The 144,179-nt window shown below is 41.8% G+C and overlaps 4 protein-coding genes across 9 annotated transcripts in view; 2 read left to right on the forward strand and 2 right to left on the reverse strand.

Moving 5' to 3' along the window:
• Nucleotides 1-10,209: 10,209 nt before the first annotated feature.
• On the forward strand, nt 10,210-108,022 carry NCOA1 (nuclear receptor coactivator 1; the record flags this gene model as incomplete). Of its 4 annotated transcripts, none has more annotated exons than XM_080710966.1 (19): nt 10,210-10,298; nt 18,608-18,774; nt 22,197-22,294; nt 33,903-34,080; nt 40,411-40,590; nt 41,888-41,983; nt 45,139-45,279; nt 56,017-56,164; nt 57,476-58,803; nt 62,279-62,452; nt 73,137-73,254; nt 74,250-74,418; nt 77,397-77,711; nt 81,953-82,054; nt 84,087-84,489; nt 92,096-92,270; nt 98,575-98,758; nt 103,682-103,771; nt 107,855-108,022. In XM_080710966.1, the coding sequence occupies 19 exons, from the start codon at nt 10,210-10,212 to the stop codon at nt 108,020-108,022; spliced, it is 4,323 nt and encodes a 1,440-aa protein (XP_080567092.1). The 4 variants fall into 4 exon arrangements, with proteins under 4 accessions (XP_080567092.1, XP_080567090.1, XP_080567091.1 ...); XM_080710964.1 differs by having other exon boundaries at nt 57,476-58,799; nt 62,272-62,452; nt 107,852-108,022; XM_080710965.1 differs by having other exon boundaries at nt 57,476-58,799; nt 62,272-62,452.
• Nucleotides 108,023-122,505: 14,483 nt separating this feature from the next.
• PTRHD1 (peptidyl-tRNA hydrolase domain containing 1) lies at nt 122,506-127,195 on the reverse strand (the record flags this gene model as incomplete). Its single annotated transcript, XM_080711216.1, is given in 4 exon segments — nt 122,506-122,676; nt 126,910-127,140; nt 127,143-127,172; nt 127,175-127,195. Coding segments are annotated over 4 exon segments (453 nt in total).
• Nucleotides 127,196-127,630: 435 nt separating this feature from the next.
• CENPO (centromere protein O) lies at nt 127,631-140,059 on the forward strand (the record flags this gene model as incomplete). Its single annotated transcript, XM_080711215.1, has 6 exons — nt 127,631-127,676; nt 130,262-130,431; nt 133,301-133,418; nt 136,644-136,903; nt 138,994-139,165; nt 139,923-140,059. 6 exons carry the CDS (start codon nt 127,631-127,633, stop codon nt 140,057-140,059), a joined length of 903 nt encoding a protein of 300 aa, XP_080567341.1.
• Nucleotides 140,060-141,807: 1,748 nt separating this feature from the next.
• The window catches only part of ADCY3 (adenylate cyclase 3), a gene marked incomplete at both ends in the record, with an annotated part of 84,317 nt that continues 81,945 nt past the window's right edge, over nt 141,808-144,179 (reverse strand). For all 3 annotated transcript variants that reach the window (XM_080711237.1, XM_080711236.1, XM_080711235.1), the window contains 3 exons: nt 141,808-141,990; nt 142,536-142,660; nt 143,498-143,621. In XM_080711237.1, coding sequence (XP_080567363.1) covers nt 141,808-141,990; nt 142,536-142,660; nt 143,498-143,621 — 432 coding nt within the window. The remainder of the gene's footprint in view (nt 141,991-142,535; nt 142,661-143,497; nt 143,622-144,179) is intronic.

Genomic DNA, 144,179 nt, shown 5'->3' on the forward strand with positions numbered 1-144,179 from the left:
GGATCGCGCAGGTTCAAAGCCAGCCGCGCGCGCTGGCTTAGGAGACCCTGTTTCCAAATAAAAAAATGTAAAAATAGGTCTGGGAGTGTAGCCCGGAGGTAGAAGGGCTTCCAGGAACCCCAGTACCACCAAAAAAAAAAAAAAAAAAAAAAAAGAAACTGAAAATCAGTAAGGGGAAGACTAACCAGGAAAAAAATTAAATTAATACATTTTGATTGAATTATAGCATTTAGAGAAAAATTACAAATTTTAAGCATATATAGCTTTTGAATTATCATGTACTGAAGACATTTGTGTAAACCCTACCAAGGTTAAGAAGTAGAATAGTAGCTGCCAGAAATTTCCTTCATCCCTCTGCCCTGGCTGCATACTCAAAGACTGCTGGCTCTACCATGGAGCACGCTCTCTGTCAGTGTGGAGGGCGAGGTTTTAACAATGGTGGAAGCTGAAGGAAGGAAGATTTAATTGACTGACAAGCACTGCCTATGTTTGGAATAAATGATGAGAGTTTGGGAAATGAAGGCAAGACTGTTGGAGAGAGCTTTAAAATAAGAACCAGGAGTACAAAGTTTATTTGAGAAGAACATCATTTAATCCTATTTCTCTCTCTTTAAAATTTCATTAGCGTCTAAAACAAACACAAGTCTAGGTTGCTGGTATTTATTTACTGGTGCTACATTTGTATTAACTTAGGTTTTCTGTTGTTTTACATCAGACTGTTGGTTCATGATAAGAAGAGAAAAATTAGTTAAACATTATGATTATTAAAAAGATACTTTTAAGCAGAAGGATATATTATGATAAAGTGATTTTTTTTTTTTTTTTTTGCAGTACTGGGGATGGAACCCAGGGGCATTCTACCTCCAAGCTACACTCCCAGCCCTATTTTTTTTTTTTTATTCTTTATTTTGAAACAGGGTCTCACTAAGCCGCAGAGGGCCTCACTAAGTAGTTGAGACTGGCTACGAACCCAGATCCTCCTGTCTCAGCCTCCCGAATGTTGGGATGACAAGCAAAGAGAATGTTGAACTTATAAGAGCAAAAAGGAAAATCCCCTGTTGCCTGGACATTACCTTGGGTATCTTTTTCTTTATTGTTTACTCAGTGACTCTAAAAAAGTCATATTTTCTCCAATATGATGAAAATATTTAGCTTTTTAAATGAAATTTATATCAAATTTATTAAAAATAATATCAAACTTGCCGAATGGGTGCAAGATTGGCTCATTGAGCACCTGTTTGCCATTGTCCAGTTTCATCAGCTTCCAACATTTTGCTGTTTGCGCCGTCTCTGTATTTAGTACTGCTTCCCTTCCTCCTCCACATGAGGATAATGATAATGAGCCACTTGAGTTACAGACGATGCGCATCCCTCACTAGAGAATACAGCATCATGACACCTAGAACTGTTTGGTCCAGTGGCCGTCACTCGCATCTCCTCTCTTTTTACCTCTTTTCCTTTCTAAAGAGATGATGAGCCAAGAGTAGTGGCACATGCTTGTCAAAATCCCAGCATTTGGGAGGCTGAGACAAAAGGATTGCAGTTCACGGCTAGCAGCTACATAGTGAAGCCCTTTGCAACTCAGTGAGACCCTGTTTCAAAATAAAAATTAACATAAATGAGGGTGTAGCTCAGAGGTAGAATACCCCTGGGTTCCATCCCCAGTACCACAAAGACAAAAAACAAAGAGCTCATGATGTGGGATTTGGGAGACCCATGGATTTGTTACTGAGAACTTTATCTGGTGGAAGGATGACTAAAAAGGCTTTCACAAGCCGGGTGTGGTGACACACACCTGTAATCCCAGTATTTGGGAGGCTGAGGCAGGAGAATCCCAGGTTCAGTGCTAGACTCGGCAATTTAGTGAGTCCCTTAGCAACTTAGTGAGACTCTTTCAAAAAAAAAATAAGCCGGGCGTGGTGGCGCACACTTGTAATCCATGCGCTTGGGAGGCGGAAACGAGAGGATCACACAGGTTTGAAGCCAGCCGTGCTGGCTTAAGAGACCCTGTTTACAAATAAAATATAAAATAGGTCTGGGAGTATAGCCCAGAGGTAGAAGGGTTTCATCCCCAGTACCACCAATAAATAAATAAACAAATAAATAAATAAAATAAAAAAAAAGGGCAGAGGGCATATATCTCAGAAGCAGAAAGCCTCTGGGTTCAATCACTAGTAACTTTAAAAAAATATTGTGTTCAGAAGAAAACATAGCAAGAACCCCAAACTCGAGAAAGTTATTAAAAGGAAGTACACATACATATATAATTTAAGGATTTATAAATTTTGAAGCAAAAATTAGCATAAAATTATAAAGGCAGAATTTTTGCTATATGTATGTGGTACTAGGGATTGAACCCAGGGGCATTTTGCCTCTGAGCTATGCATACTGCCAGACAGTTGCTAGGGTCCTTATTCTGAAATTTAATAGTCTGAATTGAGAATTTAAAATGATAAGCGTAGCTGGGTGTGGTAGCGCACGCTTGTAATCCCAGCATGTGGGAGGCTGAGACAGGAGGATTGTGCAGGTTCAAAGCCAGCCTCAGCAACTCAGTGAGACCCTGCTTCAAAATAAAGAATAAAAAATAGGGCTGGGGGTGGAGCTCGGAGGCAGAATGCCCCTGGGTTCCTTCCCCAGTACCGAAAAAAACTTACAAGCAAATTTTGGTGGTTATTCTGTTTGTTTTCTAGTTCTGTTGAGAATACTGAGGTGATAACTTGAATTTTCCTTACTCATTTCGTTTTTAGTTTGTCACTGCATTAGAAGGCAGTAGCTAGCTAAGGTAGTGTTTACATTGAGGGAATACTGAGGTATTGAAGTAGCTATCCATATAGAACGGTTGGAATTTTTTTTCAGTGTGTATCAAAGTTTTGAGAAATACAAACAAATCAAGTGAGATTACTTATTTTTACTTGGCTATTAAAAACATATCCTTTTTATAAATGTGGACAGTGAAGGGTTTAAGAAAATTTCTAGTGTAGGGTGAGTGTGTGTGTGTGTGTGTGTGTGTGTGTGTGTGTGTGTTTTACTGGGAATGGAACCCAGGGGCCTTCTACCTCCGGGACACACACCCAGACCTATTTTATTTTTCTTTGGAAAGAGTGTCTCAAGTTATAAGAGCCTCACTAAGTTGATGAGGCTGGTTTCGAACCTGCAATCCTCCTGTCATAGCCTCCCAAATACTGAAATTATAAGCATGCACCACTACACTGGACTCTTCTGTGATTTTATCCATTACCTTTTGACTCCAGTTGAGGGTAACCCTGGAAACAAGTAGGGGTTTATGTGATTTGGCCATTGTCTAATGCCCTCAAAATAATACAATTTCATTGTTTTGGCAAGTTCTTCTACCCTTTACGTATTACTTTGATACTTGTACTACCTTATAACATTGAAGATCAAATTTCAGTACATTTATTTTTTTCTTCACTGATGTACCTACATATATTTAACTATGCTATATTTTACAGTAGGTTTCTAAAATATTTGAGGAAAATTTACCAACTTCTGAACTGGGCTTAATTCTTTACTTTAAATATTGGGGCAGTTTTATGTTATAAATGTGCTTATTTCATTTTGAATAATCATCTAGGTTATGTGTGTGTGTGTGTGTGTGTGTGTGTGTGTGTGTGTGTGTGTTACTGGTAACTGAACCCAGGGGCATTCTGTCTCCAAGCTATACCCCCATCCCAGCTTTATTCTTTATTTTGAAACAGGGTCTCACTAAATTGTGTAGGGCCTCACAAGTGCTGAGGCTGCCCATAACCCGCAGACCTGTCTCGGCCTCACGAACACTGGGATTACAAGCGTGCTGCTCCATATTCGGCTCATCCGTGGGTTATCTGCATCTAAAGATGATCTTCATTTTCTTCTGGCCTAGCTTATAGCTATTTTTCTGTTCATTGTTACCTGAGTCTGTGAAGGAGGTTGGTGAAAAGAGACAGATAAAGTGAGCATAGTGGCACACACTTGTAATCCCAGTACTTGAGAGGCTGAGACAGGAGGATCACAGGTTCTCAGCCAGCCTCAGCTACTTAGTGAGGCTTCCACATCTTGCCAAGACCCTGTTTCAAAATAAAGAATAAAAAATAGGGCTGGGGTTGTAGCTCGGAGGTAGAATGTCCCTGGGTTCAATCCTCAGTACTACAAAGAAAAAAAAGAGACAGATATTAGAATTTAAACAAGCTATGTCTGTAAATGACGAAGCAAAGTGATCATCTTATGGTTTCTGTTGTTTTCGTTGTTTTGTTTTTGTTTTAAGTACTAGTGGTTGAACCCAGAAGCAATTTGCTTTTGGGATAGCTACATCCTCAGCCCTATCTTAGGTTAGATTAGGTTACCATGTGTTATGTTACATTATTTAATTTGTACTTCTGGGGATTGAACCCAAGGGCATTCTACCTCTGAGCGACACACCTAGCCCTATTTTTTTTTTTTTTTTTTTTTTTTTTGGTGGTACTGGGGATGGAACCCTTCTACCTCCGGGATACACTCCCAGACCTATTTTATATATTATTTGGAAACAGGGTCTCTTAAGCCAGTGCGGCTGGCTTCGAACCTATGAGATCCTCCTGTCTCCGCCTCCCAAGCGCGGGATTACAAGCGTGCACCACCATGCCCGGCTACCTAGCCTTATTTTATTTATTTATTTATTTATTTTGTAACTGGGTCTCACTAGATTTTGGAGGGCCTCACTAAGTTGCTCAGGCTGGCCTTGAACCTGCTGTCCTCATGCCTAAACCTCCCAAGTACTGAGATTACAGTGTGCATCTTCATACCTGGCATCATACGTTTTTGTGTTTTTGTTTTGTTTTGTTTGCGGTACTAGGGGGTGGAACCCAGGGCATTCTACCTCTGAGCTTTAGCCCTGTTTTTTATTCTTTATTTTGAAACAGGATCTCACTGAGTTGCAGAAGGCCTCGCTTAAGTAGCTGAGGCTGTCCTCGACCACAATCTTCCTGTGTCAGCCTCCCAAATGCTGGGATTACAAGTGTGTGCCACCATGCCTGGCTGCATCATATGGTTTTTAAAGGTGATTATTTCTTTGCTAAGTGATTATAAACTGTTCTTTAGCCGGCGTGGTGGCGCACGCTTGTAATCCCTGCGCTTGGGAGGTGGAGACAGGAGGATCGCACAGGTTTGAAGCCAGCCGTGGTGGCTTGAGACCCTGTTTCCAAATAAAATATAAAATAGGTCTGGGACTATAGCCCGGAGGTAGAAGGGTTCCAACTCAGCACCACCAAAAAAAAAAAAAAACCTGTTTTTTACACATACAAGTAAATAATGAATGCTAGCTGAGCATGGTAGCACATACCTATAATCCTAGAAGTTTTTAATTTACCTGAATTAAAAAACACTGTCCTAGTTCTTTTACCTATTTGGTTAAGTCTGGTACATTTGAACAGAGATAGACGTGATGTCTAGTACCTAAAACATTCTCTAGATATAAGGTAGCAACGCTTCAAATCAACAGACTACTTTTATGTAGCAGCCTTACCTCTTTTTAAAGGTAATATGCAAATCAATTTCCTGCATGATGATTTTGTTAATGACCCTTATTTAAGTACCCTAGCTGCCAGACATAAAGCCATTCCGCATAGAAAGGAGATGTTGTATTTACTGTTGGTTTGTCTTGAAAATAGAAAGCGGTCAGTATGGAATCACCATCAGCAAGTTGTTGGGCTCTCCATGACTGTGATTGTTGGATCCTGTTTTGGTAGAACAGCCTGTCTGACTGCTACTGAATTATTGTCTGCTGTCTCTTCAGCCCCAGAATCTCAGATAAATTCAGCAGGTGTGAAACCCCAGCTAGTAGAGCAGAGCAGCACAGTATAGGAATCCTGCTAAATCCAGATTATATATTGCTAAAAATTATCCAGTCTTGAAATTCTGTTTCTAATAACTTTACTGGTGCATTGTAATTATACAGTGCAGTAAAATTAAAGTGATAATTTATAGATGCGCAAAATACTTGATATGTTTCCCTCCCAATTCCACCCACTCCCTGTACGTATTAGCGAGGCTGCTAGTTATACCTTCATATATGAACATATTAGTTGATTTGTTTTCTTTCTTAAGCCTCCTTTTCCCCTCTTCTTCTCCCCTGCCTCATTCCCTTCCATTATTCTACTGGTCTCTCTCCTCTTATCTGACATTTTGATTATATATCTACATCATGACTTTGTGTTCCTATAGTAATTTGAAATATTGTACGTTGTTTCTCGAAAAGAGTAGATTTTTCGTTTTTCAACATTTGGAAAGACATTTTTCAATTTCTAGTCCAAGTAGGTAATTTTAATTTTTTTTCTATTGAAAATGGGGGAAAACAGACTTCAAGAAAGCCTATGTTGAACTAGGCATCATGGCCTATGCCATGTCATTCCCATAGTTGGGAGGCATCACCTTCTTCTACACTGTAGGAATTACTTTTAAATTTTATGTATTGTTCGTCTCCTTTGCAATAGAATGAAATTCTATGAGGACCGTGATTTTGTAAATTGTATGTACAGCTGTGACCCCCAGAACAGAAGTTGGCATAATGTAGGAGCTCAATAAATATTTGTTGCTAATTTAGATGGGCTGTCCTCCACAGTGGGTCAGTTTAAACCGTACTTGGGAGACTGAAACAGGAAGATTATAAGTTTGAGGACAGCCGTAGGAATTTAGTGAGATGCCCAGCAACCTAGTGAGACCTTGTTTAAAATAAGAAATAAAGCCGGGCGTGGTGGCGCACGCTTGTAATCCCCGCGCTTGGGAGGCAGAGACAGGAGGATCGCGCAGGTTCGAAGCTAGCCACGCATGCTGGCTTAGGAGACCCTGTTTCCAAATAAAAATGTAAAAATAGGTCTGGGAGTGTAGCCCGGAGATAGAAGGGCTTCCAGGAACCCCAGTACCACCAAAAAAAAAAAAAAAAGTGCTGGGGATATACTCAGAGGTAGAATGCCCCTACATTCAATTCTTAGTACTAGTAAATATAAATAAATTAATTAGTTAACATATGTAACAGATGTATTTATATGTGCAAATTATATATGACATCAAAGCTTTGTTTATTAACAGAGTGTGTGTGTCCTATACGATATATAACACACATAATCTGCAAGTACTTGACAGGTTTAGTCGCTCATTGACAGCTCTGTAATGGCCTCGCACAGTGGGAGGGAGCTGATGAAGACTGTGCTGAGGGGTCGGATGGCGGCGTGCAGTGATGAGGCCTTAGTAGAGGGTCCAGGCAAAGCTGACATGAGGAGACATGCTCTTGGTGGCTTGTCCTGGTGGCTCTATAATGTTAAGTAAACAGGGCTGGGAGGCCAGGAGACCCTCAGAAAACTATTTGAGTAGTCCAACAAGAGGTGGTGAGAGCCTGAACGCATCATCTTGGACAAGGAGAATATGAAAAAGGGATGGATTTAGGGGGGGAAAATGGGGACAGATCCTGGGGTTTGCATGCATATGAGAAGAGGTTAGAATAACTCAAAGCAACAACTTAGACAAAAAAAAAGGAGGAATATGTTAAAAAGAGATTATGTACTTTGCCCAAGGTAGAGGTTAAATCAGGACTTGAACAAGAAAGATCCTTCTGTCCCCAAAGCCCATGTTTTTATTAACCATGCTCCAGTAGGGGATCGAGTTGATTCTTAATGTAGGAAGTGATATCTTGAAAACAGCATTTAAGCATAAAGGCTTTTGCTGCTGTTTATGAGGGTATTGGAAGTGAGAATGGCTAGAATTGGAAAGCAAGATAAAAGGATCTTGCATGAATCTAGAGAGAGATTTGGTTCCAAACTAGGATCAGACTATATCTGAGACTTAGGAAGGAGGCAAACTAAAATCTCCTGTTCAGAAAGAATCAGCAGGGCATGGATACCAGTTAGAAATGAGCAAAGGAGAAAGAAGAATGAAAAAATAATCATAATATTGCAATACTAGAAGTTGGAAATTTACACAAACTATACTTTTAATATGGAGAAATGGAGATGTGTCTTTTGGGTGGTATTAATAATTTTATGATTAAAATTTTAGGGGTTATTTGTACAGTGAGAAGGATATGACAGTCTTTGGTCTTCAGGAAAGGGCTAGAAGCAGAATGAGTTTTAGAACTACAGAAAGTATTTACTAGCCGGGTGTGGTGGTGCACGTGTGTAATCCCAGCATTTCGGAGGCTAAGACAACAGGAGGATCTTGGTTCTTGGACAGCCTCAGCTATTTAGTGAAGCCTTTTGCAACTCAGTGAGACCCTGTTTCAAAATAAAGAATAAAAATAGGGCTGGGGTTATAGCTCCAAGGTAGAATGCCCCTGGGTTCCATCCTCGGTAAAAGCACACACACACACACACACACACACAATTTACTCATATTAAAGCATGTGAGGATCCTCATATATTTCAACATTCTTCATGATAAACATTCTCAGTATGGCTGCTAAACTACAGTGCTGTAATTGTTTAATAGCTTAGAATTTAAGGAAAAGATAAGACAGGTGTGGTGTCCCTGCATTTGGGAGGTTGAGACCGGAGGATCGAAGTTTTGCGGCCAGCCTCAGCTACTTAGAGAGGCCCTTTGCAACTTAGTGAGACCCTGTTTCAAAATAAAGAATAAAAAAATAGTGCTGGGGGTGTGGCTCAGAGGTAGAATGCCCCTGGGTTTCATCCCCAGTATTGGGGGAAAAAAAAATTTTTTTTTTTTTTTGAGGAAAAGGAAAAGATAAAAGTATTCTCATTTAACAAGAATTTTTCTTCCTTATGTGAGAATGCATGGGGTCAAAGAGAATGGTAGAGTTTGTTCTTTGGCAGTAATAAAATCCAAAAAGCAGTGACGATCAGAAGGTCAGGAATAACGTTGTGAGCTTCACTAGGGGTTCCACACGGGCATGGCCGATGAGGGAGCGATCACAGGGATCTGGAAGTACAGTCACCAACTGGCACAGCCTGCGAGAGACCTGGCCACGTGGCGGGGATGACTTGTGTTCTCTGGCATCTATACCAAGATCCTAACATAGACTAAACATTTGATCTTTGTCGCCTGACTGTGTAAACACAAGGTTAGGAGTATGGAATTCAAAGTGGAAAGTACAATTCAAAATCCACATCTAGTTTGTCACTTTAAACTCAATCATATGTGCATTATTTATTTTTCTATCGACATAATATCCTAAACCTTCTGGATAAAGTTGATTTAAATCCTTTTTCAAGGCCGGGCGTGGTGGCGCACGCTTGTAATCCCCGCGCTTGGAAGGCTGAGACAGGAGGATCGCATAGGTTGGAAGCCAGCCTCAGCTACTTAGGCTCTCGGCAACTTAGCGAGACCCTGTTTCCAAAAAAAAAAAAAAAAAAAAAATAGGTCTGGGAGTATAGCCTGGAGGTAGAAAGCCTCTTCGTTACACCCCCAGTACCACCAAAAAAAAAAAAAAATCATATATATATATATATATATATAATCAATCAGTATCTCGCCGGGTGTGCTAGCACACACTTGTAATCCCAGCATTTGGGAGGCTGAAACAGGAGGATCGTGGTTTGAGGACAGCCTCGGCTAACACTTAGTGAGGCCTTTTGCAACTCAGTGAGACCCTGTTTCAAAATAAAAAATAAAAAAATATGTATAGCTTGTAGGTAAAATGCCCCTGGGTTCCATCCCCAGTACCGCCAAAAAAAACAAAAAAACAAAAAAACCCCCATATATATATATATATATATATATATATATATATATATATCAGAATCAATTTCATCATTCTAATAATATTTTATCCTAATTAATCACAATAATTTCATAAGCAGTTATTAACTCTATTTTACCAATTTAGAGAAGAAAGGATAGGAACAATGAACAGCTGATGGTGCCTCTGTGTGTGGTACTGGGATTGAACCCAGAGGTGTTTCACTGTTGAGTTACGCCCCAGCCCTATTTTTTATTCTGAAACAGGGTCTCACTAAGTTATTGCACATTGGCCTCTAAACTGCAGTCCTCCTGTTTCAGCCTCCCAAGCACTGAAACTACAGGCACGTACCACTGCACCAAGTGAGCCTTGTGATTTTGTATAGATACTGGTATCTTTTTTTTTTTTATGGTTGTCATATATTCATTAGGAGACAGCCACATTTAGAAATTTTGGCTATGTTTAAAACCACAGGGGTCTTCCCCCTCCAATCGATCATATGGTAGTTTTCTCACCTTCACCTTTTCTTTTTAGGTGTGAAGTTTTTCAACATGAGTGGCCTCGGGGACAGTTCATCCGACCCTGCTAACCCAGACTCCCATAAGAGAAAGGGCTCGCCGTGTGACACGCTGGCGTCCAGGTAGGCGTGCTCTTCTGAGTCTCTTTTGGCCTCTGTGATCTTCACTGCCACCTCGAGCTTCTGTTTCATCTGCTCTAATTAATCAGTGGCCTTCCCTGAGCCCTGCACACGTACTGTGCTCCCTTCCCTGAGCCCTGCACACGTACTGTGCTCCCTTCCCTGGGCCCTGCACACATACTGTGCTCCCTTCCCTGAGCCCTGCACACGTACTGTGCTCCCTTCCCTGGGCCCTGCACACATACTGTGCTCCCTTCCCTGAGCCCTGCACACGTACTGTGCTCCCTTCCCTGAGCCCTGCACACATACTGTGCTCCCTTCCCTGAGCCCTGCACACGTACTGTGCTCCCTTCCTTCCCCTGGGCCTTTGCACGTGTTTCTCAGGGCACTGTGCTTCCTCTTGATTTCCTATAGTCAACACTTCCGCCACAAAGGGAGCCTTCTCGTCCTTCCGCACTATGAGATCAGCTCCTCCTCATTCGTGTGCCATCTATCTTATGGGGTTTTCACGGCTAGATCCATAGTTGCAGGGTGTTACTAGTTTATGTGGCTGTTTCCTGAATTCCTGGCTTTTCTCCTAGACTCTGAGCTGCTATTTGGGAGAGCTCTTGATATGTGCTTGCCCACCACTCGACCACTTGTTCAGAGCACAATGGGTGGCTTAGCTAGGAAAGCACAGCAAACATCTGCAGATGAACCTTGCATTGCTGTCTTGGGAACTAAGAAATATAATACGAGGAACTTAAAAAATTGTTGTGAAGTTAAGTATTTGGTATGTTGAAAGGACGACAACACCTTAAAAAGGCTAAAAGAAACCCACTGCTAAGGAGACCCACACAATGCCAGATAAAGAAGGCACCTCTGTTGGATTCAAAGAGCAGTTTCCCACCCCAGAAAAGAAGACCATTTGTCTTCTGAGGCCTAGAGCAAACCTTCTCGCTCTCCACGCTCTTGATGTCTTGTTGTGGGGCTGTCCTGTGTAGGAGGCCGTTTAGTAACATCCCTGTGTCTGCACACAAAACATCAAGACCAGCTTAGATGTCAGGACCCAGAACGTCTCCAGGCACTGCCAGCGGCCTCTGAGGGCAGGGGAGTTAGAGCCAGCCCAGGGTGGTAGTCAGTGACCCAGAGGAGAGCTCCAGAGACACTTCTGTCCTGGCTACATGCTTCTTTCTCATGGAAGAGAAAATAAGGGGTTTATACAAGAACTTTAGGGCTCGAGGCTAGAAAAAGAAAAGCGACCATTTCTCTGAAGCAGCTCAAGCAGCTGTAATAGAGACAGTAACCCAGGTACTCAGTCTCAAGTAAGTGTCCAAGCTCAGATGAAGGCTGATAGTCCAGATGTGTGTTATCTAAGTTACTGCTGTAACTTTTTTATAAAGTTGGTCCTCAGCTAGGCATGGTGGCACACTGCTGTAATTCCAGTACCTGGGAGGAGTCTCAGACAGGAGAATTAACAAGTTTGAGGCCATCCTCAGGAATTTAGCAAAACGTTTCAAAATAAAAAATAAAACATTGGGCTGTGAGTATAGTTCAGTAGTAGCAAATCCCTGGGTTTGATTTCCAGTACTATCACACACACACACACACACACACACACACACACACACACACACACACACTATAAAGTTATTCGTAAAGAAAACTTAATAATTAAATAAACTACTATTGTCTTTCACATTTAATTTTTTAATTTGAGGAAATTGTTAAATGTATAGAATGGAGACTATGGAACTGTATTTTTACCACATGTAATTGATAACATTTTGTCATAGATTTTGCTAATATTTTATCATATTTGTAAATCTTATTTAAACCAAAGTAATAAAATACTAGCAGTTTTATCGATTTGTCTATAATTAAATCCTTCAATCTGTTTTAATAATATATACATATAGGTATCTGTGAGTAATATGTTTACTAAATATACATAAATTATACTATATATACTTTTTTTTTTTTGTGGTACTGGGGTTCCTGGAAGCCCTTCTACCTCTGGGCTACATTCCCAGACCTTTTATGTATACATTTTTATTTGGAAACAGGGTCTCTTAAGCCAGCGTGGGTGGCTTCAAACCTGCGCGATCCTCCTGTCTCTGCCTCCCAAGCACAGGGATTACAAGCGTGGCTACCACGCCTGGTGTACTATATATACTTTTTATATAATATACTTTTTGATAGACTTTATCACATGTAGGAATGGTATTGGCTTTTCTGTTGCTTTTTTTTTTTTTTTTTTTTTGGAACTGGAGGTGGAACCCAGAGGCTTCCTACCTCCGGGATATACTCCCAGCCCTATTTTATATTTTATTTGGAACAGGGTCTCACTAAGTTGCTGAGAGCCTCACTAAGTAGCTGAGGCTGGCTGGCTTCGAACCTGTGCGATCCTCCTGTCTCAGCCTCCAAGCGCTGGGATTACAAGCATGCACCACCATAGCTGGCTTTCTGTTGCATATTCTGATTGGTAGTTGTTAATGTAGATAAATACTAATGATTTGTGGAAATTGATCTCATGTTCCTCTATTGTACTAAACTTTCTTTTATTTTTATTTATTATTATTATTATTATTTTTGGTGCTGAGGATTAAGCCCAAGGGTGTTCTACCTCCAAGCTACACCTCAGCCCTATTTTATTTTTTCTTTGGGTACAGTGTCTGGCCAGGTTGCTGAGGTCCTCACTAAGTTGCTGAGGTTGACTTTGAACCTGCGTTTCTCCCATCTCAGTATTGGGATTACAGAAGTGCACCACCATACCCTGCTTCTTTTATTTGTTTTAGTGGTTTGTTTGTAGATTTCGTTTGATTTTTTGCATATGTGATAACATTGTTAAAATATCAAAATTTTAGATATTCTTTTTCTCTTCTTTGGTGTCTTTGAGATAATCATCTCCATATGTTTGCTTTAAAAATATTTGAAAGCTGCTGGGCGTGGAGGCGCACACTTGTAATCCCAATGCTTGGGAGGCTGAGACAGGAGGATCGCATAGGTTTGAAGCCAGCCTCAGCTACTTAATGAGGCTCTCAGCAATTTAGTGAGACCCTGTTTCCAAATAAAATATAAAATAGGTCTGGGAGTATAGTCCGGAGGTAGAAAGCCTCTGAGTTCCACCCCAGTACCACCACCACCACCACCACCACCACCACCACCACCACCACCACTACACACACACACACACACACACACACACACACACACACACACACACAGTAATAATTAATTAATTAATACAAAAATAAAAATAAAAATATTTGAAAGCACCATCTCCTTCAGGCTTATATGTATGGGTTTCAGTTTTAATAAAGCAGTGTCTTTGATGTGATAAACCAAGAAAATATTATTGTGAATCCGATTGAGTTTGTGCACCAATACCACCTTGCAGTGTTTCCTTTGGGTTTAAATTATGTGCCGTCTACCCAAACAGAATGTGAACTCATTAATCATAAAGAGCATCTGCTAGACCTCAGGGTGCTGCCAGCCGGGTGCATGGGCCCTGGACAGGAGCGTTTCTTGGTTGCTGTTTGTTGGGCGAGACGTCATGCTTCTCTCTCCAGTTACCCCTTGTCCATTCCTTAATTGTCTGGGAGAACAGGGATTAAAATGCCAATCTTAAAGTGGTGGCGGCTGTGCTGTATGCTTGGTTAACATTTCCATTCTACTCCACAAGTGCTTATTAAATGTGGACTGTTCAGCCAGCACCATCTGTGTGATGTTGTAAGGCTAGATGTGTAGTGTGAGGCATTTTCTGTCTTCAAAAAACTTAGAGATGCGCTCCTGCCACTCATTCTTCTTAAACCCTTTTGTGTGTCCCACTGTTGTGGAAGTAAACACTTGTCATTAAAGTGGTAACAGAGAGCACATATGGAACTGAGTGTATGCCAAGAACACTGCAAAGCAGTTTATATGTATCATCTTTCTTAATCCTCACAAAAACGTAGGAGAGCATTAATGTCATTATCCCAGTTTTACAGAAAAGGCAATCAGAGCAAAGAGGCTAAGTTGCTGCTGACTCGTCCCGGGTTGTATGGTCAGTCATGGCAGAAACTTTAGTCTGTGCTTTTAGGCACTAATACCACATTCTGCCTCGTGGCGTGCAGGGCCTGTGATCTTGCCCAGACCTCATGTCGACTCAGAGATGCTTCTTTGTTTTCTTTCACTTCGCCATACTAATCTACTTATAGGTTCTTAAAATTGATGTTTTCACTTTCACTTCATACCTTTGAAAAAGCTGCTTTTTCTTTCAGGAAACCAACCGCACTCCCTACCACTAAGTTTGTACATCTCATTCTCTAGGTCTTGGTGCCATTTCTGTGTGTTTCTGTAGTATTAGGAGACCATTGTGGTGTCTTATTTACTTTTTAAAATTTTCCCTCTGAATGGGGGGCTATACCCAATTTTCTCCTGGATGCTTACGACATAGTACATAATTACCTGACATATGATATATTTAGGAATAGTTGGTGAGTTAACTGGTAAGTTCATGAAAGAAAGATGCAGTCAGGCCTCTGTGTCTGGGTTCTGCACTTGCAGATTCAACCAACTTAGGATCCAGATACTCAGGAATGCTGGGCGTGTGGCGCAGCTTGTCATCCCAGCATTTGGGAGTTGAGACAGAAGGATAGCAGTTAGCAGACCCTGTTTCAAAATAAAGAATAAAAAGCTGGGTGTGGTGGCGCACGCTTGTAATCCTTGCGCCTGGGAGGCAGAGACAGGAGCATCCCACAGGTTCAAGGCCAGCCACGCTGGCTTAAGAGACCCTGTTTCCAAAAATTAAAAAAAAGCATAAAATAGGTCTGAGAGTGTAGCTCAGAGGTAGAATGCCCGTGTTCCATCCCCAGTATGGCAAAAAACAAACAAACAAAAAAAAAAAACAACCTTAGGCAAAAGAAAACTGCCTCTGTACTGAACATATACTGACTGTTATTCCTAAAATACAGCACAACTATTTACACATCATTTATACTGTATCAAGTATTTTCAGGAATCTAGAGTTGATTTGAGGTTGAGGGAAGGATTTCCGTACATAAATGATTCATTGTTTTATATAAAGGGCTTTTAAAAATTTTTTAAATTTTTTTATTTTTATGTGGATCATATTGAAAATGGCATACGTCCGGACTGTGCTTGGTACCCCCCTGCCCCTTCCCCTCCCAACAGTGAGTGTCCAGGTTGACCGTGCATACATTCACACTTTTACACATATCCAGATGTAGCTCCTCCATTAATCAACCTCAGCCTTCTTCCTCTCCTGTCCTTCATTCTAGCTTTGCTGAGGTTTCCTTCCATTATCTGGAGTCCCTCTGGTATTCCTAATGTTTCCTAGTATGGGCATATTAGAGAAAACATGTCTCTCTAAAGGGCTTTTGAGCATCCCTTTTTTTATTTTGGGTATCCATGGGGGTCCCAGACCAATCACCTATGGATTTGAGGGATAGCTGTACTCACATGAGAAGCTAGCTCAGAACAGCACTGACCACCATGCCTGCATATAAATGGTAATAAAGGCGTCAGCAAATGGGAAAATGCCATTACCCCAGTGTCATGAAGGAAGCTTTCCTTTCCATTGGGTAGACCGTGTTGTCTCTTCCACCTCTCCTTCAGCTTTGGCTTTGAGCACGCTGCCTCTCATTTTCTTACTTGCTTCTGGCTACTTCGTTTCATGGTTCTTTTCCCCTCATCTCAATCTCAAGTCATTTTATAGGCACCTCACCGTTTCATTTCTAGTAGCTTCTTAATCCCGCTATCTCCTATCTACAGTGAGACGCTGCTCTTTTCCTTTTACTCTGCGGTGGTTTCAAGCATTTCAGCATTATACAAAACATATTTTGGAGTCCTACCAAGTGAATCTAAATTATTCATGTTGAAATTTAGACCCATAGATTTACACAGATCATACTTCGGCGAATCAACCAAATAAGTCTTGTATCAGTTAGGTTCTCTAAGGTAAAATAACATGTCTTCAAGCACCATCAGGTTGCAGAGCTGAAACCTCATGCATATCAAAGTGTTCTCATCTTATATGCCTTGCCGGGAGACTCATCAGATTCGTCAGACCATCTCGCTACGTGTTCTCACTGTGGAAGTTGTACTTTGTTAGTTTGATAGGGTAAAACTAATTGATGCATCTTTCCTAAGTAAAATGAAAATAATTCTTCAATGGTGAAAGATTTAAACATAAATTAGGCAGAATACATTATTTAGTATAGTTTTAGTTTTTGATTTTATTTTATATGTACCATTTTATTTTATGATTCTTTTTAGCTCTTTTTGTTATTGTATAAATGCTGTTACTTTAAAGTGTTTTTTAAATTAATTCTAAGAAAAATAAATGGTATTTAATTGTTCCAGTTATAAGCTTTTGTCACCTGATATTTCCTTCTTATCACCTCTATTTTCTACCACTTTTCTGTGCAACCAAATGGTTTCGATTGCTGCTTATGAAACAAAAAGCTAGTTGTGACCAATCATTCCTATTATGTTAGTTTGATCATGGAAAATTTCAAAGTAATACTTCACTGTCTTCGTGTGTGTTACATGAAGCAAGTTTTCTGATGACTTATCTAAATAAATTGGGGGTAAAGACTGGAAGACAAAATAAACAGTAAGTTTTCAGTATGATCCATTTGCCTTTTAAAAGAGTTCTAGCCAGGCAAGGTGGCATATCCCTATAATCCCAGTACTTAGATGCTGAGAAAGGAGGATTGCAAGTTTAAGGCCAGGCTCAGCATAGCAAGACCTGTTTAAAAAAAAAAAAAAAAAATAGCCAGGTGTGGTGGCGCACGCTTGTAATCCCCGCGCTTGGGAGGCAGAGACAGGAGGATCGCGCAGGTTCGAAGCCAGCCGCGCGCGCTGGCTTAGGAGACCCAGTTTCCAAATAAAAAAGTATAAATAGGTCTGGGAGTGTAGCCCGGAGGTAGAAGGGCTTCCAGGAACCCCAGTACCACAAAAAAAAATAAATAAATAAAATAAAGCCGGGCGTGGTGGCGCAGGCTTGTAATCCCAGCACTCGGAAAGCTGAGACCAGAGCTTTGTGGTTAATAGACAGCCTCAGCTACTTAGTGAGGCCCTCTGCAACTTAGTGAGACCCTGTTTCAAAATATAGAATAAAAAATAGGGCAGGGGGTGTAGCTTGGAGGTCGAATGCCCCTGGGTTCCATCCCCAGACATGCAAAAAAAAAATAATAATAATAATAATAGGGTTCAATCCCCAGTACCACAGAAAGAAAAAGAGAAAGAAGGAAAGAAAGAAAGAAAGGATTCTAGCTATCTTTAGGACAATGCTATATACCAGACATTGTTCTTTGCACCTTTGTCTTTATTGTTATTGTTTTAATTTTTTTTCTGAACAGACAGTTTTTTGTTTTCGATGCAGACCAACTAATGGTCTAATCAGAATAAGAATTGAGTATTTATTCAGTTTCTAACTATAACTCATTTGAGCTCTGGCATAGTCTACCCTGCTTAATTTCGAACCACAAAGTTATTTGAAAATTCCGATTTTTGTATTTCAAGGAGTTATTTAGAATGTAAAATAGTTCCAAGCGCAACTAGGAAATTTGCTTTCTGGTTTCTTTTAACATCTAGTAATCATTTGGTATTTGAAAATATCCACGGTACATGCGTCACTGGGAAGTGTATCTCTTACAACAGCCATTCACTTGATGTTTTTAGCCAGAATTGTTTTCTGCACTTTGGTATTTTTAGTGTCTGCTTTTTAGATGTAACTTTTTTTGATGAGGAGGTACTGCTACTGATTGAACCCAGGGCATTCCACTACCCCTAGCCCTATTTTATTTTTTATTTGGAAACAAGGTCTCACTAAATTGATGCGAACCTCACTGAATTGCTGAGGCTGGTTTTGAACTTGCTATCCTCCTGTCTCAGCCTCCCAAGTACTGGGATTACAGCCACATGCCACCCCGCCTGGCATAGATGTGAATTTAAATTGGTTTCTAAAGCTGGGCATGGTGGTACACCCTTGTAATCCCAGCATTTGGGCAGCTGAGACAGGAGGATCGTTGTTCTTGGAGAGCTTCAGCTACTTAGTGAGGCCCTCTGCAATTCAATGAGACCCTATTTCAAAATAAAGGATAAAAAATAGGGATGGTAGTGTTGCTCAGAGGTAGAATGCTCCTGGGTTCCATCCCCAGTACTGCAAAAATAAATAAAATAAATTGCTTTCTAAGTATGATTTTATAGGCGAAAAAGGTACATATATAAAGTATTTCTTTAAATGTATAAACATCAAATACTTGATCAACAAAGGAAATAATGTGATACAAATGTATACTAACTAGATTTTCTTTGCATTACAGCACTGAGAAGAGGCGCAGGGAGCAAGAAAATAAATATTTAGAAGAACTAGCTGAGTTACTGTCTGCCAACATCAGTGACATTGACAGCTTGAGTGTAAAACCAGACAAATGCAAGATTCTGAAGAAGACAGTGGATCAGATACAGTTAATGAAGAGAATGGAACAAGGTAAAAAAAAGACCACAGTTCTGTTCTTTGTTTTTAAGAATTTATAATATGTGATTCCATTCTTTTATTAAGAAATAGCACTGCTCTCCATAATCTTATTAAAGAAATGTCTGTCCTAAAATGCTACTTATTTTACTAAGTGAGTATGAGAACTTTTTTATTATTAAAACAAAATGGCTAAGTCAATTTGAAAACTAGTTGCGGGGGTAGCTATGGGACCCAGTGTCGGAGGGGATTGAGACAGAAGACACCACAGTCAGGTGGGACCCGAGCCCTGCGTGGAGTGGAAGAGCAGGGACCCCGAGAAGGGCAGATCTGTCTTCTGCCTGAGGCAGCTCCACTCCACCTGGGCTCTGGCCAGGGCAAACAGTCTCCTCTGAAAAGACCCTGATTTATTTCTGAGGTTCACATTTACTCATACTTCCCGGGAACCCTGCACCCCGCTCCCTGGGCTGCCTCCCAGAAGCAGAGGCAAGCACTTGGAAGGAGCACCCCCATACGCTGGCGCCGCGGAGCACCACACAGCAGCGGCCCGAGTGTGATTTTACCAAAGCTTTATAAGTATTTGAGTGAAAATAGTCAACGAAAGGCGCAAGCACAAACAACAAACAGGAGGAGTAGACACAGGAGCTTCAGAGCGTCGCAACAGTAAGAAAGGCCATCGGTGAATATATTTGCAGCGAGGAAAGTTTTATGGGTAAAAGATTTTAGAAGCCGAAAAACAGAGCGTCACGTGGCAGCCGATGTAGCAAAGAGGAGAAAGCACACTAGAGGCGCAGACGCCAGCAAGCCTGGCCAGACGCCCTGCGCCGAAGACGTTGGGGTTTCTCTGGGTAAACCGAGCAGGCCAAGGGGAAAGACACTTCGAGATGGCCCTCAAATGAAAAAGCAGCTCCTCCCTTTGCCCCTGCTCCTCACGGTTGCCAGCCAACATTTTAGTAACTCCTTCTTTCATATGAACAAAACTTCAGATATTGTAGAGAAACGCCTGTAATATAAAAGAAAACTGAGCAAGAAAACAGAAAAATAAAAGAACTCAGGAAGCAGAAGCAATGCAGAGAGGAGAAAAAAACTTAAAACATTGTCTCAGAGATGTGGGGAATACTCATTCATGCAAAAAAATCAGTTTTTAGAACTTAAAAACAGGGCGCCTTGAACAATCTTTACCTCTTCACCACCTTCCTGCGCACCCTGCGCACTCTTCCAGCGTACTCTACCCGGGGTTTAGACTCACCGTCCCGATCCGAGAGGTTCTTCCCTAGATAGCGCACGGCTACTCACTCACCCATTTTATGCTTTTGCTCAGGTATGTCTTCTTCGTGAAATTGTTCCTGACTACTCTATTTAAAGGTTTTAAGGGAAAATCCACTCAGTTTTCCATACCTTTCTTTACTTATTTTCCCCACAGTAGATTTTCATCTGACCTGTAAGATAATTTAAAGAAATCAGCCGGGCGTGGTGGCGCACGCTTGTAATCCCCGCGCTTGGGAGGCTGAGACAGGAGGATCGCACAGGTTCGAAGCCAGTCTCAGCTACTTAATGAGGCTCTCAGCAACTTAGTGAGACCCTGTTTCCAAATAAAAATATAAAAATAGGTCTGGGAGTGTAGCCTGGAGGTAGAAAGCCCCTGGGTTCCACCCCCAGTACCACCAAAAAAACAAACAAACAAACAAAAAGAAATCCCTTAGGGCCAGACATGATGGCACATGACTGTAATCCCAGTACTTGGGAGGTGAGATGGAAGGATTGAGTTCCATACCAGCCTCAGCAGTTTAGGGAGACTCTCCGCAATCTAGCATGACTCTGTTTCAAAATTAAAAAGAAATAAAAAAGGGGTCAGGGTGTAGCTCAAAGGTAGAATGCCCCTGGGTTCAATCCTCAGTACTTTCCATAATCAAAAAAATCCCTTAGTAAAATAAACATAAGGAATGAAAAATAAAAGATAAGAAAGTTATAGGATTAGCTCATGAAGTATAAGATATGATTAGTGCTAGGAAGAAAGAACAAACTAGAGAGAGTAGAATAAATGATGATGATGGATAATACAAAAACATTCTCTCTGAGAACTAGAAGAATATAAGTTTCTAGATTGAAAAATGGTGTGCTCAGCATAGTTAATGAAAAAAACTCACATTGCCACACAATTTAGTGATATTTTAAAATACCAGGTGAGAAAAAACGAGAGAAATAAAAAAAATAGGTCTTAAACACACTAGATTGCTTTTGGAATGGGTCTGAGTAACACTGAAACTAGACTTCTAGACTGAGATTTTTGTCTTCATCCAAATGAAGTGATAAATGAAAAATAGGTATCTTTGAAACATTCAGAGTCTCAAAAATGTTATCCCTCAAAAACATTTTTGGGCATCTCTATCAAAGCCTAGTTAGTAAAAGAAGAAACAAAGGTCTAAGATCTTAACCCAAGGAAATTATGGTATCTTAACACAAAAGGTAAACAAAAGGAGACCAGGATTATAATTGTGCAGCACCCTAAAAAATAGCAAGTGAACAGAGGACTCTAGGAGGAATATCTCCAGAAGAAAAGAGGAGGAGGGGTCAGGAGAGTAGCTAGTAGCTGACCAAATTAAGAGGTTCGTCAAGCCCAGGAGGAGGAGAGCGTAGGAATGAGTTAAACTATACAGAAAATTTGAAACTACATACCACACACAAAAAATGTAAATGATAGCACACAACTTATGAAGTGTATTTATGTAGTCATAGTAACAGTGATACTGTTGATTGCTATGAAAATTGTTTTAACTACATATATTGGTAGGATGCGAGGAGGGGAAACGAGTGTGTATCAGGTTGGTGTAAATTAAATCCTTACCATTCGTTACTGTGTGTCAACAGAGTATGTTTACCAAGGACACAGACATGAATGAGTGTAGCAAACAGACATTTATTGAGAAGTATGAGTACATTTATTAGAATATCAGCTCAGCTACTGTGCAAGACACCCAAAATACAGTGGCTTCAACAAGATATCTGGTCACGTGTCAGGGATTCCGATTCCATCCATCTCTTTTGCTCCACCATTCCTAGGACATTGCCATTAACCATGTGGTCAGCTCAGCTCTTCTGTCCATGTCTCAGCTGATTAGAAACAAAAAGTAAGGAAGTCTCGTCTTCTTCCTTTTATAGACAAGACCCAGAAATTGCACATAGCTTCTTTTCACATACTTTTGGCATAAAATTAGTCATATAACTATCCCTATCTTGGGTTTTCTCTAAAATTTAAATGTTTTGCTTTTCACATATAGTCATTTAATCTACATGAACTTGATGGTTTTTATCTTTTAGAATTTGCTTAAAAAAAACAAAAACTTTTCTTAGTGACATAAATATGTATCCTCATAAACTTGCCTTTGTGGAGATGAGCTGTTTTTGGAGGTGTGACTCTTAAGTTTTTTTTATTTCAGAGAAATCAACAACTGATGACGATGTACAGAAATCAGATATCTCATCAAGTAGTCAAGGAGTGATAGAAAAGGAATCTTTGGGACCTCTTCTGTTGGAGGTAAGATTTTAGCTGACCCAGAAATTGAAATTTTTGTTTTTGCCAATTGTTTTTTTTTTATAATTTTCTCTTACGTTTATATCTAGTTAATGAATTATGAAACATAAGGTTTTTAAGCACTTTTTATACTTACTTTATTATGAAAACTAGTTGACAGTTGCTTCTGTTTCTGAATTAAATATAAGTAATGAACACGAAAACTTTCATAAAGACATTCTAAGTTGTTAGTTGGAAAATGGACACTTACTACATGGCTTTGCCTTTTATTTCTGGAATAGTTAGAATTGGCTAAGGAAAAAGAAATTAGAATTATTTTTTAAGCTAGTGATATCTATATATACTGTCAATTTTTATTTTTGAATGAAAGATAACTCATTTTATCAGGGTAGGTATTGTACAAGAAAGTTTTCTGACTTCTAAGAGAATTACTGTCAGTCTTAGTAAAATGAAGAACATTTAAACTTGAATGACTTTTTAATTACTCTGCAGTTTCCACCCCTGCCTTTCCTATTTAATTTTCACTCTCTGTATTCTCAACAAAAATGTTTTGTTTCCAAGCAGGGTCACCACCTTAAATGCTTTCTCTCGTGCATGAATGTTTAAAACACAAATCTACGTGCACATCTGCACTCATTCCCCACAGTATGCTGTTCTCTCTCTAGGCCACTGTTATACATATTTACAGAAATATATATAAAATAAATTCCCCTTTCTTTGTCTTTTCTGAAGGCCCTCCTTTCTGGTGGTCTTGTTAACAAACTTGCATTGGTCTCTTTGTTTTTTAATTCCTTTATGCATTTTGTCCTATTACCATAACTTCTCTGTCTTTGATATTAACCATACTTCCCTTTATCTCCAGCTAGTATAATTTACAAAATTCAGTTCTTGCCTTTCTAGCCTCAAAAGTGTAAAGCATCATCAGAATTCATCCCGTAGAAGAAGCATCTAAGGAGGTCTGTCTTGCCATTTCTTCTTTTCCTACCCTATTCCTGTACTTTTTTTTTTGGTGGTGGTGCTGGAGATGGAACCCCTCTGCCTTCGGTCTACACTCCCAGATCTATTTTATATTTTATTTGGAAACAGGGTCTCTTAAGCTAGCGAGGCTGGCTTCGAACCTGCGCGATCCTCCTGTCTCCTGTCTCCGCCTCCCAAGACCAGGGATGACAAGCGAGCGCCACCACGCCCGGCTATTCCTGTACTTTTTAACAGATTGCTCTCCGATTAGCATCTTACCTCTCAAAAATCTAAATTCATTATTTTTTCATCCAAGTTATACAAGTGTTTGTTACCGTACGCTGTTGGCTTCAGTGATTTTTATTAGAGGAACAAGTGTACAATTTTGTAGAATTGTAAAATGTAAAAGACATTGACCATTGAAATGGGGATGGAAACTACTTTCTGAGCAAGCACATGCGCATGAGCAGGAGAAACGACACAGTATGTAATAGAAGCGGTTTTGTTTTTTTAATGTTCTTTTCATAACCTATCAGAGTGATTGCATGACACTTGACTACATCTTAGAAAATAGAGTTTAACAAGTATAGTTAAATGTTAATGATAGGCTGGGTGTGGTGGTGCACGCTTGTAATCCCAGCATTTGGGAGGCAGACGTGGAGGATCCTGGTTCACGGACAGCCTCAGCTACTACTTAGTAAGGTCCTTTGCAGCTCAGTTAGACCGTTTCAAACATAAAATGGACTAAAAAGTAGGGCTGGGAGTAGAATGCCCCTGGGTTCCATCCCCAGTAGCACACACACACACACACACACACACACACACACACAAAGTTATAATGGTAGAATCTAGGTGGTGGATGTATAGGTTTTCACTACAAAATTATTTCAGCTTTGCTGTATTTTGAAATTTTTAATAAGTGCTAGAGGAAAATAAGTGGTTAAAAAAGTGCTGTGCCCTCGTTTTTCACTTCCCCCCTCAACTCTGTGCCTCTTTACCACCCACCACCCTAGAGACAGGGTCCTTCCTAGCATTCCTTGCTTATCTCCTTTACTCTGCAGGAAGTTAATGGACTTGTCTTTTCACATCTTCTAGGTATTCTGGGTAATTTGTCTGCCTCCTAGCCCAAGTTTTTAAACTGACCCCGGAACCTCATATCTCCTTTCAATCAATTAAATATTTATAGAATAAATTGCCTACATACAGTGTCCTGTGAGTCACTGAAGATGTATTAGGTGTAGAGGTCCTTGGGATTTCCAGGGTTCCTGTAGGAAAACAGCGATCGTTTGGATCCCAGGCTCCTCACACAGCCCCCAGTAACCACATAGATCAACGGGGAGGGGGCATACTACCAGATCAGATCAGCATAACTGGGAACTACTTTAATTTATAGAAACATTTGTTTATATAACAAATATACTTTCAAGTAAATTGACACTTCCACTCATTACTAACTATAAGATGACAATGTAAGGATTTTTTTTTAGCTGATGTAGTTCTTACCCCCAAAACCATTATAAATTAAAGGAAAACTAACACATTGCACGTGAGTTAAATGTCATTAGATGGATGAACATTTTTAAATATAAAAAGGCACATCAAATTAGGAATTTAAAAACAGAATGGAAATGTACTTAGGTCTTGACCTCAAGGAGTTACTGATATTTTTTATTTATGAGCCATAAATTGGTGAAATAGAGACTTTAAAATAGAAGTTTAAAATACTAAGTTCTGTGTACTTCAAATTTGCTTTTTATCAACAACCTAACTAATATCTTTTCTGGCCCTTATTCCTCCAACCTGTCCCTACCGATCTGAACTTTATGAAGTTTGTCTTATCAAGAGCAGCTAGGCCAGACAGTGGCAGAAGAGCTGTCAGATTTCCCTTTGCATTATTCAGGCTGCAGTCTAGAGCTGTACTGTTCAATGTGGTAGCTACAGGCCACACTTGGATATTTATATGTAGATTAAAAGAGTTTAAAAGTACAGTGCTTCAGTCTCACCTGCCAATTTAAAGTGTTCAGTATCCACACGTGCTTAGTGGATCCTGTATCGGTCATCAGAGGTGTAGAACATTCCCATCGTGGCCAAAAGTTCTTTTTCACAGCACAGTCTACAGGGACTTGCTTAGACAGGTCTGCGCTTCTGAAAAGTGACCCAGTGTCCACTGTAGTAGAAGAAATTCTCACTGTACAGTATTTAGTTCTTTCCTCTTTTTACTTTTGATGTAGAGGTAGGATGAGTTAAAGAGAAAACTTCCTCACAACAAAAAGGAAATGTTACATTAGAGTCTGTGCGTGTGCGTGTGCGTGTGTGTGTGTGTGTGTTGAGTGTGTAGTACTGGGGATGGAACCCAGGGGTATTCTGCCTCCGAGCTACACCTCCAGCCCTGTTTTATCGATGAATAACTACTGTACTCCCATCCCTGGATGATTTCATGACTTGATCTTGGAATTGTTATGAAAATTAAATGATACAGCTAATTTATTAACAGAGGTATTTCCGAGCTCCTTATTTCTTTTCTGTCGTTCCCTGCTGTCTAAATTTCTCTGCCTCCTACTCAAAGCTCTACATTGGCTCTAACACTCCCTGTTTCCCAGTGCCCCCAAGACAGATTCTGTTGTGGTCACAATCCCTCCCCGCGCTCTGCGTGTAATTCAAGCTCCTCCATGCTGCTTTGTGCCATTCCTTACGTGTTTGCGTGGTTTGACACTGTTGACCACTGGCTGCCTCTTCCTTGAAGCATCCCGTGGCCTCGCTGGTGGTACTCTCTTCCTTACCTCTCTGGCTACTCGTCAGCCTCTTTTTCGGATTTTTCCTTTTCTCCTTCCTCTTAATGTTAGTGTCCCCAGGATTCTGACCTTGACTCTTACCCTTCTGTTATTCTATGCACAGTTCCTGGGATATTTTCTCCAAGTCCATATTTGTGTCTGTACAATATATTCACCTATGTGGGTGCTTACATATGTGTGTGTGTGATAGTAATTCTGAGTTCAGACACCAATTTGGACGAAATTATGCAAATATAAAGTTATTGGGAGTGTTTGGAGACAGGATGAAGCCAAAGCATCTCGAGGAGCCTAGATAGCAAAAATGTATGACAGGTCTCCTAGAAAAAGAACCACCCAGAGCCGGGCATGGTGCTGCACGCTCGTAATCCCAGCATTCGGGAGGCTGAGGCAGGAGGATCTCAGTTTGAGGATAGCCTCAGCTACTTACTGTGGCCCTTTCCAACTCAGTGAAACCCTGTTTCAAAATAAAGCATAAAAAATAAGGCTGAGGGTATAGCTCAGAGGTAGAATGCCCCTGGGTTCCATCCACAGTACCACAAAAAGAAAAAGAACCACCCAAGCCCTGCCCTTCTGCTAGAATGAACTCTCCAGCTAGTTTAGGCCTTTTGCGAGTCTCCAGAAGGTTCACATCTAGAGAGGAATTCTCCCAATTGCCTGATTAAGAATCTCGTAGACCTCAGTGAAAGAAGAATTAATTCCCCCAAGGAAATCAGAATATTCTTTGAAAATGGAAAAGATGATTATACTCTAAACTGAATAAACAAGAAGCCCAAACAGTCACTATATGTGTGTGTTAGCTTCTTCATTACTGTGCCAGAGTACCCGACACAGACACCTCAGAAGAGGAAAGATGCACCTGGGCTCGCAGCTTTAGAGGTTCAGTCCATACGGTTAGCCAACTGCAAGGTAGAAACATCATGGTGGCAGGCTGTGATGAGGAAAGCCCTTCAGGGCAGCCAGGAATCAGAGCAAGAGAGGAGGTCCCAAGGCCACGTCCCGGTCACACACTGCCTGTCTTCAGTTACCACTCAGTAAGTGCATTCAAGTGCCTGGCGTAGCCAGGTTATCCTCTGGTGCTCTGACTCCCTTATCTCACCTCTGGCCATCTCTGCATTGGTGACGCTGGCCTTTTCAGGGGTGGGCTGGGCATATGCAGATCCTAACCCTAACTGTGCCTGTAAGTGGCAGAGGTCTGCCTCTAGCCCCGATCTTCCTTCTGACCTTCCCTACCACGACTTCAGGCTGAATTTGCCCGTTTGCATTTTTTACAGTCCTGTCAACTGTAACACTTCTAAGCTAAGCCTAGAATCCTCCTTTACTTTCTGTTTTGAAGTGGGGTGGTAAGAAAAATGAGGAAACTAGGTTTCCCGTTCTCAAGGAAAGGCACTTCCCTCCAGAGTCCCAAAGTCCTTGTGGAGGGGTCGCACCAGATGCTGCTTGTTCTGCCCCGCCCAGCTCCCCTCTGCCCCTGCCCCAGCTCAGGCTCTCACTGCCCTAGAGTGTCACCTAGTGCCTGCCCGGTCTCCTTCCTCTCATCTGCACTCCACACCCATCCCAGAGGACCCTTCTTAGGGAGACCTCCTGCGTAAAAACATTGCCTTCAGGATACAATCCTTTTTTTTTTTTTTTTTTTTTTTTGCTTTTCCTTGAAAGTTTTTTTTTTTCCTTAAGGAAACCACCTTTTTACTGTTAAAATATAACACAAATGACAAATATAGAGGGCTTTTTTAAAATCTGTGAGTCGGTTCCTCTGGTTCTTCTGTCTTCAGTGTCCTTTCCTCCTCTTGTCCACCTGCATTACTCCCCTGTGTCCTCCAGTTTGGGCAGGCATAGTGTCCTCCTTCAGGAAACCTTCCCCAAGGGATGTTTGTCTCTTTCCCTGTGAGAGCCTCTCTCTGTCTTTAACCTTTGAGAATTTCTCGGTTGGACTATGTTGTAACTGTATGTCCTTGTTTTCTTCCCCTCAGAGACTATAAAAGTATTGAGAATTATGCAGGGATTTTTTTTTTTTTTTTCGATACTGGGGATAGAACCCAGGGGCATTCTACCTCTGAACTATACCCCCAGCCCTATTTTTTATTCCTTATTTTGAAACAGGGTTTCAGTTCCAAAGGGCCTCACTAAATAGCTGAGGCTGGCCACAAACCGTGATCCTCCTGTCTCAGCTTCCCAAATGCTGGGATTACAGGCGTGTGCTACAATGCCAGCTGAGAATCATGCATTTTACTCCCAGATCTTTGCACAGTGACTGACTCCTCATTGGTCATCTTATTTAAAGTCAGGGAAGCCTTGGCCAGTTTGAGCCCTGCTGTGAGGTTCCAGGTGGCACTCTGTAAAGGGCCACGTCCTGGGTAGAGGGAGAAGCTCTCAGTTGATGATGATGTACTCGATGGCCAGGCATTTGTTATCATATCTGTGTGTAGCACATCAGAACCACTGTCAGGATGTGGACACGCAGGATGACTCTTCCCTAGGAGCCAAGGAGAAGCTCATTATAGGCCAACATCTGAGGGGAATTTGTAGAACAGGGATAAGTAATTGCAGACTACACTGATCAAACATACTTTTAGCAACTTAGCAAGGCCCTCAGCGACTTAGCAAGACTCTGTTTCAAATAAAAATTAAATAGGGCTGAGGGTACAGCTTGGAAGTAGTATGCCCCTGGGTTCAATCCCAAGAAAAGAAAAGAACAGAAAAGAAGAGAGAGACCTTTGTATGTCCATAAAAGTAGTCTCAAAAAACATTCCCTAAAATGTTGCCAGTCTCATGGGGTAGGATTTTGGTACATTTTCTATGACTCGCTGCATTTTTATATATTAAAATTTTTCACAAGTATATATTTTATATGTAATAAAAACAAAAAATTGAGGAAGATTAATTACATTCATACTGATTCAATTATTATCTGGGAATACATTTTTTTTTTGTGTGTGGTACTAGGGAGGGAATGCAGGGACATTCTACATCTTAACTACACCCCCAGCCCTATTTTTTAATTTTTTATTTTGAAACAGGGTCTCACTGAGTTGGAAAGGACCTCACTAAGTAGTAGCTGAGGCTGTGAACCGCGATCCTCCTGTCTCAGCCTCCCAAATGCTGGGGTTACTAGCATGCATCACCATGCCTGGCTATCAGAGAATATTTTTTTAAAGTTTTTAGATCTAGCCGGGCGTGGTGGCGCACGCTTATAATCCCAGCATTTGGGAGGCTGAGACCAGAGGATCGCAGTTCGCGGACAGCCTCAGCTAGCGAGGCCCTCCGAAACTTAGTGAGATCCTGTTTCAAAATAAAGAATAAGAAATAGGGCAGGGGATGTAGTTCGGAGGTCAAATGCCCCTGGGTTCCATCCTCAGACCCTCCAAAAAAAAAAAAAAATTAGACCTACTTTTAAAAATGTATCTATTTATTTATTTATTTATTTTATTTTTTATTTTTTGGTGGTACTGGGGTTCCTGGAAGCCCTTCTACCTCCGGGCTGCACTCTCAGACCTATTTTTATTTTTTGAAACAGGGTCTCTTAAGTCAGCACGCTGGCTTTGAACCTGAGCGGTCCTCCTGTCTCCGCCTCCCAAGTGTGGGGATTACAAGCGTGCACCACCACGCCCAACTTAAAAATGTCTATTTTAATTATCTCTATTTTCATATAGGCTGTGAGGCAAATACATTTATATTGATCACCTACTAGGAGATTTATAGCTGACATTTTATTTTATTTTTTGGTGGTACTGAGGATGGAACCCACAGACTTTCTACCTCCGGGCTACACTCCCAGACCTACTTTATATTTTATTTGGAAATGGTGTCACTAAGTTGCATAGAGCCTCACTAAGTAGCTGAGGCTGGCTTCAAACCTGTGCAATCCTCCTGTCTCCACCTCCCAAGTACTGGGATTACAAGCGTGCACCACCACGCCCGGCTTCTTTCCATCTTCTTGCAAATGACATGATTTTGTTCTTCTTTATTGCTAATCAGAACTCCACTGTGTGTATTTCCCATAATGGATTGCAAAATTATGGGAAATATTTGTTTTATATTATAATCTTATTCATTCATCCCTTGGTGGATACTTCGGTTGACTCTGTATCTTGGCTATTGTGAATAATACCGCAACGTACATGAGAGTCCTGGTATCTCTTCCAAATACTGATTTCAGTTTTTTTGGATATAGACACAGGGCTGGGATTGATGGATCACCAGTTCTATTTTTGGCTTTTTTTGGGGGGGACCTTTCATTAAGTATCCATCAGCAGATGTGTGGATAAAAAAACATGTGGTATATATTTGCAATCAAATACTATTCAGTCTTGCCGGGCGTGGTGATGCACGCTTGTAATCCCCGAACTTGGGAGGCGGAGACAGAGGATCATGCAGGTTCGAAGCCAAAAAAAAAAAAAAAAATTTATATATATATGTATGTCTGGGAGTGTAGCCTGGAGGTATAAGAGTTTCCAGGAACCCCAGTAACGCCAACAAAAAAATAAAAAATAAATAAAAATACTATTCAGTCTTTATTTATACTTTTATTGGTGCATTATAGTCTCACATCATAATGTAATTCACAGTGATAGTGACATAGATGCACACAGCACTTGGTGGGCTTCCCCCAGCTCCCTCCCCACTCCCCCTTCCCCAAAAGGGGTATTGAGATGAACGTTGGTATTCTCATATGTACACAGTATTAATGGGAGTGATTCCTCAGTGATCCTCTCCCCACCCCCACCCCTTCTCCTAGACCGCCCTGGCTCCAGGGCAGCTTCTCCTCCATTATCTGAAGTCCTTCTGGCATCCTGATGACTCCTAGCTTCAGCATGTGAGAGAAAACATAGGACCCTTTACTTTCCGTGACTGGCTAATCTCACTCGACAAAATGTTCTCTGGGTTCATCTATTTTCCTGAAAATGTCATAATTTGTTCTTTTTTATTGCTCAGTAGAAACCCATTGTATGTATATCCCATATTCAGTCTTATAGAAAAAAGAAAATCTATTTGTGACAACATAGATGAACCTGGAAAACATTATGCTGAGTGAAATAAGTCAGTCACAGAAAGATAAGTCCCACATGAAAGAGAAGTCCCAGTTACTCAAGGGGATTCTAAAGAAGGTAAACTCACAGAGGCAGAGAGCAGAACGGTGATTGCTAGGGGATGGCAAGTCCTGTGTGGGATCGGAGAGCTGTTGGTCAAAGGATCAAAACCTCAGTTAGAGCCGGGCGTGGTGACACACTTGTAATCCCAGCATTCGGAGGCGGGAACCAGAGCATTGGCTCACGAACAGTCTCAGCTACTTAGTGTGGCCCTTCGCAACTCAGTGAGACCCTGTTTCGAAAAAATAAAAAGACTAAAAAATAGGGCCGGGGGTAGCTCCGAGGTAAAATACACCTGGGGTTCCATCCTCAGTACCGCAAAAAAAAAAAAAAAAAAAAATCAGTTAGGGCTGGGGATGTAGTAACTCAGTGCTAGAGCATGTGCTTTGCATATTAAGGCCCTGAGTTCAACCCCTGTCACTACAAAATTAAGGGGGGTATCAGGATCGGGTAGGCAGGAGGACTGTGTTCAGGAGGCCTGCTGTGCATCATTGTGCTGCAGTTAACAATTGTTACAGTTATACACCTGGGAATTACTAAGAGTTATCTGTTGCTTTCATCACAAAGAAAACTAAGATGCAGAGTGATGCATATATTAATTTGATTTAGTCATTCCACAAGGTATACATACTTAAAACAGTAGATACCATAATTTATGTGATTTTTGTGAATTACAAAGTTCATAATAATCTTAGCTGAAAAAGATTTCTCACAAAAATAAGATAGATATAAATGGAAAGTGCATCTTTGGATGCATTTACTAAATCACCATGTTCATTTAAAAATCTTACCTAGCAGTTATGTAGAGGTTTTGATTAGCACCCCATCTTTCTTGATCTTAAAGAATGATTCTTCTAGCCAGGCGTGGTGGCGCACGCTTGTAATCCCCGCGCTTGGGAGGTGGAGACAGGAGGATCAGGCAGGTTCGAAGCCAGCCGCGCGCGGGCTTAAGAGACCCTGTTTCCAAAAGTAGGTCTGGGAGTGTAGCCCAGAGGTAGAAGGGTTTCCAGGAATCCCGGTACCACCAAAAAAAAAAAAAAAGAATGATTAGAATGATTCTTCTAAATGAACACATTGTAAATTTGTAAATTCTAAATGTGATTTTAAATTTCTTAGAAATGAATCATAAAGCCGGGCGTGGTGGCGCACGCTTGTAATCCCCGCGCTTGGGAGGCAGAGACAGGAGGATCGCGCAGGTTCGAAGCCAGCCGCGCTGGCGTAAGAGACCCTGTTTCAAAAATATAAAATAGGTCTGGGAGTGTAGCCCGGAGGAAGAAGGGCTTCCAGGAACCCCAGTACCACCAAAAAAAAAAAAAAAAAAAAAAAGAAATGAATCATAAATCACATTTTCACATTTCTTTTTTAAAGAAGTGAGTTCAAAGTCCTCTGAAAGACTGATGGGAAGATTTTCCAAAAGGTAAAAGATTGTAAGCTTTACAGCTAAGGAAATAAATTTTATAAGCCATCACAGCATTTCAACAATGAAATCATAGCTATATAATAACATTTTCAGACATCCATCTGCACATACTATCTCAATATAGTAAGCCTCTTTTTGAAAAGCAGCTTACTTTTCATTTATTGTTAAAATTTCATGGTAGCCCTGAAAGAAAAATATTGTGTTTATTTTTGAGGAAATATCTGCTAGGTAGCATATTATCATCAACCACTTAGTATAGAAAAGGATGGCAAATTTAGGACATTTGCCTTTTCTAAAAAGCACAATGAATGGCTCATCAGTTTTATTAGATGGGTCTTTTGGGTAAGTGTTTTGCCACAGATAGCAGTAGAATCCTATGTAATGGTCATTTCACATCTTGTTACAAAATTCAGGGAATAGTCTTCTCTTTAAAGATTTTTTTAAATTGCTTATATACATCTGTGGCAAGTAAGCTTCAGCATGTTACAAATAGATGAGGCGATTCCCAGAAGTTCTGACATTTTTCCTACACCCCTGCAGATAGTACATGCCCAGGGGAATGCATACATCTCTTTTTGGAGAGCCCAGGGTCCAGCTGAGCTCACAGGAGGCCCCTGAGATTAGTTTCTACCATGAGCTTGCCTTGTACCGTGCTCTCCTCTTTCTGTTGTGTCCGTCCTCGGTCCTCTTTCCCGCCTCTCCTATGCCTTTCATAAGTGAAGTCGGGCTCTGTAAGGAACCTTTCACGGCCTTCACCAGTCCCAGTGTAAGCATCCTTCCCTAGGTCACGGAGCATTCTTTGGATGGCTCTTATCATCGGTATTGTTTGTGTCTCTCTCCTCCACTACCATAATCCCTTAAGGGCAGAGAATAAGTATTAACTACACAGTTTAGAGATTTTTATGACTGACTGACTCCTACCATAAAATTACCTACCTACCTACCTACCTTCCTTCCTTCCTTCCTTCCTTCCGTCCATCCTTCCTCCTTCCCTCCCTCCCTTCCTTTCTCCCTTCTTCCTGCAGGGGTCTCACTGAATTGCCCAAGCTGGCCTTCACTTCTTCCTGCCTTAGCCACCAGATTAGCTGAGATTTTAAGCACCTGCCACCAAGCCCATCTCAACATTTATTTCTAAGGAGTAGTGACACCACATTCATTCATGCCTACATGAAGCTTCAGCATACAGTCTCTTTGAAAATTCTGGCTTCTCCACAGAGAATCTTCTGTTGATCAATTCTCCCTTTAACTTGACGTATATTTGTGAACTTTTAAAATAGAGAAGTGTATATGTTTACTTTTGTCTTTTAAAACTTCTCAACATCTTAATTCTTTTTCTTTTCTTTTTCTTGACTTTACAGGCTTTGGATGGATTTTTCTTTGTTGTAAACTGTGAAGGAAGAATTGTATTTGTTTCAGAGAATGTGACCAGCTACTTGGGTTACAATCAGGAGGAATTAATGAATACCAGCGTCTACAGCATACTGCATGTGGGGGATCACGCAGAATTTGTCAAGAATCTGCTACCAAAATCACTAGGTAGAAAGAAATTCATTTTGCAAAAGAATACTAACTCTCTGTACTGTTTTTTTTCATCATATATGATGTGATAGTTATTGATAATATGGGATCATTATCAAATTGAGAGTACATAGTATTTGAATGTATACTGTTATAATATGAAATAACACACATTTTAAGTTTTTAATACAGTTTTAGCTCCCGATCTCTCACGTAGACATCGTCATTGTCTTCCCCTGGATTGTTCTGTGATCTAGTGGTGGTAGCGGGAGCCAGAGCAGTTAGTTGCCACAGCCACAAGAAGGTTCTGCTTAAAATTCACTTAGTTTTCTTTGGTCATGTCTAAGAAAGAAAGATATATATATCCCTTCTCACTATCCTGCTCAAAGAAAAAAGAAAAGAAAGAAGAAAGGTGAGGAAGGAAAGAAGGAAGGACGGATGGACGGTCGGTCCATCCATACTATATTAAAAAACTATATTAAAAACTTAAAATGGATGTTTTGGAATGTGACTGCTTCAGCCCATAGTGCCAAGTGTAATTGGATGGTTTGTCCTCTGCCAAGGAGCCCAGCTGAGAGGGCGGATGGGTTGGTCTACAGCTATCCCATTCATGAAGCCATGTGCCTTGGAGCAGGCTGGGTCTTTTGTGTTAAAGGAACTTTTTCTGATTTCCGAGGACATAAATGGACTAACAGCAGTCCTTTGTTTACTCCTGGAATTTCCAGGCTTCTGCTAAGGCTTTTCAGCACTGACGTTCCAGCTACTCCTAGTGACTGGATGCCTATGTCTCCCTCTGAGTGGGGGTGTTTCATAGGGTTCATTTTATTGACAAACAGGAATTATTTTCATATTTAATTTCTTATTCCATTCCACTTCAGATTTTTTATTCCTATTTTCTCCATCCTTTCTTTGTTTAGTGACTCTGAAATAATCACACAGCTAAACTGATCATACAACAATTTTTGTTGTTGTTTTGTTTTGTTTTGTTTTGCGATACTGGGGATGGAATCCAGGGGCACTCTATCTCTGAGCTACACCCAGTCCTATTATTATACTTTATTTTGAAACAGGGTCTCACTGAGTTGCAAAGGGCTTCACTAAGTAGCTGAGGCTGTCCGCAAACCACAGTCCTCCTGTCTCAGCCTGCTGAATGCTGGGATGACAAGTGTGCGCCACCACGCCTGGCTCCTACAACAGTTTTCGCACAGATATGATCAAATCAACTGAGTGGTAGACTCCCATCATTTAGTATGGGAACTGAGGCAGGTGGTTAGGAAAGTCAAGCAATTTAAGGTTCCCACATGGCAGTAAGTAATCCTTAGACTTCTTCCCTGGTCCTGGATTCTAGATTTCTTTTGTTCTGTCCCTCCACAGATTTTAAGGACTACCTACATACGGACTTAGCTGAGGTATTGCACTTTGACTTTGAATTTAAAAAAAAAATGCTGATGTATGCCGTGATCCCAGCATTTGGGAGGCTGAGACAGGAGGATCCGGGTTTGTGGACAGCCTCAGCTAGTTAGGCCCTTTCCAACTCAGTGAGATCCTGTTTCAAAAATAAAGAATAAAAAATAGGGCTGGGGGTGTCGCTCGGAGGTAGAATGCCCCTGGGTTCCATCCCAAGTACCATTAAAAAAAAAAATTAAGAAAAACTAACTTAGGTGTTTATTAAGCTTACCAACTTGCCTGGCTGGGAGAAGAACTGAGGTTACAGAAAACAAGGCTGAGCTATCTTCTGCCCCCTGGAGAAGGGGCTTATCGTTTGTGGAAGGGCCAGGACAGTACTCCTTCCCATCATGGCTGCTACAGATCTGTGACTGTTCAGGCTGTCACTGGTTACGGGCAGGAGGTAAATTATGGAGGCGGAGGCATGGCTTTATTAATATGTGGTGATGCTGTCCCTGGCCACTTAACAGGACCGTCCTCCAGTGGCCTGACAATTCATCAGTGCCTTCTCTGAGCAGCCTCCTTCCACAACAGGGAGGCATGTGAGGCTTTTGCCGCTACGGTACCTTTCTCTCACGCACCCAAAGAATGAAGAGCAGAAGTGTGACAGTAGTACTGTGGCGCAGCCTTTGCTGTCTCTACAAGAGTCGACAGCACAGACAGGGCCAGCTCGGTAGTGAGCGCGGGATCACCTTGGCTGGCAGTGGTGCTTGATCACCCAGAAGAAACCAACGAGATGGTCCTGTCCGAAGAACAGAGCCCAGGACACCAGCCCAGAAGTGCCAGCAGCTTCCTTCCTCCAGGATACTGCCAAGAAGCACTGGGAAGAAAACACATTATACCTACAGGAAAACATCCATTACCAAAAGAGTTGGGTTATTAGAAAATCCAAGAGATAAAGTAAAAATCACTTCATATGTGTTATATTATCAGCCTCCTGTGGGGGGAAAATCAATGTTCGGAAATTTTTAAGGAATAAATTTGAAGAAAGAAATTAAGATCATTATATATATGTACATGTGTGTGTGTGTGTGTGTGTGTGTGTGTGTGTGTGTGTTCACTTTAGATACATGTATCCCTTGTATACATAATTCAAAAGATTGTATTTGTTTGTTACCAGGGGCAAATTTTGAAGGAAAAAAGTTAAAAGCCAAACTTTGTTTTTCTTTTGATACTGGGGCTTGACCCAGTACCACTGAACAACAAATATCCCCAGCCACCGTCGTCGTCATCATCGCTGCTGCTGCTGTTATCATTATCATCGTTTATTTTGTGACGAGTCTCGCTGAGTTACAGCAGCTAGCCTAGAGTTTGTGACCCTCCTGCCTCAGCCTCCCAAACCATTTGGATTACAGGGCTAAGCCAGTAAACCTCGCAAACACCAAACTTTAAAAAAATGCCTTGGAAGTTACTGATTTAGAAGATTTCACAATCTTCTAAAATCCACACTTTTTAAACATAACATTTATAAAGAATAAAACAGCAAGCCAGACATTTGGCGCGTGTCCTTTTTATTCAAAAGGACCTAGCCGGGCATGGTGTCACGAACACTTGTGATCCTAGTACTTAGAGGCTGAGACAGGAGGATCTCAAGTTTGAGGCTAGCCTCAGCTACTTAGTGACTAGGCCCTCCACAATTTAGTGAGACCCTGTTTCAAAAATAAAGAATAAAAAATAGGGCTGAGGATGTAGCTAGGAGATAGAATGCTCCTACGTTCAATCTTCAGTACCATGTACACAAAAAAGACCTTTATCAGTCATTTAAAATGACTTGACTATGTTATCACTGGTTTTTAACATTAGCATGTCTCCTCTGAAAGAGGAATCATGGGATGAGTTAGAGAAAATAATTGTGAAAAGATGAGGTAAGCTGCTTTTAGCAGGATAATGTCCCCTCCACAGCAGTGCTGGGTTTTGTCAGAGTTCATCCCTCTAGTCAGAGCTGTCCTTTTATCTCCCTTCCCCAGGGAACACAGAGCCCTGTAACTCGTGCTCATGGCTCTTTTCACAAGAGCATAGCTCAGTTCTCAACTGTTAAAAAGAGATTTAGGTTCCTAAAGTTATAAGCTCTGTCATAGTAAGTTAATTGGATATTAGGATAACTTAAAATAAGTCTACATAATATTATGAAATACAGGGATCTAAAAAAACTAAAATATTTACCCACATATATTGAAGGGGTCTGTATATTTAGAATGTATCTTGCTATTATTACAATTATTATTGCATTAAGCAGATATGATAGATGACATGTAAAAACATTAGTTGCTGTAGTTATCGTGATTTTTTTTTTTTACTTCTCAAAAATATTCCTACAATTTTGGTATGATATGACAATTAATGAAATTAAACTTCAAGAAAACCCCTTCTCCACTGGGTATGATGGCACACACTTGTAATCCCAGTACTTGGGAGGCTGAGACATGAGGATTGCAGGTTCATGGACAGCCTCAGCTACTTAGTGAGGCCCTCTGCAACTTAGTGAGAACCTGTTTCAAAATAAAGGATAAAAATTAGGGCTGGGGTGTAGCTTGGAGGTAGACTACCCCTGGGTTCAATCCCTAGTGCCACAAAAACAAACAAGAAACAAGAAAACAAAAAGACAAAACCGTTTTCTCCTCCTCGTTACGCTCTTTCTCTCTGGGCCCCTTCTACTACCCTGGGATTCTTAGCCTCCCTTCTGCCCCTTTTTCTTTTCTCTACCCTGTCTGCCCGCCCTTCCTTTTTTTCCTTCCTTCCTTCCTTCCTTCCTTCCTTCCTTCCTTCCTTCCTTCCTTCCTTCCTTCTCTAGGGATTAAACCCAGGGGCATTCTACCTCTGAGCCACACCCCAACCCTGTTTTCTTTTTATTTGGAAACAGGATCTTGCTAGGTTGAGAGTCTCACTATTTTGCTGAGACTGTCCTCAACCTGTGATCCTCCTATCTCAGCCTCCCAGATACCGGGATTACAAGCATGTGCCACCACACCTGGCTAACCCTTTTACCTCAGCTGAGTAAAATTTGATATTTAGCTGAAATTTTTCTAGCAATATTTGGCAATTAGCTTTCTTTGCAAATATGTTTAGTAAGTTGAAACTATCCAGTATAACTGAAGAAATGAGGGTAGACATTCAAACCAAGTGATAAAAACTGAATTACTTTTTATCATAGGATCTTACTTTAGTTGGAGACTACACCTAAGAATTAGAGAACTTAACCCAATTTATTTGATACATGAGAGCTCTCAAAAATGAATGTGTTAATTTCTAGATTAATTTTATACACACATGCCTCTCTCCTCCCACTCTTTAGCCTGTACATGTTTCATAGGTGGGAGCAAAAGGCCCTGGCCAGAAATCCCATACAAGTAAACCAGACATGCATATTAAATGTCATCCATACCTTTTCATTGTCTCCATGCTCCCCCAATGGAAAGAACCCTTACTTCTTCATTGGAAAGAGTGGTATTTATAGTAACTGGGACCTGAAATGATTATTTCTATAACAATCACTAGTTTGGTATTTGAATTATAGTATCAACACTTCTTGGGTGTTATAGAATTTTAGAGTGTAAATGACTTTAGAATCTGTGTAGAGGATTAGTTTTTTTTTTTTTTTTTTTTTTTTTTTTTTTTTGTGTGTGTGGTACTGGGGTTCCTGGAAGCCCTTCTACCTCCGGGCTACACTCCCAGACCTATTTTTACATTTTTTGGAAACAGGGTCTCCTAAGCCAGCGCTCGCGGCTGGCTTCAAACCTGCAGGATCCTCCTGTCTCTGCCTCCCAAGCGCGGGGATTACAAGCGTGCGCCACCACACCCGGCGGATTAGTTTATTTTTAAAGATGAAGCAACTGGCAATCAGAGATTAAGTGACATAGACTGTCCACCCAGCAGACCCCGAGGCTCCTCAGCCAGCACAGGGGCGTGTCCCTGCTTTCCTCTGAAGTTACAGAGAGAGAGATGGGGAAAAAAGGAAGTTGCTCAAGGGTGACTGTACCTCAAGAAAACATTTGGGAATGGTGAAAGAAAAGCCTTAAAATGTTTCTGACCAGCTAGGAGCAACCTAGCAAATTACCTTTTATCATAGCAAGACCTCATTTCAAAAATTAAAGGGCTCTGGATGTGGCTCGGAGGTTGCTTGCCCCTGGATTCAAACCCCAGCACCAATAGATAAGTAAATTAAATAAAGAAAGAAAGAGAGAAATTCTCTGACCGCCTCTAGACCTTCATCGTCTGAAAATGATGCTCCGACTGGAAATCATGACCTTCCACACAGTGAATATTACTTGAAGTGCACAGACATCATTTTTATAACTGAAATTAATTCTCTTACACTGAGTCAAGTAATATTTTAGCAATCTTTTTAATATAACTTATGATTAGGTACTATATTCAAAGCATTACAGCATATGAACTATGGTAATTAATAAAGCACAAGAAAAATGATTATAAGAAATGAATGTGCTCTCAACCTAAGTTTTTTTTTTTTTTTTTTGAGTGAAAGATTCCTTGGAGAAACTTTGCATCTTCTCCCCAAAAAGGGGCAAACAGGGCCTGTTCTTAGGATCTGTGATGGCCACGCCCTGCCCTTAATAACGTAGCTATAGCTCTGAATCGTTTTCTCATTGCCAAGGTATTACTGAAAACAAACAGAAAAGCTCATTAACTGCTATAAAATTCTGAGCAAAATAGTAATTTTTTCTTTTTTCTGTTTTGTGAATTGAGTATTTGTGAGGAAATCCTATGTATTTAATAAGGAAGAAAAGTATCCTATTGTCTCAGGATATTGTTAGCTCTCAAGACATCTATCTTTTCATCTGAGTATCTAATTAGCCAGATGGCCTGAAGTATGTCTTTTATTTCTTTGGAGTTTACACTTTTTCACCTTACTCACAAGCACATTTATCAATTTTTCTTCCCCAGTAAATGGAGTTCCTTGGCCTCAAGAGGCAACACGCCGAAATAGCCATACTTTTAACTGCAGGATGCTCATTCACCCTCCAGAGGAGCCAGGTGCCGAGAGCCAGGAAGCTTGCCAGCGGTATGAAGTAATGCAGTGCTTCACTGTGTCACAGCCAAAGTCGATTCAAGAGGACGGAGAGGGTAAAGAACAGTCATTTTAAAGTGTTTGCTTTTTCTGTGACTTGAAGGAACAGGGAGGGAATTAATTATAAACTGCCTTTTTCAGATAGCATTTTCAGTTAGTATATTCTTATAGCAATTCATGTATTTTGTATTACCTTAAAAAACCCAAATTACTAACATCTAGAATCTCCCTTTAATATGCCCCCAAGTTTTCAACTTTAAGCTGGCATTCCCACTGAAATGTCAAATAATTCAAACCAACTTGCTCTCTAGCAATGAGAGATGTAACTAACTGCTGTCAGTTGGAAGTGGACCAGGCTCAGCAGGCTGTTGAACAGCTCTGATTTTTAGGAAGTTTCAAGTTTAGAATGTAGGGAATATTAGAAGATAGAGTTGACATTTTTCAGGCTATGCAAGGTACTTTGTAAGGAGAAAGCTTATGAACAGATGAAAACGTAGCTGAAGCTCTGACATGAACATGTTATTAGCATGGACCTAATATGTGACTGGACAATTCTCCCACGTGCACTTAGATTGGAACTGAAGTAAGGACGAGAGCGGGCAGTAAGCAAGAAGCTGGTCAGTGTGTAGCAGATCTCACCAGGAAATGGGGATCACAATCAACTGGGAACGTTTCACAAAATACACATACCACGTCTTACACGAGTAGCTGTGTGACACTGTATAGCACCCTCAAAACAAAATTTGGGAATGGAATTTCAAAAAAATATATCCTAAAAACAGCCATCTGTCAAGAACAAAATAATACTATTTCAGAAGGAAAGGTTGTTTTCATATATGATAATTATCAACATGGTAATTATCAGAATAATTTTTTAGCCTTTAAATATTGATAACTAAAGGAAATTGACCACAAAACTATACTTTAAGAACATTATGTATTTTTAGGGGACTGTGGGTATAGTTCAGCAGAAGAGCATGGGCTTAGTATGTGCAAGGTCTGGAGTTTTAATTCACAGTATGGAGAAAGAAAACAGCAAGACCTGGTGCCACTTCAGTCTAACAAAACACTAGCATGTCGTCATCCAAGTACATGAAATGTATCCGTCTCATAGTTTATGTAAGAGCATTTAGTGGGAGGAAATATTTTATTCTAACTTTCTTCTACCTCGAGCTGCCTGGTTTTGGTTGCCAGCAATGTTTTTCTAATATACTATTTGATCAGAGTGAGTTCAATATTGCATTAAATTGCCTGGCATGTATTGTTTTTATAAGAACCTTTATTGGCAAGTGATGGGGACAAGTCACTGCCTCTGTCCTCCTTCCTTAAGTTTTCTCTTCTTGTTTTGGGCAGATTTCCAGTCATGTTTGATTTGTATCGCACGGCGATTACCTCGGCCTCCAGCTATTACAAATGTTGAATCCTTTATGACCAAGCAAGATACTACAGGTACTCACTATAAAGTTCAGAATGTTCTAGGGGTATTAATAATGTGGCTCTGTCCTTAAAATTAGTTGTATCCAGAATGCTGTATCTTTCTGTTTTGTGATGTTGAGCCTTTGCTTGTAGTTGTCTACAAATAGTAGGCTTGACATTGTGCATTTTAAATGCTATAATTGCTGTCATGGTCAGGGAGCCAGGGAAAACAATTTTTAACTATTTTTATATCTGTATTTTATTATAAATTATTTTTATAATCATGGAAGAAAATGTCAAAAGAAACTGAGCAGCTATAGGCATGTAAATAGGTATACATTACATAAATACATATACAAATGGACATCAATATGGTGATTTTAATATTATGCCTAAATGGACTTGGCTTTTTCCTTTTTTTTTTTAAGTGTGTTCAACATGTACTGATTGAGTCTCTACAAGAAGCTGTGTCAATATGTGTTGATGGCTCAGGATGTGTAGAGTTGAGCAAAAATCGATGACATAATTACATATGTGAAATAGTTTTTGATGAAAAGCGTGAGATAGTGCAAAGGAGGATGTATGTTAAAATTAGTGGCCTAAAGAGCCTTTCGAGGCTGCTCCTGAGCCATTGTATGGCCATTGCTGCTCACCCAGCGGGTGACACGGTGCCAGCCACCCAGAGCCTGAGTGTGGGAGGGGCAGTGAGCGAGGGTCTTTGCAGAGCGAGCGCTCCTGTTGAGGAAACAGCTTTAGAGCCCTGTGGCCAGCAGAGCAGGAGTGTCCGAAGAGCTCATATGAGGCCCACAGAGCTACAAAGAGTGATGGTGAGAGTGCCTGAAAATGAGGCCTTCCCTTCAAAGGTGACTCCAGATCAGAAGTACAAATTACTGTTGTTTCTCACAGTTGCTAAGGATTGTTTACTTCTGTCTTCACATTAACACATCAGTTGTCTATGCTTTTACATCATAGTGACATCTGTCTCACTCACCTCTCTACTTTTAAAAGAGAGGTAGATACTAGGGATAAGTGCTTGAGCAAACAGACTTTAAAAAGCACTTCTTGTAATCCTGGTACTTGGGAGGCTAAGACAGGAGGATCGCAGGTTCACAGCCAGCCTCAGCAACTTGTGAGGCCCTTCACAACTTAGTGAGACCCTGTTTCAAAATAAGGAATAAAATAGGGCTGGAGGTTTAACTTGAAGGTACATACCCCTGGATTTCATCCCCAGTACTACAAAAAAAAAAAAAAGCACTTCTATTGAATTATATTCTTTGTTACAGTTCAGTTTTAATGAGCATTTTTACTTTTATCATTCTTTTTATGATCTTATTTTATTCTAATGAATTTTTTAGCCCGAGAAATCTAATATTCTTGTGTTCTATGCTTGGTTCTTACATTTTAAAAGATGAACTCCCAGCTGCTCTTCCTAAAGAGTGGGTGGGGATAAATTAGCACAAATTAATAGAAAGCTGTAAGGAGACTGTCTAGAAGCTTGGAGAGACAGCTCCTGAGAATAATCATTATCAGTTTCCATACCTGTCTTCATTCCCTTTTTGAGTCTACCATGATTTATGTTTTGTTCCATTTTCTACCACTAATGACACTAGAAAATTTTAATAAACCCTTATTGAAAACAAATATTTTATATGGAGGAAAAATAGAGCTCACTGAAAAAGGAAACTGATCTTTTTGTGTCAGTAACTGGTTACTATAAAAAGAAAACAAGTAAGGGCTTTGTGAGATAGCACACTGGAAACCTGTTGGAAAGGGAGGCTGTCAGGCAGCAGAATAAACATAGGAAGTGAAAGAAGCCTAAAAGTTGGGAGGATCATTTAGGAGCAGTTAACATTAGCTTTTCCTCATATTTACATAAATTAAGTCCTAAGTTGTTTTCTTCTAAAGGAGAATGCATTTTCCCATAGGAACAATGTTAATACTAGTAGTTTTGTTTTTTACCAAAGACCCAGCACTAAAATTTCAACTCTGTCTGATAATATATATAAAAGTATATATAAAAAATATATATAAAATATAAAATATAAATATATAAATATATATATAAAAGTATATATAAAAATATATAAAAGTACACTGGGCTTGGTGGCACATGCTTGTAATCCCAGCATTTGGGAGGCTGAAACCGGAGGATTGCAATTCGTGGACAGCCTCAACTACTTAGTGAGACCCTCCGCAACTTAGTGAGACCCTGTTTCAAAATTAAAGAATAAAAAATAGGGCTGGGGGTGTAGCTCGGAGGTAGAATACCCCTTGTAGCTCGGAGGTAGAATACCCCTGGGTTCTATCCCCAGACCTGCAATAAATAAACAAACAAACGTAACCATGATCATTTAAAGTTAAAAAAATAACCTCTGGGTCATAAAATAATTGTAGACCTAGAGGGAACATCAGAGACCACAGGATCCAGCTGACTTGTTTTATGAATGAGGGAATGAATGGTAACTGAATGCCAAGATTGGAAATCTTTACCCCTAATTTAGAACTCTTCCTTTGTAGTACATTGCCATCTACCACACGGCATAATTAAAAGAACCATCATTGTGCTGCCTACACTCATACAAAGATACAAGAGAAATATAAAATATGTTTAAAATATAAAAGTAGCATTTTATTATATCATAGAATATAATAACCCGTGGTATAGACACATAATGGGATTTACTCAACCATGAAGAACAAAATTATGTCGATTGCAGAAAAATTGATGGAACTAGAGAAGATGATGCTGAGATCAGCCAGTTTCCAAAAGTCTTAGGTCATGTGTTTTCTCTCATAGGGGGAGCTAGAGAGAAAATAAGGAAACACAAGGGACTTTGGATAAACAGGCGATAGACCAATAGAACCGTAGAAGTGGATTGGGAGAGGGAGGTGGGGAGGGAGAAAAGGAGGACTACGGAAGGAGACATTCAAAACTGCTGTGTCCATATGTATGAATTACAGACCTGTAGAGGGTGGTGGGGAGCCGGAGGCAATGCCCGTGCTGTGTGCGTGTGTGCGTGTGTGCGTGTGTGTGTCATTGTGAGCCTCGATGTGGTGTACAATGACAGCACTAATACAAATACTTTATAAAGTGGAGATGACATTCCTGAGATGCAGTTGTTAGTTTTAAAGCATGGATGATTTGTATCAAAGGCTACCATAAATGTAAACTTTCATTCTTTATGTAGGTAAAATCATCTCTATCGATACCAGTTCCCTAAGAGCCGCTGGCAGAACTGGCTGGGAAGATTTAGTGAGGAAATGCATTTATGCTTTTTTTCAACCTCAGGGCAGAGAGCCATCTTATGCCAGACAACTGTTTCAAGAAGGTAAAGTTTCTCTTGATTATTTTCATTAACCTTGCTCTTTCTTAATATTGAATCGTTTGGGTAGAACTTTTGGCTTGATAAGTATTTTCTCCAAATTACAGTTTTTATAAGAATTGGTTTTAGGAAAGGAAGAAATGGGTAAGCAAAGTAACTCATGAGTGGATCCTGAAATTTGGGATGCACATTCTAAGGACCGGATGTCATGTGGTGGTCACTCGCTCATCCATCCATCCATTCATCAGAAGACATGTATCAAGTTCCTAACCTGCATAGACACTGCATACATAAGGCATTAGGGATACTGTGGTCATTAAGGAGCTCAGAACATATTAGGAAAATATATGACAGCTCTAAACCGCAATGTGATATGGACTATAATAGAGGTGAAACCAAAGCAGAAAAATTACTCCTGACTTGGAGAACTGAGTATGAATTCAGATAGAAAGTGATGTTTTTGTTTCACTACTGAAGATCATTCCCAGCAGAATAATCAAGTCAGAAGCTCGAGGTGCTGCAGAGATCAGTGTCGTGCACATTAGCTTCTGACTGTTAGAGAACCTGTATCTCCTGACTCAGGTTCATGTTCCATGTCTAAAACTATGTCTGGTGAAATTATTAACCGCCAAAGAGCTACTGAATCTTAAAAAGTTTTGGGGAGTAGAAAACAAGTATATTCCCTGCCCTTAAGGAATTAGCAGTAGTATAGAATTGAAAGAAAATTATTTGAGAATTAAGGTCAGAAAGTTTACAGAAATTCAGAACGAAGGGATTTTGATGTACTTCTAAAATATTATCATCTACTTATGGTGGCTTAATAACATCCCTTTTCTAACATAATTTATTCTGTAATCCTTAATTAGATAACATCTTTCACTGACAATTCCTGAAAAACAATTTTTTCATCTTGTTCTCACTCTTTTTAATTTTAACATTTTCCCCAGATTTCCCAGATTTCTTCAATTTACAGATAATTTTTTCATGAAGGATTTTTTCCATTTCAGGTCAACAGCTTCCTAGTAGAATGTGGAGGAAGTAATGTGATTTTTTTTTTCTGGAGGCCATCTATATAAATCTCATAGGCCTCATTACTTTTTGTTGAGCTGCCCTATAGACGTAATCTCCAGTGAGCACCTTTCTAAGTCATGCCTCCCTCGAGCTTATATTTCACCAGGTAGAATCAAGAAACGATAGTTTTTAAGAATACCCCAGGCAATCCCAAAATGCAGGCAGATTTGGAAACCATTAGTAATAAGTAACCAAAGCCACACCCTAGGGGCCCCTTTGTGGTTTCCTCTACCCAGAGTAACAGCTTACTTTTGCCTAGGTTTGGGACTTGGACCACTTGCTTCCTGAAGTACTAATGTCATATATAGGTCTCTTTGATTTTTGCCCTAACACTATTAAGTTGGGCCTTCCAAGGCTTTACTTAGAGAACTTTATTTTATTTGCCTGTAATTTATATACATTTCCTCCAAGACAAAGTACGTCTCAATTATTGTTTTACCATCCCAAAGACTAGGCTCCCACAGATGCAATTGAGACATAGCTCAAGGTATCTGTTTGTAAACCATTAGAACTCTCTGTAAAATTGATTAAAGTATAACACATAATTAATCTGTCATTAATGCATAAAATGAAATAACTTAGAGGAAAATGTAAAGAAATATAGTATAAATCAATGCCTCTTACCCGTTGTGCATTTCTTAATGTCCTCTCCTACTTTCTTAGAAAAAAAATCTTCAATAGAAGTGACTTGTCTTTTTCTTAGAATTAAGATGTCCAGTGTTCACATGACTCTGATTCTAGTGTTTTAGAATTGATGAATATCCTTCACAGAGCATGTCCTTTTCTGGTATTTTCTATTCAGCAGTATCTCGCCTGGTAAGAGAAATGTGGTTCATGAAACACTCATCTCAGAATTACTCGTTAAGATATTGACCTACAGCCAGTTCTGTAATCTTAGTTCTTAGGAGGCCGAGACAGGAATATCGCACGTTCGCAGCCAGATACTTAGGCCCTCCACAACTTAGTAAGACCCTGTTTCAAAAAATAAAGAATAGCTGGATGTGGTGGCGCATGCTTGTAATCCCAGCATTTGGGAAGCTGAGACAAGAGGATCGCAGTTCACAAACACCCTCAGCTACTTAGGCCCTTTCCAACTCAGTGAGACCCTGTTTCAAAATAAAGAGTCAAAAATAGGGCTGGGGGTGTAGCTTGGAGGTAGAATGCCCCTGGGTTCCATCCCCAGTATAATAATAATAATAATAATAATAATAATAATAATAATAATAATAAAAATAGGGCTGGATGTAGCTGGGAGGTAGAATGCCCCTTTGTTCAATCCCCAGTACCTCACACAAAAGATAATGGAGAGAAATATAATTTGCTTTTTCAGTTTTTCTTCTGTCTCTTCCACTTCAGGACAGTGGGAGGTGAATGAGACCCTCCTATTAGAATGGCTCTTAACAGAAAGAAAAAAGTTAAGTCCCAGAGAGGGTATAGAGAAAAGGAAATCCTAGCACACTGTTGGTGGGAACATAAATGAGTACACCCACAAGGGAGCACAGTATGAAGGTTCCTTAAAAAGTTAAAAATACAGCTGGGCGTGGTGGTGCACGCTTGTAATCCCCGCGCTTGGGAGGCTGAGACAAGAGGATCGCGCAGGTTCGAAGCCAGCCTCAGCTACTCAGTGAGGCTCTAAGCAATTTAGTGAGACCCTGTTTCCAAATAAAATATAAAATGGGTCTGGAGTATAGCCCGGAAGTAAAAAGCCTCTGGTTTCCACCCCCCAGTACCACCAAAAAAAATAAAAATAAAAATAAGTTAAAAATAAGCTGGGCGTGGTGGCGCACACTTGTAATCCCAGCATTTGGGAGGTTGAGACCAGAGGATCGTGGTTCGCGGACAGCCTCAGCTACTTAGTGAGGCCCTCTGCAACTCAGTGAGACCCTGTTTCAAAATAAAGAATAAAAAATTGGGCAGGGGGTATAGCTTGGCGGTCAAATGCCTCTGGGTTCCATCCCCAGACCCACACACACAAAAAAAAGTTAAAAATAGAACTACAAGATCCAACAGTTCCACCACTGTGTGTGTGTGTGTGTGTGTGTGTGTGTGTGTGTGTTTTCAAGAGAGAAAGAAGAGAGATTTCCTTTGAGTATATGTAAATATGTGTATATATCCAGTTTACCAGTATATTGAACAGTCAACTGTTTTCCGTGTTTACTGCAGCACTGTCCACAATAGCTGCAATAAGGAATCAACCTCACTGTTCAACAGATCAAAGGAAATATGGTTCCATATATACAGTGGAATACTGTTCAGCCATAAAAAAGAAGGAAATGCTGTCATTAGTGATAATATGAATATGCCTGGAAGTCATTATATTAAATGCAGTAAACCAGGCACAGAGTCAAATACCATGTGATGATACTCACATGTGGATTTTTTTAATTTTTTTAATTTTTTTATTTTTTTGTGGTATTGAGGGTGGAACCCAGGGGCATTCTACCTCTGGACTGTACTCCCAGACCTACTTTATACTTTATTTGGAAACAGGGTCTCACTAAGTTACTGAGAGCCTCACTAAGTAGCTGAGGCTGGTTTTGAACCTGTGCAATCCTCCTGTCTTGGTCTTCCCAGTGCTGGGATTACAAGCATGCGCCACCATGCCCCGCTCATATGTGGATTCTGAAATAGTTGATCTCATGAAATCAGAGAGTAGAATGGCTACCAGAGGTGGGTACGGGTGGGAGGGGCAGTTGAGTGGTGTTGGTCAAAGGATTAGTTAGCTAGGAAGTATAAGTTTAAGAAAAATGCTGTGCAGCATGCCTACTCTAATCAATGATGGTGTATTGTGTTACACATTAATGACAAATATTTACCCATCCATGATACATAGATACTTAAAGTCATGTTGTACAGGAGCACAATTTAAAAAAACAAATTAAGGGAGAAAGTGAGATAAATTATGATATTCTAGCCTTGATTTTGTTAAAAACTTCAGTGACTGATATTTAGGCAAGAAATATTTGTCTTCCATCTGTCCTCTTTTTGCCCATTAACTTATTCTGTGAAGGCAGCAGCTGGTATAAAATCCTAATATATTAGCAATAAAAAAGTTTAGTTCTTAGTTTTTAGATAGTTTTGGCAAAGACAACTTAAGAAGTGCTTTTAAAGGACATCAAATTTGGACGTACATTTCGGAATACCTGTGGGAGCGCTCACGTGGCCTAGATTAAAGCTGGAGCTGTGCATTGAGTCTGGGGGTGAGCATCAGGATCACGTGAGCAGCTGTTCAAACGAGAAGATCCGCTCCAGGGGAGAGTCTGGAAAAGATTCCAAAAATAAGGAAAGGATGAGTATTGAATTCAGCGTGGGCCATTGTTAAGCCAGATTTCTTGATTTAAATCAATCTATAGTCTAAAATATTTGCTCATAGAGAAGTTTAGAAAATATAAACCTAGCTTCCACAAGATATTAATAACTGTAATTAGGAAATGATGTATCATTCCTTTTGGAATTCTTAAGACATATTTAAGGTATTTACATTTCTAGGAAGTTCTACAATAAGATCACCTTTAAGCTTTTTTACTCAGATTTATTTTTCCACAGAATTATTTTCTTGTAGCATGTCCATCAGCAATTATAGAGATACTAATGATAGGAAATGTTGGCCTATGTTACTTACAAACTAGCTTTATAAAAGTTTTGTTTTTCTACTTATAGTGATGTAATAGAGCACTATTTCTTATCTTTGAATTGTCCATGATATAGTATTACATGGGAAAGTAGGCTAAGAAGGAACAGTATATATAGTATGGTCTCACTCTTATATATTTATTTATCTACTTCTAGAAGCCTAACAAAATATCCACAGTGGTAATCTCTGAATGATGGGATTATAAATAACTTTATCCCTTGTTCATCTATCTGTTGCCTTAACTTCATTTATAACTTAAAAATACAAATTAATTTGTAATTATAAATTACAATTACAAAATAAAGTTATTTTTACTTAAAAAAATATTACCAGAGTTGGAAAAGGTTGATAGCATCAAGAAATTTGGAAGTACTTGCTAAAAAGCCGATGTACTTAAAATAATAATTAACCAAAATGTTCTTTACGGCTTGTATAATATAGTTAATTCTATGGTGCACATAATAGGATAAACTAAAAATCTTATGTCAAATACTTCAAATATTTACTTCCTCTTGTAGGAATTTTGAAATACTGAATAGTTTATTCATTGGTAATTGAAAATCTTAGAATTTCCATGAGTAATTTTTTTAACCTAATAACATTTTTTGAGAAATTATTCTCTCTGTATCTACATAGGGAAATACCAAAAAGAAAAGGCCATCTCTACCAGCATTGACTTGTAGTATCCTGCCACACAAGTTACACCTGCCCACCTAGTTAATACCAGTAAGGCATGCTTGGTTGATCTCAGCACCAAATTGGGAGAGATCAAAATCCCAAATAGCTGTACTTATACCGCCTCCAAGACCAGGAGTAATTTTATTTTCCTTTTGCTTTGTAGCTTAGTTGAGGCCTCTTCTATGGAGAAAACAAAACAAAAACTATTATATTAAAGGTGTTTTGGAGGGAGTTTCGGGTGTCAATAAAACCTCTTCAATTATAGCCCTTCCTGCTAAATGTTCTAAAAAGTTTAGAAATAGGTACAGAAGTCAGAGATCAGAATACTAGCTGCATCCAGCCATGGTGGCAGCGCTTATGACCCTGGTCCTTGGAGGCCAAGACCAAGGCCAGCATGTGCTAACTTAGTGAAACCTATTTCAAAGACATAAATAAATAAACCAACAAGGGCTGGAGATGTAGCTCTGAGGTAGAACACCCCTAGCTTTCATCCCCAGTACCATCAAAACCAACCAAACAAACACTTACCTACCTAGCTGATAAAACTCAATCAGAAACAAGAACCTGTGATAAAAAGGGGATTCCAAACCTAAACATTGATACCCATTTAAGAGGAAAATTTGGTGTGCAGAGTAAATCAGTATCCAGCCAAATCTGTAAACAATTGTGGCTACCCTACTCCTCTCTTAATTCAAACTGTTAGTGATGTTAGACACAGTTGGTACTATTGGATGCAAATGGTTTTTAGAGATCACCTGCGTGTGCACAGTTCACCATAGCCAAACTATGGAACCAGCCAAGATGTCCATCAACAGATGAATGGATTACAAAACTGTGGGATATGTACACAATGGAATTTTACTCAGCCATCAAAAAAAAAAAACACAATTACCTCATTTTCAGGGAAATGGATGGAACTGGAGGACATTATGCTAAGTGAGATTAGTCAGTTACAAAAAATAAGAAATCAGATGCTTTCCCTAATATGTGAGAGTTAGGGAGAAATGGGGCATAGGAGGAACTCTTGAAAAAGGAAATCCTATAGAGGAGCAAACAAGACAACCTAAAGGAGGAGAAAGGAGGGGGGAAGAGGAAAATCTCTAAAACACAAAATGTACTTAAACATATCGAAGTCAACCACTAAGCCAAGCAAGGGAAGGAGGGATGGGGAGGGAATTGGGTAGGGGTTAAATCAGTGATGTGTACATGTATGTACACACAAGTTTTTTACCCCAATATGATGTATGAATATAATGCACCAATAAAAAAAAGAGATTACCTGCATGTGTGTATGACTCAGGACATTAGTGCTTTGAAAGCTGCCGATTTATCTTGAGTTTGGTGGCTACTCAGGAAATATCCCAAACCTTCTATGGACTAGACTCCATGCTAATTACAGTATTACGGGCTCCATTCTAGTAGTGAGTAAACTGAGATGGGCTAAGGTTAATTTGCACTAAATTCTAAATCTGAGGGATACAGAGAGAAGTCAGGCCAGAATCTGACTCCAAAACTTATTCTTTTCACTGATCCATGCTGCCTGCCTCCCTGTTTAAGTGGGGAGTCTTACTTGACGCTAAGCCACGTAGGAGGAGGCTATGGGGATCATGGCTTGGTGGTAGAGCATTTTCCTAATGTACAAGGCCAGGGTTTCTATCCCCAGCACAGGGGGAAGGGAGGAATTTTCTTGTATTAAATGTTACCTTTTTCTCATTTCAAAGAATGGCTGTGTCCTGGGCGTGGTGGCGCACGCTTGTAATCCCTAAACTTGGGAGGCTGAGACAGGAGGATCGCACAGGTTCGAAGCCAGCCTCAGCTACTTAGTGAGGCTCTCAGCAACTTAGGGAGACCCTCTTTCCAAATAAAATATAAAATGGGTCTGGGAGTATAGCCCGGAGGTAGAAAGCCTCTGGGTTCCACCCCCAGTACCACCAAAAAAAAAAAAAAAAAAAGAATGGCTGTGTGAATTATAATATGCTGGGTCTTATTCCATACATTATTATCCAAAAAATAATAATAATCTAAATTATGTGTGAGGCCCTGGGTTTAATCCTTGGCACTGCAAATAAATATATATGTGTATATACATGTATTTATATATGTATAACTTCAAAATTCAAAGTATGATAATTTTTATATTAAATTAACAGGCTTTTTCAAATTTCAACATTTTTACAAGTTTATATATGGTCCTGCAAGTATAGGCAGTATAATTAACCAAAAGACTATTGATGTTTTTATAATTCATATTAAACATCTTAAGGTTCTCAGGGTGGCCTGAGTTTCTATTTTATCACTTTATAGGGCTAGTCAATAAAGAAATTTCTCTCCATTGGTTTCCATTACAGAATTAAGTCTAGATTTCTACAAGAGTGAAACCATAATGTAGATGTGAATATTCAAGGACTAAAACTGAAAATCTGTCCTTTAAAGAAATGTTATGCTTGTTAGGAGGCGGAACAGAGGATCACAAGCTCAAGGCCAGCCTGAGCAGCTTAGACCTTGTCTCAAAATAAATTAAAAAACAAACAAGAATGGCTGGTGATGTAGCCCGTGGGTAGAGTGCTAGTCTAGCACTTGTGAGACCCTGGGTTCAATACATAGTACATCTATGGTAGTTGATTACATGTCAATATTAACCTAGCTAGATGAGATTCAAGTCAAAGTTCAACCAGCCAGCACTTACTGGATCATTTCATTGCAAAGCACAGTGTGAGATTGGATGTAAAGTAGAAAACAGGAATGGGGCACAGTACCAATCCTTGTTCTTGTTCTAGGTAATGAAGAAAAAAATTGATATGTAAAAGTGATATGGAAAAAAATGTTTAGGAAGTCATGAGAAGTAAGGTTGGAAGTGGAAGTCAGATTGTTTAGGGCCGTGCCGGCCATTATGCTAGCCCTTGGTCACATGCGCCTAGTGACCACTTAGCATGCAGCCGTGTGACTGAGAAAATACTTTCAATTTTATTTGATTTTTTAATAGCTCCTTGTGGATGATGGCTACTCTTTGGAACAGTGCAGCCCTACAAACATAGAGAGGTTTCAAGTAGAATGAGTCAGGCATGTGCCAACATGGGGTAACCCAGTGCTTAGGAGACTGAAATGGGAGGATTACAGGTTCAGAGCTAGCCACAGCAATTTAGTGAGACTCTCAGCAACCTACTGAGACCCCAGGGGGCATTCTACCTCAGAGCACCTCAGAAGGCCCAGTCTCCAACACCACACACACACAAAACAGATAGAGATAGAGATATCTCTGGAAAATAAACAAGATAAGGAAATTAATAAAATGGCATAAGTAAAATAAGGTGAAATATATTTTTCTCTCCTCTGTCTCATCTCTAGCTTTTTCATTTTATGTTAATAGTTTATTTTTAAATGCCTTTTTAAAGTTGTATTTTCTTTTCTTTTTTCTTTTTCCTTTTTTTTTTTTTTTTTTTTTTTTTTTTTTTTTTTTTTTTTTACGGGTCTGGGGATGGAACCCAGAGGCATTTGACCTATGAGCTATACCCCCTGCCCTATTTTTTATTCTTTATTTTGAAACAGGGTCTCACTAAGTTGCGGAGGGCTTCACTAAGTAACTGAGGCTGTTTGCGAACCGCGATCCTCCAATCTCAGCCTCCTGAATGCTGGGATTATAAGTGTGTGTCACCATGCCCAGCTTAAGTTGTATTTTCCAAAATATATTGTAGAAAAGATAGAAGAGAATTGTTAATATGATTTTAGGATTGGCTCTAACAATTACTTATGTTCTTCTACAGAAATTATCAGTGTCCACTAAAGACTCTTTTCATTCTTTATTATCTCACTAGATTCTAAATTTCTCCATGCATTATATTTGGCAATCCTGTCAGTGATTTTTTGCAGGAATTGCCCAATGAGTAAGTAATCTAGTTGATTGGGCACACGTCTTAATTCTTTCAATTAAGTTTCTATCCCAGTTTTGGTGCTTAGGCAGATTTATAATACAGATTTACAGACAACAAACAAAAAATCAATCAAAAAACCTCTTCCTTCTTTGATTGGTCTAGATACCCAAGACAACAAAATAGAATAAATCTTTTATTCTATATATTCTCCAAGTAATATATAGCCTAAAAATTATTTAACTAATCATTTCAAGTCTCTTTCACATGTCACCCAATGTGTAATTGGTGCCCCTCTAAAATGCTTTCTAAAAAGGAGGACTAATACTTATTACAGCATAAAGCATAATAGTCATTTATGGTAGTAATTCTTGTGTTTTGGTGGATATAATTTCTAACCTTGGTAGAGCTGAATTTTTAAATCTTCTTAAAATAGAATTCTTTTGTATTACCAAAGCACCAGTGACATTTTATTACTTAGTCGTCTGGAATAGCCTTTACATATTTAACAAGCACTTACCTCTGTGGTTAGAATTTTGTCTGCTCTTAGTAAAGTTTTAAGACAGAAGTAAATGATGCTATTTACAAAGTGATCTGGCTGCCTTGGCCTAGTTTTATTCCATATAGTAGTAATCATTGGCTTCATCTTAACTTGCTTACTACATTTCAAAAATCCAGACATTAAAAATATACATATAAGCCGGGCATGGTGGCACACGCTTGTAATCCCAGCAATCAGGAGGCTGAGACCCAAGGATCACGGTTTGCAGAAAGCCTCAGCTACTTAGCGAGGCCCTCAGCAACTTAGTGAGACCCTGTTTCAAAATAAAGGATAAAAAATAAGGCAAGGGGTGTAGCTTGGAGGTCACATGCCCCTGGGTTCCATCCCCAGACCCGCAAAAAAAAAAAACCAAAAAAACCCCAAAAAACAAACATATGTATGTATCTAATAATTTGTTCAGTGAGTGAAAAAATCAATCTGAAAATGAGTTAAAGAACTCTGCAAACCAGTCAAAGCTTAGAGAGTAAATTTTATGGTATGTAAATTATATCTGAGTAGTGGTCTTATTTAAAAATCAGCTAACAAAAGAAAAAAAATACCTGTTAAAAGATAGCACTGAAGCAAAGAGGAGGAAAATAATTCCTGGTATTTTTAATGCAGACTTAATAAAGTTGAAGAGATGTTCCATTGTAGGGAACAATTAAGATTGAACCTTTTCTGGTTTGGGGTTTCTTCTTAATCCTAATTTATGTGAGGAAGCGCCCATTCACATAGGACTACCAATCTGCCACCAAGTGGTATATTTCAGCTTGGAGTCATGCCCCTCCTACCCCAGGATCTTCTCCATCTGAGTTTTCTTTGCAGTCCGAGCAAGCAGCAGCGGGGAGGGCATTTAAAATAAGGTGCTAGGTGGAAACGAGGCCTGGTAACTCTCCTTTGCCCAACGTTCAAGTGTCAGAATTTTAACTAGGTTTTTCTTTTGTTTGAAACAGTGATGACCCGTGGCACTGCCTCCAGCCCATCCTATAGATTCATATTGAATGATGGGACAATGCTTAGCGCCCACACCAAGTGTAAACTTTGCTACCCTCAAAGTCCAGACATGCAACCTTTCATCATGGGAATTCATATCATCGACAGGTACTACTTATTTGGAGAGCTTCCTATGAAATAAATCAGTTCACATATCTCTTCCTGGAGAATAGTTCTTTGCTCTTGGTGCTAAGAAAGCAGAAATTCTACGTTAGGTGTAAAACTAGTATGATGAGTATATAATCAACATATCCATATTGGGTTTTAGAGTTTTGTTACTAAAAACCTTTCTTATTCACAAAGGTAGACAAGAAAGATGAGGCTTAAAACATATATTTTAGGTGGTGAAAACAAGAAAGGCCTGAAAATTTATAACTTTCCATATATAAATTTGCAGTCTTAGACGAGATTTCACAGCTTGCCAGCATTGTTGTTTTGCTATTTTAAGTGCTTTGTTTTAATCTGGATAAATTTGATGGCTCTTGAGTTCAAATTGACAGTTTCTCACAGAAACAACAAATTGTTAAACGATCAACTTGAGATTTTTGAACGTTAGTGTCTCTAATTTTTCCCCCTCTAAATATGTTTTAATGTGGTGTACATGATAAATTCATGAATCTATTCTTTTATCCTATGACTTATTAAGATCCTACATTTACAACTTATTTAAAATAATAGCATTAAAAGAAAAGACATTTCCCCTCACTTCATCTTTTCCTCATCTGATGATTTTGCTTATTGGAACATGGTAATGCCAGTCACAAATCTGTTGTCATAATTATGAATTTGAGTAAAGAACTCAGTAAAAACCTGAATTCAGCATTCTGTTTTTTTCTAGTTTTAGTTGAAAATTATTCTTGTGAGTGGAATTAGCACAGTTCTTTTTTCATATTGTGATTTCTCTTTCAAAACATCTGCTATGTCTGCATATCACCCTTTTTAATTTTCACATCAGTGACACAGTATTTTCCTTACCCAGTCTTCCTTTTTGGAGTTGAAATACTTAAAAGCTGTAATAGGAGAGTCATGAATAAGTGCTTTATAAACAAAGGCATGGGAAGTTTTTCTTGCAACCAAAAGTACTATTGTAATGTTAATTGTTTAAGATTTCTTGAAAAGTTTTAAGCATACATCTATTGGACTTTTTCAACACCAAGAAAAATTTCTTTTTCATATAACTGAGACCACTATCAAATTTGAAGGTCCATAAGCATTATTTCCTAGGAAGTGATTCTACTTCAAAATAGTATTGACATTCCACTGTTGATCCTTAGTTTAAGGAAATACAGAAACTCTTTACTTGCCAGCGATAGCTTGCAACATTAATGAGGTCAGTGGTCTTGTTTTAGAATAGCATCATAAACATTTTTAATAGAAACAAAAGAAAATATTTGAATAATAGTATCTTTTTCTTCCTAGGGAACACAGTGGGCTTTCTCCTCAAGATGACACTAATTCTGGAATGTCAGTGCCCCGAGTAAATCCCTCGGTCAATCCTAGTATCTCTCCAGCTCATGGTGTGGCTCGCTCATCCACACTGCCACCATCCAACAGCAACATGGTGTCCACCAGAGTAAGCCGCCATCAGAGCTCAGACCTTCATAGCAGCAGTGGTCACAGTAACTCTAGCAACAGCCAAGGGAGTTTCGGATGCTCACCTGGAAATCAGATTGTAGCCAATGTTGCCTTAAACCAGGGACCGGCCAGCTCCCAGAGCAGTAATCCCTCTTTAAACCTCAACAATTCCCCTATGGAAGGTACAGGAATATCCCTGGCACAGTTCATGTCTCCAAGGAGACAGGTTCCTTCGAGCTTGGCAACAAGGGCCAGAATGCCAAACAATTCATTTCCTCCAAATATTCCAACATTAAACTCCCCAGTTGGCATGACAAGTAGTACCTGTAATAATAGTAACCGATCATATTCAAACATCCCAGTAACATCTTTACAGGGTATGAATGACGGACCCAATAACTCTGTTGGCTTCTCTGCCAGTTCTCCAGTCCTCAGGCAGATGAGCTCACAGAATTCACCTAGCAGATTAAATATTCCACCAGCAAAAGCTGAATCCAAAGATAACAAGGAGATTGCATCCATTTTAAATGAAATGATTCAGTCTGACAGTAGTGCTAGTGATGGCAAACCTTTGGATTCAGGGCTTCTGCATAACAATGACAGACTCTCAGACAGCGACCATAAGTACTCTCAAACCAGTCACAAGCTAGTGCAGCTCCTGACCACAACTGCAGAACAGCAGCTCCGGCACGCTGATATAGACACGAGCTGCAAGGATGTACTGTCTTGCACGGGCACTTCCAACTCTGCCTCTGCTAACTCTTCAGGGGGCACTTGCCCCTCCTCTCATAGCTCACTCACCGAGCGCCACAAAATCCTGCACCGGCTCTTACAGGAGGGGAGCCCCTCGGATATCACCACTTTGTCTGTGGAACCCGAAAAAAAGGACAGCACATCTACTTCTGTGTCCGTGGCTGGACAGGCCCAAGGGAACTCCAGTATGAAACTAGAACTGGATGCTTCAAAGAAAAAAGAATCAAAAGACCACCAGCTCCTGCGCTACCTTTTAGATAAAGATGAGAAAGATTTACGATCGACTCCAAACCTGAGCCTGGATGATGTGAAGGTGAAAGTGGAGAAGAAAGAGCAGATGGATCCTTGCAACACAAATCCGACCCCGATGACCAAACCCGCTCCCGAGGAGATTAAACTGGAGTCCCAGGGCCAGGTGAGTGGCTCCTTGCTGCACAGAGTGGCTGTTCCCAGTTATGTTTTCTGTTTACTTACTCAGCTTCAACCATAGAACAGGATTGAATTCATGTCCTATCCACTGAGCGTATACCAAGAAGTTAGTTATCAGTGGTTGAAAAAAAATCACAGGATACCCTCAGAAATTTTCTTTAGCAGTTTAGAGGGCTCTAGTATTGATATAGCATTCTAAAAAAGTAGATTCCCCCCCCCCTTTGTGTGTATGTGTGTGTGTTTGGTGCTAGGGATGGAACCCAAGGGCATTCTACCTCTGAGCTCAGAAATTCTTTAGAACTTTAGAGGGCTCCAGTATTGATATAGCATTCTAAAAAAGTAGATTTTTTTTCTTTGTGTGTATATGTATGTGGGGGTGTGTGTGCTAGGGATGGAATCCAAGGGCATTCTACCTCTGAGCCTGAGCTATACCCCAGCTTTATTTTTATTTTGGAACTGGGTCTGGCTGAGTTGATGAGTGTCTGACTACTTGCAGAGGCTGTCCTCGAATCTGCAATCCTGTCTCATCCTCCTAAGTACTGGGATGATAGGCATGCACCACCATGTCCAGTTTTTGGATTTTTCTTTCTATAAAATTAGAGTTGATATCTTTGGACTTTAAAAAAAAATACCTCCCCTTCCCCTTTTTCCCAGCCCCACATATTGAACCCAACTCTGGGGTAGAAACTAGCAATCTGCATTTTAAAGACACTCTCCTGAGAACTCTGATTCGTAGCTAAGTTTGGGAACCTGTGATACAGACAGAGTGGAAGAGAAACATGAGGAGTCAGAAGATACTACCTGATAGAAAAGTTTCTGAGGCTGCTTTTGTTCTTATCTGTCTCTAATCCTCAACCCCTGTTAGAGAATAGGGACTTGCTACCAATATCCTGGTAGCAGAATCTCATTATTATATAACATGCCTTGAAACAGAAGTAAATAAAAATAAGCCTTGTCATAAATTGTTATGGGTTATGTTTAGGGTAGTGTGGAACTAAACTAATAGGCAGCTTCATGTGTTGAAAAGTTGCTGGCAAACTCTTAAGGAATATAAGAAAAAAATATATGGACCCTCCACTCTATGACCTTTCCCGTTATTTAGAGACAGAATGGAGACATTCATGAAATAATTGGCAGTGTATTTCCAAAGCAGTTCACCAACAAGACTCTCCATTGTGAGACAAGATTCCCATTTAGTATTCCTGAGGCCTTCCATTGCTTGAACCAGTTTGACTTTGCCCTCATCTCACAAAAGGCTCTTGCTCAGGCAGAGCACTGTGGGCACACGGCCCTTGCCATCCTGGGCTAAGCCGCGTCTCTACGCCTCTGCCGCGTCGCTGACCTTCTCGTTCTTCCTAAGTCAGCTCTGACAGTACCTCTTAAAGCCTCTCCAAGTAACTCCCGTTAGACAGCTCCTCCACCCTCATAGGGCTTTATGTTGTCTACTTCCAATCTGTAGTATCACTGTTTTGACTATTTCTTTACATGTGTACTTTTTGAAGAGAAAGCTGTATGTCTCATGATTCTTGGTACAATTAAACGAATACTGATTTTTAAGCAAAAAATAACTTTAAATAATAAACATTTTAAAATTTTCTCTCTTTAACTTTACAACTAACAGCATTATGAAAGAATGCCATTTTATATTCAGATGCGCTGGCTCATCTGTTTCGGTGTCACATGCACACATTTCAGCCAAGTTTATACTAGGAGTAGCATTGTACATTCATACGGTGTGCATACGTTCATCTTCAGTAGGTATTGTGGTTTCCTTAACACATGAGAATTCTTTCCAGGTACTCTGTGTCTTTGATAATGCTTGGGATTGTCAGTCTCTTAAATTGAGTCATTTCAGGGTATGTGTAATAGTAACTCGTAGTTACTCTGACAAAAATTCGTTGTTTATTTAGATATCTTCTTCTTGCCCGTTTTAAAAATGTCTTGTCCTTTGCTTATTAACTTGTATAAGAGTTCTTTGTGTACTATGAATGAGTCACTTATCCGTTGTATATTTGCAGATACCTTCTCCATGTGACTTGCCTTTGCATCCACTTAATGGTGATTTTTGATGAAGCGAAGTTCTTCATTTTAATAGAGTTGAATTTTTCAGTCTTGTCCTATATAGTTAATGCTTTTTGCATATGTGTAACAAAGATATGTTCAAAGTTTTCATAGAAGCTTTCCTTGTATGAGCCTCAAACTGGAAACAATCCAAAAATCCATCACAGAAGAATGGATAATTATATTGTGATATAGTCATACCATGGGATATTATTTAGCAATGAAAATGAATGAACTACTGCTACATGTGACAATATGTCTGAACCTTGGAAATATAATTTTTTAAAAAGTCAGGCATTAAAAACACAGACATATAATTCTATTTATACAATCTAGAAGGAAAAAATTGGGTTGAATTAAATAATGAAACTCAAACAGACATATGTTTCATTAATTACCTTAAAGTAATCATAGTATAATAATATTTTAAAATAAAGGCCAAGCGGGGCATGGTGGCACACGCTTGTAATCCCAGTACTTGGGAGGCTGAGATAGGAGGATTGCAAGTTCACAGCCAGACTCAGCTACTTAGTAAGGCCCTCTGCAACTTAATGAGACTCTGTTTCAAAATAAAGAATAAAAAATAGGGCTGGGGGTATAGCTCAGAGGTAGAATACCCCTGGGTTCAATCTCTAGTACCACAAAAAGAAAGCCAGAAAAAAAGGACTTTTCTTTTTTCTATATATAACCTTAGACAGATATAGGGACTTCTTATTAATTCTAGAATGTTTGTTAAGTATTAAATCATTAAGTAGTAACTTTCTTAGATCTTTGAAGCTGATACACCCTTTATCCCTCCTTCCTTCCTTCCTTCCTTCCTTCCTTCCTTCCTTCCTTCCTTCCTTTCTTCCTTCCTTCCCTTCTGTGCTAAGAATTGAATCCATGGCTTCATACATGCTGGGCACATGCTCTACCACTGAGCCAAATCCACAGACCCTAATACACTATTTGTAGGAAAGTTTTCAAAATTTTTTCAACTCATAAGGTTATACTAATGTAAATTTAAGATTAGGTCATTTTGCAAATTTTTGAAAACTAGAACAGAAAAAAAGTCACCCCCAAGGACATCATAACACAGTACTTTATTTTCTATTCTTTTATTGGTGAACTTAGTACTCTTGACATTTCTTTCCAGTCTAATCTTTTTCCTAAAAACATTATATGTATATTATCTTTTATGGCATATTATATTAGTATTATGTCATATGCAACCATTTTTTCCCAGTACTAAAATATATCATTTAATTTCAAAGAAATTCCAGGCATGCTAATTATTTCTTCTTGATCTCACATAGTCACATTTAATTCATAATGTTTGAAGGAGCAAATTTTTTTTCTACACTGTTTCAAATGGAAGAATAAACTACATTTCCTCTAACTCCTGTTTTCCTTCGTAGTTTACAGCTGACCTTGACCAGTTCGATCAGTTACTGCCCACGCTGGAGAAGGCAGCGCAGTTGCCCAGCTTGTGTGAGACGGACAGGATGGATAGTGCAGTCTCCAGCGTGTCCATCAAATCTGAGATCCTGCCAGCTGCGCTTCCGTCCACCGCTGCCAGACCCACTTCCAGGATGAGTAGTACGTGTGGGGACAGCACCTCCTTTTAAATGTTTAGAAGTAGCGTTGATTAGCACTTTGTTTCTCCCCTTGCTGCAGAAACCTTTTGTTGGTTAAGAATGAAGTATCTTTCCATGATGCCACTAGAGACAGTACACAGCTGTATTTTGACATATGAACTTAACTCACCATGTAGATTTTAAATCTTACTGTGACCTCTGCTCTTTTTTAATTGAAGTTAGGGTGAACAGTTGTTAAAGACAATAATTTTTTGTGTTCTTACTCAAAGTATCCCATAACAGAACATTCAGAAACATAATATTGGGTCGGATTATATTTTCTAAAATGTCTTCCCTGAACATTTTTTTGTCTCCTTTTTTCCTTGCCTTCTGGTTTTATGAGTGGAGAAAAAAAAAAAAAGATTCTGTGCTAAAATAACCTAAGCCAGTGCTACATGTTCTAGACATTCCTCTATTGAAGTTTCACATGCCTACTAAATGTTTTGAGAGGTCCTGAATTTTAAAAAAAAGTTTAGATTTTTTTAACCCAATATTTCCAAAACTTTCTTGATTATAGAATTTCTTTTCTCAGCAGTGCATGTTACCCCAGAGAATGAATATTTATTTATTTATTTATTTATTTATTTATTTATTTATTTATTTATTTGTGGTACTGGGGTTCCTGGAAACCCTTCTACCTCCAGACTACACTCCCAGACCTATTTTATACTTTTTTTTTAAACAGGGTCTCTTAAGCCAGGGTGGCTGGCTTCAAACCTGTGAGATCCTCCTGTTTCCGCCTCCCAAGTGAGGGGATTATAAGTGTGCGCCACCACGCCCAGCGAGAATGAATTTTTCATTCACTGTTATTTAGGAAACAGCTGTGTTAAAAATATGTCACTATGGGGTATGGCTCAGAGGTAGAATACCCCTAGGTTCAATCCCAGTACTGCAAACAAAACAAAACAAAAAACGCCCACCTCTCATAAAATTGGCTCTATTAAAATCTTTACAGAAATGCCAAAAAAAAAGTCACCGTTGTAACCCAGGTTAGCATTCTGCTTTGAGCCTGGCTTAGTGGCACATACCTGTCATTCCAACGGGTATGGGAATGACATACCTTGGGAGGCGGAGACAAGAGGATCACGGGTTCAAGGCTAGTCTCAGCAACTTAGCAAGACCCTTAGCAGCTTAGTGACTATTTCAAAATAAAAAATAAAATAGATCTGGGGATCTAGAATGCTTCGGGGTTCAATCCTAGTATATAGAGAGAGAGAGACAAAGAGAGAGAAAGAGACAGAGACACACTCTAATAGTGTAATACTTACTGTTAATTTTTTTCACCCATCAAATTTTAAAGTTGAAAAAAATCCAGTGGTAATAATTTTATGTGTAACCTTGATGTGTTTGAGTTCTAACCTTTGTCTTGTCATTCTTCTGATGGGATTAGATGTGGGTATTTATTTATTTCAGTCTTGAGCCTTTAGCTATCATGACCCAGTTCCTGAAAGCTTACCAAGATTTCTGGACAGGCAGCTGCAAAGAAGAATCTGAGTCATGTCTGACATTTTTGAAAGCATAGTTTAACTGACCAGAACACTAGAAGAAGAGTCAGGAACTTAGATTCAAGTCTCCCATTCTCTATTTATTAACAGTGTTACATCAAACAAATGAGTTTTCTGGGCTTTTTCCCTTGATTTTCAAACTAAGAATTAGATGAAATGGTCAAAATTTTCTTCTAATGGAAACAGAGGCTCCAGACTCTAGGATATTAGGCACAACTGGGGAAACAGAAAGATATGATGCTCAAAGTAGATAAAATGGATTGAATTGATTTGGAGTCCTTGCCCTGCCCCCATTCAGCATGAGACTGGGGGAGTTTTCTCAGGAGACATCAAATGACCAGAAAGAAGACTTCTGATTAGGATATGTAAGAGGAGATCCTATTGTACTGTTGTTCTATGTGCAGAAGCTCCCGCCATCTAATCATGTAATGATGGAAGGCTACCACAGGAGAGCCCTACACTGAGCCTCCCAGGCCATTTTAGAGCATAGGTGTCAGCCTTCTGAACAGACAGAATCAGGAGTCATTAAGCCTTTGAGGAAAGCCTGCACGTCAGAAGAGAGCAAAAGAAACAGAGTGTGCAGTGATGGACTGAAGGCAGTGGCCGCAGAAACATCCTGGAAGTTACGAAAAACCAAGGCGTATGGCCCGTGAATGATACGGGAAGAAAGAAGGACAAAGAACAAGAAAGAACTCCTAGGAATCGATGTCCATAATTAGGTTATGAAGGAAATGTGAGAAAATAAAGCTGAGAAAAGGTCCCAGAAAGAACAAAAAAGACCAAGGGAAAAAATGGAAAGTGGGGAAGAAAAAGTTAAGGAAATTACAAGATCATCTAAGAGAGCCAATCATGACTAATAAATATTCCAGAAACAAACAAGGGGGGCGGGGGGCATACTCCCAAGCAGGAAAGTAAGTTTTGCTGAAACTAACATGATTCTCTAGATTTAAATGGTTCAACGAATGCACACACACACACACACACACACACACACACACGTTTCATATACTAAAGTTTGTCGTCCTCTAATTTCTGGATTGTCAAAGATTCTAAAACTTTTCAGAAACAATATGTGGATTGCATACCATGAATTAGGAGTTCCTCAGGAGGTAATGTTAGACATAGGCAAATGAGCAGCATCTTGTGCTGAAAGAAAGAAAGCTTCCACTTCAACTATGACAGCAATAGTTGGCACTAGACTAGCCCTCCCACTATATTGAAAAAAATTAAATAAAACAAGCAAATATATGAGATAGTTTTTTTCAGACAACAGGCAGAGTGGGACAGAGATGGAAGGGAAATAAAACAAGCTCATATTCAGCTTGACACTCTACCTCTGAAATATATTCCAGCCCAATTTTTTTTAATTCCTTATATTGAAAAAGGGTCTCACTAAGCTACAGAGGGCCTCGCTAAGTAGCTGAGGCTGGCTGTGGACCTGCCATCCTCTTGTCTTAGCCATCCAAGTACCGGGATTACAAGCGTGCACCACCATGCCTGGCTTAGCTTGCCTTTTTTTATTGGAGACACTTAACAAACCAAGTATAGATAGGACAAACCCAAAATGAACATGGATACCTTATTATTGTTGAAAAATAAAGATCATAGTTCCATGAGGCTGAGGCAGCTAGAATTTGCTAGACAGAGTATTGGAAAAGAAAAGGATATGTAAAGAGAGAGCTGCAGAAATCTATGGAAGGGTCTCTTTGACTCTATGGCTAATCCATATAGACTTAATGTAATACCAATACAAATCCCAGTAGGCATTTTAATAGAAACTGAGAGGTTTTTTAAATTTATATGGGATACAGAGGTCTTGGGATCATCAAAACTTTTTAAAAATTTGGAGTATTTATAGTACTTGTAAGTATACTTACTCTGAAAGACAGCGGTTTTGGAATAAGGATAGGTAGGCATCCAAGGGGTGAGTGAAGGAGAACTACGGCCTCACCTATCGTGATGGGAGGTCATTCCGTCATAATGGGGCTGTCAAAAGGTAGCAACATATGCATATTTAAAACAAGCCAAGCTGGGCATGGTGGCACGCACGTGTAATCCCCGCGCTTGGGAGGCGGAGACAGGAGGATCACGCAGGTGCGAACCAAGCCTCGCTGGCCTAAGAGACCCTGTTTCCAAATGCAAAATATAAAATAGGTCTGGGAGTGTAGCCTGGAGGTAGAAGGGTTTCCAGGAACCCCAGTACCACCATAAATAAATAAATAAATAAATAAATAAATAAATAAATAAAAAAACAAGCCAAGGCCAGAAAAAACAGGCACAGAATCATGACTGGTTGTATCAGTTGAGAGGCAGATAACACAGTAATCAGAAGGAGAGAGGAAGGAAACTGCTTTTATTCATTATGGGCATTTTGATTTTGACTTTTAAAATTCTACATGTGTGTTGATTTGACAAAGATTAAAGTTGACAAAGATAAAAGGTGTCTCCCAGCTCTCTAAGCCCATGAAAGTGGTATATTTTTCCTTCATGGACCGTACTGAGGCTCTTTTTCCTCTTGAGCATCCCCTCCTGAATACAGCTTAATAGACAAAACCATGTTAATAGTCTAGAATCTGCTGTAGTTTGTGCTAGTAAGAGGCCAAAACCATAAAAGAGAAAATGTTGAGTAGGCAGAGGGGGACAGAGGTGTAGACAGTCTGACCACAGTGTTAAGACATAGATAGCCAAGAAGAAAATTTAAGAAGCATAAAGCTAAGGAAGGAAGTTAGGTGCAGAAAGGGGGGGGTAAAGGATTGGAGGAGGAAAAAAGAAAGAAAAAGGAAGACAAGGACAAAAAATATGCCAACATATAAAGGGAAGAGGAAATTCTCCCACTTTGAACCCCTCAACTGTGCACCACATCCTGTGAATAGAACTAGTTATCAATTGGCCCACATCTTAATCTTGTGCCTACCCAGGAAAGTCAGGCCAGTATCTTTAGTCCTCAGTTGCAGGTTGGACGGTGCCAAGTGCAAATAGCCCCAGAGAATAGTTTAATGACCATCGCACTGCAGCACTCAGGAGACCCAGCTACACCTCTGCCCTCGTCTAGTCCATCTTCTCTCTCAGACTTTTCTTTTTCTTGCCTTTTTGCATCACATTCTGAAACTCTGAGCCCAGTTTTCCAGAACAAAATTGAATCTTCAACCAACAGAAGAGTCTGTTCTGCTCTTCAGTCTGTTGAGTTAACCATAGCTATCACATTTTTACTTTGTAGAAATCCTTTTTCTTAGGAGTCTTGGTTTTGTGGGGGGTTTTGTTTGGTTTGGTTTGGTTTGGTCTTTTGCGGGTGTGGGGATGGAACCCAGAGGCATTTGACCTCCAAGCTACACCCCCGTCCTATTTTCTATTCTTTACTTTTTTTTTTTTTTTTTGGTGGTACTGGGAGTGGAACCCAGAGGCTTTCTTCCTCCGGGCTATACTCCCAGACCTTTTTTATATTTTATTTGGAAACAGGGTCTCACTAAGTTGCTGAGAGCCTCACTAAGTAGCTGAGGTTGGCTTCGAACCTGTGCGATCCTCCTGTCTCAGCCTCCCAAGCGCGGGGATTACAAGCGTGCCCGACCATGCCCGGCTCTATTCTTTACTTTGAAACAGGGTCAGCTGAGTTGCGTAGGGCCTCACTAAGTAGCTGAGGCTGTCCGGCGAGCTGCGATCCTCCTGTCTCAGCTTCCCTGAATGTTGGGATTACAAGCGTGCGCCACCACGCCTGGCTGGAGTCTGTTAGTTTTTATGGATGTAGTAGGCCTTTATTGTGATGGTCTTTATTATACTTACTTCAGGGTTCATCCATTTTCTGTACCGATTGCTTTTCTTCACAATTTCTGTTAAATTTCTTGCTTTTGGCTTTCCTTGGATATTTAGTGACTTAAAAAAAAAAAATCAACTGGGAGCCAGGTGTGGTGGCGCACATTTGTAATCCCTGCACTTGGGAAGCTAAGACAGGAGGATCACATAGGTTCGAAGCCAGCTTCAGTTACTTAGTGAGGCTCTCAACAACTTAGTGAGACCCTGTTTGTAAATAAAATATAAAATAGGTCTGAGAGTATAGCCCAGAGGTAGAGGGTTCCACCCTCAGTACCACCAAAAAAAAAAAAAAAAAACAAACTGGGTAACCAGGGGCATTCCAACTCTGAGCTACATGACTAGCCCTACTTTAGGGTTTTTTTTTTTTTTTTCTTTTTCTTTTTTTTTTGGTGGTACTAGAGTTCCTGGAAACCCTTCTACCTCCGGGTTACATCCCAGACCTATTTTTATATGTTTTTATTTGGAAACAGGGTCTCTTAAGCCAGTAAGGCTGGCTTCGAACCAGCGCCATCCTCCTGTCTCCGCCTCCCAAGCGCGGGGATTATAAGCGTGCGCCACCATGCCCGGCCCAGCATTTTTTTTTAAAACAGGGTCTCAGGAAGTTGCTGAGGCTGGCCTTAAACCTGAGGTTCTTCTGCCTCATCTTCCCAAATACTGGGATTACAGGCTGTTTGGTGACTTTTGACTGTCTCTCCATATATACCAAAAAAGACCTAGAATGGAAAAAATACTGGTAGCTAGCTGAAGTAAGAAGCTCTTTTCCTGGCGGTGAATGTAGGTTCTGATCATAGACGCAGCCTCATTTCTTAGTTGTTGAGAGGAATAGAGCTTAGTGGTGGGGAAATCCCTGTGGCTGACCTAGCATCGACTTTGGGGGACTCCCTGGGCATAACTCTCAGCTAAAGTCACCAACTCACCATCTTAATCCCATGGGCAGATGCCAGAGTCAGCTGCAGGCAGCACAGAGGCTTGGAGGCAGCTGCTCCCTGTCGTTCAGTCATCCCAATGAGCCCGGAGGCCCACGCCTGCACTCACTGAGTGACCGGCAGTGTGGACTTGGTCTGCTGCCCTTCTGGGAAAACCTTTTGGCAGAAACCCTTGCTTTCTCCTGTTCTTTAGTCAAGGCTTCACCCTCAGTTTATTTCCACCAATGTTTTATCTTTCAGAAAATTACTCTTCTAGACTGTTGCTGCGATGCTTACAGAACCAGAAAATTTTCTTAGGTCCATTTATGTATGGGAAAACTAAGATCCAGAGAATGAAAAGGAACACACACACACACACACACACACACACACACACACACACAGTGTGTCTGTCTCTGTCTCTCTGTCTCTGTCCCCCCCTCCTCTCGTTCTCTCTCAAAAACTTGCCCAAAGTCAACACACTTAATATATACAGAACCAGGATTTAAATCTCATCCTGCTTGGTCTCAAAACATTTTGTTTGTATGTACATACACATTCATGCAGTGAGATCAAGTGATTTAAGGTTTTGTTAGAAGTGTACCAAATAAACAGTGCTTTTCAGTGTAGATACCTTATGAGAGTATTGTTGATCAAACGTGCATCACACCTCTTGGGCGTTACCTTGAAAACCTCTGCAGCATCTTTTTGACTCTTGCCAAATTTCTGTCCTTAGAGAGTAAATTCGACTTGTAAAAATTTCCGAAGTTATTTAGAACCAACTTTGTTGATCCAAAGAGAGTAATGTTTTCTTTTTAATAAAAAGTAAAATTAAGTATGCATGTGAAGATATATGTGTTCTTGAAGGCCATCTAAACTGCGTAAAATCGTTTTTTAAAAATTCTAAAAATATTTGAGGATTAACATCATGGGAGTGAGTGAATGACCTCCTAAGGCGGTGTTTTTTATGTTCTGTGAACATACACATTCTGGGATGATTATTTTTAAGTACTGTTAATCAATAGTACATTAAAAGTGTTGTATAGCTATAGGAATGAGTTTTTAATACAACATTTTCAGCACTTAAAAATCTAAAGTTCTTGCTTTTGAGGTCACATTTAGTGTTTTGTTTTTCTTTTAATTAAGACACATTCTTCCACATTCAAAACAACACCAAGAAAGAAGGGAGATGGTAGATATGTAATGAAAAGTATCTTCATCCTAAAAACAATGTTACTTGTTTCTCCTATAATTCTAAGAGTATATAATATGTATAGGTTCTCTTTTTATAGTATTATACAAATAGCACCATGCTGTGCACACTCAGTGTTCTGTATCTTAATACTTTTTCCCTGGATGTTATTTGATATCAGTACATAAAGAGATTCTTTTTTCTTTTTATAACCTGTGTTTTTTCATATCTGTACTAGAATTTACTTAACTAGTTTCCTGATAATAAGCATCTTTTGCTATTATAAAAATCATAATGAATAATCTTATGTGGAATAGAATGTCTAAGTCAAAGGATAGACAGATGAATGTTGTCCAGTGGCTGTTCTTGAAGTTTGTGCCAGTTCATGTGTCTCTATATCCTTCTCAGTACTTTGAATTGTGCACTTTCTCATCTTAGTTCATTTATTTAATCAATGTAGTTTTAAGCTGTATTTCTTTTATTATGTATTAGGTTGTTTTATGTGACCTCTTCATATTCTCTCATCATTTATCAAGTGAGTTGGTTGTTGGGTTTTATCCTTTTGATTTATAGAAGTTTTTACTTATTAGGGAAATTAGTCCTTTGTCTACATGTTTTTTTAAAAAAAAACAACACTGTAACTGGTGTGCACAGTTGCTGCCAGATATAACACAAAACTGAGCCAGAAACTTCCTCTCCAACAGCTGAAGAAAATTAACTGTGAACATGAGACCAGTAGATGCCGAATCAAATGTTGAAAGCATAGAATGCACAAAAGCCACCGTCCTGGTTAAGACGACGTGCCTTACTTGTGCAGAATTTAATGGGTTTAATTATTATTTGATTAAATGGTTTAACTATTTAATAATATAATGTTTTTGTTCTTGAGGAAATAAGGTTTCTTCTTTTAGCCAGATTTAAATGTAGAAAATATAATGTCGAGCCTTTTAGATGATAAGAAATAATAGCCAGGCACTGTGGAGTGTGCTTGTACACCCAGCTGCTCTGGAGGTTGAGGCAGGAGGATTGCTTAAGCCCAGCAGTTCAAGGCCACCTTGGGCAGTATAAGTGAGACCTCGACTCAACAAAACAAAAAAACAAAGATAGTGACAAATATAAGTGGCTTGATCACTACAGCTAAGGGTGTATATTTTTACCCCCACTTCAGCTGCCTCTCTCCCACAAAAATGGCTGTGCTTGTCTTTTCTTACATGTTTGCATACTTACTCATTCATGTTTGTGGGAGGAATAACCGCTAACACTAAATATTGGGTATATTTCACATAAACATGAGCCTAATATGTTCTGCATAATTTTTTCAAACGTCCTTAAATCTACTTACTCTTTATGCATTAGAGTGGGGAATTTTTCCTAAATAAGTGTTCTCTCAAAACTCCAAAGCCTGAATTGGGAATGTGGCTCATAGTAGAGCCCTCGCCTAGCAGGTGTCAACACGTAGGCCATGGTTGAATCTCTAGCACTGCAAAAGAAGAAGCTCCAAGGCGCTTGTAGCTTTTTACAGAAACAGTTGTATTCGTTACCTAGGGCTACTATGGCAAAATGCACAGATTAGAGGCTTACACAACGGAAGTTTATTTGTTCTCCATTCTGGAGGCTGAGATTCCAGGGTCCGGGTGTCAGCGGGCTTGCTTACTTCTAGGACCTCCTTCCCTGGAGTGGTCATGGCAGACTTCTCCTTGTGCCGTGTTCTGATCTTCCCTTCAGAGAGACACTAGTATATTGGATTAGTGTCACCGTGGTGACCCATTTTAAATGAAATGCCTTTTTAAAGGCTCTGTCTCCAAAGAGAGTCACATTTTGAGATAGTGCAGGCTAGGAGTTCTACATAGGAATTTTGAGGGGATATAATTTTACCCATAGTAATTAATTAAATTAATGTATCTCCACTTTAAAAGTTATGAATAGCCATCATAAAAAGGAAAATAATCATTTTTCTCACTACCTAAGATGAATTGAGAAGATAGAGCCTCCCAGAATTTTTCTCTTAACATATAAGAAATAGTTTTTAAAAATAGAATTTTCCAGCCGGGCGTGGTGGCGCACGCTTGTAATCCCCGCACTTGGGAGGCGGAGACAGGAGGATCGCGCAGGTTCGAAGCCAGCCGCGCTGACTTAAGAGACCCTGTTTCAAAAATATAAAATAGGTCTGGGAGTGTATCCCGGAGGGCTTCCAGGAACCCCAGTACCACAAAAAAAAAAAAAAAAAATAGAATTTTCCTGAACATAATGTCTTAGAATATGCTTTTTTCTTAACAGCATGTTGTCAATAGCTATACCATGATTCGTTGATCAGTCTCTACATTTCTGGAATTTAGTTTACTTAAAATTTTTTCCTAGTGTAAATAGTTCAGAGATAATAACAAAGCTTTCAAAAAAAAATCTCATAGAGCCGGGCGTGGTGGCTCACGCTTTTAATCCCAGCATTCAGGAGGCTGAGACTGGAGGATCGCGGTTCGCGGACAGCCTCAGCTATTTAGTGAGGCCCCCTGCAACTCAGTGAGACCCGGTTTCAAAATAAAGAATAAAAAATAGGGCAGGGGTGTAGCTCGGAGGTCGAATGTCCCTGGGTTCCATCCCCAGACCCACACACACAAAAAAAATCTCATAGGAAATTTTTCTAAAATGCATACACTTTTCAGTTATATAACATAATCTAATCTCATTTTTTCATTTGAGTATCATAAGCATGTGTTATAATTATATTACTATGATTATATAGCTATTTTCTCAGGTAAACAACTAGAGCCTTGTCCGCGTGCTGAATAGCCTCAGACTGCCAGGCTCTTTGGTCTCTATTCCTGCCTTTCCCTGAATGTACTTGTTTGTAGCTCTCATTTTCTGGTGATGACACCATCCCTACTTACAGCATTGTCTAATGTGCTATAGACTAAAAAAGAGTTCACCATAATTGTTGTATTTAACTTGAAAATAAATAATCTCTGGCAAAGTCCTCAAATCTCCTATGGTAACATCAACCTATGTACAAACTCACCACTAGATTTTCTTTAATTCAGAAACCTTTTCTCACTTTCTCATTTACTTTTTATTATAGATGACAACATTCTAGACAGTTTTAAGTATCTGAATAAGTGACCTTTGTATCATTGAAGTCGTATTTTTTAGAGAAAAATCTCACTCTACTATATAATGTGTTACTTCTCAAACTACTGTCATTTTACCCTCTATTGTGACCATGACCTTTCCTTCTTCCGTCAGGATTGCCCGAACTGGAATTGGAAGCGATTGATAACCAGTTTGGGCAACCAGGAACAGGTGATCAGATTCCATGGGCAAATAATGCTGTGGCAGCTGTCAATCAGAATAAACCAGAAGAGTAAGTATTGCATTTTAGATTTGATAAGATATTAGATACCAGCTTCAAAACCAAGAAATGTTATTCCCAAATTCCCGTCTATGTTGGTGTTCTGTGAGATATACATTGATGTAAATGTTTATTGGAATAAAAGGAGGGTGATGGGAAAAAAGATCCTCATAGTTATATTTTATTATATTAGCATAATTAGCATTGGTATTATTTTCTATATATTTCTTAAATTTTATACGTCAGTTGATATCAGTTTGGTTTTGCCTCCATATTTTCTACATAAATGAATGAACAAATTGTTTTGTGTTAATGCCCAGCATGCTTCATCTTTCCCCTGTGTTTGCTTTTGTACATGACAGTCATGTCATGTTATCTATATGAGTTGATCATCTTTGAAAGTGAAGTAAAATAATATATACTGTTTTGGTTATGGCTTACTTAGTAGTATTCATAAAATAAATGAGAATAAATATGAACATAGGCTAAATGATTTTTTTCAGTTTTTGTCTGATTTCTATTTTTTGCTTTTATTAAAAATTCTTTCTCTTTTCCTAACTATATTTAGTTAATTTTTCAGTATATTTCTATAAGCTAATATGAAAAATATGGGAAAAAGTTCAGTGATTGGCAAAAGAATGAAAATGTATTCAACCTACATACTAAATGTTCTTTTAATATGTGCACATTAAGCATAGAACGTTTCATTATGTTCAAATTAGTCACTAGGTGTTCCAACAGAGAATTTTTTAGATCCAGATTAGTGTGTGTGTGTGTGTGTGTGTGTGTGTGTGTGTGTGTGTGCACGCGCGCGCATTCTTAGGACTGAGTACTTTCACTGTGTGTGTGTGTGTGTGCGTGTGTGTGTGCGTGCGCGCGCATTCTTAGGACTGAATACTTTCGCTGTGTGTGTGTGTGTGTGTGTGTGTGTGTGCGCACGCGCGCATTCTTAGGACTGAGTACTTTCGCTGTGTCCGTCTGAAACTCCTTCCCTTTTGGCCCTGCAGCCAGTGTATTAGCTCACAGTTGGATGAGCTTCTCTGTCCCCCAACAACAGTAGAGGGGAGGAACGATGAGAAGGCCCTTCTGGAGCAGCTGGTGTCCTTCCTGAGCGGCAAAGATGAAACTGAGCTCGCTGAACTGGACAGAGCGCTGGGAATTGACAAACTTGTTCAGGTACTGGTTACGGTTAACGTTATTTAAATGATGCAGCTATGAGAAGCTAGAAGTGATTTTTTTTAAGCAAGACTTTTAAAAATATTGTTCTCACTGCACTCTAGTTAATGTTTTGTTACTTATCTCTTATAAAAGTTATCAAAATATATAATAATGGGCTTTTTTTGACCCAGGGGTATTCTATCTCTGCGCGACACCCCCAGCCCTGTTTTTGATTCTTTATTTTGAAACAGGGTCCCACTGAGTTGCAAAGGGCCTCACTGAGCAGCTGAGGCTGTCCGAGAACTGCAGTCCTCCTGTCTCAGCCTTAACAAATGCTGGGATTACAAGAATGTGCCACCATACCCAGCTTATAGTGGGCTTTTTATTTTATTTATTTGAGAGTGTGTGTGTGTGTGTGTGTGTGTGTGTGTGTGCTCAAGTGCACGCGCGCGTGGCCCTGGGGATGGGACCCAGAGGCCTCCACCTTCAGGATATACCCCCGACATATTTTATATTTTATTTGAAAACAGGGTCTCACTAAATTGCTGAGAACCTCACTAAGTAGCAGGGGCTGGCTTTGAAACTGTGTGATCCTCCTGTCTCAGCCTCCCAAGTATTGGGATTACAAGTGTGCGCCACCACACCCGGCTTCTATAATGGGCTTTTTTTTTTTTTGGTGTGTGTGTGTGTGTGTGTGTGTGTGTGTGTGTGTGTGTGTGTGTGTGTGTGTGGTGGTGGTGGTGGTGGTGGTGGTGGTACTGGGGATGGAAGCCTTCTACCTCCGGGTTACACTCCCAGACCTATTTTTTTATATTTTATTTGGAAACAGGATCTCTTAAGCCAGCGCGGCTTGCTTCGAACCTGCGTAATCCTCCTGTCTCCGCCTCCCAAGCACAGGGATTACAAGTGTGCACCACCATGCCCGGTTATAATGGGCTTTTTAAACAAAAAAGTATCACAATTATTAGAAATAGTGTTAGGCCGGGTGTGGTGGCGCAGGCTTATAATCCCAGAATTTGGGAGGCTGAGACAGGAGGATCCAGGTTCACAAACAGCTTCAGTTAGTGAGGTCTTTGCAACTCAGTGAGACTCTGTTTTAAAATAAAGAATAAAAAATAGGGCTGGGAGTGTAGCCCCTGGGTTCCATCTCCAGTACCACACACACAAAAAGAAAGAAATAGTTCTTGCTTAGAACAGATTCTCATGGAACAGAATCTTACAAATTTCTGCTAAAATAGAGCCTCGTTTTATAAAATTGCTTCTTATTTTAAAACTTAATTTATTATTCATTCATACTTGTCTTCAACCTATATTATCCATGACATTCCAACTTCCTGGTTAGTACTTTTCCGGTATCATGGAATGTAAAATCTAATTGTGCATATGACCAGCATTTCTTTTTTTTATTTCTTTCATCTTTTCCTTTTTGTTTGTTTTTGTTTCTTTTAAAGTATTGAGAATTGAACTCAGGGCCTTGCACATGCTAGGCAAGCACTGAGCTACATCCCCAGCCCTTTTCTCATATGATATATGTATTATATGAGAAAAAATTATATATATAATATCACATATCATATATACATATGAATGAACACATAAACCCAGGGACATTCTACCTCTGAGCTACACCCCAGCCTCATTTTATTTTTTATTTTGAAGCAGGGTCTCACTAAGTTGCTGAGGCCATCACTGAACCTAAGATCCTCCTATCCCAGCCTCCCAAGTACTGGGATTACAGGCTTGTGCCACCACACCCAGCTTATATTTTATTTTGAGACAGGGTCTCACGTAAGTTGCCTTGGCTGGCCTTGTACCTGAGATCCTCCTGCCTCAGCCTCACTAGTAGCTAGGAGAACTACTTAGGCCACCATGCCTGGCTCATGACCAGCATTTTTTACAATTTATTTTTATTGGTGCATTGTAATCATACATCACATTGGAATACAAGACTTGAGAGGATATACAAGCACACATCATCCAATTAGCCCTCATCCAGCCCCCATCCCATTTCCTCCCCTCCCTCGATCCCATGCTTGTTTGGTGATTAACTTTGACACATTTGTTTATGTACCTCCTGCGTTTTGTACCTCCTCCATCCTCCCCTATTCCATACCCTCTGATTCGTCACCTTAATTGTTTCACTATAGGGCCCTTTCTATAACTCGACCTCTTCCTGTTGCCCCTTTTGTCCTAGTTATTGCTGATTAGGGGAAACATCTGGTTTTTATTTTCTGTGATATTTCTCTGTGCATGCCACGTTGCAAGTACAGATCCCACTCTTGACGGCCCCAGTAGTGGCCTGGCTACCCAGTGGACTGATCCAGACCTCGCTGGCTCAAGCAGTGGCCTTGCCTCATGGGAGGCACCGATTCTGGCCTCGCTATGACCAGCATTTTTTAAGTGGAGTGGGTTATAGATAGAATGCATAGCCCATTAAAAGGGAAAGTTACATTTCAGTAAACTGTTGCACACACATACACATACATATGCATACACACATACATGCACATGGACACATTTTAAATGATATGTCTTGCAGTGGGTAAGAGTTAAAACTTTGAAAGCCACAACTATGACCTTCTGCTATCTTGCCTATGGATTTTTTTAAATAAGGTAAAAGTATAGTTTCTGTATTTGAAATAGAAAAATGCCTAATTGCTTTCTTTTCTTCTCATAGTTATCTACTAAATGTGAGCTTTGTTGATTTCTTTGCAGTGAGGTTCTTTTCAAACTTGTGGCTTCATTCCATTAATCATATTTTCATCTCCTTACTGAGATTTAAAATATCTCGGTTAATCTAGTATTCCATTTCAGAAGCATCTTTCATAAATGATTTCTTTAGGTGATAAACTTCTAGAGAGCATGAATTCAAAATGAATATATTATGCTGACACTTTGTAGAGATAACCTGTTCAAAGAGCCAAAATTACATAGCGACACTTGTCATTTCTTGGCAGAAATTCATTTGCAAAGTGTTCTGGCCTCTTCTTTAACAGGGAGGTGGATTAGATGTACTGTCGGAGAGATTCCCACCACAGCAGGCGACACCACCGTTAATGATGGAAGACAGATCCAACCTGTACACCCAGCCTTACTCCTCTCCTTCTCCCACTGCCAGTCTCCCGAGCCCTTTCCAAGGCATGGTCAGGCAGAAGCCCTCGCTGGGGACGATGCCCGTTCAAGTAACACCTCCCCGCGGCGCTTTCTCGCCGGGCATGGCCATGCAGCCCAGGCAGACTCTTAACAGACCCCCGGCTGCCCCTAACCAGCTGCGACTTCAGCTGCAACAGCGGTTACAGGGACAGCAGCAGGTGAGTCCAGATTTCTCAAAGGTTTGTGCCAAATCTCCATGTGTCAAGACAGCCAGTTGCTAAAGTTGTCCAGTCCTTCCAGAACTTTCATGAAAGACCGAGAATCAACCGGTCTCCTAAGATAAGGACGCGGGACCCTTTTACTCAGATAAAGACTGCTGGCCCATAACAAGGCGCTTTGAGACCTACAACCTGGAAGCAACTTAATTTGGGGTATTTTTACATACACACTATTCAGATTTGACATTATACAATTACTAAAAAAGAAAACATAGCTTAAAATTCAGAGTAGAGCAGCAAGAGATACTGTTTATTATTGTTGGAACAGAAAATAATTTTTGTGTGGTACTGGGGATTGAACCCAGGAACATTCTACCAAGAAGCTGCACCCTGAGCCCTTTTTTACTTTTTATTTTGAAACAGTTTCTTGATAAATTACCACATACTGCACCTGGATCAGAAAATGAAATTTATTTATGTTGTTTCAATTTGGTGAGATCGATGTGCAGAGAATGGAGACAGTATAAATTGAGGAGGACTAGGAGTTGCAAGTTAAATCTTCTCATGACAGGAAATGAATATTGGCATAAATATACTCAAGACTGTATAATCAGCAGATATGGAAACAGTAATCAAGGATTACAAAAGCAAATAGTTAAAAATGTCATCTGTGGAAAGCGGGACTAGAGTTGTAGATTATTATTATCAGTCCTTCTTTATTTTTTAACCATTTGTGCATATATTACTTTAAGCTTTTAGAAGAGTGTTTAAAGAAACTTCCTGGAGCCTTACTAATTCAGAAAGGAAGAGAAATAAGGAGATAAGTTATATTCAAAAGGCAGTATAATATAATAATTAAAAGAGTTATTAACTTTGGTTTCAATTCCCAGTTGTAAACATAGATGATTTACTTTAATCAAATTATTTGCCCTTTTAAAACCTTTAATCCCTTATCTACAAAAGAGTCTAATAATTCTTTACCTCAGAGGTAGTTGTATGAATTAAAGGAGATAAAGCGTTGATGCTTTCAGCACAATGCCTGGCCTATTATAGCACTTAATAAATACTAGCCATTATAAAATGATATCCAGCTAATATAGTAGGTGAAGTAAATGTACTGCAGTTCCACCAATAAAAAGGAGATAGTGAGAGGAAGAAGATGACATGGGATTCTTAAGTGATAGAATAATAAAGAGTTTTTTAAATTCTAAAGGTATAATAGAGCACTCAAAGAATTGAGGGAAGACAGATAGGAAAAGAAAAATAAAGAGATGGAAACATAGCCAGCATGGTGGCGCAAGCCTGTAATCCCAGTACTTGGGAAGTCGAGACAGGAGGATCATAGGTTCAAGGCCAGCCTCTGCAACTTAGTGAAGCCCCCACAGCTTCATGATGCCTTGTTTCAAATTAAAAAAATTAAATAGGGCTGGGGATATAGCTTAGAGGTAGAATGCTCCTGGATTGAACCCCTAGTTACACACACACACACACACATGCACACACACACACACACACACACACACACACACACGCACGCGCAGAGAGGAGAATGCTGCTGCTCTTTGCTTCCTTTAAACCTCACATTCAAAGCTGAGGAGCATCCAAAGTTCGGAAGCCTTGGTAGACAATACAATGAAGTATCCACGAAGCTGATGAAACAGAATATTTGCATCGTGTTTTTGGCCGTCAGAAATATCAGTACACAAAAACAGCTTATACTGCCAAATAAAACAGTCACTCTGTCTTGCAAGCCACGTCATCCTGCCTCCTCTTTGGGATCCAGCCTCCGGGATCTTGCAGGTTCAGCTGTAAGACTTGTACTGCGTCCACTATGGGTTTCACATAGTGTGTCCTCCTAAGGCTGGCTGTAAATAGGCCTGGCAAGGGTTTATCTCAGTCAAGGTTTCAGTTTAGATGCTATCAGCAGCAAGGGCAGAGAAAAGATCAACCCAAAGCAGTAAAACAATAAATATCCCGGCTTAATTTAAGACAACTCAAAAGAGGGGCAGGCCAGGAATCATCAGTGCAGAGTTTTATCTTTTTGCTCTGCAGTCCTTGGTATCTCATGGTTACATGTATCACATGTAAATGAAACTGTGTCTAGCAGGAAAATAGACTGTTTCCTATGCCTCTTCAAAGCCAAGAAACTTTTCAGAGCCTGGCTCTCTTCCCAACCCACCTCACTCCCCCTCCTCCTAAAAAAAGGAAAGGAAGAAATGAAAGATGTCACAGGTCGGCCTAGTCAGAACTGAGTCCATGTGCGCCCTTGACCAATTGCTGCAAGGATTGCCTTGAAGAACTCCTCTGTTCCCTTGAGCCGTGTGATTTGGAGGCCCAGCTGCACCAAATCTTATTGTCTTATCAGGGAAGAAGGGAAGAGTAACAGCTGTTGTATCAGCAATAACAGTAACCTGATAAGATCAATAAATTAAGGTTTAAATATATTATTTAAAGTCATATAGATAAATTTGTGGTTAGGATTAAATAGTGAATTGAGATGGTCTGTCTACCCTTTGTCATATATTTTAAATGAATCAACTCATAACCTGTGTAGACAAAAAAGATTGACCTTTGGCAATGAGAAATTTAATCACTGTTCATAGCTCTTTGAATTCTTTTCTAGCACTTATAGAGGCTTTCTAGTTTACATATATAGAGTAAAATATGTCTTAAATAACTTATTAGTGATAAAGTACCATATTAATATTAAAATGGTATAGAGCGAGGCACAGTGGTACATGCCTATAGACTCAGCTACTTGGGAGGCTGGGGGAGGAGGGTCACTTGCACCCAGGAGTTCAAAGTCATCCTGGACAGCATACCAGGACCCGGTCTCAAAAACAAACGAAAAAATAGAATGAGGTACAAGAAACATAGCTCAGTGGTAGAGGGCGTGCATAGCATGTTGCAGGACCCTACGTTCACAAAAAAGAAATAAACATTTAAAAGTACTAACATTATTGTTACTTTTAGCTCTCCAATGGTTTATTCTTATCAGATTATTGAGGAAGAAATTTAATCCATAGGTTGCATACAGTGAGATATCACTTCTGAAGATCCTCCTTTTGTTACCAAATAAAGTTAAGGCATGACCTTGAGCCCTAGCCCAATCTAGACTGCTCTTCCAGACTAGTATTCCGCAGGAGATTGTTGTGGGAGATCGATGGTGATAGTACTAAGTCAGAAAAAAGTGGCTCTGATATTGAGTTGCCTTGCATATCCCCTTCTTGGAGATGCACAATGTGCTTCGGCCAATTAAAGTCTCGTAAAATTACTGCAGTAAATAGATCTGTTTCACCTTGTGTAACCCATCATTTTCAATACTTCATACAGCACAGCATGCTGTTTTCCTGGCACATCTATTAATATCCTGCAGAACAATGTTCTTTAGAGCACCAATTTGGGAAATGCTGTTCTAAAGTAATTACTTTTTCTAGTTAAATAAATAATCCATTTTCTCAGACCATTTGTTTCTTACATAATTCTCTCCAGCTAATGATATCATGTTGGATTTTACCCAACTCTTTGCCCACCAGACACATCACCTCCAAGTGAGAATACCCTGCAAGTACCCCTTCTCCATTCACGTCTGTTCTTACAGAATGTGCCCTTACTGCTAACTTGATTTCTTATTCACAATATTTAACACTTACGGATGGTATGTTCTCTCTTACCTGAAATAACCATTAACATGCTTCAAAGAGCATAGTCAGCATATATAGGTCTATATATACATAAATATATTTTTATTTTTATTTTGTGGTACTGGGGGTGGAACCCAAGGGCTTTTCTACCTCCGGGCTATACTTTCAGACCTATTTTATACTTAATTTGGAAACAGGGTCTCACCAAGTTGCTGAGAGCCTCACTCAGTAGCTGAGGCTGGCTTTGAACCTGTGAGATCCTCCTGTCTCAGCTTCCCAAGAGCGGGGATTACGAGCATGCGCCACCCCACCTGGTATACATATGTATTTGTCATATATATTTGTACATTTATTATATATTCATATATTTGTGTGTGTGCTCTACTTCTAAATGCTTTTTCATATTTAGTGTTCTAAAGGCAGTAAATATTGGACATTTTAGTCTTTTGGCAAATAAATATGAGAAGTAATGTTACTAAAATTTTAACACTAAAACTTTTTAGAAAGCAATAAAAAGTCTGTGTTATTCTGTAAGGTAACAAACATGCTGTGTTTGTGAATCCAGTTACAGTTTCTCCTTGTTTGCATTTTTCTTAGTTGATACACCAAAACCGGCAAGCGATCTTGAACCAGTTCGCAGCAGCTGCTCCTGTAGGCATCAACATGAGGTCGGGCATGCAGCAGCAGATGACACCGCAGGTAACGTGGGAGCGGCGCGGGCAGTGCTCGTGGCTCTAGCGGTGCTGCCGTGTCCACGGAGGGGCTTTGAAGTGGCCTGGGAGCGGCCTTTCAGTGATGTTAGTGGTAGCTTTCTTCTAGAATGAATTCATAAGCCACTTGTGATACTCTGTACTGATATTTGATGTAAAGCCAAAGGTTCTGTGTTTGCTTTTGTTTGATTGTTATTGTTATGGGATACCAGATGGCCCAGGAGAAAACTCTCATTTTGCGCTACTGAATGGCACTGGTAATAAGAAGGCTCTCCTGTCAGGCTGAGGGGGACCTGAAGCCTGATCAGAACCCACTCACAGCCGGGCATGGTGGTGCAGGCTTGTAATCCCAGCATTCAGGAGGCTGAGACCAGAGGACCATGGTTCGCGGACATCCTCAGCTATTTAGTGAGGCCCTCTGCAACTCAGTGAGACCCTGTTTCAAAAATAAAGAATAAAAAATAGGGCAGGAGGTGTAGCTCGGAGGTCGAATGCCCCTGGGTTCCATCCCCAGACCCGCAAAACAAAAACAACAACAAAAAAAAAACACTCACATTGCTAAGCTCTCTAACAACCCTGTGTACTCTTCAGTCTCAGCATCAGCGTTTCCTAGCTTTTACCTAAGACCCTTACTTTAAGATCTTTTAAACCCAGAGCCATTGAAATGGATGGTCTGCTGAGTGGTATCTAGCACTCACTCCCACTTCACTTCCACACAGATTTTAGTATTTCTGCTTCAACCACTTATTTATGTTTTCTTGGCCAAATTGATACAAAAATGTAGGAGACAGAGGATTTTTTTTTTTTTTTGTACTAGGAATGGAACCCTTCTACCTCCAGGCTACACTCCCAGACCTATTTTTATATTTTTATTTGGAAACAGGGTCTCTTAAGCCAGCACGGCTGGCTTGGAACCTGCGCGAACCTCCTGTCTCTGCCTCCCAAGCACGGGGATTACAAGCGTGCGCCACCACGCCCGGCAAGACAGAGGATTTTTAAAGAAGAGTCAAATAAAACTCTTCTGGATATATGGAATGCATATATCCAGTTGGAGAGTTTTATCTTTATGGAGCTTTAATCAGATCCTCATCCTAAATTGACATCTTCTTAAAAAGGTTTTATTGACACGCCAAGTTGTTTTGCTTGTTAAACAAAAAAGTGATTTCAGCCTAATTTTACCACTTCTTTCCTTATCCATAATGTCGTAGCTATTGCAGCCAGCACTTAGGCTAATGCCTACAGTATTCTAACAGTACAATATTGATATGAAAGAGCTGTTTCCATTTATTTCTATTTACTCTTTTATTCCCAGTTAATGATCATCTTTTTAAGTGATAATGCATTAGACAATGGATCCAAGATTTTTGGTTCCTCCTTTCTTAATGGTATTTGCAGTTGCTTTAACTGTAAAGGTAATACATGTTCATCATAGATGATTTGGAAAATGCAGAAAAGAATAATGAAGAAAATTAAAATAATTTATAATCACATTCTATTCATTTAAACAAAGGGGGAAATGATCAGTAAAAATCTGGGAAAGGCTAAATTTTTCCATTCTGAAGCACAGTAAACTTTTTGGAAATCAAAGTCTTGTAACATCTTATTGTCATAGAGGTTTGATGTCATTAAACATGTTTTCTTTTGCTTCTTAATGGTTTTTATGTTTGTCTTAACAGTTCTCTTGGCCTATATTACAGAACTAGTAACATATTTTCTTTGACTTTTCTTAGTTCTTTGTGGCTTTTAATTAGAAATTTGCATTTAACCAACTGTAATGATTACATATTATCTTGGCATTTCTCAGCTAGCTTTATTTGATAAAATATACTTAATAGATTTTATTTCCTGTGATTATTACCTAAGAGGTTTTTGTTCTTTTTCTCTTTTAGTTTTTCTTGTACACTGACAATTGCTGTATGTTTTATTGCCCCAAGCTACCAGGCTTTATCCTGTTAGCTTTCCAAAACAGGTAGTGATTCTAATGTGTTTTTTTTTAAATGAGGACTTTTCCTCCTTTGTAGCCACCCCTGAATGCCCAGATGTTGGCGCAGCGTCAGCGGGAGCTGTACAGTCAGCAACACCGCCAGAGGCAGCTAATCCAGCAGCAACGAGCCATGCTCATGAGGCAGCAAAGCTTTGGGAACAACCTCCCTCCCTCATCTGGACTGCCAGTTCAAATGGGGAACCCCCGTCTTCCTCAGGGTGCTCCGCAGCAATTCCCCTACCCTCCAAACTATGGTACAAACCCAGGAACCCCACCTGCTTCTACCAGCCCGTTTTCACAGCTGGCAGCGAATCCTGATGCATCCTTGGCCACCCGCAACAGCATGGTGAACAGAGGCATGGCGGCAAACATGGGAGGACAGTTTGGCACTGGAATTAGCCCTCAGATGCAGCAGAACGTCTTCCAGTACCCAGGACCAGGTAGGACGGACACGCCTGTGGGGTGCCTTTCTAAGTCCTAGCCCTGTAGTGACACAGGGCGCAGGCCGCTCTTCCCGCACGTCCCCCTTCTCTGATGTCAATGTGCTGTGAGGAAGGCGCTGGCAGTGGGCTCTGGAGGGTCAGGCCCTTGCCACTAAATGATTGAATAGTTTGAGGCTCATCTCTCTTTGATAGCTGAAAAGATTAAATTAGTGCATTTAAAGGACTTGTGTGACTCAAGTTTTTAACATTTTGTGTGCAGCATGCTCTCTTGTTATTTTGCATTCTCTTATGGATCCCCATCAGATCTAATGAAAGTTCTTCCAAGACAGTGGGTTTTAGGAAATTCACTCAAATTTTGCATATAGGTTTGTGTGTGTGTGTGTGTGTGTGTGTGTGTGTGTGTGTGTGTATGAGTCTGGGGATGGAACCCAGGGGCATTCGACCTCCGAGCTACACCCCCTGCCCTATTTTTTATTCTTTATTTTGAAACTGGGTCTCTCTGAGTTGCAAAGGACCTCACTAAGTAGCTGAGGCTGTCCACGAACCGCGATCCTCCAGGTCTCAGCCTCCCAAATCCTGGTATTACAACCATGTGTACGCCACCATGCCTGCCTGTTTTTTGTTTGTTTGTTTGTTTGTTTGTTCATTTTGTTTTGTTTTTCGGTACCAGGGATAGAACCCATGGGCATTGCACCTCCGAGCTACACCCCAGCCCTATTTTTTAGTCTTTTTTTGGGGGGATGGAACCCAGAGGTTTTCTACCTCCGGGCTATACTCCCAGACCTATTTTATATTTTTATTTGGAAACAAGGTCTCACTAAGTTGCTGAGAGCCTCACTTAAGTAGCTGAGGCTGGCTTCGAACCTGCGCAATTCTCCTGTCTCAGCTAGCTCAGGGAGTACAAGCGTGCACCACCACGCCTGGCTTAGTCTTTTGTTTTTAAAAAGGGGTTTCACTGAGTTGCGAAAGTTCTCACTAAGTAGCTGAGACTGTCCGCAAACCATGATCGCAAATGCTGGAATTACAGGCATGTCTCTGCCTCCCAAATGCTGGGATTACAGGCATGCACCACCATGCCTGGCCTTGAATGTAGTTTTTTTACTTTTCATTGTGTGCTTTTTTTTTCAGTAGTTGACATAGGATAATCAATCTCAGCACAGTATCTCAAGCATCTGCTTGGTGTCACCACTGTTTGCTGCATAGGTTATAACTTTCTCTCAGTGAACATTCTGGTTTCCAAAAGGTTTTTTTCATTTTCTAATCATTCATTTGCATTGTCTTTTTTTTTTTTTTTTTTGTCCTGAGTGATGAAAACTTTTTAAAAGTTTCTTTTCTATTACTTTGAAATTCTAATGGGTACAGAATTGATAATCTACCATACTTAGTCAAACTTTTATTCAAAATTAATGCCTGGCTCCTGAAAAAAAGTGAAAATAAATCACTTGATCATATAAATGAAAGTAAAAGGTAAATTTTAAGGTTTGTAATCCCAGTACTCGGGAGGCTGAGACAGGAGGATCGCAGGTTTGCAGCCAGCCTCAGCTGTTTAGTGTGGCCTTCTGCAACTTGGTTAGACCCTGTTTCAAAATAAAGAATTTTTTAAAAAGGACTGGGGGTGTATCTCAGAGGTGGAATGCCCCTAGGTTCAATCCCTAGTACTAAATGAAAAAAAAAAATTTTTTTTTTAGTGAGAAGGCTGCTCTTTGACTTGCCCAGGCAGCATATACCACCTATCATAAGTACTCTGTCTAATACCTAGATTTTTCTTCCAGACCAACTTTTTTGATTGACAAAAATTACTTTTCATGAGCCAAACATGGTGGTAAGCACCTTCAATTCCAGTACATGGGAAGCTACTACAGGAGGACCGCAGGTCCGCGGCCAGCCGCAAGCAACTTAGTGAGGCCCTCAGCAACCCAGTGAGATCCTGTTTCCAAATAAAAAATAAAAAGGGCTAAGGATGTAGCTCAGAGGCAGAATGCCCCTGGGTTCATCTCCAGTACAAAAAAAAAAAAAAAATCTTTCTGCAAAATAAGAACTTTTGTTGATAAAGTCAGCATTCATGCTATAAGCAAAACCTAGAAGGTATAGTGAGGAAAGTAATAGTTTCATTCATTTGCAGACTGAAATGAAATGGCAAAACTATTAGTTCTTTCATGAACTGCCTCAAAATAATACTGGATAAATTTTTAGTTTTTCTGGAGAGAATAGCAACCTTTAAAAATACAGTAATTTTAACTACTTTTACTCTAAATTATAAATTTGCTCCAATATGATCAATGGTCTGGTTAGAGGGCTTCAAGATCAGGTTTTGAGTCAGTGCAAATTCAAAAAAGAGTTCCAGCCTTTTCAGATCACTCATTTTCAATCTTTTAAATTAAAAAAAAAGTTTATTATAGCTTAAGGAAATCTGTATGTAAAGACTCTTTGGTCTTTGTTGATTTTATGCTTTTACTGAGAGTAAACTTGCTACACAAAAGTATTAATATATATATATATATATATATATATATATATATATATATATATATATATATCCCAGCATGTCTTGGGGCTTGGTGAACTCAGGCCCAGAGACTGTTCCACATATTTTGATCAGGTTTTTTAAAGTATAGCTGAGCTCACTAGTTTACTGTGTTCATATATGTAGTAGTTTATCTTACACCAGAGTTGAGTTGCCATTACAGAAACCTTAAAGCCTGCAAGACTAAACATATTTACTATCTAGCCCTTAGCCAAAAAAATTCACTGACCCCTCTATGATGACAGTAAAACCAAAACATGATTATAGATAGTTTTGCTTCACAACCTTTACTTTAGCATCTTTCAGCTTAATATAGGCCCAAATTAAATGAACATATAGGTAATAGTAATGGCAGAGTATATTTTCTTGTATTTCTAAAAATGAAACTTTCCTAGACTTTTTATGCCATGATGTCAAATGCACAAATACAGAATTATACATTTAAAAAATAGCTTTATACAAAAGCAGCATTTAACATAAACAAGGGAATTTTTTTTTTATGTTGTACACATTTCATAGGTTCCTAGAAGCCACCCAGAGACTCCTCTTCTCTGGAGTTCAGGAAACATGTTAGCCCGCCTACTGCTCCTCGTGGAGACCATCTAATTCTTCTGCTCCAGGCCCTCTCCGTGCTAATGGCTCCATTCTGTGTCTCTAAACCAGACCTTGACTGATGTATCCAGCTGTCTACTCAACAGACACACTTGTATTTTCTACCAGCTCCCAAAACATTCCCAAAGCCAGATTCATCAGTCCCGCTTCCCCTCTGCTCCGTAGCCGTGTTCTGGCTACAACATACTTCCCGAGTTCTGACACAGAACACATACCACAATCTCTTTTACTTCTAAACCTTGGTGCTTCCTGTACCCTTGGTCTGAAATATCTTTCCCTCATCTGTCTCATTCCTGGTCCTCCCTCCTCTCAGGTCCAAGTCCTCTGGAACTCCTTCCTTGATACTGCCAATCATGAACACTCACCTCCCTGTACAATCACTTTCTAACCTAGCTATCTTTCTTTTTAAATAGCAAGTTCCTTCTGTGAGCAAAGTGTGACCTTTTTACTCTTTATTTCTCCAGCACTAAAGCACAGTGCTCTGGCAGTGAGCAGTTGCTTAATATATCTTTGAAGAAATAAATGGAAATATGAATTCTGTTCTAGTCGCTGTTAGCAAATGGCTGTGATGCTAGTTATGGTCCAGCAAGGAGAGTTGGCATGTCCTGGGCAGAGATAGAGATGTAGGATGTTTCAAGTAGAAGGAGCTAGATTATCTAGCTGAGGAGTCCCAGGCTCAGTGTGAGAGCAGAACTGGGATGAGGACTCTAACTCTCCCTCTAGCTCATTATCCACAAGCTGTTTCTTTCTACTAAAACCAGGTCATTTCACAGGACTTTTAAGGCAGAAAAAGTTTTGTGTATGACACGGCAGTGGTGTCTGCACATTTGTTCAAACACATAGAATATACAATACCAAGAGTGAATCCTAACGTAAACATGGACTCTGGGTAACAGTGGTGTATACACGTAGACCACTTTCCATCAGTTTTAACAAGTCTCCCAATGGGGGAGGTTGTACATGTGAGGGGCAGAGGTTATATGGGAAAATCTCTGAACCTTCCAGTCAACTCTATTTTGATCTTAAAACTGCATGAAGAGGTATTTTTAAAAAGAATAAGATTACAAGCCAGGCACACTGGTGCATTCCTATAATTCCAGTGTTCGGGAGGAGGCTGTGACAGGAGGCTCACAGGTTCAAGGCCAGCCTTAGCAATTTAGCGAATCTCTCAGCAACTTAGACCCTGTTTAAAAATTAAAAATAAAATATCACTGGGGGTATAACTCAGAGATAGAATGCCTCTGAGTTCAATCTCCAGTACCAAAAAAAAAAAAAAAATACAATGATAATAATAAAACTAGCCAGGGGCTGTGGCACATGTCTATAATCTCAGGACTTGGGAGGAGAATCTCAGGTTTGAGGCCATCCTCTGCAACATAGCAAGGTCCTCAGCAACCTAGTGAGACCCTGTTTTGAAATTAAAAAGTGAGCTGGGCATGTGGCACACACTTGTAATCCTAGTACTTGGGAGCCTGAAACAGGAGGATTGCAGATTCGTAGCCAGCTACTTACTTAGTGAGGCCCTCTACAACTTAATGAGACTCTGTTTCAAAATAAAAAATAAAAAGTAGGGCTAGGGATGTAGCTCAGAGGTAGAATGTCCCTGGGTTCACTCCCCAGCACTGAAATAAATAAATAAATAAATAAATAAATAAATAAATAAATAAATAAATAAATGTAGGGTTGTGGTTATGGCGCAGAAGTAAAATGCCCCTGGGTATAAACCTCAGTACCACAGAATAATAACAATATAAAATTAAAAGACCAATACTAAAAAGCAAAACAAAACAATAAAGTCATGTCTTAACTAAAACTGTTCATTCTAATGTGGATGGTTAGATGAAATGATACCAGAAAGAAATATCAAAAATCATGCTAATGAGCTGGGCATGGGGATACCCGCCTATAATCCTAGTACTTGGGAGAAATAGGAGGATTGCAGGTTCAGAGTCATTCTCAACAACCTAGCGCAAGACCCTGTCCCAAAATAAAATAGAGCTGGCAGGTGTAGCTCAGAGGTAGAATATCCCAGGGTTCCATTCCCAGTACCACCAAAAAAAAAAAAAAAAAAGGCATGCTAATGTACTTGGAGTCTCTTATTTATTGGTTAACTTTGAACTCACAGAATAGTATCCAGAATATGGTAAATATCTTTTCCCCCTCACATCCATATTTCTCAAAGAATTATTTCATCATAAATAAGATTTAAAGTATTTTAAAGGGCCACAACTAAAATAGTTAAAATATAAAATGTAGAATTATTCCAAGACAATCTATATAGAGAAGAAGCATAAATATAAGAAAAATTTCTCCATGTATCTAAGTCAAAATTACTTATCAGAGATTAAGTTACATGTAGAGAAAGCAACAAGAAGAAAATGGCTTTATTTATGTCATCTTTACCCCCAAAAAGTAATTAAGCATTAGTGGAAAAATGGAAAATCTATGTGAATCATAACTTTCATAGAAAATGTAAAATATTTTTAAAATCATAGCCTACAGGAAAGTAAAAACTAGTAAACTCATATATCTCTGGCCAAATTTTAAAAAAAGCCATTAACAGTGACAGAATGCAATAGAATATTATTTAGGCACATACATTTGTGTTTACAAAGTCATTAAGAACATAGAAACATGCTTGTGGTATAATGATAAGAGAAAGATGAAGATCAAAATTATGTGCAATTTTCTAAAGATTTGAATGAATTATACTAAATAATCAGCATTCAAATTATGGCATTCTTTTTTCTGTAGCTTTGAGATGGATTTTGTTGGGAAAAAAAGAGAAAGAGAATACAGAGTGTTAGCATAACAAAAACATAAAAAGAGACCCATTCTTTACCAACTTCTCCTTTTATCCCACATAGAGTAACAGGGACCAGATTTATCCTCCCGTTTGAAACCAACAAAATATTAAAATACCTTAAACAACAGTTCTGGCAGTAGTGCAGACCATGTGGCAGGGAGGGAGACTCAGGCAGGAGCCTGGTGATTAGCCTGGCAGTGGCGCGGGGAGGCTGAGAAAGCCAACGATGCTGAGGTCACAGGGCACAGTACCCAAGAGGACAGAGCTGCAAAGAGAGCGAGAGGGCGCTAGAGGGATTGCAGAGGGTCCACCCAAGCTTCAGCCAGATGGTCAGCATGCATGTGTATGTGTGCAGAGCAAGGCCAGACAGCCACCCAGGAGATGGGAGTGCACGTACTTCAGAGTTCACTGAGACAGCTCCTCTCCTACCAGCCCAAATAAAAAGACCTCCCGATTCATGGAGTATCGAGTAGAATACTCGGGTGTTCTGCCTCAGTCGTGGAGAGAAATAAGTCCTAACCTAAACCTTGCTCTTGTCTCACTAGACACAAGATCCAAAAAGAGTTTAATTGCTTTCCTATAACCTAACCCCAACTCAGAAAGGTTAGAAATATTTAAAAGCATTTTTAAAAATCCACCTCCTTTGGGAGATTGAGACAGGAGGATTGAAGGTTTGAAGCCAGACTCAGAAATATAATGAGGCCCTCTAAGTGAGACAGTTTTAAAATAAAATGGAAGCCGGGCGTGGTGGTGCGCGCTTGTAATCCCCGCCCTTGAGAGGCGGATACAGGAGGATCACGCAGGATCGAAGCCAGCCTGGCAGGTTTAAGAGACCCTGTTTCCAAATAAAATGTAAAAATAGGTCTGGGAGTGTAGCCCGGAGGTAAAAGGGTTCCATCCCCAGTACCACCAAAAAATAAAATAAAATGGAAGCCAGGCGTGGTGGCGCACGCTTGTAATCCCAGCATTTGGGAGGCTGAGACTGAAGGAATGGGTTCTCGGCCAACCTCAGTGACTTAGGCCCTCCGCAACTTAGTGAGACCCGGTTTCAAAATAAAGAATTAAAAAAATAGGGCAGGGGGTATAGCTTGGAGGTAGAATGCCCCTGGGTTCCATCCCCAGACACACACACACACAAACACACACACATACACACACACACACACACACACACACACACACACAAAAGTAGAGCTGGCCATGGTGGCACATGCTTATAATTCCAGTACTTGGGAGGCTGAGACAGGAGAATCACAGGTTCCAGGATAGCTGCTGCAATTTAACAAGACTCTTAACAACCTAGAGAGATCCTGTTTCAAAACGAGAAAAGTTTAAAAAGGGCTGGGAGTATAGCTCAGAGGTGGAATGTCCCTGGATTCAATCCCTAGTACCACGGGAGTGGGGATATGTCAGCAAAAAGGAACAGAAAAAAATACATAGTCCTACTATGCAAATCAACATCTTGATGAATGGAAAGTATTCTTCCAACATATGTTTACTTATTGGTCTAAGATTTTCTGCCTTATTTTAAGCTACTATCTTTTCTCTGTTGAAGAAGCTATTCGTAAATATATTATGACAGATGATTTTAGTTTTTTTCCTTTTATGGGGTTAGTAAATTTATAAAATATTCATGTAAATTAATTTTTGTCAATTTTCAGGAATGGTTCCCCAAAGTGAGGCCAACTTTGCTCCGTCTCTAAGCCCTGGGAACTCCATGGTGCCGATGCCAATCCCGCCTCCTCAGAGTTCTCTGCTCCAGCAGACCCCGCCAGCTTCTGGGTACCAGTCTCCAGACCTGAAGGCCTGGCAGCAAGGAGCAATAGGAAGCAACAAGTAAGGGGCTCTTGTACAGGGACATCCTTCACACCCCGCACACCGCCAGCAGCCATGTTTCTACTAGCTGATTGCATTTTCAGTCTGAATAGAAGATTATTGGCAGCCAGGCGTGGTGGTGCACACTTGTAATCCCAGCATTTGGGAGGCTGAGACCTGAGGATCGCGGTTCGCGGGCAGCCTCAGCTACTTAGTGAGGCCCTCTGCAACTCAGTGAGACCCGGTTTCAAAATAGGGCAGAGGGGGTGTAGCTCGGAGGTCGAATGCCCCTGGGTTTCATCTCAGACCCGCAAAAAAAAAAAAAAAAAAGAGAGAGAAGATTATTGGCTCTTGCCATTTGTTTAATGGAAGAAACTAAATTGTATAGAAAGTAATGACTTTTAAATGTTTGAAATATCAAATTATCTAAGCCAATTTGTGTATTTACAGAAAAGTGATTTTTCATCCAACTTCCCTCCTCCTGCACTCGAGGAATGTGATCAACTCCTGTCAGTAACAGCTTGCTTGAGACACGTGTAGAAATGGATTGTTTTAAGTCTCTCTTTATAAGAACATTTGAAAATCTTACAAATGTAAGGCAAGACTATCTATTAAAATGTTAGAATTTCGCCAGGCATAGGTGATACATACCTGTAATCCCAGTACTTGGAAGGCTGAGACAGGATGATTGCAGGTTTGAGGACAGGCTCAGCAAAGTAACAAACCTCTCAACAACCTGGTGAGAACCTGTTTCAAAAACAAACAAACAAAAAAATTTTTTTTAATTGGGCTTAGGGTGTAACTTGGAGATAGAGCACTCCTGGATTCAATCCCCAGTAACACAAAAAAAGAAAAGTTAGCTGGGCATGGTGGTGCACGCTTGTAATCCCCACACTTGGGAGGCAGAGACAGGAGGATCACACAGGTTCGAAGCCAGCCTTGCTGGCTTAAGAGACCCTGTTTCCAAATAAAAATATAAAAATAGGTCTGGGAGTGTAGCCCGGAGGTAGAAGGGTTTCCAGGAACCTCAGTACCACCAAAAAAAAAGAAAAAGAAAAAAGTTAAAAGAGCTGAGTAGTGGGCACACAGGTCTTACTCTCTGTGGTGTGTTCCAAAGGTTCTGGCTTCTTTTTAATATCTGGATTTTCAGTGGCCTCGTCTTACCCATTTTGCTTAGAATTATCTCAGTAAAGTCGTTTTTTCCAAATCCTGGCTGCTGAACTTTTCACACATCACTTGAGTTTTATAAGGATTTTAATTTGGTTGTTTCTTGGTTCTAATGACAGGGAAGCCATTTAATCTGACAACATAATAAGTAAGGCAGTTAGTCGAAAACATAAGACCATATTCTCTTAAAGTTCATCCAAAGGTGAGCGAGGAAATCTTTTTGTTAGAGAACTATGTAGTTCTCCAAGGACAGTGTATAAGTTAGGGATGGATGGGGCCGTCTCTGTAATGTGCAAGAGGAATTAAATCTTCAAATGCATTCTCATCCTCACTTCCTTAACTCACTTTGGACCCGTTGGCCCTCGTTCCAGTTACTTTCTCACGGTTCTCTCAGCTTCCTTGCCCAGCTCTAATTGAAATCCACTCTTGCTCAGACCTCCACCTAAACATTCAACTGTGGCTGGAGGGCTGGAGGGGTAGCTCAGTGGTAGACCACTGGCAAGGCCCCGAGTTCAATCCCCTACACCACACACGCACACCTGCACACGCATGCACTTAATTTCTTAAAAGCTTCCAGGAACCCCAGTACCACCAAAAAATAATAATAATAATTTCTTAAAAGACTATACTCTATCCATAATCTCCTTTCCTCCCACTTCTTGTTAAACAATCAAGCTTTCATCCCTACCATTTCTACCAAAAACTTTTCTTGTCAGGTGGTTAATGTCCTCTACAATGTCAAATGCAATGCTACTGGTGGCATTTGGCATATTTGGACATTTCTCATTTCTTGAAGCTCTTTCTTCATTTGGTTTCTGGGACAACTTTCTCTCTTAAGAAAGGCCACTCTTGCCGGGTGTGGTGGCGCACGCTTGAAATCCCTGCGCTTGGGAGACGGAGACAGGAGGATCGCACTGGTTTGAAGCCAGCTGTGCTGGCTTAAGAGACCCTGTTTCCAAATTTTAAAACAAAGTATAAAATATGTCTGGGAGTGTAGCCTGGAGGTAGAAGGGTTTCCAGGAACCCCAGTACCACAAAAAAAAAGAAGAAAGAAAAGAAAGAAAAGAAAGAAAGAAAGAAAGAAAGAAAGAAAGAAAGAAAGAAAGAAAGAAAGAAAGAAAAAAAGAAAGAAAAAAAGAAAGAAAGACCACTCTCCTACTTCTTAGTCTCTTTTGGTGGAGACCGTCCCTCTCAGCAAGGTCATCCCCTTGACCTCCAGGGATCGTTCTAGGAGCTCTTCCCCATATCTCCTTGCTCCCTCAGTTACATCATCCAATCTTCTCACTGTAAATGTCTGTCTATGCTTATTACTATCAGATTTAAGTCTCCAGCCCAGACAGCTCCCCTCAACACCATACTGTGTATCCATCTGCCTAATTAGCATCTCCACTTCGAAGTCTAAAGACATCTCAAACCTAACGTGACAAAAACGAAAGTGTGATGTTCTCCCTAAATCCTGCTCCTGTCCTACTTTCCCCATCTTCATAAATGACAACTCCATTCTAATCGTTCAGAAGAAAAACCTTGTCACCCTCTCACAGCCCACATCAAACAGCTGAGCCCGTCATGTCAGCTTCTTAAAGCAGCTCTCCTTTCTTGCCTGCTCCACTGTGTGCAGCCACCGTCGCCTTTTCCTGGGCCATCGCAGCGGCCTGCTGTCTGCTTCCCCCGTGCCAGCCTGTACCCGGCCGCGTGAGGCCATTTGTCAGCCCTTTACTCAGTGCTCTCCGGTAGCCTCCAAGGTACTCAGAATGCAAAGTAGGGCCTAGAAAGCTCTGCATTGGCTTGTTCCTGGATGCGGCTCTGATTGGCTGTGTTATTCTCATCACTTACTGAGCTACACTGGCTTCTGATTATCCTTCCATTTCTCAGATGTGCCAAGTCCGTTGCAAACTCAAAACCTTGCATTTTTTTCAATCCCTGTACTAGAATCTAAAATATTCTTCCCTTCGTAGCTACTTGGTTTGCTCTCTCACACTTTTTTTCCCTTTTTGTATGTGTGTGTGTGTTAAGGGTTGAAACTGGGGCATTTTACCTCCAAGCTACACCCCCAGCCCTTTTTTTTAAAACAGGGTCTCAATAAATTGCTGAGGCTGGCTTTGAACCTGTGATCCTCTGTCTCAGTCTCCCATGTACTAGGATTTTAGACATGTGCCACCATATCAGGGTCTCTCTCGTTTTAAATCTCTCCATAAATGTGATTTTATTGGGCACAGGCATTAAATTCATCTTACCACACTTCCCTGGCTATTATTTTGTAGTGTTTTGTTTTGTTTTGATGGGTTCTTGCTGTGTTGCCCAGAATGGCCTTGAATTCATGACCTCTGTCCTCAGCCTCCTGAGTAGCTGGGATTATAGGCCCACCATGCCCAGCCCGTCATTTCTGAAACAATACCGTTTTCCACCCCTGGGCCCTCCTTTCCATTCTTCACTTTTCTTCATAGTGACGAACACCTGACAGTGTGGTCGATCTCCTTCAACTAGAATATAAGGATCCAAAGAGCAGAGGCTTTGTTTTACCTCTGTGTCCATCCTGTAGAACAGGTGGCACTCCACACGAACGCACTGTGAGTCAAAAGCTCCCTGCTTCCAAGTTACTTCCTGGGTCCAGATTAAAATGTGAGCAGAGAGCTTTCATTGTCTTTCAGTAGTTTGTGTGAACTTTAATCTTTCCAAATAATTTGGGAAAGAAATTTGAAAAAAACTTTTCAGACATTCACTCTTATGTGGTTTCCATAGAGATGACCAGTCAACTTAGGCAGTGCATACTAGCATATATACCAATAGAGACGGTGGCTACTCACTATCTCTGGCACACGGTTCAGGATACCACAAGGAACATGAAAAAACGCTCCTGCTGCCAAACCAGAAGTCTAGTTGGTAACATTGCAGGTCAGGGACAGTTAAAACATGAAACAATTAACTAACATTAATTAACTAACAATTAAATAACATTAAGTAGAATGAGGTAATGTTCAGAGATAGTATGCTGTGATTCTTTTCCATTTTCTGACTAGTTAGACGAGAAAGAAAGGGTTAAACCAAACAGCTGAGCTGTTCTTCTGTGTGACAGTCATCTGAAGGGAGAGACCCAAGGCTTGTAGCATTTTATAGGCCAGAATATCTTGCGGATTAACCTTTTCTTTCACAGACTCATTCAACCAGTGCCTCCCTCCTGTTTGTTAGTACTTAGGATATCTAAGAAACCCACTCCAGGCCAGAATCTTACGTAGGGGGAAATTTTTCTATTTTTCTTCAGACATAAATAGGCCATTTTTTTTCCTGCTAATATCAGTATGATTACCTTAATATACTGGAGGCCGTAGGTGTCATTCCTTCCTACTTACTATTTGTGAGCTAATTAGGAATAAATAAGCCATTGTGGGGAAAATAATTTTTGGAATCAAATTCTCCAATTTGATAATCGATTTATAATCATAAAATATTTGGTGTTTTGTAGACCTTATGAAAGACACAATTCATGTCCTTTTGTTGAGGGTTGCCAAATACCTAGTTTTACCCTGAGGAAACCATGACCCTCTCTCAAGGTAGACAGGAAGACGAGTGAGGGAGGGTCCTACGGGCATCTATGGTGCCAGTGAGCCCAGCTGTCCTCTTCAGGACCCAGGACAGTGCCTCAGGCTGCAGCAGGGCTCTGTCTTCCTTAGCAGGAAGGAACTAAAATGGAGCTATTGGCAGGAACACTTCAAAAGAACTTGAGCTAACATATAGTCCCAAATACAAACTTGAAAAGAAATTAAGCCCTAAACATTTTTACAATAAGTATGACATCACCACACTCCTTGAAGCTTCTGCAAGCATGAGCTTACATGCCTGGCTCCTCTGCAGGGTGATTTGTGCATCAGTTGACAAATGAGCCTGGCCTAGGCAGAAGTGTCCTCATTGGAAAATGAGCATAAGCTGGGCATGGTGGTGCTTGCTTGTAATCCTAATACTTAGGAGGCTGAGAAGGGAAGATCACAGGTTCGTAGCCAGCCCCAGCAACTTGTGAGGCCCTCCACAACTTAGACCCTGTTTCAAAATAAGGAATAAAATAGGGCTGGAGGTATAGTTTGGAGATAGAATGCCCCTGAATTCAGTCCCCAGTACCAAAAAAAGAAAAAGAAAATGAGCATAGACTAATAGGTTTTTTTCTTTGCCTTTAGTTGTGGGAACATTACCCCACAAAGCATATACACTGTTCAGATATTAATGGTTCACAAATGCATTATTGACCATTTCCTGAGTACATCATTTTCTGTGGGTATTTGTGTTTCATAATTACTTGGGAGGAGAATTTGCTACTTTTCTTCAGACATAAATAGATTTCTTGGCCTGTTAATTTCAGGGTCAATATCTTACTATTCTAGAAGTTGTAGATGTCAGTATATCCTGCTTACCACTTGAAAGCTAACAAGGAATAAATAAGTCATTATGAGAAAACTTTGGAATCAAATTCTCCAAAATTAACATTGATTTATAGTCATAAAATATCTGGTGTTTTATAGATCTAACAAAATCCTTGTAGTTTTTCATTAGATTTGTATATTTGTGTCACTGAACATTTTCAGGATTCAAATATAGTTTCAAGTTGAATTTACTTGAGTTTATTCCATACTGTTCTACCTATCAATACAAACTGATTTCACATTTGAGGTTTTTAATATGACAACAATACAGAACTTGGCTGTCAAGAAGGAAGTTAGTGCCCAGTGTGGTGGTGCACACCTGTAATTCCAGTACTTGGAAGGCGGAGACAGGAGAATCTAATTTGAAGCCAGCCTCAGCAACTTAGCAGGACCCTGTTTTCAAATTAAAAAAAAATTAAAAACAGGGCTGGGAATGTAGCTCAGAGGTAGAATGCCTCTGGCTTTAATCCCTAGTACTTAAAAAAAAAAAAAGACATGAAGTTTTCTATGGTCAGGCCTGAAAAAATTACTACAACTCAAAATGAGTTATTTTCAGTCATTAAATTCATTGGACAGATTTCAGAAGGTATCTAAATTATAATCAGATATATTGTAAGAAGATAGTCTTACATGTAACTTTTAAGAATGTAATTTCTTTGGAATTCTAATAATTTAAAAACAGGATCCGGTTACATTATCTCTGTGTTCATGATCAGTGGATGTAATCTGGATTGTTTTTGAGTTAACAGTGTGTTCAGTCAAGCTGTGCAGAACCAGCCCACACCTGCGCAGCCGGGAGTGTACAACAACATGAGCATCACCGTGTCCATGGCAGGCGGAAACACCAATGTGCAGAACATGAACCCAATGATGGGCCAGATGCAGATGAGCTCTTTGCAGATGCCAGGAATGACCGCTGTGTGCCCCGAGCAGGTAAGTGGCACAGCCAGCACACTTGCTCTACACTGTAGGCCACTGTCCCAGGGAAACCAGGCATGTTGGCTGCTACTCACAAGAAATAACAACAATGATTGGTTCTTTCCTATCGTCTTTTGATAATTACTGGCCCTTGGCATATACAGTGGAAATTTTTACAGACTTTAGTCTCATAAAGTTTGAGTGTTGTTGATTTATTTTTAAATTGTACAAACGTTGGCTTGAGATACCCCTTTATATTCTGAACCCATTTTCATTTCCATCTTTAACTTAACAAGCATTTACTAAGCGTACTGTGTACAAAGATAGCTCTGTGGGACACACGTGGTGATACCTTGAGGAGATATGACATGAACAGTGGATCACCTGAATAAGAAGACAAAACAGCTGTGTAAAAGATGGACCCCAGGGGACCATACATATTTGTGTCAGATGAGTGGTATGTACAGTTGATTAGGGAGGAGTTAGAGGGAAAAGGTCTTGGTGAGGGAAAACATTGTAGAAAAAAGTTGTCTGAAAAAAGAGAAGTGAAGACTGGATATAGTTCAGTGGTAGAGCACTTGCCTACCATGCATGAGGCACTACCACAAAAAAAAAAAAAAAAAAAAAAAACAGAGAAAATTGAAAATAACGTTTCTGTTGGTTATCACCACATAACCTAGGTGAAAGTAAAGGTTGAAAAGCCTAGTGGATGTTAAGGGAATACTTATATGATATTTAGAAGAGAATTGGGGCTAAGCTTCTTGGGGATGGTGCTTGCTTTCCCAGCGTTTGTAGTTTGTTCCGGAGCCTGCAGATTTTTAGGAGAGCATGACTAAATTCAAAGAGATTTTTTTTCTGTGTGTGGTACTGGGAATTGAACCCAAAACATTCTATTTCTGAGTTACACACCCAGTCTTTTTTTATTTTTAATATTGAAACAGTCTTATTAAGTTGCTGAAGGCCTCACTAAGTTGCTGAGTCTGCCTTTGAACCACCATCCTCCTGTCTCAGCCTTCCAAGTGCTGGGATTACAAGCATCCTCCACCACGCCCGGCTTAAAATATTATATTTAAAGTGGGTTTCTTATGTATCTGGGCCTTTTTTATTCAACTCAATAATCTCAGCCTTTTTTTTTCTTTTTTTTTTGCAATACTGGGGATAGAATCCAGGGTCATTCTACCTATGAACTATACCCCCAGCCCTATTTCTTATTCTTTATTTTGAAACATGGTCTCACTGAGTTGCAGAGGGCCTAAGTAGCTGAGGCTGTCTGCAAACCACGATCCTCCTGTCTAAGCCTCCCAAATGTTGGGATTACAAGCATGAGCCACCATGCTTGGCTTTTTATTCTTTATTTTGAAACAGGGTCTCACTGAGTTGCAAAGGGCCTCACTAAGTAGCTGAGGCTATTTGTGAACCTGGGTACTCCTGTCTCAGCCTCCCAAATGCTGGGATTACAAGTGTGCACCACCACACCTGGCCTAATCTCTGCCTTTTAATTGGCATGATTAGCCCATTTACATTTAATATGATAATTGGTATGGTTGGATTTAAATAGCCCATCTTGTTTTCTCTTTGTTTTTTTTGCCTTTTAGGTATATAATGGAATATTTTATTTCCTTTGTCAACTTATTAGCTATAGATAATTGTTAATTTAGTGATTGCTTTAGAGTTTATATTATATATCTTTTACTTACCAGACTACCTTCAAGTGATATTAAAATTACCTTATGTAGTCCAGCATGGTGGTACATGTACTCCAAAGTACTTGGGAATCTTAAGACAGGAGGATCACAGGTTTAAGGCAGCCTCTGCAAATAGTAAAACTCTCAGCAACCTAGAGAGACTCTGTTTCAAAAATAAAAACTAAGCCGGGCGTGGTGGTACACGCTTGTAATCCCTGCACTTGGGAGGCTGAGACAGGAGGATCGCATGGGTTCGAAGCCAGCCTCAGCTACTTAGTGAGGCTTTCAGCAACCTAGTGAGACCCTGTTTCCAAATAAAATATAAAATAGGTCTGGGAGTATAGCCCAAAGGTAGAAAGCCTCTGGGTTCCACCCCCAGTACCACCAAAAAATAAAAAGGGTTGGGGATGTAGTTCCAAGTAGAATGCCCCTGGGTTCAATCTCCAGTAAGACACATACAAAAAAGAAATGAAAATAAAAAGAGCTGAGGGTATAGCAAAGAGGTAGAATGTCCCTCAATTGGGTTCACAAAATAAAAAATAGAAAAAATAGAAACCACCTCATGTATAAGAACCTCACAACAATATATTTTCATTTGTCCCCTCCTGTGTTGTGCTGACATTTATATTTGCCCTATATGATGGATGATGCATACTCCACAATATATTGTAATTATTTTATTCTACAAGCAGTTATATTTTTTCAAATTTGAGTTAGAAGGTTGTGTTTGTGAGTGTGTGTGTGTTTGTGTGTGTGCGTGTGTAGCTATGTAGTCATCACTTCTGGTTTTAGATTTCCATTCAGTATCATTTTCCTAATGCCGAATGTCTTTCCTTTAGTGTTTTTGTTAATAGTGCAGGTCTACTGCTGATCATTTTTTTAGCTTTTGTATGTCTGGAAAAGTCTGTTTTCTCTTTGTCTTTGAGTGTTCTTTCACTGCATCGTGGGTTGCAGTGAGAGCTTTTAATACTTTGAAGATTAGCGATGTTGCTCCTCTGCAGCTCCCTGACCTGCCGTCTTTTCTCTTGTTTCTCTGTGTGTTGTGGACATGTTTTCCCTCTCTGGCTAACTTAAATGTTTTTTTCCCTTATAATTCACTTGAGCAATTTTATCACAATATACTTTGGTATGGTTTTCTTCATTTCTTGTTTTCGGAGCTTGTTCAGCTTCTTGATTCGTGGGTGTCATCAAATGTGGAGAAACGTTGGTCATTCCTTCTTCAGGCCTTTCTCCTGTTAGCACCCCTTCTCTCCGTCAGAGACTGCCATCACACACGTGCTAGTCTCCTTGAAGTTGCCCGTGGTCCACTGGTTCCCGGATCTGGCCGGGGGTAGGGGGGTGAGGTTCAGTCTTTTTTTTGTTGTTTTTTATTTTTTGCCTGTTTCATTTTAGGTAGTTCTTTTGCTTAGCTTCAGGTTTACTGATTTTTTTTCTTCTGCAGTGTTAAATATGTTCATTTCTCCTAGTATATGTTTCATCTCAAACATTGCAGTTCCATATCTAGAAGTTATATTTTGATCTTTTCATATCTTTCAATTGCCAACATATATTTCATATATGTTTAGTCTCTCCTCTAGCTCTTTGAACATACAGGACATGGTAATTATAACTATGTTGATATCCTCACCTATTTGTTGTATCATCTGAATTGTTTTAGGGTTGATTTCAACTGATTTTCCCATTATGGGTCGTATCTTTCTGCTGCTTTACTGCTTGGCAGGGTTTTTTTTTTTTTTTTTACTGAATGCTAAATGTGTGTGTGTGTGTGTGTGTGTGTGTGTGTGTGTGTGTGTGTGTGTGTGTTACTAAGGATTAAACCCAGGGAAATTCTACCTCTAAGTTATACCCCAGCCTTTTTTATTTTTTTTTTTTGAAACAGGATCTCAGTACGCTGCTGAGAGTCTTGTATTGCTGAGGCTGTCTTCCAACCCATGATCCTCCTTATTTCAACCTCCCAAGTACTGGAATTCCTCACATATGTGAATTTTTCCTTGCTAATATTCCTATAAATATTCTTGATCCTTGTTCTGGGGAATTGTTATATTAGTTAAAAAGTTTGATCCTTCCAAGTCTTGCTTCTTTGGTTGGTAGAACATAAACAATATTTATTGTAGTGCTAGATTTGCCTTACTACTGAAGCAAGACCTGGGGAGCCATCTGACGTTCCATTGTCCACTCCAGCTCTTGGAATCAAGACCTAGTCCCAGCCCCTGGGGCCTTTGAGTATTATTTCGTGTTGTCTATTCCTTCCTCTGTATCTGAGAGCCGACCAGTACTGAGCTACAACCTTGAGGAACTCTACATCCACAGAGCTTCCTCTCTGGGCCTCTCCCGCTGTACTCTGCCCTTTGGGGCTCAGCTGCATCTCTTCAACCCAAGGAGCCTGCCAGGGATAGATGGGCAGTTGTTGCAGATGGGACTCCTCGGTTGTTTCCCGGATCTTAGGGATCATTGTCTCTCACCTGCTTTTTGTCCAGTATCTTGAGTGCCATTTTCCCCATACATTTTGTCCACTGCCCACCTTGCTCAGCCTCCCAAGTAGCTGGTATTGCAGCTCCGCACCACTGCACCTGGCTGTTTTGTCCCTTTTTTATCAGATTGAGACAGGAGGATAACTATGATCCCTGTTACTGAAACTCCATCAAGGTAGAAGTCATGCATGTGTGCGTGACAGAGAAAGATAATTTTTATCAAAATATCATATCTAAGAGTTGGACATGGTGGCATATATCTGTAATCCCAGTATTTGGGTGACTGAGACAGGAGGATTGCAAGTTCAAGGACAGCCTCAGAAATTTAAAGAGAATCTCAGCAACTTAGTGAGACCCTGTTTAAAATAAAAATAAAAAGGACTGGAGGTGTAGCTTGGAGGTAGAGTGCCTCTGGGTTTAATTCCCAGGACCAACATTATATATATATATATATACACACACACACTTATATATTTCATTTTATATATCATATGCCATATGTAAGGATACACAGAAAAGCATACAGCTTAATAAATTTTTATGAAGTGAGTATACCTGAATGACTACTGCCTTGATGGAAAAGCAACACATTACCGCTCCCCAGAGGTTCTCATGTTCCCATAGATAGTGCCACCCGCGTAGGGCACACTGCAGTCTAGATTTACAACTCAGTAAACTGCTAAGCTTTTCTCCTGCCCTATAGGTAAGGTTTTTTTTTTCCATTAAAGAATTTAGTCTTCATCTTAAACAACTAGCTTGTGATTTGGTCTTATCTTTAATAGATAAATGATCCGGCACTGAGACACACAGGCCTCTACTGCAACCAACTCTCATCCACTGACCTTCTCAAAACAGAAGCAGATGGAACCCAGGTCAGTAAGCAAATTCCACTCCCTCAGCCGGCAAGTGTTCTCTAGACACATGGAGGCGTCAGTAGCATCGAGGTTGAGAACTTGACCTTGGGAGTCAGAGCTGGGTGGGAGCCCTGCCAGTCCTTTCTTCAGCTGGGCCTTATGAGCATGTTATTGAACTTTCCTGAGCTGCTCTGTGGCCACAGAACTAATAAGACACTTGCTTACAGGAGCTTTGAGAAGGCTAAATAAGTTTGCAGAAGATTTAACTCAGTGCCTAGGTAGGAGAAGAGATCGCACAGGAGGCCATTTGTCGTTATTTTGTAAAAAATAAAAATAAAAAACAGTGCTAAAATTCATCTGTGATCAGGGCACCTTAAAAAAGCTCAGCAAGTTCAGACAGAACAGTACCTACTGTGTCCTCTGCCTCCAAGAAGTATGCCTCTGAACAGTGCAAACGGCAAATGGTCAACTTTGTGTATTAACCCGAATTTAGAAATTTGGAGGATTTCAATTCACTTTTATAACTTTTGTTTAGCTTTTAGTGTCTTATATATTTTAACATTGGTATTATGCTACAAAGGGGATGGAAATACATATGTCTTTCTTGGCCTATGGGTGAACTGTGGGGAGTAGAGACAAAGTTTTGTTGAAAAGTTAAGATCGGCCAGGCACTGTGCCAGGCGGGTGTGTTTTATCTCACTTAAGCCTCACCATCACCCAATGAAGGCGGTAGTATTCCTTTTCTTCACAGATGAAGAAGCTGGACCTGAGAAGGTTTCACTACATGAATCAGTCACAGAGCTACAAGGAGAAGGAGCTGAGGTGGAGGCCAGGTCTCTCTAACACCAAAGCCCATGCTCCTCCTGCCACACCACTTAGAGCCTGCTGAGGAGAAAACAGAATGTGCACTGAGGTTGTCACATGACCAGAAAGGCAGGACACCACATTAATGTCACAGCAGCAAGAGCTGTAAGCAGTCAGAGGAAGGAGAGAAATAGGGCTAGAGGGGAGGGCGGTGGGAGAATGCTTACCTCGCATGCAGGGTTCAGTCCTCAGCACCACAAAGAATAAAGAGAAAGGAGAGGAGAGGAGGCTGAGATGGTCAGAGAGCATTTGCACAGGAGACGGACTGACCTGGGCTTACAGGACAGCTCTCAGGCTAAATGAAGGAGAAAGATGTGGTGGTTGTTGAAAGCCAGAGTGCAGGATAGATTTGGAACTAGACGACACAGAGATGGAAATCATAATACCTTAGCAGAGTCCTGGGAGACGAAATCCATTGAAGATGGAGTCTGTAGTAAGAATTCATAGGCATTCTTAGAGGTATAGTAGGTGAGAACAAATTCACAGATTCCTTGAATACTGAACGTAGGAATCTGGACTCCGCAGAGGAAGAGGCACCCCTGAATGGGGCACTGATCCCTGTGCTGGTTTAGGCTTCTTGGGTAGAGGAAGAGAAGGAAGGCTCACCGGGCTGCTAGCTCAGGAAGAGAAGCCATGTTGAGTCTGATGGAAAATAGGAAATAGGACCTCAGTCCTTAGAGGGTAGAGAGAAGGCATTCTGTGGTGGAAAAATGAAGACAGTCTTCATCACCAAAAGATTTTGGAAGCTTCTCACAGATGTGTACTGGGTAGCATACAAAGTTACTTAAAGTAAAACAACCAAGTGTTAAGGTTCCAGAACTATGCTGGGAATTCTTCAAGGACCGGCCTCAGCTCTCACCCATTCTCCCCTGGCAGACCCTAAGTTTCTTCCGTGGCAGGCTTTGCCTGTCTCTAAGAATCCCTGAGGCTTGTCTAAGGCACCCTCCCTCCTTTTAAGTAACAATTCAAAATGGCTGACATGGGCTTTATAGTTTGCTTTAGTCTTTTTTATATTTAAAAAATAATAGGCTATCTAAAAAATATTCTTTTTAAAGAATCAGAATTTTCTCCCATGGTCTGTTTTATTATGTCTTTTTATCAAGAGTGTTTTTTATATTTTGGAACACAGTGGCTCACTTCTGTAATCCCAGTACTTGGGAAGCTGAGGCAGGAAGATCTTAGGTTTGAGGGCAGCACAGAATAACTTAGGAAGTCCCTGTCTCAAAATTCAAAATAAAAGTGCTGGGGGTATAGCTCAAAGGTAGAATGCCCGTGGGTCCAATCTCCAGTACCAAAATATTTTTTAAAAATAAAATGTAATTTATATATATAATTTTTGTCCCGAGAGACAAAAATTCCTTAGGCCCTGTCCCAATAAAACATGTAAACATGATACTTTATGCTGATTTTAAAAAGTAATTGCTGCAAAGTACTATAGTTTACGTTCACATGAAGTTTTGTAGGCAGAATCTTTCTGTTGTAGCTGGTCCTGACACCTGTTTGTTCCTGAGCTTTTGTATTTGCCTAACAGAAGCTGAGGAGTGAGTTAGAAGTATAGACGTGGCGAAAAGAAAGAGCAAGGAGAAACAGGATGCGGGCGGCCTGGGGAAACCTGAGGGGCGGCTGTGGCGGGCGCGGGCCCGGGGCGGAGGGGCCAGGCCAGGGAGTGAAGAAGACACAGATCAGAGAAGCCAGAGGCACCGGCTGGCTAGGGAGAGGAAAGCCCAGGTCAAGAGTCAGGAGGGAGTGGCAGTGAGCAGTGTGGTGAGCACAGACAGATGGAGAGCAGACTCAGAGAGCTGGTGTGTTTTAGATACTTGAGAAAAAGCCCAAAGAAGAAAACAGATGGGAGCGTAGCAGGGCAAGAAGCAAATCTGGGACATTGGAGACAGCGGGTAAGGGAAGAGAAGCAGTGCTCAGCTTAGAGGACTTTAACTCATCAGGCATAAAAAGCTCAGCGCAGGGGCTGTCTGCCTTATCTGAGGTGGGGGTGGGGGGGGAAGCAGGGACAGAGATAGACTAAGGAAAAGAGACCAAAAATAGACTAAGGGCTAGACTGATGTGGAAAGTCTATGATCAGGAAATGAAGGGAAACAGCAAGCAACTTTCTAATTAGTGTAGAGAAGTTTTCAGAAAAGCTGAATGTAGCCAAGCTCAGTGACACACACTTGTAATCCCATTACTTGGGAGGCTGAGGCAGTGAAATCACAATTTTCAAGGCCATCTTCAGCAACTTAGACCCTCAGCAACTTAGCAAGACCCTATTTCATAATAAAAAAAAATTTTTAATGACTAAGGGTGTAGTTCAGAGGAGACATCACTGATCTAAAATACTATTAAACGTGAGACACAGTCTGACAAAAGTTTGAGCCACTAGATGCCTTCGGAGTCCTCTCTGTTCCTGCTCTGGAGCATTCAGAAGGGTGACATTGGCCTGCGTCAATTGTACAGTTTTTAATGAGGCTGGTTGGTGAGACTAACTTCTGGCTTTGTTTTCCCAGTAGAACATGCTAAATCTATGCAACTTCAGACATTGAAAGTAGTTAAAGGGAAAATTCACACTCTTCTCAGCTCATAGATTTACTGTTATTTTCAGCTCATGTGTTTAAGTGGATTGTCTCTCAGGAAAAAAAATCAAATATAAAATTGACCGACCGATATTTTGTTGTAATTCTGAAGCCGTCGTGTGGAGGAGTTATGTATTATATATTTGGGTACTACACAAATCTTCTGGACATTAACCTTTGTGGTGCTGATGTCCTGTTATTGTAGTGGTTTTATTTTCCTAACGCTCTGGTTAAAGCCCTGAATTCCTCAGTGACATCGTGAAGATTTTTTATCCTTATAAAGTCATCTGTAGAGTGCTTTTGAACTAGTTTTCCAAATAGCACGGTCATTTTTTACACCTGCCACTGGATACCCAGCCTCTGAAGCTGGGCTTCCCAGCCTCGGCGGTATTAGCAGTGACTCTCACTTTCAGTAGTGATGGCAACCCTGTAGGAGGCGTGACCATTCCAATTTTGATTTTACTTTTAAAGTGTGAACTTTCCAGAACCCTGAGCAAAATGAGTGCAGCGATTTTCTTTTTGTAGGACAAGAAGACAGAAGAGTTCTTCTCTGTGGTGACTACAGACTAGAGGAATGCTCTAGTGAGTTTCCACTTCAAGTAGTACCCACTCATAAGCCGGGGGGGCAGGCCCTTCTGTCTAAACACATCTTCTATTTGTGCTCCAGCAGGTGCAACAGGTTCAGGTGTTTGCTGACGTCCAGTGTACAGTGAATCTGGTAGGCGGGGACCCTTACCTGAACCAGCCTGGTCCACTGGGAGCTCAAGAGCCCACGGCAGGACCACAGACCCCCCAGGCCCAGCAGAAGAGCCTCCTTCAGCAGCTACTGACTGAATAACCACTTTTAAAGGAATGTGAAGTTTAAATAATAGACATACAGAGATATACAAATATATTATATATTTTTCTGAGATTTTTGATATCTCAATCTGCAGCCATTCTTCAGGTCGTAGCATTTGGAGCAAAAACAAAAAACAAAAAAAAAAAGAAAAAAAGGAATTCACTTTTGTTGGGAGATTGAGCGATGTTTTCGTTTCTTTCTTTGTAAAGGCCTTGGATATTGAAAGAATAGCAAGGCAGAGCAGTTGGACAATCTATTTCTTGAGCCAAATTTAATTATTCTTATTTTTGTAATCAGTCATTGGCTTCTTATCTGGATGAAGGCTTTGGGAGGAGAACCAAAACCAACAAGCTCCAAGGGGAAGACAAAGCTCCACCTCGCCGGCTCAGTCCTGTCTCTGCCCAGGAAAATGGGCCGACGGGCCTTGCCTGTGTCCGTCCACCAAAGGCCATCACGTTCCTCCAAACCAACAGCCCTTCCCTACCCTGACCCCAGGCAGCTTGTACGTACAATCAGCTTCTTCAAGCAACTCTGTATCTGTTGGCTTCAAGAGAGAATTTTGCCTCCACATATGTACCCTTTCTCCTTTTTTTAAAGATGGATTTAAACCAAGATGCCTCCAAGAAAGAGGATGAAATGAGTATATTCACAGAGGAATCCAAAAAACAGTTTGGGGGAAAATGCAATAATTTTTGTTGAGATGGGTGAAGGACAAGAAGTGAGTTCTGTCAGTTATTGTAGATATAATTTTCTGATTAAATCTGGAGGGGAAAGGCAGCCTGCTCTTTCTGCTTTTATTGTATTAACAGCTGAGGTAGCTCAAGTTATTTAAAATAAAATTAAATTTATGATCCAAGTAGCTTATTTTTCCCTTAAATCTCACTGTAAATATATTTGATTTCTTGTAGAAATTTATTTCCTTCTGTTTAATTTTATGCTTTCATCATCGTACTCTTGAATCTTGATTTTTCTAAATTGGTATGTGAAATACAACTGATTGAATTGCAGCTACATTCGGCTAGTAATATTTTATTATTTCAGTAACTGTGATGCTACGTGTGGATTTACTTCAGGGCTCAAAGTGGCACTGCCAGAAAGAGCCATTCCAGCTGAGCTAGAGCAGACTGCCCAGCGTGCTCGGGCTCTCGCAGCCAGCAGTGTTCAGGCTGCTTGTCCAGAGGAAGTCAGTGCTCCAAGACAGATCTTCTTTTCTTAGATTGACTCTGGGAATTTGAATTTCCATCCGTGCAAATATAAATTTCTCTCTCCTGCTTTGAGGCTAACCGGTACCATGTTTTCCTTTGTGTCCTGTCATTCTGCCACATCCCATCTCATCCTGGCCCCTGGGAACGGAACCAGCAAACTGACTTTCTAGTTCTGGAAGTTCCACGGCAGGCCAGGAGAGCGTGCGGCAGGCGCTGTGGGGGCAGCAGAGGTGCCCCCATCGCCCACCTTTGCCTGCATCCCCGGGCCTGTGAAAGATGACAACACTGGCCTTCCGCACCAGCTACCTCTGCTCGCATGGCAGAGAAAAGGCCGTAAGAACCAACCCGGACGAGGAGCATGGACTCAGACTCCAAGGAAGAAGCCATTTCCCCAGGTCCTCCTTTCTGCGCCGCGCCACCCCTAGTGACAGATAACTCTCCATGGAACGGCATCTGTTCAGAAACTACACTGAATTAAAATACTGATGGAAGGGCTCACATGGGTAGCAACTCTGAAACAGAAATAGGACACTCAGTTACAAACATTATCTCTTAGTTTTTCAGAAAATGCATCCCGGGTTTCATTAATTTCCAGCTTGAAAGCCCAGCCATATTACTCTAGTCCCTACCAAACTGCTCCAGGAGGTCATTTCCATTTTGTTTGAGACATATAGATGTGCAGACTTCAGGAAGTTCGCCCTTAACTTCAGCATTCCAGATGAAGTTTCCTGACTCAGTGCTTTTGCATAAGGAACTAGAAAGGAAAAGTGGTAAGGAAAATCGGAGATGCTAACATCCTCCCCCATCCCAGCTGCACCTTAAAGTATGCATGTCACCTTCGAGGTTTTATAATTGCACTGTTTGTTTTATGTATGTACAGATTAAAATTATTGCTACATTTGAGGAAAATAAAATTGCTTGCTTCTATGTAATTCCTGTCATTCCACAGGAAATTCACTTTTCCAGCTACTGAATAGAATTTGTTTAACAACCTCATGGGTTGCCTCTTCATTTACAGGGAAGGAATGAAACCTATAGTCTGCAGGAATTGCTAAAATCCAGAACAACTAAAAAGTAATTAAAGCATAATAAAAGAAATGGTCCCTAAAGCCAAAGATCCTGAACGTCCCCCCAATAGGAACAAGCCCATTGAAATTCAAGAAGGTCAAAGTGGGGTAGTGCTAGGGGGCCTTGAAGTGCTAAGTGAAAGCTCTGGCCTGTGTCCTACCAGGAGGTCTGCTCCAGGAAGCACTGCAGGCCCACAGGGCCATGTCTCTCTCTCTCTGTTCTTAGTTTTTTATATACCAACATTTACTAATAGAGATGTTGAATTTTACTTGGAGATTCTCCTCAATGTGACAATGCATTTTATAAAAGGCCCTGTTACTTTTGTGTGTGTGTGTGTGTGTTTAAGGGAGCTGAAAGCCACCAGCACTTGACTAAGTAGGGCCAGGGCAAAGGAGGTGGTAAGCACATGTGATTCTAGAGGACGGAGAGGGTGTATTCCTCACGCACCTCCCCACACAAATGTGCATGGACGTGGTAGCCGTTGTCTGAAGTCTTATTTATGGAGGAGCACACCTTGGGATAAGATAAAAATGATACTTCTCTTAGATGAGGCTGAACACTGATTTAAAGTTATTCAAAACCGGGCTTGGTGGCACACGCTTCAGCATTCAGGAGGCTGAGACCGGAGGACCGCAGTTCGTGGACAGCCTCAGCTACTTAGTGAGGCCCTCTGCAACTTAGTGAGATCCTGTTTCAAAATAAAAGAATAAAAAATAGGGTTGGGGGTGTAGCTTGGAGGCCAAATGCCCCTGGGTTCCATCCCCAAACCCACAAATAAATAAATAAATAAATAAATAAATAAATAAATAAAGTTATTCTAAGGCAGAAATGGAAAATAACAGAAACAATTGCAAGGAAAGAGGAAAGCGTGAGGTTGGAATAAGGACATTTTACCTTCTTTGGGATTCTCCCTAAGGTAGCTTCCATTCTTCAAGATCTTAGAAACTACCTCTTAGGCCCCAACAAAGGAAGAGGAAGGCTGGCTGCTTACAGAGCCAGCTGTGTCCGCATTGACCTTAACCACTCTCCCGAGAGGAGCACCTCCACCGAATCCAGTAAATAATTCAGCGCATGCCTGATCCTTGACCATCCCCAAGCCGCTGAAGATCTAGAGGATTTAATTAAGCCCATAAATTCTTTGTGTTGGAGGAAATTGCTGAAGGAAGCATTTCTCCATCCAGAACCCTTTCCAACAACACTAAATTAGTTTTCTTTGTATATTTGATTTTGATTGCCACCAGAACTTGTTTAACTAGATTCAGAAACACGGGGCTCTATTCTCATTCACCCATTCAGCATATTTTATTCTTTATCCAAAAGTCCAGGGCTATGTAAAGACCCAGACAGGAATGGACCCTGCCCTCGTGGGAATTATAATCACATGGGGGGGGGGGGGCTCAGTTACAGTCACGGCTGACCCGAGTTCTAATTTGCTTTGTGAAGCCTCGTCTGGAGAGTTAGGGCGGGCTTCACTTGAGGTGTCCTTTGCAGGATGGTGCAGAAGTGGCTTGCTAAAGGACAGCGTGAGGAAGGTTCTGGAAAGGCACCTGTGTGAACACCTGGAGACAGGCAGGAGCCCAGAGAGCTGGTTTTCTCAATTGTTAACTCGTGTTCTGCACTCTCAGAAAGGTCATTGCAGCTGTGTCAGCTGGTAGACTGGAGAATAATTGAAGTCAGCCTTTGGCTCCAGGAGGAACACATGCCAGGCTTTGGGATCCTCTTTGGAGCTTGTACCAGCTGAGAGCTAAGTCTTTCAGAACTGGCCCTTCCCCTCCAGAAGCACAAGCTTCTATTTCTTCTACATATTAATCTGTAGCTGGTGACAATATTAATTGTTTGTGTGTGGGGGCCTATGTATTGCCAGGAATTGAACCAGAGGCATTCTACCTCTGAGCTACACCCCCAACCCTATTATTTATTATTTTATTTTTTAAGCAGAGTCTCACTAAGTTTTGCAGGGCCTGCCTCACTAAGTAGCTGAGGCTGGCGTCAAACCATGATCCTCCTTTCTCAGCCTCCCAAGTACTGGGATTACAAGTGTGCACTACCATGCCTGGCTTACTTTTTATTTTGAAACAGTGTCTTACTAAGTTGCTGAGGTTGGCTATGAATGTGAACCTCCTGTCTCAGCCTCCAAAGTACTGGGATTACAGGTGTGCACCACCAAACCTAACTGAGAAAATCAATTTTTCCTGTAACAATTTCTAAGGTGCTTTTAGGTACATTACTTCATTTAATCCTCCTCAGACCTTTGAGACAGTTATAAAGAGAAAACTAGCTTTACACAGTTATTCAATCACAAACACTACTGTTTATTGAAGGATTGGGACTTGAAGCTACATCTTTTTTTTTTTTGGGGGGGGGGTACTGGGGTTCCTGGAAACCCTTTTACCTCCGGGCTCCCAGACCTATTTTGTATTTTTATTTGGAAACAGAGTCTCTTAAGCCAGCAAGGCTGGCTTCGAACCTGCACAATCCTCCTGTCTCTGCCTCCCAAGCATGAGGATTACAAGCGTGCGCGCCACCACGCCTGCCTGAAGCTACATCTTCTAATTCCAAATTCTAGATTCACTATGCTGGACTATATGATTTAGGATTGATTTTGACTCTACCAACTTTAATCTCATTGTGCGACCTTAGTGCTTTCATATGTTAGGTAACTTCCTAAGAGTTTTGAAAATCAGAGGAGCAAGAAGTCAAAAGTGGAGAAGACCTGACCTTTTCTCTGGAGGCCATCAGAGCCTGCCGTTGGGGCCTCATCTAGACAGCTGGGTGTCCTACAGTATGGAAAAGGCATTCTGTCTTTCTGTATGCCTAACCAGGGAATAAAGAAAGGGCCCTAGGAGACCAGTGTCCTCCCTTTAGAGAAGGTGGAGGCTCCCTGCAGAGCAGGTATGAGCAGGGCTGGGAAGCCGCTCAGTGGCAGACCTAGCCTGCTCAAGCCCCTGGGTTCCACTTGCAGTGCGTGTGCACACACAAACACACGCATGTGCACACACACACGGCTGACAGAGCCTTTTCATGAAGCAGAGTAACTGGAGTCTCCAGTTCTTTCTAGGATATTAGGTTTTCTCTGACTCCTGATCCTCCTGTAGACAAAGAACCTTTATCCTATGCGGTGGTGTTTGGTTCTGGTGAAATTGTTTGCATTTGTCTCAGAACCGTAGTAGTTGGTACAACCAGTGGAAACAGGTGTCCACAGCGAGCTGAGACATCAGTTTGTGAAAAGAAGAAAGTATCGAAAGGAGTTAACTTCTATCCCATCAGATTTGCCTCCTGTCCAAGGGTCCTAATGTATAGAATAAGGCACAAAACCAAACCCTAGGCCACAGTATTGTATGTCTGTGTGTGTGTGTGCATGTGCACACGTGTTTGTGTATTTGTGCGTGCTTACACACTGGGGATTGAACCCAGGGGCATTCTGCCTCTAACCTATATACATACCCCCAGCCCGATTTTATTTTTTATTTGGAAACGGTCTCACTAAGTTTCTAAGGCTGACTTTGAACCTGGGATCCTCCTGTCTCGGCCAAGTACTGGGGTCACAGGCCACCACGCTTGGCTAAGGTTGTTTTTTTTTTTTTTTTTTTTTTTGGTACTGAGGGTGGAACCCAGGGGCTTTTCTACTTCTGGGCTATACTCCCAGGCCTATTTTTATACTTTATCTTTTCCACAACACACTTGCATCAGTTACATTTATCTTTCCGTTTCTACTGTGCCACGCAATGCACTAGGTGAATGCCCACTCATTTCTTCAGTCCTATAAAACAATTAGGCCAGATTACATATGGTGAAACTGACGCTCAGATTCGTGGTGAGGTAGCTGGGAAGTGCTAGACCCAGAAAGTCAATGCCCGGGCTTTGGGATGAAGCCTGCCACTGTTTCCTGCTGTGCAAGACAACTACAAGGACAAAAGCACCATTAGGTAGCGACACACAAAGACGAGGTGTGGCACATACCTATAGTCCCAGCTACTTGGGAGGCTGAGGCAGGAGGACCGCAAGTTCAAAGCCAGCCTAGGCAAGTTAGTTGAGACCCTGCCTCAAAATCAGAAGGGCTGGGGATGTAGCTCAGTGGAACAACACCTCTGGGTTCAATCCCTAATACTAGGAAGAAAGACTAGGAATCCTAATGAGTTATAGATTAGTCTCTAGATCTTAAGTTTCATGGGAGCTTGTCAGGGTTTCTGTTTTGAAAATAAAACAGTGCTAATTTTGAATTTAAGTCTGCATGGTGTGTGTGTGTGTGTGTGTGTGTGTGTGTGTGTGTGTTACTGGGGACAGAACCCAGAGGCTTTCTACTTCTGGGCTACACCCCCAACCCATTTTTATATTTCATTTGGAAACAGGGTCTCACTGAGTTGTTGAGAGCCTCACTAAGTAGCTGAGGCTGGTTTCGAACTTGTGCAATCCTCCTGTCTCAGCCTCCCAAGTGCGGGGATTACAAGCGTGCGCCACCACCCTGGCTTAAGTGTGTATGTTTTGAATGTGGGCGAGGGTAATTCCACTTCCCTGTAAATGCGTCCTGAGCCCACTCTTCTAGTTGAGCTATCTTGTAAGATCCAGTCCTAAAGTTTCAACTGGTGAACCCATCCCCTCACTCTCAGCACCTCAAAATTAAGTCTCAAACCAAAGAATATTTCCCCAAATATATGTCCCGAGGTCCCATATCTGCATCCGTTTCCTCCTCATTCAGATGCTAAGTCACTTCCCACAGCCTCCTTTCATTCCTTGGCCTCGATTGCAAGCAGTTATCCTGGTAATGTCCAGTGGCCATCTTCTCCTTTCTGGCCCCGTTACTCACAGACCAGAGTCTAGACAATTATTTCTTTGTCTGATTGCAAAAGCCACCTCCATGCCTTTTACCTCAAACCTCCACTCAAAATCTGTCCAAACTCCACCTTCAAAGGCAACTAGTGCCATTTCTGGCCTGGATGCCCTTTCCCAGGACCCTCCCTGGTCCCCGTGCGGATGAGCCCCACCTCCGCGCTCCTGGACAGTGTCCGGGCCTCCACTGACGTGGCTGTATGTACAGCGCCACCTCTTAAAGAGGTGCACAACTTTGCCCCCTCCAGAGTCTTCTCCATAATAGACTTGTGTGTGTATGTGTTTTACTGGGAATCAGACCCAGGGGCATTCTACCTCCAAGCTACGCCTCTAGCTCTTTTTGTTCTTTGTTTTGAAACGGGGTCTCACTAAGTTGTCTGTCTTGGAGCATTCCAGTTCCAAACTCTACACAGGAAGACCTTCCTCTCACAGGAGTAAATGTCTGGGGATTTTTTTCCTTAAACCTGAAGAAGCAGCCCCACCCTGCTCAGTTCTGCTTTGTTTTCAAATCTGAATAATCATATACCTGCCTGTATTAATGTTGGGCTGCACGTTGCCTGCTAATTTTCCTTTTGAACCTGCAAACTTGTATAAAAATAAGTATTTTTCAAATTACTTTTCACTTCAACATTCTTCTGATGTTAGCAATTATACTTTAAATGATAATTACTTAGTAAGCTAGAATTTAAAGTTCAGCCAAATCAAACCGAGAGAACGGTTCCCTATAGAACCCATTCTATTTAAAGAAGCACTGCCTCTGAGCTCAGGCTTAAATTGGTATCGCACTTTCCCTCGGAGAGCTGGTTTGGTTTTTTATTTTATTCTGTTTTCTTGTGCATGTGGTTCTGGGGCTTGAACCTGGGGCGTGCTACCCCTGAGCTACACCTGCAGCCACTTTGATTGATTGATTTTGGTGGTACTGGGGGTGGAACCCAGCGGCCTTCTACCTTTGGTCTACACTCCCAGACCTATTTTATACTTTATTTGGAAACAGGGTCTCACTAAGTTGCTGAGAGCCACACTACGTAGCTGAGGCTGGCTTCGAACCTGTGTGATCCTCCTGCCTCAGCCTCCCATGTACTGGGATTACAAGAGTATGCCACCATGCTCAGCCCTTTTTTAATTTTTATTTTGAAACAGGCTGCCTGAAGGCTATGTTAAGTTGCTGAGGCTGGCCTTGAACCTGCAGTCCTTCTGTCTCAGCCTACCACATACTGGGAGTACAGGCATGCACTACCACACCTGGATAGAAGCATTATTTAGGACCTTTTCAAGTATATGTGAAAGTAGAAAGAATACTGTAATAAAGTGGTTCTTGGTTGTTAAATAATTTGTTTTCTTTCTTGTGGTACTGGGGATTGAGCCCAGGGGTGTTCTACACCCCCAGCCCTTTTTATTTTTTTATTTTGAAACAGAGTCTTGTAAGTCGCTGAGAATCTCGCTAAACCGATGAGGCTGGTCTCCAACCCATCATCCTGTCTCAGGCCTCCCAAGTGCTGGGATCACAGACATGGGCCATCACACCTGGCTGGGAGGCTGCATTCTCATGGAGGTTTGTTGAAAGACAAGGAAGCAAAATGTGCAGCGTATCAGAGGGCAAGCGCTGCAGAGAAAATCTAAGGGAGGAGGAACGGGCACTGGAGCAGAGTGGTCGCCATTTACAACAGGCCATCAGGGAAGCGTGGGCCTACGGGAGGGGAGCTGGTGAGTCCAGGCCTTCGGAAGAGCCGCCCAGACAGAGGCTGGTGAGAGCTGGGCAGTGAAGCAGAGGAGGCAGGAGGGCCAAGACTCAGATGGGGCCGTACAGACCGGCATGAAAACCGCGGCCGTCACTGTGGGCTAGAGAGCCAGTGGAGGATCTTAAGGGAACGGCAGGCGCTTGCCTGGATGGTCAAAGGCCCCCCGGCGTTCCCGTTGGGCACAGCTGTGGAGAAAGAAGGTGCCGAAGCAAAGAGGCTGTGGGGAGGCTGTCGCAGTAGTCCAGGTAAAAGAAGCTGACTTGGGCCAGGACGGCAGCAGCGGACCTTGTTAGAAGTGATCCAATGCCGGACATATGACGAAGGTACACAGAGCAGGATTTACTGACGTCAAGATGTGGGCCGGGAAAGAGAATAAAGAATGACCCCCTAGGCTTGGGGCCTGAGAAGCAGGAAGGATGGAATTGCCATGGACAGACATGGGGATGAGACGCTGGTTTGGTTCATTTTCTGTCTTAAATTTGGACTCAGAGCTGGGCTTGGTGGCGCACGCTTGTAATCCCAGTACTTAGGAGGCTGAGACAGGAGGATTGCAGGTTTGTAGCCAGTCTCAGCTACTTAGGCGCTGCACAACTTAGTGAGACCCTGTTTCAAAATAAAGGATAAAAAAAAATAGGGCTGGGGTTGTAGTTCAGAGGTAGAATGCCCAGTACCACAGGGAGGAAAAAAAATTGAGACTCGGATATCCAAGTGAACCAATATCAGCAGTTGGATATAGATGGGTCTGACATTTCAGAGAGGGGTTGGGAGTGAAGATATAAATTTAGAAGTCATTAACATATAGTAGGTTTTTATTTTTATTTATTTATTTATTTTACTTATTTATTTTGGGGGGAATGGTACTGGGGGTGGAACCCAGAGGCTTTCTACCTCCAGGCTCTACTCCCAGACCTAGTTTATATTTTATTTGGAAACAGGGTCTCACTAAGTTGCTGAGAGCCTCACTAAGTAGCTGAGGCTGGCTTCGAACCCGTGCGATCCTCCTGTCTCAGCCTCCCAAGCGCGGGGATTACAAGCGTGCGCCATCACGCCCGGCTACATAGTAGGTTTTTAAAGCCAAGAGATTAAAAGATGACTAGAACCCAGGTCTCTTAATTAAACTATCTCTCTCACATTAAATAATAACAGCAAGTAACCTTGCTGTTCCCTTACCTTCCTCACAGGTAAGGGATCTGAGGTAAATCGCACAGCCATCAGGAAGCACAGGCGAGCCTTCTTTCAAGTCTCCTGGGCCTGCCACCGGCGGTGTGCCGCCTTTTGTGTCATAAAGTAACACCACTTCTTAGGGTTCCGCTTCCATTTGTGCAGCCACACCATCACGGTGGGGGCCTTGACGATTTCCCAGGCTCCGTGCCCCTGCCCCAGCCTTCCTCCCATGCCCAACAGTTCACCTGGCCGCTGCCTCCGGATCAGGCCTCCTGCCTATCACGTTCCTCGGGGCCAGTGCTGAGGAGGAGGCAGGACGCTTCATTCTCCACTCTTGATGTTGTCTTCCTTTGCAGTGAGCTTAATTAACACAATGCTTCTGGTTTGCTGCTGCACCTAACTCTTCCTCCTCCTGGCAAGGCATGGTAGCGCACACCTTAGGAGGCTGGGACTTGGGAGGATCGCAGGTTCGAGGCCAGCCTCAGCAATTTGGCCTGGCACTCAGACACTTAGGGAGCACTATTTCAAAATAAAAAATAAAATAGGGTTGGGGGTATAGCTCAAAAGTAGAATGCCCCTGGGCCCAATATCCAGTAACACACACACACACACACACACACACACACACACACACACACACCAACAGCCTGGTTGGTGATTGATTGCTTTTGAGCCAGATTTCTCAACCGAGTGGAACAAGTCTGTCAGAGTTCGCTGCGGGACCTCAGGGCCTTCTCTCCTTATCCTTAGGTCTTACATGACCAGTAGGGGCAACACTTTGAGTGAAAACATCTGCTCTGTACACACCCCCTTTCCCTTGGCACAGGGAACCAGCAAGTCCATCTCATAAAACCACATCTCCTAACTGACAATAAAAGGGAGGTTTTGTTTCTCTGCTTTTCGTCTCACTTCTCAAGAACCTAGATTCAGGATTTGGGGGCCACTTCTGTGGCTCTTGCCAACCCCCTAAAGTCCAGCCGTAGGTCAGCATTCAAAACCTGCCACAAAACCTGGGTCTTAGAGGAGGAGAACCGGCTGAGCCTGACCTCGGAGGACAGCTCAAAGTCCTGAGGTGATCAGAGCCATCGGGTTCTCGGCCGCTTTTCATACTAACACCTGCCTACCCATAACCATGGCTCCCTACTGCCGAGACCCTCCCCAGGAAGCAGGAGGACACCCCAGGGCAGCCTCTCAGCGCCGGTGGGGAGGCTGTATGAGCACCAGACATTAGCTGTAGAGCACTAAACATGAAAGCAGGTGGGCTTCGCGAGCCCTCTGGGGGAGCCCTCTGCATCCTGCCGGTGTGGTAAAAAGCGGGGACCTGGGCTTTGATCCTCGCCTTGCAAGTTCAGAAACTGTTCTGTCAGCTCATTCAGTGATAATTGGGCTCTAGGGACTGAATCGCACAACTCACAGGAGGCCGAATGATAATCCAGAAACCAACTAACCCGTTTCAAACGGCAGCTACCGCTACCTGCGCTTAACTACCCGTGACCTTTCCAAACCGCCCTCTAATGGTATCTAGCTGGGGGAAGACCAGATTAGTTACCAGCGACGAGCGGGTAAGGCAGCTGACCTGACAAGGACCTGGCGGTCAACCCCAGGCCTGCCGCTGGCCTCGATGCAGGTGAGGCTGAGCCTTCTGGAATCTGCAAACCTCAGGACAAGCCTGGCGCCATCACAGATCTGCCAGGACTGAGTAGTATGGAAGCAATCCGGTCATTATAAACTGTTTTTCACATATAAGAAGCTTCTGGGAACATGAGAGGTTCTCTTATTTATTTCCTGTGGACTGGCGATTGAACTCCAGCCTTCCACCTTGAGCCATACCCCCAGCACTATATTTATTTATTTATTTATTTATTTATTTATTTATTTTACTGAGAGTGGAACCCAGGGGTTTTCTACCTCCGGGCTATACACCTATTTTCTATTTGATTTGGAAACAGAGTCTCACTAAATTGCTGAGAGCCTCACTAAGTAGCCGAGGCTGGCTTCGAACCTGTGCGATCCTCCTGTCTCAGCCTCCCAAGCGCGGGGATTTCAAGTACGCACCACCACGCCGGGCCTATTTTTTTATTTTGAAACAGTCTCACTAAGTTGCTGAGGCTAGCCTTGAGCCTGCAATTCTCTGTCTTGGCCTCCCCAGTACATAGATGTGTGTGGTTTAGGAGAATCTTTTCTGGGATGGATCATCTATTCTAGGGCTCACGGAAGAAGCTTTGTTGTATTGGAGAAGGCGTACTTTTTGTGACTAGTCCATACGGCAGATGTTTGGTGTACAAACCAAGTTCCTGCTCTCCATCTAGTCTCCTTCCAGCGAGCAAGTTGCACATGCTCGCAATGTGTTGACTTTATTTCCTATGCACCTTTTAGGCTGGCTGCCTCAGTGGGCCCAGCTGCTTCTAGGCAGCACCAGAGTTTCTGATTCAGTGGGTCTGCAGAGGGGCCCGAGAGCTGGCATTCCCAACAAGCACCCAGCACTGCTGATCTGAGATCAGAGCCTTTGACCATCACAGGTCTAGTCAGTGATCTAGACTGATACTAACAAGAACATCTGCTGCCCTGCCTCGGCCTCGCTTTCGTCCAGGGCCAGCCCGTGATCGCCTTTTTCTGCTGGCAGAAGCGTACGCTGCCGGTGCTCGGGTCCTGCTTCAGGGATCTGCCCGAGCAGCGGTGTCTCAGCTGTGTACTCATCTACCTCTGGCTTTATTGCTTTATTTTACCAAAGAATTCAGAATTAACACACACAAAAATGTGAGATGCAGTATCATTTGGAAACACCTTCCTAACTGGCTTAAATGGAAATACCAGGGAGTGGCACCGGCATCATTCTCAGATGCAGGAAGGAGTTAGGCTGATGGGGCCGAGATGCTTTGAGGCAGTTCTCTGGCATCATTCTTTTGTTTTTTGTTTTTGTTGTTTTGTTTGTTTTGGTACTAGCGCCAAACCCAGCAGCATTTTATTACTGAACTACACCCCCTACACCCCATTTCTTTGTGTGTGTGTGTGTGTGTGTGTGTGTGTGTGTGTGTGTGTGGTACTGGGTTTGGAACCCAGGGGCATTCTACCTCCAAGCTACATTCCCAGCCCTATTATTATTATTTTTATTTATTTTTTTTTTTTTTGCGGGTCTGGGGATGGAACCCCAGAGGCATTTGACCTCCAAGCTACACCCCCTGCCCAATTTTTTTAATCTTTATTTTGAAACAGGGTCTCACTGAGTTGCGAAGGGCCTCACTAAGTAGCTGAGGCTGTCGGCGAACCGCGATCCTCCGGTCTCAGCCTCCCGAATGCTGGGATTACAAGCGTGCGCCACCACGCCTGGCTCCCAGCCCTATTTTTTATTCTTTATTTCAAAACAGGGTCTCACTGAGTTGCAAAGGGCCTCACTAAGTAGCTGAGGCTGGCCGGGAACGGCGATCCTCCCAAATGCTGAAATTACAAGCGTGCACCACCACGCCCAGCTTCCCTCATTCCTTTTTAATTTTTATTTTGAAACAGGTCTCACTAAATTACTGTGTGTTGGCCTCGAACCTGCAATGCCGCTGCCTCAGACTCCCAAGTACCGGGATCACAAGCGCGCACCAGGCTTGTAACTGGGCTCATGATGCTGTTTAAGCTGCGTTTCCTGAGTTCTTACCTAGTGAAATCCTATGCCACAGTTGGTTGCTCTGTTGCCTTTGAAACTCTCCTCCCTTGGCTTTGTGGGATGTCTCTGCCTGCGGCACTCTACCAGTTCCCCCCAGGGGACCCCACACCGGACTCGGGGGACCATCTCGTTCAAAGGAAAACCTTAGTATCTCGAATAATTACCTGTTCATCTGCTTTCCAATTAGATGCTTAGCGACCTGAAGACAAAGACTGTTTCCCCATCGCTATGGTTAAATAAGTGTCCCCCAAGTTCCCTTTGTTAAAGGCTCAGTCTCTAGGGTGGTGGTGGCGCAACCCTTAGGAGGTGGGGCCTACAGGGATGTCTTTAGACAGTGGCATATACCTGATACCCCAGTACTGAGAGGCTGAGACAAGAGGATCAGGATCATGGAGTTTGTGGGTACAGGAGGGGTACTAGAGAATAAACCTAGTGGTATTCTACCCCTGAGCTATCCCTAGCCCTTTTTATTATGAACAGGATCTTGCTAAGTTACTGCACTCTGGCCTCAAACCTGTGATCCTCCTGTCTCAGCTTCCCAAATACTGGGATCACAGGCGTGTGCCACTGCCCCGGCTCCAAATCCTCTATTCAGGCAATGACCTGTACGCAATATTGCTGCTCACCCCCTTTCCCACTTGACCTAATTAATAATAAGAGGAAGTACTGATTAATGACAACTTTAATTTGAACACGTGTTTGACTCTCGAGAAACCTTCAGAACCGAGAGGGAAGAGTGAGTTACGCTGGAAGGAGCCGAGGAGGGTGAGGGCGGCGGCGCACAGCCTCGGGACCCATCCATACTGAGCTCTACCAGCGCAGCCGTCACCTGAACAATCGGAACTTCTTCAGATACGGCTGCACTTCTTCCTTGGGGTAAGGCCGGAGGGCAATGCAAGTGGCGATATTCTCTGGCTGCTCAAGCCACAGCATGTGGTCAACGCTCTTCTGTTGCAGGGTCTCTGCCAGCTCCTTCAGGGTGGTCTCATCTGGGGCCTACAAGGAGCAGAACATAGAGCAGAGGCTGAGTGGGGAGAGTCAGAAGGCCACAGATGAAAGCAGGAAGGACTAGAAAAACAGCTTCACCAAAGAAACTGCAGAGCAGCTGTTTCAGTCCCTGGCTTGCTGTTCCTGCTCCAGAGAATCTTAGATAAGTAGATGGGAACTGCTTAATAGTCTTGTGAACAAAATGGAATTTTTTTCTCTTTCCTCTTGAGATTTTATATGTTGTCAGGAATTTTTTTTTGGTAGTACTGGGGTTCCTGGAAACCCTTATACCTCCGGGTTATACTCACAGACCTATTTTTATATTTTTATTTGGAAACGGTCTCTTAAGCCAGCGCGGCTGGCTTCGAACCTGCGCGATCCTCCTGTCTCTGCCTCCCAAGCGTGGGGATTACAAGCGTGCGCCACCACGCCTGGCTGTTTTCAGTAATTATACTCCATAGATTTTCTAGTTCTCTTATGGCTGGTGCCCATACAACTATCCCTAACTCTCCAGCCAGCTCTGACTTTGACCTGATTACGGAGCCGGGCGTGCCAGCGCACACCTGTGATCCCAGTACTTGGGGGTCCTGAAACAGGAGGATCGCCTTCTGCCTCAGCAACTAGCGGGATTCTTAGCAACCTAGCAAGACCCTGTTTAAAACACAAAAATTAAGGCCGGGCGTGGTGGCGCACACCTGAAATCCCAGCCTTTGGGAGGCTGAGACCAGAGGATTGCGGTTCGCGGATAGCCTCAGCTACTTAGTGAGGCCCTCTGCAACTCAGTGAGACCCGGTTTCAAAATAAAGAATAAAAAATAGGGCAGGGGGTGTAGCTCGGAGGTCGAATGCCCCTGGGTTCCACCCCAGACCCACAAAATAAATAATAATAATAATAATAATAATAATAATAATTAGTGTGTTATTTTCCCTTTTTTTTTTTCCAGTACTGGGGATGGAACCCAGAAGTATTCTATCTCTGAGCTACATCCCCAGCCCTATTTTTGAGTCTTTATTTTGAAACAGGGTCTCACTGAGTTGCAGAGGGCCTCACTGAGTAGCTGAGGCTGTCCATGACTGTGATCCTCCTGTCTCAGCCTCCCAAATGCTGGGATTACAAGCGTGTGTGCCACCAGGCCTGGATTGTGCCACCATGCCCGGCTTGCGTGGGTTTTGTTTTTGTTTTTGTCTATGAAGGTAGAAGCCAGCAAGATAACCTGGGGCTTCTCTTACCAAGCTAGAGGATGCTGGGATTGCCACTCAGTGGATTAAGTTCTGGGGGCAAGACCAAGCTGGAGGTGTCAACTCCCTCCTGCTCCACTAGGTGGCAGCATAGTAGGATGGAGAGAGTCTGGGATTAGACTGCTGGACTTCAAACACTTGCTCTACCACTTGTGGGCTGTGTGATCTTTAATAAGCTATGTGACTTAGCTGAGCCTGTTTCTTTTTTTTTTTTTTTTTTTTTTTGTGTGTGTGTGTGTGTACTAGAGATTGAAGCCAGGGACATTCTACCTCCGAGATACCCTCCCAGCTCTATTTTTTATTCTTTATTTTGTTTTTTGTTTGTTTGCAGTACTGAGGGTGGAATCCAGGGGCATTTTGCCTCTGAGCCATACCCCTAGTCCTATTTTTCATTCTTTATTTTGAGACAAGATCAAACTAAGTTGCTGACAGCCTCACTAATTAGTCAAGGCTGGACTTGAACCTTGATTCTCCTGTCTCAGCCTCCCAAGTACTGGCATTACAAGCATGCGCCACCACGCCTGGCTTCTTATTATTTTGAAACAGGGTCTCCCTAAGTTCTGGAGAGTCTCCCTAAGTAACTGAGGCTGGCCGCAAGCCTTCGATCCTCCTATCTCAGCCTTCCAATACTAGTACTGGGATTACGAGAATGCGCCACCACGCCCGGCCCTTTTCTCCTCTATGAAGTAGGGCTGCTAATGATCCTAGTGTTAGGTAGTGAGAACTAGAGGTGACCAGGGCAGGGGAAAGAATGGAACAGAGCACAGCCAGCCCTCCTGAGAAGAGACAGAGACTCCCTGCCCAGCTGCAAGTGCCCTTTTCTTCAGAGCCGCCCCCCACCCCAAGGGTTTCACTTAGATATTTGCAGGTAAATTTTCAAGGGGCAAAAGCAGTCCAGCAAGGACAAAGCCATGGCAGGATACAGTAACCTCCCCCAAATGCACATACACGAGGGGGAGGTGTCCAGAGTGAAGAAAGTACTCCCAGGGGAGATCACGGCTGTTCTCCACTTCTAGAAACAGACCTTTCCAGACCCTTTCTAAAACCCCTTTGTTCTACGCCATTTCCCACCCCAGGGAATTGGCGCTTTCAGGACACTTTCTTCCCAATGTAATCCAACTCTTTCTCTGGAATGTATCCCCTTTATCATCGACTTCTCTTAAAAGGTACCCCCATTTCCCTAAATAAGTGCTTTCAGCTTGGAATCTTTCAGAAAAGCAAAAATCAAGGAAGAGCGATATCTGCCCTATGACAACTTAGTTCTCAGAAAGTTTATCACCCTGCAAGACTAACTGTGATAAGGATTCGATGAACTCGGGCTGAGACCTGTGCGGGCACACAGTAAGCACAAGAGACACAGTTAATCTTAACACTGCCCTGTATTTTATTGGTCCTACGGCTACAGCAGCAGCTGCATTTAATCAGTAGTGTCTCTTAAGTCCCTTTCTTTAGTCACGTCTAACAACCTGGAATCATCAGACAGGTATCTGTATGTTCTTGGTGGGCTTCAGATGTCTCATTTGAGAAAAGGGGAGACTCGAACCAGATGACTTCTGGAAACCATCTTTGTATAAAAAAATCTAAATGAAAAGCTAGCAGTTTCCTTCTTTCTGCCTACGTGTAGGTTCTCAAGACATTTTCCTACAGATTACTGTGGCTGTTTCACCACTCACCAGCATAATTCTCTTGAAAGATATTCTGTCTGTGCCAGTCAACCATGAGGGGTTTCTGGTTTACTTAAAGCATTTCATTGTAAAATATAGGCTCGTTGTGGAAATTTTTTAAATATAGAGAAACATAATGAAATAAAAATCCCATCACCAAGTTAATATTTACAAGTTCATTTTTCCGTTCAAAATTTAAATAATTCTGTATATATAACATAGCTACATTTGCATTCTATCACGAGCACTCTCTCATGCCACTAAATATCCTTCAAAACATGATTTCTGCTAGCTACAAAACAGTCCATTAAAAAGGCACAGAACAGTCCGGGGCGTTGGCGCCTGCCTATGATCCCAGTACTTGGGAGGCTGAGACAAGAGGATCATAGGTTAGCAGCCAGCCTCAGCAGCTTAGTGAGGCCCTCAGCAACTTAGTGAGACCCTGTTTCTAAAAAAAAAAAAAAAAGATAGGGCTGAGGATGTAGCTCAGAGATGGAGTGCTCCTGGGTTCAATCCTCAATACCTCCCACAACCTCCACACACACAAGACACAGAATAACGTATCCAATCACTAGTATTGGAAACACAGTATTTACACACTTAAAAAAAAATAGCTCCTATGACTATCCTTGTGCAAAGCTTTGGTGCAACTTATTTTCTTAGGAGACAGTATTTCAGGCAGAACTGATAAGGTCAAAGGGTAAGATCTTTTGGCCATCTGCTAAAAGAACCTTACCGCTAATTTACGTGCACCGATTCAACTCCTGGTGTCTGGTATTCCTGATACTAGTCCAATTTACATTAGGGTGTGTGTGTGTGTGTGTGTGTGTGTGTGTGTGTGTGTGTGTGTGTGTGTGTGTAATGGGAATTGAATCCAGAGGGTTTCTACCTCCAAGCTACACCCCCAGCCCTTTTTTTAAAGCTATGAAACAGAGCTCCCATGGCAGTAAAAACTGTGTTCTTATCCCTTCAGAATTTGCTTACCCAGGCAGTACCAAAGCTTTAAAAGCCAGGCTATCCCACAGGTAGAATAAGGCGTGCACAAGTAGAAAGGTAAGAACTGGTTCCACCATGTTCTGCCCTGACAGACGTCTATCTACTAATGGCGGAAGAAACCGTGTTTCCAGTGAGCCCAGAGGGGTGTAAAGGCGCCTTACTAACAGGTGCAAGGGCTCCTTAGGTAACAGACTAAGCCCCAGGATTCCTCCCAAATCCTAAAAGTTGAAAATTCCTCCCCACCAGGCCGCACCCACCCCACGAAGCCACGCTTCTGGCCCGAGGCCACGCCCACTTCCGGCGTCGCCGCCTCGCGGCCCCGCCCCCTCGGCGGAGCGCCTCACCTCGAGGACCACCTTGCGCATGCGCCCCAGCTCCCGGAGGTAGGCGGCGGTGTGCGGGTGGTCGCGGTGAAGGTGCAGGGCTGCGGTAGCTGCGTGACAGGCCTGCGCTACCAACGCGCCCGCGGGCCAGGAGAACGGAGCCTGCGACAGATCCTTTCGTAGCACCAAATACTGTACCAGGATCTGCGGCTCCGCCCCAGAGGCCGCCATCTTCCCGAGGGCCAGAACCACAGGGCCTGCTCCCCGGTGCATGCTGGGATCAGGGAGGGGCCCTGAACGCCGCCATGTTTTTGTACGGCGGGAGCGCAAAGCACGCTGGGAGCGCTTGGATTGGTTTTGAAAGCGCGGACGGCGGGAGTTCACATCCCTGGGCCGAGGGAGGATGAGAGGAGGTAAGCGGAAAGGGGTGCCCAGTGACTGACGGGTCTGTGACCGGGTTGGAGGGCTGAGCAGCGTTTTAAACCTCCTCCTGTGTGCAGGGAGGCCTGCTGGCCCTTCCCGGGGGCGGGGAGGTAGGCCGGCACAGCGGTCTCCACCCGGAGAGCGGGGAGGCGAGGTCAGAGGGATGGAGTCCCACCGCAGCTCTCCCCGGGCACGCCCGAGTTTGTCAGAAAAGTGAGACTTTGTTGCTCTTTTTCTTTGGCCAGTAAGCACTTCTAGGTCTCTGATTCGACTTGCCTGGACAGCTTCGTAGGGAGGCTGTTGGGAATTCGAGGAGGAGATGGAGCGGGCGAACACTTTATGTCAAGACGGAGAGAACACTGGAGGTACGCAGAGGGCGGCCTTGGTCCCCTCACCGCGGCTTCCCAAAGGTGACCCGCGGGCTGCGAGCCCCTTCCTCCAGTAACGCATGTGCAACCGGGCTCACACGAGGGGGCAGGCAGCCAAGACCATTCACGAGGAAGAATGACGTAGTGTTTCTGCACCCCTGCCCCTTTGGAAACCGAGAGGATGTGCTCATAATATACGCAGTGTTTGTATACAGAGTCATGGTTCTAGCCAGTGAGATCTCTTTCCAGATTTTGTTTATGCCTTACTTCTGAGGAAGGCCAGTGTGGGGCATTGATTTTGATGTTGCTCACACCTGCAGCTGGTTCCTGGCTCTCCCCTTACATAGACTGTAACCTTGGGCAAGATACTTGGTGGTTCTTGCTCTGGTTTTTCATCTGGAATATGAAGATGAGTGGGGAAGCATTGTTATGGCTGTTGTGGATATTAGATAAGTAACTTTCCCCACGTTTTCAAGTAAAATATTTAGCACATGTTTAAAATATAAGAAATATCATTCTTTACATGCTTCATAAGTAAATTAAATCCTCTAGCACAGTGTTGTTTAAAAAGTGCTTAATTATTGGGGCTGATTAGTATTATGAAGCTATGAATTTTAATATGTTGGTCCTTAAGTTTTTTGGACAGAGAATTGCTTCTCTATTTCTGTCTAGAAGTGAGGTTTTATTAACTTTCTTTTATACCCAGTAATATTTGCGGCCAGTTTGTGTTTTGTGCCTTTCTTGTCCTATGCTATTAATACTTTCCAGAGCTTTGAAATACTTACTCAAGCCTGGTATCTAACTCCTATGGGTTATTTGATTTCCAAGAAAGTCAGTGAATTTGGTGAGTGTGTTTTGCTCTGGACACAGGTGACAGAGAATTAGCCATATGCAAAAAACTTAAGCTGAGACTTCAGATAGTGAAAAGTATATGGGTTAAGATTTATTTATTTATTTATTTATTTATTTTTGGTGGTACTGGGGTTCCTGGAAGCCCTTCTACCTCCAGGCTATACTCCCAGACATATACATATATATATATATATATATATATATATATATTTTTTTTTTTTTTTTTAAACGGGGTCTCCTAAGCCAGCACGGCTGGCTACGAACCTGCACGATCCTCCTGTCTCTGCCTCCCAAGCGCGGGGATTACAAGCATACGCCACCACGCCCAGCTGGGTTACAATTTATTGTTCTCTCAAAACTAAAAATAGGGCCGGTCATGGTGGCGCAGGCTTGTAATCCCCGCGCTTGGGAGGCAGAGACAGGAGGATCGCGCAGGTTCGAAGCCAGCCGCATGCGCTGGTTTAGGAGACCCTGTTTCCAAAAATGAAAAATGTAAAAAAATAGGTCTGGGAGTGTAGCCCGGAGGTAGAAGGGCTTCCAGGAACCCCAGTACCACCAAAAAAAAAAAAAAAACAAAAAACAAAAAAAACCTAAAAATAGGTTTGGTGACATATGATAGTTCTAGGCCTAATTTTACTTTAAAATAAATGATGAGTTTAGAGCAATCAAAAGTGTTATTCTACAGCCTCTTTATTGTTTCTCCCAAATAGTATTTTAAACAGCTGCTGTTGTAGTCCTCTGGTTGGCATTTTACATTTCTGTTCATGGTATGAATGTGTGGGAAGATTTAGTTGAGAGTAAATGGAGACAGCAGAAAAAAGGTATAACTAGTAGTTAGAGGTTCCCGAGACAGCAAGAGGAGATAGGAGTGAATGAGTAATAATAAAAAAAAATGGAATACGACCTTTCTACATATTGCACGTCTATTTAGTTTTGGTTTTGGTTATAATGGGATATACAACAGCCATAAGAGAGTCCAGATAACTAGTGAATGAGATAAGTTTTTTGGACTCTGTCCCAAGGCAAGTAAAGAAAATTAAGATTTTTTCATGTATGAAAACCTTTTTCTTTTTTTTTTTTTTTTTTTTCAGGTCTGGGGATGGAGCCCAGGGGCATTTGACCTCTGACTTCTGAGCCACACTCCTGCCCTATTTTTTATTCTTTGAAACTAAGTTGCTGAGTCTGTGAACCCCAATCTTCCTGTCTCAGCCTCCCAAATGCTGGGATTACAAGCGTGCATGCGCCACCACACCTGAATTGAAAATCTTGAACCTTGCAATATAGATGTTGTGTCTACTTAAGAAACCTAATTAAATGAGGTCTTGTAGTTAGTATAGAATTTTTATAAGGAAGATTTTGTCTAGTCTGTGTCAAAGCTATTGACTCATCTTGTTCCACACTAGAGCGGTGCTTTTGTGATGCATTGTTACCCTGGATAAAATAACTGCTGTCTAAAAAACATGCTTATTATAAGCCAATCAGATTCTCTCTCATGTTCTTCGAATAATATCTTGGTCAGGGACTGTTTGTACCCCAGTGTCCAACCTAAGAGATTGGTGATCTTTGGTTGTCAGAGTCCCTTATTTTATAAATTATGGCAGATATGTAACAATTCACTAGACCAAAAATTCTGGGAAAAAGACATTCTCTTTTCTTCGTTAAAGTGCTTCCTGCTGCCAGAATTTAGAAGCCATTGTCTTCTTGTGAAACTCCCTTTTTACTTTTCTTAGGTGTTTTAGCTCACTTGGAAAGACTAGAGGCTCAAGTGAACAAGTCCTATAAAACATCTGAAGAACTGCAGAGAGCTCAGGCAGAGGAAAGTGCCCTTGGAGCCAGGATTCAAGACCTGAGGCGGCTGCGAGATAAACTGAGAGCTGAGGTGAAGCAGCGGCAAGCCAGAGTGAGTAGAGGGCAAGCCAGAGTGAGTAGAGGGCGGTGTTGGCAGGCTTTTCCAGGTACAATTGTTCTGGGAATTGACAGAGTTGTAAAACCTGTTTTATATGTGGTCTTACTGGATTGATTGCGTTTCTTGATTCTTCAAATGATCAGACCTGTAAAGTTGCAGCTAACAGTCAATACTAAGTGGTAATTGTCAGGCACTTATGATGGGCCAAGCAGGTTCTTTATAACGGCTGCCCTCAAGCTGCCCTGACAGATATCTAAGCCTGTTGTAGTTATCTCAGTCTCAGCAGATTTGAGTCATTTGGATTTTGGTCAGTATTGCTATCCTCTATCCTCCAGACTCAAAACTTTACAGGAAATGACAACCCTTCCCTCTTTTCAGTCTCCTCTGTAGCCAAGGTCCAGTCAGGTAAATCTTCTTTTGGATTGTCTTTGCGCTTCCTCCCTCCATTTGCCATAGTTCAAGTATTTTCCACATATGTAGGAAATGTCTGTCGGGTGGTTTGGGTACTGGGTTTATTCTAGTAGTCTGCCAGGAAGTCTCTCTTAGCATTTCTACTTTTACAATAAGCGCTGCATGTTAATGGTCATGAAGCACCACATTGTTTCCCTGTCTGTATAAATACCACCATTAATCCAGTGGCCCATAGAAGGTCAGCCTTCTTTTTTCTTACATTTTCTCTCTTCTTTCCTCTTTCTTTCCCTTTGTTTGAAGTTGTGTGTGTGTGTGTGTGTGTGTACATGCATTTATGTGTACATATAGTACATAAATCTGATAAACTTTTTTTTTATAACCATGTATCACAGATCAAAGTATAGAATGTACAAAAAGAAAATATAGAATACCAGTATACCAATACTCCAGAAGTCCCCTAATTTGTTGGCGGATATTGTGGAAATTGTCATGGGGTCAGCTTTTTTGCTGTAGATTTTGTATACTCTGTCAGTTTAAGGAAACACTCTTCTATTTCTCATCAAAATCAACAGTTGAATTTTATCATGTTTTTACTATTAAGGTAATCCAGTGACTATTTTTTAATTTTTTTTTTATTTTGTGGGTCTGGGGATGGAACCCAAGGGCATTTGACCTCCAAGCTACACTCCCTGCCTTATTTTTTATTCTTTATTTTGAAACCAGGTCTCACTAAGTAGCTGAGGCTGTCTGCGAACCACGATCCTCTGGTCTCAGCCTCCCGAATGCTGGGATTACAGCTAGTAGGACTTTTGTATTTAAATTTATGAGAGAGATTGCCCTGTAATTTTTTTTCCTTATAATGATCTTGTCAGGTTTTGGCTAGGCTCAGAAAGCAGATTGAGACATTTTTATTCTTTTGCTATTTTCTGAAAGAGTTTAAAAGTGGTGTTATTTCCCCTTAAAATTTTGTAAAGAATTCCCTGGTGAAGCTCTTCAGGCCTTTTCCACTTTTAATTTCTGATCCAGTTTCTTTGATCAGCATAAAAGTGTTTGAATTTCCTGTTTCTTAGGGCAGGCATTTTTTTTCCCAAAGAATTTGTCCATTTCATATAAACTCTTACAGTTAAAGTTTGAAATTAAAAAAATAAAAAGTTTACTGTCTTGTGACATGTTAGGGATAGGTCTGTCAAAACCCTTCCTCACATGCATCACCACGCCTGGCTTCTGCTTAGCGTTTTAAACGCTTAGCAGCTTCTTTTTATGTAGTTTTTTAGTCTCCAGTCATGCAGGTACTGTTGAGGGATTAGCCAAAAGCCAGGAGGGCACATTGCATGCAGAACGTGCCCTTCTCTGGGATTTTGGCCTGCAGGAAGAATGCTTAGCGACACTGGTCTCCAGCTATTTTCTCCCCAGTGAAATGCTGGAGTGCAGAGGCTCCCTGGCAGCCTCCTTTTGGGCCTGGTCTTGAGATGCAGTGAGCAGAGGTCTGAAGGGAAGTGCTGCAGGGAAGGGAGGAGCTGCTGACCCCGAGCATTTGTCTTTGCTCTTCTACCAGGCTGTTTGAGTTGTCTTCTGCTTGCTTGCTTGCTTATTTACTTTTGGTATTTCTCCAGCTTGCTTAGCAGTTTTCAGAGGAAAGGGCAGCCTGATGCCATCTGCTGGACCATAGCTAGAAGTGCAAGTCTTAGTCTTGGCATTTGAAACACTGGTCTGCCCAGAACAGCTTCCTGGCTTTGCTTCATCATGGCCTTCTGTTTTGTCCATCCTGTGCTCATCCTGGATTGTCCTCGTGTGTGTGTGTGTGTGTGTGTGTGTGTGTGTGTGTGTGTGTGTGTGTGTTACTGTGGATTGAACCCAGAGGCACTCTACTGCTGAGCTACACCCCAGCCCTTTCTAATTTTATTTTGAAATAGTGTCTCACTAAGTTACTGTACTACGATCAAACCTGCAATCCTCTTGTCTCAGCCGTCCAAGTACTGGAATTACAGGTGTGCGCCCATCTGGGTTGAACCCAGACGCACTCTGCCTCTGAGCTATACCCCTATTTTTTTTTTTTTTTTTTTTTTTGAAACAGTCTCACTAGGTTGCTGAGTCTTTCTATAACCAAGGCTGGTCCCAAACTTGCGATCCTCTTGTCTCAGCCTCCCAAGTTCTTGGGATTTCCACCACACCCAGGTTCCTCACATCCTTTTCTTCCTCTCAGTCCTCTCCATTCCAACCAAAATCTCGATTGTTACTCAACTAGTAGCTTCTACTCTGATTCCTAATCCCACGACCCACAGACTTTCCTCCTGTGAATTCATAGCACCAGCTGAATGACCACAAGTAGCACTAATTTCTTGTATATTGCATAAGAAAAAATACTCTGCATTTTGCTGTCATCTGGTCAGGTAAGGGCCAGTGCTTTGTGGCATAGCCCTTTATAGCCATTTGATTGCTGCATGTCTTACAGGTTAAAGTATCTTCTGCCAGTGTAGAACCTGACCAAACAGTGGAGATCAGTGAGCAGGATGTTTTGGAGAGACAGCGGGAAGACATGAAAGCCATTCTGCGGGCATATCGTTTTACAGGTATAATTTTTTCTTAGCGATTCATTCTGGGTCACTGTCTCTAGTGAGTTAGTTTGCTGTGTGTATGTGTTTGTTTTACTGGGGATTGAACGCAGGATTATTATATACTCTGAACTACACCTTCAGCCCTTTTTATTTTTTATTTTGAAACAATTTCACTGAATTGCTGAGGCTGGCCTCAAGCCTGTGATCGTCATGTCTCAGCCTCCCAAGTACTGGGATTACAGGGGTGTGCCATAGTGCCTGGCTGTGAGAATTTATTTGCACCTCCTGTCTTCATCACATATACACAAAAGCGCATGCAGTTTTGTAAGGTTGGCCTGTTTGTATAGTAGAAGATGAGTTGGTGATTGGTTTAGACTGTTCATTTTAGCAAGTCACATGTCAGACCCTGTATTAGGACTTCCTTTATTCTGGCCTACTTTATGCTACTGTTCAAATAGTGTGAAGTTTTCATAAATCTGTTTCAGGCTAGACAGGGATTTATTCTCCCAGCTGTGCCACAAGAGGATTATGGGAAGAGCCAGGGACTGTTACAAATCATTTGGCATTTGGGGGGGGGGAGAGAATAGGTAATTTGAAATTTTCAAGCTGGGCGTGGTGGTGCACAGTTGTTTTCCCAGTATTCGGGAGGCAGAGACTAGAGGATCACATTTCACGGACAGCCTCAGCTATTTAGCAAGGACCTTTGGAACTCGGTGAGACCCTGTTTCAAAAAAATAAAAATACGAGGATTTCCGGGAAGATTGTGGTGGCCGCGGTTGCATTGGCAACAATAGCTGGCAGTGGCCCAATAGAACAGGTATTCCTCTGAGAAACCCTGGACATCAGATTTTGGTTTAATATCTGATTGGGACAATATATAGAGACATTTATAGCCATGACTTCCTAACTAAAATATAAGAAAGAAGAGACGGACCAAAATGGTGGTGACTGCGGCAACAGCAGCCAGTATTCGGGAGAGGTAGAGAAAACCAATCCAGCCGGGCATGGTGGCGCACGCTTGTGATCCCCGCGCTTGGGAGGCAGAGACAGGAGGATTGGGCAGGTTTGAAGCCAGCCTTGCTGGCTTAAGAGACCCTATTTCGAAATAAAATATAAAACAGGTCTGGGAGTGTAGCCCCAGTACCACCAAAAAAAAAATTGAAGAGGGAAGAAAATGGCAGCAGCTGCAGTTGGAGCTATAGCAGTGACCATGACCTCAGCAGTGATGGTTAGTAGCAGCCGAATAGGATATGCATCCCCCTGAGAAACCCTGGACAACAGATTCTGATTTAATAGCTGAATAGGACAACACACAGAAACATTTCCAGTCATCACATCCTATCTGAAATATAGGAGAGAGAGTGGAAAATGGCAGAATTAGAGTCAAGACTGCAGGGTGGCACCCACAATTGCAAGAAAAGTGATTTTTGGAGGGATATCTCAGAAGAGATCAGAAAGCAGACTGCTCCTGCCACCCATGCACAGGAATACTTAACAACAACACACTCTAGGAGAGACCAAGAAGGTGGCGGTGGCGGTTAGTATTCAGGAGAGGCAGACACATCCAACCAAATCCACCTTGAATTTTTTAAGAAATCTCTCCAAAAGTAGACTGTTTCTGCCCCACCTGCTCAGGAACTCTGAACAACATACTATGTAAGAAAAAGTTTTGCGGAGATGAACCAAAATGGTGGTAGCGGCAGCAGCCAGTATTTGGGAGAGACAGATCCAATCAAATCCACCTTGAATTTTTGAAAATATCTCCCCAAAAGTAGATTGCTCTTGCCGCACAGTGCAGGAATTCTGGACAATATACTGTGTTTTCCATAAGTGGGAATAAGTGTGGAGAAATAGAAGCTCTAATTGTTGGTGGGGTTGCAAGTTGGTGCAACCACTTTGGAGAACAGTATAGAAGATCCTCAGAAGGAAAATGAATTTACCATATGATCCAGCAATACCACCTCTGGGTATCTACCAAAAAGAATGAAAACCAAAATACCAAACTAATGCATGAACACCATGTTCATAGCTGCGCAGTTCATCATTGCCAAACTGTGGACCCAGCCAAGAGGTCCTTCAACAAATGAATGGATTTCAAAACTATGGGATGTGTACACAATGGAATTTTGCACAGCCATAAGGGAGAACAAAATTATGGGATTTACAGTGAAATGTCACAAAAAAAATAAGAAATGATTTTCTTAATGTGCAAAATATTAGGGAGAAATGGGTAACAGGAGGAACTCTAGATGAAGAAGGGACCCTATAGAGGAGCAATGAAGGTGACATATCTGAGGGGATAAGAGGGAGGATAAGGGAAACTCTTTAAAGCACACGATGTACTTAAACATATCAAAGTCAGTCAGGAAGCCAAGCATGGGTAGGTGGGAGGGGGAGGGAAGGGGTTAGAGATTGGGTAGGGGCTAATTGGGTGATGTGTGCATGTATATCTTCACAAGTTTTTTTTCCCATTGAGCTGTATGACTACAATGCACCAATAAAAATGTATTTAATAAAAATAAAAATACTAAATAATTGGGCTAGGAGTGTAGCTTGGAGGTACAATGCCCCTGGGTTCCACCCCCAGTACTACAAAAAAAAATTTTTTTTCAAAACTTTTTTTCTCAATAATTTGATATTACCGGGCATAGTGGCACATGACTGTAATCCTGGTACTTGGGAAGCTGAGACAGGATGATTTCGGGTTCAAGGCCTGCCTCAACGACTTAGCCAGACTGTATTTCAAAACAAAAAATAAATAAGACTAGGGGTATAGCTCATAGGTATTATGTCCCTGGATTCAATCCCCATATCTCCAAAAATAATATTTAAGGTTTTTTTTTTAACACCTTTCATGATTTTAATAACTCAGTCTTAATGTGAGCCAGAATCAAGGGAAGAAATCTCTGATATTCCTTTTTTCAAGAAGCATTTGGAGCTGGGCATGGTGGCAGGCACCTGTAATCCGAGTACTTGGGAAGCTGAGACAAGGAGGATTGCGGGTTTGAGATCAGCCTCAGCAACATAGCAAGCCCCATTCCAAAACCAAAAATAAAAAGGTCTGGGGTGAAGCTCAGAGATAGAATGCCCCTGGGTTCCATCCCCAATGCCACAAAAAGAAAAAGAAGCACTGGGGTGCGGCGTCTACACAGCAGGCCCTGCGCAGGCATCAGGCTGCTCCGGGGAGTAAGGGGGTACGTTTACTGGTGTCTGTTGAGAGGTTTCATCTCATTGCCTCAGGGATCAGTGGAAAAGTGACCAGCCGTGGCATATGCATCTGCATCTGCACTGCTTTTGAGGGGAACCTGCTGGATTCCTACTTTGTGGACCTTGTCATCCAGAAACCACTCCGGATACATCACCATTCCATTCCGGTCTTTATTCCTTTGGAAAAGATAGCTGCAGAATACTTAGAGACTGACATTCAGCACTTCCTGTTCAGCCTCTCTCAATACCTAAATGCCTACGCTGGGAGGAAGTACCAGGCAGATCGACTTCAGGTATTTGTCTAGATTAGTGGACTTTATCTTATGAGTCCAAGATAAACTAAAAGGAAAACAAAGAGACAGGTTCTTTTATATTTTAAATGTTTCCTGACTGTGAGCTAGAAATTTATTACATTTCTAGTACTTGCTTTTTAAAAGTATACAAGCAAGCTGGGTGTGTTGGCACATGCTTGTAGTGCCAGCATTTGGGAGGCTGAGACAGGAGGATCCAGGTTCGTGGCCAGCCGCAGCTACTTACTGAGGCCCTTTGCAACTCAGTGAGACCCTGTTTTAAAATAAAGGATGAAAAAAAAAAAAAATAGGGCTGGGGGTGTAGCTCAGAGGTAGAATGTCCCTGGGTTCCATCGTTAGTACCGCAAAAAAAAAAAGTATACAAAAAGTATACAAGCTTGGGAGTCTGAGGCAGGAAGATCGAAAGTTTGAGATCAACCTTGGCAACTTAGGAAAACCCTCTCTCAAAAAAAGTAGAATGAAGCCGGGCGTGATGGCACACACTTGTAATCCCAGCATTCGGGAGGCTGAGACCACAGGATCATGGTTTGCGGACAGCATCAGCTACTTAGGCCCTCCGCAACTTAGTGAGACCCTGTTTCAAAATAAAGAATAAAAAAACAGGGCAGGAGGTGTAGCTTGGAGGTCAGATGCCCCTGGGTTCCATCTCCAGACCCGCAAAAAAAAAAAAAAAAAAAAAATGCAGAATGAGATGGAGTTGGGCCTCAGTGGTAGAATGCCCCTGGGCTCCATTCCCAGTACTGCAGACACACGCACACAGATTTTCCACCCCATTTTCCTTTTATCCTTTAGAAACTTCAGTGTGAGTCCTGATTAAAGATTATGCGCTCCTAATGGCTGTCCTCAAGCTTAACACGATGCAGTGAGCAGAGTTGCTCTACTGAAGATTTTAGAGTACCTACTGCTTCAGTCAGCTTTCACACTGCTGTGACAGAATACTCAGAATGACTTAGTGGAGCCAAGGCTCACTGGGGCTCACGGTTGCAGAGGTTTCAGTCCATAGGGTCTGCTCTGAGGATAGACCGCGGTAGCAGTGGCGGCAGGGATGTGACTCCCACATGAGAGCCATAGCAGAGGCGAGGAGAGGAGACCCATCCTCTGCCTCCAAGACTACGTCTCAGTGACCCACCTCCCAGCACGTCCCGCCTCTGACCCTTGCTGTGTCGGTGGTGTGCTTCCTTACGTGGCTTCTGAGGGACAGTTTAAATCCAAACTATGATACCGACTGTGTGCTGTGTACTTTGCTGAGCCTGGGGTCTAGCTGCAGAGTACAGCGGAGGCGTGCTGACCATCCTCCCCCGGCCTCTGGCCTACCCCCTTAAGAGAGAGTCAAGCTAAGTTTGGGGTGAAAAACAGGAAATGAATGCAAAATAGGGGGAAAGTGACTCAAGCTTAGCATCTCCCGCAGTATGTCTGGAATGGCTCTGAAATCACCAGTTATCAGTTAAACTTGATATGTAAATATAGATACAGAGCATCTTATGTAGTGATGTCAGTGAAATCCTGGCAGGGATGGTTATCTCGCATAGCCCTGGCCACTTACTTAGGAAGCACAGCCTGTGGTCCTCCTAGGCCGTCATGGATTCTCAGTCTTTTGCTTCTTTTGAAATGGGGTCTCCTGTGCTTCCCAGGCTGGATTCAAACTACTTGGCTTACATGATTGTCCTGCCTCAACCTCCTGAGTAGCTGGAACCAGCTGCACCTGGCTTAGTTTCCTACAGATGTCTCACTAGTCCTCTTTTTCAGGCCTTTTTTTCTTTTTTGCAGTACTGGGGATGGAACCCAGGGACATTATCCGAGCTACACCCCCAGCCCGACTTTTTTATTCATTATTTTGAAACAGAGTCTCACTGAGTAGCTGAGGCTGTCCACGAACCGTGATCCTCCTGTCTCAGCCTCCCAAGTGCTGGGGTTACAAGCGTTTGCCCCCACGCCTGGCGCTTTCAGGCCTTTTCCTGCCCCACGTTTCTTTCTCTGGGTCTCGTGAGCGGCCCTCTTAGTTACTCGTGTGGATCTCCAGCTATGGCTGGAAGCGGTAGCCCTCACAGCCTGCTCTGTTCCTCACTTCCTAGAGCGACTCCGCAGCCCTTCTCACCGGGCCCTTGCAGAGAAACGCTCTGTGCAACTTGCTGTCGTTCACCTACAAAGTGGATCTGGGGCGTCAGTCCTTCCCATTCTGTGCCAGATTGCTATATAAGGACCTCACAGCGACTCTTCCAACTGAAGCCACCGTTACATGCCAAGGTACGAGGAGAACGCCTTGTGAAGAGACCCGTGTCCTCTGACCTGTTGTTCAGGTGGCGTGAAAGAGGTCCAGTGGGTGGAATACACCCAGGGGCCCCGAGACATTGTCTTCTGTTTGTGACTGTAAGTTTACTCACAAGATACAAAGAACATTTTGCTTTTAAAAGCTTTTTTTCCTCTTTGGAAATGGTAAACATCATTATCCTAGTTTCTCCCCTCCTTGCCCCACTCAGCTCTGCCCACGTTCTTTTGCTTACGATTTGTTTTCACGGGAGACCCTCTCTTGAGGACACACAACTGAGTTGCGTCATGGGGTCATTTATGGTGAATGAAGCCAAAAGATGCATTTCACTCTGAGCCAGATCGACATGAGCCAGTGTACACATAGCTCTCCAGAGCATGTTCTTTAAATGGGAATATTTTAGGGCTGGCCAAAAGGCTTTTAGTGTGAATTTGTTTCAGTTAAATGTACCATAATAATGTGACTTTGTCCATAATGAAAAAGTGGGCAAAATGTATTTAGGAGTAGGAATTGTGAAGCTGGCATAAGATTCAAGCCATAGGATATAAATTTCCATGGGCAGAGTCTGTTTTAACTCCTGGTCTCAAAATTATATTGGTCCTATTTGGGGCAGCCTTGCTCAGCTCCAGACCAAAAAAAAAAAAGATACTTGGTCCCAAATAGTGGCAGTTCAGTTTCAATTTCCTTAGTTGCAACTAAATAGGGCTGATAGAATCTCTTTTGTTTTTTTTTTAGGAGTGGAAGCATCATCTGCTTTATGGGAAGAGCAGCGAGCCACCCATGAAACTCTGTTCTGTACAAAGCCCCTACATTTGGTGTTTGCTTCATTTACAAGAGATGGAGAGAATTTGGATTTGAGTCTGGTCTCCTAAAACATCGTTTCCATAGGGACCACATCTGAAGTGAATGAGCCAGTAGCGCCCGTGGTCCCAGGTTGGTTCTAGAACTGAGAACTGAGAGGGCTCCTGCCCGGGGACCATCCTAGCCACGAGATAGATGCTGGCTGCTTCATCAGATAACAAGGAGCAAGTTTGAGTCCATAGATGCTGGAATTCTTGACAGTGCTCCACAATTGTCTGGTCACTTATAATGCTAAGAACACCTGTTCTTCTGAGGTATTGATTGATTTGATCATGTATTTTACTTGCAAATCAGAAGTTTGTGGCCAGTAGAACTTATTCTAAAGAGTATTTCCAGCTTTTATGGAAGCTTTGAGTTCTGCATCATTTCCCTATTGAAGACTTTGAGAAGAAAGTTCTTAGGACAATAGATTCATGATATAGGGTAGGTCATATTGTTAAAAAGGTGAGTTTAATCTCTAATCTGGAGCAATATATTATTGGCTGCTGTTTTTTAAGGAATATGATAGGAGAAAGTACTATGAATAAATTAACCAGAGTTTCCTGTACCTGACACTTTGTTTCCTAAGACGTTTTAATAGAGAGCTGATGTATGAAGTTACTTTGAGAAAGTGCTGTTGGAAATCTGCCTGTAAACTCAGGTGTTGCAAAGGGCAGCAGACCCTCCCTGTCCTCCACCTCCCATGGGCTCCAGACCATGGCCACGGAATCGTGTGTCTGGCTGGTCAAGATCTCCATCTCAGCTCCTGCCCTCTGCCTTCACAGTAGGACCCTTACTGCCTGAGCCCCAGAGCTGCGTCCAGACCGTGCTCTGAAGTGGCCTCCCTCCGGGCCTCGTGAACTCTAGGCACCCCCACGTGTCTGTGGTCTGGTGATCTCTGGCAAAGGTGAAAGAAAACCAGCTTGGGCTACCCTTTGGGAGAACGCAGCTCAAGAATAAAAGAAACCGCAGGACGCATTAACGATTTCTACAACAAGTCCATTCAAGTCGAGTAAAGCTTTTAATAAAACAGTCTTTTTCTTTATCAATACCTGTAAATTCTCTTAAAGCAGTAGCAAAGGCGACTGTAGCAAGAGCTCAAAAGGCAAGGCAATGTCGGAAAGTTTTTTTTTTTTTTAACAGGTTAAAAATATAAATGTAGAACATCTGTTTATATATTTTTCTTTCAGAAATAACCTCCCTTCCCCACCAGGTGAAAGGAAATATTGCACTTTCTGCTCTCATGACTAAGGTGACGGGGGTTCCGGAAGAACCTTTCAAGATTATCAGGAACATCAGGACAAGGGCCACGTAACCTAACTGGGACCACGTGGAGACCCGTGGTGCTCTCCTCACAAAGAAAGCACTGCTGTCAAGCTGCAGCCAGGAGCCGAGTACTCCCCAGCCGTGCCTAGCCCTGCGCCTCCACCTCCGCTGCACCCCTGCTCACAGTGGCCGTGACCTCTGAGGGAAGAAGGGCTGAGCTGGAACCAGGGCTCTGGAAGGACTGTTCCCTAAGGACTGTTTCGCCTAAGACCCCTACTCCAGGGAAGCTGCAGGCCCACTGAGGAAGATCGGCCGCCCTCAGAACTCACATATTCTTGAACAAATGAAGGCTTGAGATTTCTAAACCTAAAGTCTATGGGAGTGTGCACTTCAACAATTCGGGAACACCAGGACTTGGTCGTGTGCCCTTTCCCAAGGCCTTTCTTTGATTCCAAAAAATAAAAATAAATTCTCCCTTCCCGTGCGGACCATCGTGGGATGGACGGGAAGTCACTCAGGAGTTGTCCACCACCTGGTGGGGCAGTGTAATGGAGGAGCCATTGGGGAAGGCAGCTGGCTTGTCCTTCCCCTTCAAGAAGAAGGTCAGCAGCTCCCCCTTCCCTTTCACGAAGATGGGCCCTCGCCTCACGAAGCGGAAGCCATACTCTCGGAGGATCACCTGCGTTTCTTCCACTACCTGCACAGGGAGGAAGAGTAAGAGAGCTTGGGGTCAGGAAGGGTGCCTAGCCTGGGGGGTGTCAGGACTGAGAGTGGATCCAGATGGTACTGCACCCGGGTCCCAGTCAGCACCGGACCTGGATGCTCTACCCTGGACACCCAGGGGATGTGAGGAAAAAACAGGTCCAGAGCCCTCCTCTCTCACAGAGTCCTCTCCCAGGGCAGCCACAGGTTGCCCGCGGAGCAGGCTACTGTCTAGAAACTCCTGCCCCTGCTCCCATTTCATGGAACTTCTCCGGCTGACCAGTAGACAGACACTAGGATCATCTCAAGGGAAGCCGCTGTTGGTACAAGCCGTGAGCGCAGACCCGGGCACGAGCTCTTCTCGCTCTACCGTAACCCTAAACATCGTTAACAAATGGAAGCATTTTCCCCTCCACGAATGTCTCACCTTGTAGCGCTGCTACCCTAGCCCTCGGGGCAGGTGGCACAGAGCGCGCATTCTTCTGCCTTTGTGTTGTGCCCTGCGTTGGGGCGAGAGCTCAGCTCCGGGGCTGCACATACCTGAATGTTGCCCATGACCCCTGTGGACTCCATCCTGCTGGCCACATTGACTGTGTTGCCCCAGATGTCATAGTGTGGTTTACGGGCTCCAATGACACCAGCCAGAACCCCTCCTTTGTTCATGCCTGGGAAGGAGACAAGTTCAGCACGGCCAGATGCCAAGCCTGGCATCACCCTCTGTCAGAAGCCACCATGCCCTTGTCTGTGAAGTCTCACTTGACCCTATCACAGCGCCTGATCAACACCGAGTCTTCCTCAAAGTCTCTAAGCTACTGGAAGGCGGATCTCCTTCGTGCCCCAAAGTCCTTGGTAATGTCAGCTGAGCCTAGTATTTAATCAGGATAGTAGTGGCCCGCTTCTTTGTAACATATCTAGCACTTCAGGTCTTCACCCAGGAGACAGACCCCCTCCCTCTTCAGTGGGGCACAGCAGGTGACATCGAATTCTTTGAAACAGGCAGGCTGAGCTATGCATGGTGGTGCACACCTATAATCCCAGTACGCGGGGGGCTGAGACAGGAGGAGCGTAGGTTCACAGCCAGCCTCAGCAACTTAGGCCTTCTGCAACTTACTGAGGCCCTCTTTTAAGATAGGTAGGTCTGGGGTATAGCTCAGAGGTAGAAGGCCCCTGGTTTAATCCCTGACCCCACACAGACGCACAAAAACAGCTAGGCTGGCTGATGAGAGAAAAGCAAAGCCTTCAGCAGGCACAGAAACCCCCTCGGGAAGTTAGAAACATGGCACAGGGAGGCTGGGCTGCTCATGGGAGCAGTCGGGAGGCCTCGTCTGACCATTTGGTCATTCAGGTTTTCAGACTAATACCTAGAAGAGACTGGACTAAATAGCCTTCAGTCCAGCTCTGAACATGTGACCCTCCCCACCCTAAACGCCCCCACTGCCCTGAGCCTCTGGTCTTCCCTGCTCATCTCCCAACCAACGGAAGGTGCTCGCCTGGGCCCTTACCTATGCGCAGCATGAAGTTGTTGAAGGACTGATTGTTGATGTTGGTGAGTGTGTCCTTCATGGCGAGTGCGAAGTCCGCCAGGTCGGCCAGGTGCTGCCAGCGCTCCTTGTCTGACTTTTCCTCCTGTATCAGGCAATGGGGAGACTGTCGGGAGCCAGCCAGCCAGCTTTTCATGTAGCAGCTTTCGGGGAGGGGGAGGCTGTCTGTCCACCTAGTTCTTAGTGGCCTTTCCTTCCTTCCTTCCTTCCTTCCTTCCTTCCTTCCTTCCTTCCTTCCACAAAGGAGTGAGCAACCTCTTGAGCTCTGGTGTGTGACTGGCAGGGTTCACACAGATCCTTTAGTAGTGGGCATCAGACCCTGCACACCTCGGTTGCTTCCTGTCTGCCGTGTACCTGCTCACGAGGCAGGTCTCCATCCTATCTGAATCTGTTCTCAGGTTTTTGTGTGGTTGCTCCTATTTGGATTCCTCAGATTATAAACCCTTTGGCCGGGTGTGGTGGCACAGGCTTGTAATCCCCGCACTTGGGAGGCGGAGACAGGAGGATCGCGCAGGTTCGAAGCCAGCCATGCTGGCTTAAGAGACCCCGTTTCCAAATAAAAAATATAAAAATAGGGCTGGGAGTGTAGCCCAGAGGTAGAAGGGCTTCCAGGAACCTCAGTACCACAAAATAAATAAATACA

Source organism: Muscardinus avellanarius (assembly GCF_963383645.1).
Source record: "Muscardinus avellanarius genome assembly, chromosome: 15".
Lineage (NCBI taxonomy): Eukaryota > Metazoa > Chordata > Mammalia > Rodentia > Gliridae > Muscardinus > Muscardinus avellanarius.